Below are 144,179 nucleotides of genomic sequence, written 5' to 3'. Positions count from 1 at the left end.
TATGTCACAGCAGCTAGATCAGGATTGTATACATGCTGTGATTTCAGTCATCAGAGGGAAACAAAACTACACATTACCAAAAGAATGAAATGGAAAAGAAAATCATGTCAAAATATTGACAGTGATTCACTCTGGATTGAACTGAATGATTTTTACTTCTGATTATTTGGAGGTTTTCTAGCTCTCTCTGTGAGTTAATGAGGACAGGAGTGAGGGCAGCTATAGCGTGTGGCCCCTTCAGATTTCTACGCCAAGTCCCAAACCCAAAGACATCAGTATGTGAGTGTGCTTAGAGACAGGCCTTCAAAGAGGAGGAAGTGGTTCATTATGATGGACCCTGATGCACTAAAACTAGTGTCCTTAGAAGCAAAGGAAGTCTGCGGACACTTATAGAGGGATCCACAGCACAGCCACAGACAGACCAGGGTGATAGGACTGGAGCAGACCCCTCCCTTCTTGCCTCAGAAGGACACTAGGATCTTGAATTTGGAGCCTCCAAATGTGTGTGTGTGTGTGTGTGTGTGTGTGTGTGTGTGTGTGTGTGTGTGTGTGTGTATACATTCATTTTGGCTAAGCCATTCAGCATGCAGTACGGTGCTTTGTGAGGGCAGCCTTGGCAAATGAACAGTGTTTTCCTCCTTCCTTCCCTTGATCTTCTTCCTCTCTTCCTTTCCCTCCTCCTTTTCCTTTATTCCCTCTCTTCATTCTGTCTTCCCTCCTCTCTTCTTCCCCTCTCCTCCCTCCCTCTTAATTTTGTAACTGGAAACCCTGAAAACATTTTAAAGCATCCGTTACTTCCATAAGCATTCACCATACTACAAGTTGATCACTTGGCTAACTGGTCGGGGGAGGTGACTGGAAGTCTTGACAGCTGGATTGGTAATATGGTAATCAGCACTTGGAACCAGCAGCTCAGACTGGAGAAAAATGCATTTGGCTTGTGATAAGTCAGTTCTGTTTAAGTGCCTTTGAGCTTTGTTCCCGGAGCAATAAAGCTAGAAAGAAGGAGACAATGCCTGAACCAATTGTAGTGTCAAGGACAGAAGAGGAAAGGTCATGCTTCCACACGTAAACTCTGTCAGATCAAAGCACTAATTGCTTGTGATGTCAGGGTTATGTAGCTGTTCTGTTACAGCTATTCAAATACCCTCACTCAATATCTGTGAAGGAGATAGTGTTGTGTTTCCAGACTGGAATCCAAAGGCACCAAAAAGGTTTTATCTCCACTGACTCAATTACCTTTCTAATTTAAGTCTTGGTAACAAATATACTTTATAAGGTGGTCTAGTAGAAAGGAAATTTGATTATACGTAGGAAGAAAATCCTGCAAGTGCCTAGCAGGCTATCCCTTCTTTGTAGCATTTAAATTTTTTTATGTTCTATATGTTTTATTATAATTTAAAGTGTATGTACTTCAAAGGCAGTATGTGTTTCTCATACAGTGCAGTACATCTATGGGTGCTGTTTGCTCATCTTATTTCTAGTCCTGACTCCCTTGGTAATACCCCAAATCTAAGAGGAAAGCTAAAAAAAAACCTGAAATAAATGTCCACCCATTTTCAAATTCACCCATATTCTAAAATTTTCCATATTGACAATTCTCCCAGTATGGAGTTGTTCCCAGCCATCTTCCCCACTTCCTACTCTACCCTGCAATGCTCTGCCACTCTCCTGGTCTCTTTTTCAACTCCCTCTTTTTGGGTATCCTTTTTTCCTTCTGGGATATTTTTCCTGTTGTCTTGCAGGATTTCTAAGGTGGATCAGCCTGGTTACTTTCACGCTTGGCAAGCTAGATGTCTTGGTATGAACATCTCTTTTATATAGTTATGTTCATTCTCCCCATCCAAATGTACTTTTTTATTTTCCCACATTTCATAAGTGCGTGTGTGTAAGATATACTTTGCTGCTACAAAGGACAATGCTATAGTGGGCACCTGGAAAGTGGCTGCTGTCTCTGCTCTTCAGTGAATAGCAGGTGCTTGCAGCTACAAACCTTGACATGGAGATGCTCTGTCCCAAAGGATGTGGCTACCTAGCAAGGGATGACTGTAGGAAACCCACCCTCCAGTGTGTATCAAAAAGGGGTGGGAGTGAAGAAAGATACCCAAACACTTGCCACGAGTGCCACTATGATGGATGAATGTAAGCTGGGAAGATGGAAAAGATAGTACCAAGGAGTTTGTACACTGCAGGGAAAGGTGGAACTAGAGACCAGATGGCAGTGAGGAATAGACAGATACGAAACGGCCATGATAAGGTACTGACCCCAAGCTGCCAGCAAGGGCCGTGTCTAGGTCCATGGACCTGCTGTAGCTGGGGTCTGTGTCAGTGTCTGTGCCTGAGTTACCTAACCAAAGGCCACATGGCTGTCCATGGTCTGGGCTGCCACGCTGATCTGAGTGGCCTCCACTGCAACCTGAGGCCATGGGGACATCTGGGCCCAGGGTGCTACCAGCTAGAGAGGTGTGTGTGTGTGTGTGTGTGTGTGTGTGTGTGTGTGTGTGTGTGTGTGTGTGTGTTTGTGTGTGTGTGTGATGTTTGGTTCCATGATCCGATTTCAGCCAGGGTCTGCGTTGATGTCTGAAGCCTGTGTTACCACCACAGGCCATGCAGATGCCCCTGGTGCCGCATGAAGCACTGTGTTGAGCTGGCCCAACCCCTGTCCAGCTACCACACTAGAAAGATTTGTCCCCACTCCTCATCTTAGCAGCACAGTAGAGCTGACCTTGAAAGATGAGGGTGGTTAAGCCAGCCCCTAGGACATAAGCCCCTAAGGCATGAGCCATGGGGAGATTTGGGTGTGAGAGAGATGTTCTTCCCCAAGCATTGCTCCTTGCTGCCTGTGGCAGGCAGCAAAGCTGGTCCTGCCTCTCACTGGCTGTAGTCCTCAGGAAAATGGGCCCTGAACCTCACCTGGGCAGCACAGTAGAGCTGGCCCTGGTGGCAAAGGCATGGGTGAGCCTGCCCTAGGACATGGGAGCAGAAGAGCTGGCCCTGCCCCCTTGCTGGCTGTAGCATTGGGTGAGCTAGCTGGGGCAGTGTTGAAGAGCTCGCTCTGCTGGTGTGGGTGCAGGACAGTTGGCAGGCTGACTAACTCAGCTAGCACCCAGGCCCAGATCCAGGGCTTTGAGTTGGCCCACCCCAACATCTACCCCACCTATGAAATACTGAAGCACACGAAGGGGCTGGTCCTGCAGGTCCAAAGCTGTAGCATCTCCACGACACGGGGCAACAACAGGATATGCAAGGGAAGTCAGTGAGGATCCAGTACTGATAGTGCAGCCAAGGCCAGAGGCTTATTACAGTGAGCGTGTGCAAGGAAAGATCTGTGGACAAAGGAGTCTACTGTGTGATGTGCTGTGGCACACTATGCCTTCCACAGCAAGATTTTTAAAAAATTCTAACTTATTTTATTTTCTTAGCAGGGTGGGGGGCGGGGAGGCAGTTACAAGGGAGGGATAAATGAGCAGGGGTAGAGTGCATGATGTGAAATTCACAAAGAATCACTAAAAAAGGGTTTTTTTTTTTTTTTTGGTTTTGTTGATTTGGTTTTGTTTTAAAGAGGGAGGACAACAGGGAGATATTTTGCAGGGTAAAGGAGCTTGATACCAAGGCTGACAACATCCTGGGACCCATATGGTAGAAGGAGAGAACTGTTTCCTGCAAGGTGTTTTTTTGACCTCAGCATCGACATACACACACACACACACACACACACACACACACACACACACACACACACACACAGCAAAAATGAGAAAGCACATTTTAGAGTTCAATGAGAATCTTCCAAAAAATGTTAATACTGACTCATAACATTTAAGCCACCTCATTCACCCAAAAAATCTGTGGGAGATGCAGCTGATGCTAAGACTAATGAAACATGCAGGTCTTTGCTTTGGAAGTCAGCAAGGCAGCCCAGCACTATCAATGCAGTGTGGCCTGGGCTCTCCTGGACCTCTGGGCTCTCCAGTTCATCTGCAAAATTCATCTGTCATTTTCAAGGTAAATAAAACTTCCAGCAGACTGTCTGGCACATGTCAAATGCTTAATAAATGTTAGACAGTTGTAAATACACCCAAGAAAATATATTAGGCTAGTGTGACTTATCAATGAGAGAGTTCAGAGAAACTAGTGGAAAACATTTGTTTCTGTACAAGGAACTTTCTATTTTTTTGGCATATACATTTATTTTACTACACATAAATAAAATAAACTACATAGAGTGAGAAGAACTACAAAACGATCTGGAATTATGCAAGTGTTACATTCATGGTATTTTGGCTCACTGTATTTGGCAACCTTGCAGAAAATACTGATATTATCTAGGTGAGTCAAAAATTCTGAGTGAAAATTAATATCTATATATCTCATCTCTTAAAACATCTTAAACATCTTAAAACAACTTAAAACATCTATCTAGACCCAAAAAAGTCTTATCCCCTAAATAACTAAGCTTAGTTTAAAAATACTAAACTATGTGGTCTTCAACTTTAGCAGAGACTTGAGAAAGAATAAAATTTAATTACTTAAGCAAACAGGAAGTGCAGGTTAGCAGCTTACAAACTGAAAAAATGACAGAGACTTACTGGCTGAAGAGTCACCAAAAATTTTCCATAACATTGGAGCATCATCTTCAACTTTTTGGCCCAACATAAATGACAGACATATTTGGGAGGGAGGAACTATTGAAGACTTGCTTACCCTGTCTTGGCAGAGGTAGGCCATCAACTTTACCTGCACCCAAGCTTTCTCTTTTTTAGGCAGAATTATGTCTATGGCAGAAATGAGGACATTTTTCCCAGTGGCTTGTTTGCCAAATTTGAAGCCATCTCCATAAGGAGGTTTTGATGCTCATCATCTTCTTTGAGGTAGGCAGGGTGTTGCCAGGAATTAATCTGTCTTGTTGTCGAAGAATCTTTAAAATATTAAAAGCATCTTTAAATGCCATATTCTGTAGGTCTAACTATTTGACCTTATTTATCTACAGGATCATATCTATCTGTTAAACTTAGGGTGTATGTTCTTGTAATAAAAATAGACTAGCAGTTGACATGACTATGATTTGATCAACTAACTATTAGCTTGTATTACTTAATTATCCTAAACAACCTGCAATAGCACTTTCAAGGTATTGGATATAAACTTTGTATTATAATTGAGTTGTATGGGCTCAACATCTCTTATTAGAGTAGAAATATATATAATATGTGTGGAGACTAATCTTACATTTGAATTCTATACCAATTTATCAAGATTAAACTTACTTTACATGAATATACAAATTCTATACCAATGAATTAAAAATAACTTCATTTGTGAGTAACAATTAAGGTCTTAGGTTGAGGAGTAGATTCAATAATCTACTTTTTAATCCTATCATCCCTATATATTTCTATGTCCCCTTCTTTCTTTTCAACCCCTATCTCCATATATATGAAAGAAAGATAAAGGAGTCCAACCTCATTTTCTCTCTGAATAAGGCCAATAGTAAATTATAACCAACCAATGAAAATAAGCATCTGTAGCCCAAGAGAGCAAACAAAAACCTACCAAACCTCCCTTAAAGGAAACGGGGCATTGCTCTCTTACTGTTTCTTCTGGTAGATTTGGGGTAAATAGTACCTTTGTAGGGGCCCAAATAAAATTGGGGAAAATGGTTAAAGAAGCCAGGAATAACATTTGTGGTCCAGTTTCTAACTGTTGAGAAATTCCAGGCTTATAGGAGTCCTTTGTGAGACAGTCTGAAATGCTGGACCAATTGAGATTGGAAGCTTTCTTCGAAAGTGTCCTGGGAGCTGTCCTGTTATGATGAGTAACAGCAACTGAAGCCCTTGGGGCTGAAACATGAAGGATGCAGGATGTCAGTGTCCACCATGCTGAGTGGAATGAATCCTGTCAGGTCTGATCTAGGTACAGGGCCCGATTCTTGTGTTCTGAAAACATATGAATCCTCACAACCATTATACAGTCCTAAAATTATAAGTGTATGAGGTGTGTGTGATGCACAGAACAATTAAGACTTGTTCTCTGCTCTTTGTATGAGCAGAAGAAAGACATCTGCAAGTCTTCATTCATGTCATATGAAGAATAAGTCATAAGGATTCTGTGACCAACAAGAAGGCTTGTCTATGCATAGACATTCGTGTCTCAGCCAGTCTCAGAGCTATTCCCATGTAATGGGATTAGCAGTATAAATTACCTGCTTGCTCTGCAGTTTGAATTCTTTACACCCCAATTATAGCCCCCTCTCTCATCACCTCCCTGCCCACCTCCCTCCCTCATCCCCTCTCCCTCCATCCTCTAGTCCTCAATAAAGGGAGCCCTCCTCCCCTGTCATCTAACCTTTGACTATTAAGTATCATCTGTACTAACTGTGTCCTCTTCCTCTGTGGTCTGGCAGGGCCACCCTGCCAGGGGGTAGTGATCATATGTAGGGAGGCCAGAGTCCATATCTCTACTCCCCATATTGTGGGATGCACAAAAAGACTGTGCTACCTATCTACTACATCTGATGTATCTAGGTCCACCTCATACATGGTCTAGGTCCACATCATACATGGTGTTTAGTTGTTGAATCAGTCCCTGAATTATAATGTGGTTATCCTGTATTAAGTGGCTAATATCAGCTTATGAGTGAATATATACCATGCGTATCTTTGTGAATCTGGGTTATCTCACTCAGGATGATTGTCTCTAGTTCCATTAATTTGCCTGTAAATTTCAAGATTTCCCTGTTATTGATAGCTGAATGGTATTCCATTGTGTAAATGTACCAGAGTTTCTTTATCCATTCTTCAGTTGTGGGACATCTAGGTTGTTTCTAGATTCTGGCTATTATAAATAAGACTTCTATGAACATAGTTAAGCAAATTTCCTTGTTGTAGGGTAGAGTATCTTCAGGGTATATGCCCAGGAGTGGTATGGCTTGGTCTTGATATAGAATTATTGCCAATTTCCTGAGATAGAGCCAGATTGATTTCCAAAGTGGTTGTACAAGTTTGCACTCCCACTAGCAATAGAGGAGTGTTCCCCTTTCTCTGCACCGATGCTGCACATGCTGTCACTTGAATTTTAATATTACCCTTCATGTAGGTACAAGATGGAATCTCAGAGTCCTTTTGATTTGCATTTCCCTGATGACTAGGGATGTTGAGCATTTCTTTAAGTGTTTCACAGCCATTGGATATTCCTCTGCTGAGAATTCTCTGTTTAATGCTGTACCACATTTTTTAATGTGGGATATTTGGCTTGGTGGTATTTAATTTCTTGAGTACTTTGTATATTTTTTTATATTAGTCCTTTGTCAGATATAGGGTGGGTGAAGATTTTCTCCCAGTCTGTAGGCTGCTGTTTTGTTCGGTTAACTGTTTCCTTTTCCTTGCAGAAGCTTTTCAGTTTGTTGAGGTCCCATTTATTAATGATTGATCTTAGAGCCTAAGCTATAAGGAACTTTTATAGATACACAATACCTCTTGAGAATAGAGTTTGATGTACAAGATAATAGTCATAATCATTTATTATGTATTTTGTGAAATAAAAATATGATTAAATATCTATGTACATACAGTCCAGCGCCACTAAGTATATGCACATGGCTATGTAATGATTACTGTCACCCATTTCAAGAACTTTTTTTGATCTTGCAAAACTAAAGTTGCATAGCACCTAACAATAAGAATAATTAAGCCATGCCTTTCTGTTAGTCAAGAAAAATTGTCACCATTTCTGAGGTACTCTAGATATACATTCACATGCATGAAAAATCTATGATCATATGCTATTGAAGACCAGACACAAAATAAATAAAAAATAGAATCATAGTATATAAATGTCATTCATCTACAAAACATAATGAGAAAATGTAGGACCATGCACCAAATCAAAAGCTTCAAAACACTTAGAAGTACATTTGCGGAACCATGACATGGGACTTCTATTGATTTTAAAGTTTAAAATTTTGTTTTCATCATATGTATGTATGTATGTGTACATGTGTATATGTATTTTGTTTATATACCACATGTACGCCTAGTACCCAGGAAGGCCAGGGTGTGCTGGATCCCCTGCAACTGGAGTTACAGTTGTGGGCCACCATGTGGTGCTGGGAATTAAACCCTGGTGCTCTATAAGAGCAGCTAGTGCTCTTAACTGCTGAGCCATCTCTCTAGCCTAAAATGTTCATTTTAAACATAAAAGCATCTTCTTGGAAAAGCTAATAATTTCCAGAAGGGAGTTTTTATGTGTTTTGAGAAGGCAGAACTTATCTATAACCTTTGTAAAAATTCAACCGTAATGTTTGTAGTGTTGGTTGCACGCTTTGCCACTGCGCAGATACCTGACAGAAGCACTTTTAAAGAAGGATGGTTTAGTTTTCGCTCATGGTTTCAGAGGTATCAGTCTGTGGTTGTCTACCTCTTTAGCTTCGGGCCTGAGAGAAGGCAGAACATCATGGGTGTGAGAGCAGGGAGTAGGGGAGGCAGCTGAGTGTATGGCAGGTAGAGAGCAGTGAGGAGTCAAGCGAGACAGGGCCAGGAACAAGAGAGCCCCAAGTACCTACCCTCTGTCATCTACTCCCTCCAACCAGGTCACACCAACTAAACTCTCGTACATTCTTAAAAACTGATATCCTAGCTGTGAACCAAGTCAGAAATTCATGGGCCTGATGGGGACATCCCATAGTAAAAGCACAGCAGCAGTCAAACATATTTCAATTTTAATTTTGTGGCACAAGAATAACAGTGAGCAGTAAGATTAATGCGAATACCTGAGAAGAGGGGAAGCAGTCACTAAATATTAGAATATTTGGATAAAAGAAACCGAGCTAAACAGTAGTGGCGTCTCCAAACAAAGAATTCCTTGACAGAGATAAATGTTTAGAAGTACTTGCCATATTTAGGTTTAAAAGGGCAGAGACATTTACTCATAAGGAAAGATAGCATCCCAAGGGAGGAGTGGAGACTCGAGTCTATATAGTACGCTTTCCAAAATAAATAAATAAATAAATAAAAGCTCAAACAACTCTAAGGATTAAGTAGAGCTTTGAGTTCAGTTTTTAAAATGTACCTTAAACTAAAATAAAATACTAGGCATCAAGGAACTGATGAAGGCCTTTCCAACATAAATTTGAAGGAGTTAGTAAATGAAAGACTTAAATATATAAAATGCTAATAAACTATTTATCTAGTAACAGTAATAACACTAAATTCTAAATTTAATCTTATGAACTTAGAAGCATCCACATTAAGTTTTGCAAGACAAATGGAGGATTAATATTTGCAGCATGTTAAAAGGTTGTTGGTTCCATTTTCTAAGAATCAACAAGGCTACGTGGATAAATGGGTCAGATAGAAAGTTGAGTGTTTTCCCCGCATCAAACACTCATTCTTGGCAGAGTCATGGTGACTCTGGGACATAGTGTATTCATATCTCCCCAGAACAGAAGCTTCTAGGACGTGGAGAAAAAGCTGAAAGCAGAATTCAGAGCCTGCCTCTGGGGCTTGGGCTTTGAACTTTGCTATTGCTTTGTTTCCTTTCATATGTCCTAAGAATACACAAGGAATAGCATACATGATCAAAGCACTCTACAGTTCACTGAGCATATTCTTCCAACGTCTTCTACATCCTGAGCCCTGTGTAGACCCAAAGATCAGTCAAGACATTTTCCAGATGCCCAGGTTGGGGAAGAAACAAATAAAATAATTTCTAAGGTACAACTGCGTGATTCTATGTATATTTCACATGCAAATTGAGTGACTTCAAGGACACCAAATTTGAATAAGGATAACAGTGAAAATTCTAATGATTTGATATAATTTCCGTGTGTGTGTGTGTGTGTGTGTGTGTGTGTGTGTGTGTGTGTGTTTATATTAGAATGTACCATACTTACTTCCCTGAATGCAATGGTCTCTCTTATCCTATAGAATTATCTAAAAAAAAAGTTCCTTTGCCAGGTATAGTGATGCACTCCATCTCAACACTCAGGAGGCAGAGGCAGTTGGATCTCTCTGAGTTCAAGGCCAATCTGATCTATCTAGTGAGTTCTAGGTCAGCCAGGAATACATGGTGAGATCCTGTTTTTTAAAAAACAAAACAAAACAAAACAAAATAAAACAAAACGAAAACAAAATCCAACCTACAAAAGAAATACTTCAAGAGAAAAGACTTAAAGTATCATTTTGCCATCAACTTCTTAAACATAGTTAGTGCCTGTCACCTGTTAGCTTCATGCTGAGCTCCGGAAATAAAGGTCCTTCTAGAGAAGTCCTTGTTTTGCATTCATTGTAACAGAAAAACTAAAATCTATTCAATGGTAGTGTATGCTATGGGCATTGGTGTTCAGAAAAAAACAAAATATTTAAGTGCTTTCTAACACTACAATAGAAATAGCCATCTGTATAATGGAACACCAGCTTACATTTTTTGGGCTAGATTTTGCCTCTATAATAAATCTGGATTGATGAATGCCAATGCTAGGAAGTATATTTAAATCTGAAAAGTTACATTAGTATTTAGAGATTGGAATGATTTTTCCTTTGAAAAATTAGTATTGCCATCATACTGCTTTCTTGGGGAGAATCAGAAAGAAGAGAGAGTTTGTACAACCAAGGAATGGTCTTGGAAGAGATTAATAATTGATTAAAGGGGCTTTGAAAGCGTTACACTCCAAGCAAGCCATTCACGGAATTGCAAGCCAGAATTTGTGAGGCATGAAAGCTTATTTCTTCTTAAGACACACCACACACCTGTCCTCTTAGACATGAGGCAATGTTACGTGGAATAAAGGGCTGCACTGACATCTCGTCCCACATAATACCATACTTAACTCTGAAATTACTGGCTTTCAAAGTTCCCCTAGCAAGCACTGTGCTTGCTAAGTGTTATCAAATACAATTTTATTCAGGATTCCCGTAGTCAAGCATTCAGCATAAAAATGTATTTTAACTTACTTACAAAAATGTTAAATTACTTCACTTATTCTTGGTCCCTTTGAATCTCCCTACTCCCCTGTTATCTAGCACAATTGTGTGCTCTTCACTCAACCGATCTACCACCTGGAAGGCAGGAAATCTAGTTCCTCTAGCTTTTTTTTTTTTTCTTGACTTAAATTGTCTCTCTGATGCCCTTCTGGTCAGTTATGGCACCGTAGTCCGACTTTCTGCCACCAGGAAAGAAGCAAAAGCCAGGAATAAGGAAAGAACCTGCTGTAAGGTTTGTGTAAACATCTCTGCAAGTGAACTCTCCATTTGAAAATGAGGATTTTGGAATGGGTAATCCTGGGAAAGCACATCCCTGGGAGTAGGGATGGCCTGACCAAAGAGCAACTCAATGCTTTAGTGGAGCAGATAGTTCTTATAAGTTTGCATGCTGATTGCACAGCGACTGCAGAGAATAAAATCAGTTAGCTGAGAGCCCAGGAGCAAGTCTTATGATATATAACACTTGATTTTGATGATTACATACTACATAAAGTTATTGTTTTGTTGTGCGGTTTTGTTTTTGATTGTTTGTAATTATTTTTACCCAGTTATACTGATATGTAAACTGTAAGTAAATTGTTTCTTGGCTGATAAATGGATATAGATTTTTCCACACAAAAGAGAACAAAGTCTTGTGGCAACCTCTTTTCATTTATCTTCCTGCCATGTGACCCAATGAATGGGAACAAACAATCCATGAACAGAGATGATATTTTGAATTTAAAAATATTTGTGAAAACAACTCTTCACATCAGGGTAAAACTAATAAAATGTCTTAGAGTCTTTCCAGCCAAGAAAGTACTACATTAAGGTATAGAAAACGTTCAAAATACTATGTTGACTAAACTAAAGAAGGAAAGGTATGGGGGGGGGGGAGTGCTGTAACCATAGCAACAAGGCCAAAACTGTACACTATATGGTTTATGGCCCTTCAGTTTATGAAGCACTTGTGTGCACCTGCTCATGGTTCCAGATGTGTAATTTAAGAGGACACTGATAAATGGGAGCATCCAGAGGAAACCCACAAGAACAGATACCTTCACGTCTTGGCTGTTTACAGTAGGCTGTGCACTCTGCTGGTGGATATCATTCTTTCAATTACCCTTATGGTCTCACAGTTGATGCAAGCCATAATGGAAGGTTTTGATTAATAACTTGCCTCCACCATGTATTTGGTTAATGTCAAAACTAAGATTTAAAACCAGGCAATTTGATGTCAACAATAGCGCCCTTAATCACTAGATATTTTTTTTTTCAAAGCCTGTTGTCAGGTGTGGAGAGCACTGGTGACACTGAAAGTCTCAAGTTCTGAAAAGCTCCCCCATTAAGTTGAAGAGTAAAATCTATGGGGGACTCCAGAAAAAAGCACCCGGACCAGAGGATCCCAGAGGGAGGGGGCAATGCTATTCTGAGACAATGAGAAGTCTTTTCTCTCAGGAAATGAAAGTGGAAGAGACTGCCTTGGGAGCTCATTATATTTTGATCCTTGAGAAATAGACAGGAAGACACTGGGTCACCCAAATGGATATCCCTAGGAAAACTGTTACCAAGAAGTGCAATCGGATTAGGTCACATCCTTATTCTCTCCAATAGAGTAGTCACTACAGATATAGGACTAATTTCATTTAACATTTTTTCATTCATATTAGCTATATTTCATATGTTCAATGGCCACATGTGACTAGTGGCTACCATATTGGATATGTAGGTACAGAAAGCATTTCAGTGAGGCAGAAAATTCTATATTGTATTGCTCTAAACTGTAACATCTGCCCTTTAATGCTTTTCTATGCATTTTTCCAAAATTTAATATATGCAATTCTGTTCATTTCATAGATGAAAAAACTGAGTATGGGGTGCTTCCCTAGTTAGCTTTACTGTCAATTTGACACAGCCTAGAGTTCACCCAATAAAGGAGTCCTCATTGAACCATTGTTTAATAAGATTGGCCCTCAGACACCTCTATGGGGGAAATATTGTGATTTTTAATTAACCTTGAATGTCCCAGCCCACTGCAGGTGACATCATTTCCTAGCAGGCAGTCTATGGCTGTATGAGAAAACTAGCTGAGCATAAACTTTGAGCAATCAAGCAAACAACTTTCCTCCATGACTTCTACTTCAAGTTCTAACTTATGTTTCTTCCCTGAATTCCCTCCATGATGGATAGTGATACAGAGGTGTGAGACAAACCCTTTCCTCCTATAAGCTGCTTTTGGTCATGCTGTTTGGTACACCAATAGGACGGAACTAGGATAGAAGCTTCTTTGGAGGCTGCTAACATTTTTGCCATCGTTTGACACCTGAGTCATATGCCTTGCTCCACACAGCCACATGCCTCTACCAACTGCTCTAGTTCTGGGCTGTGGGATGTTCATCTTTTCCAGTGCTCTTTCTTTGTGGCCAGAGTAGAAACAAGCAAAATGCTGTTTGGTTCATAGATAATGATCAGTTATTCTTGACTTCCTTTTAATTTGCTCACAAGGCATCATTTCCTGAGATATTTGAAAGGAATTGGACCACAATGCTCTGTGGGCAAGGAGAGGAATTACAGTGGTTGGGCAGAAGACAAAGTGTGACATCAGTTTGCTTACAATGCCAGATAGTGTTTAGTCCAAACTCTTGGGATAAAGAGCTTTTACACACACACACACACACACACACACACACACACACACATTTCTTTTTCTAGATCATCTAGCATAATGCTACCTGTTGATGGTCAGGGGCACAGCAAAAGAAGACTAGGGGGAGAACTTGTTAGATAAGCATGGTTTTCACATGAGGCTGGTCACTAAGAAAAGTCCCTATGTCACAGGACTTCCTCCCTCCAGCACATTTGAAATTTGCTTACCTGCACAAGTAACCTACTTAAGAGAAAAGACATTCACTTGAGTGTGGGATAGTTTCTGGCTACTCAATAAAGCTATGCTGATTTATTGCTGACACACTGGCTTTCTAGTGGGTTTTTGAACTTTATGCCATCTCAACAAGAAATAAGTAAGAAGTAACTGCCCTGGATGGGTGCATGCTTTAATTCTGGAGGGCTTGCAAGAAGAAACACTCAAGTGGAATTCTTTCTGCCAAGCTATTGTTTGGTATTTCTATGTATTGTAACCCATTTAGTTTGCCTAGTAAGAAGCAAGGTAAGTAGTATCACTATCATGATCATATTAATGGAAAAGTTTCTTCAGAAGTCAGAATGGGCTTAAAACTCGACCTTATATCTTCAGATCCTAACTCTGGAGAGATCTCCCAGTTTGATAATAGCTTCCTCTTACATAAAATGTTGTATGAAATTTTACTTTGAAATGTACTTATTCCTAGATCCTCAGGGCATCTCACTTTATCTCATCAATATCTCATTAGCCTCTTTCCCCTGTATGCCCTGTAATAATGCTCCAGAAATCCCACTAAAAGGCTACTGATATTCATGATGATCATCTTTTCTTCCTGTGTTTGCCTACCTGAAAATGTGTAGTCCTTTCCCTTGTGAATCTATATGAGCTACTCCTGTGATAATTTCAATAATCTTGTCACTTCCAGAAAGCCATCTGGACAGTGTCCACAAGCCATGAGTTAAAATGGATCAATCGACCCACCTGCCACCAGAGCTCCCAGTTCTGAAATGCTGCTACTTGATCACTAAACTTCATGGTCCAAGGCTTATACTGTGTTTATCATGTGTACCGATAATTGTAAAGAGTAAAGTTTTATTCATTATTAATGCTTCTTCTGTACAGTGCGATCACATTTTCCGCCAAATGAATCTCCACAGTTCAAGTATAAGATTAGAGATGAACTTGTCTCAAGAGACTCCTTTTAAGGGTGGATTCTATGGCTTTTTCCTTTTGGTTTTATATTTTAGAGCTCTGATGTAGTTATAAATTTATATTGTTATTATATTAAACCCCCACTCAGTCTCTCTCTCTCTGTCTCTCTCTCTCTCTCTCCTTGCTTCTCCCACTTACCTTTTATGCTGTTTTGTTTCATTTTTGACATGGAGGTCTCACTATGTAGCCCTGGCTGGCCTCTTCTCTATGGTATTTGGTACAGGGTTTAATTCTGTAGCCCAGCCCTGCCCTAAACTCATAGCAACCATCTTGCAGAAGCCTCCTAAGTCCTGGAATTACAGTGTAAAACACTCTCGAGGTTCTTAAGCACCCTGATACACTTCAAGTATTACTTGAAAGTATGTATTATATAAGCTACACTGTATATTTGCCACATGAATTACTATCAGAGACAGGACATTAAATATAAATTATCATCACAAACCATTGTAATAGTTTGTTCAGGTTGACAAATGATATTACTTTGACCTCATATCACATTTATCTTTCAAGAAGCCCACATATATGCCAGAATTTACTAGCTATATAACATTTACCAGCATCCAGTGTATGAAGGCCATGGTGAAGGCTTCAGAGGATACTTGCTTTTGAGCTGGACATAATCATTAGTGGGTGAGTATCTTGAAGAGAGAAGCATTAGTTTTGAATGGATGAAACATAAGAAAATCAAGACGACTAACATTTTTAAGTTATGAGAGCTTTTTCCTTTTGAAAAATGCATTTTAAAACATCTGACATATTTCTTTGCCTAAGAAAATGGAATGTCATATAAGAAAATGTTCCTTGGCCGCCATAAGTTGGAGTGATTTTCCTGAACATCAGGTTGGGCCCATACAGACAAGATATGTAGACTTTTAAAGAGGATGAACACTGGAGCTAGAAGATGATGGGGATTTAATTTCTGCTTTATCATTTAGGATGATTTATGGTTTTACATTTTATATAAAATCTACAACTCAAGTGCCCTAGAAAAGATTACCATTTTATGTCAAACTGTGGAGAGATGGATCAGTGGGTAAAATGCTTGCTGTATAAGCATAATGATTCAGATTTGAATGCCCAGGACACACATACAAGCCAAGGGCAATGGTGCCCATATGTAATTCCCTGCTAGGGGACTGAGACCCCTATATCCTGTGGGTTCTCTGGCCAGCCAGTGTAGCCAATTGGTGAGCTCCATGTCCAGTAAGAAAATCTGTGTCAAAAACAATAGGGTAGAGAGAGATAGAGAAACACTCCCAATGTCAAACTCTGACTTCCATACATGCATGAATAGAAAAGTGCATTTGGACAGACACACACATCCATATGGCACATACATGCAGAAAATATGCCCACCCAGTGCATGTGCATATGATATACACATGCATAACACATACATGTGCACACTATATGCACAAGCATAATATACAAACACACCAGATACACAAAGTACACATGCATAAATATTTGCATCTATATACAAAACACACAAATGGATAAAACACATGTATAATACAGAGACATACCACATGGTTAAAATACTAAAACAATTCTTCTAAAACACATGGTCAAGTCTCTTTCAGCATACCGTGTGACCTGTGCTTATTTCTACCTTGAATTCCTGCCTGCCTGACTTCCTTAGATGATGGGTAGTAATGTAGTAATCTGAAATATTTCCTCTGTAGCTGCTTTTGGTCTTGGCATTTTACCACATCAATAGAAACCCTAACTAAGACAATTGCTCTTCTCCTTTGGCAGCTTGAATAACACCTTCAGGTACTGTGAGGCTTGGTCCTTGGTGAGGAGACCTCAAGGTCAGTTTCAGGTTTCTTACATGTGTGGTGTCTTCAGCAGAAGGAGCTGACATTCAAGTTTTGGAAGGAAACCAATGATAATTGAAATACCCTATATTATTTGGGAATTCTCTTGGACTCCCCTGACCAACAATTCAAAGGGAGGTTTCCTATGTCTGGCATTGGTGATTTTGTTAGATAGTCTATGGCTCTTGGAGTAAGCATAGTCATCGCATGTAACATGACTCCATGTAAATGTGTTTTTACACACATATACATATATAGATATGTGTATATATGTATATCTGTAGATAGATAGATAGATAGATAGATAGATAGATAGATAGATAGATAGGTAAACATAAAATATTCCCCTGTGGCATTGTCAAACATCTTTAGTGTTATTATTTTTCCTTCCTTCCTCTCTCTGTATTTTCCTCCCTTCACTTCTCTAGTTGATGTTGCCCCCCGCCCCCCGGTTTTCCTCATTCCTTCATAGAATCAGGGGACCACTAGCCTCCTCGTTAGGGATTCTTCTCCCCCTATTCACCAAGGTCCCATCGACTTTCCTAGCTTTGGTGGTTAACTCATGTTGTATACTCAAATCTGCAGAAGAATTATAGCATAAAATATCACGTAACCAGCACAAAAAAAGACATATATTGGCTGAACAAAATACCAGACATGACTGCATATAATGACAACTATCTTATATTTTACAAAGATGCCAAAAATACACTGGAGGAAACACTGGATGTAGAATAAGATTAGACCCTATCACCCTGCACACACAAAAAACAAATAACTTTGAATGGATCAAATACTTTCATGTGAAACATGAAACATTGAAACTGCTAGAAAAAATACAGGCAGGACCCGGAAAGATAGATGTACAAAAAAAAAAAAAAAAAAAAAAAACATTCATCCCACAAATGGAGGCCAACAATTAACAAATAGGATCTTATGAAACTTAAGAAGACAAAGATAACAATCAACCTAACGAAAAGGAAGCACAGAGAGTGAGCTCTTTCATCAGCTCTATATTCAATAGAGGATTTATAGCCTGAATATATATCTGAGTAAAAAAACAAATGACCCAATAAAAAATAGGCTACAGATTGAACAGAGTTCACAAAAGAAGAAATGGATAGCGCTAATAAATATGTTTAAAAGTGTTCAACATTTCTAGCCATCAGGGAAAAGCAAATTAAAACTACCTTGAGAGGAGATCCAAGATGGAGGCGAGCAGTGTGGGCCATGTTTGGAAGTTCCAGTGAACAATTCAGGGAATTGCACAGATTTCTGAGCCAGGAACACCAAGGTCCCCACATCATGGCAGCAAGAGTGCTCCACGGTTCGAGGGACCAGGGTGTGGAGGACCTGCGTGCCCCTGCACATGGGAGGAGCACAGATGTTCTCAGATTGGGGCAGCAGTGGCAGAGGCAGCAGCAGCAGCAGCGACACCAGCGGCGGCAGCAGCAACAGATGAGGTTTGCAGCTCAGAGCCTTCCGGTGGAGGTGATTGGTGTGGTGGCCAGTGGGAGTTGCTGCGGGAGAGGGGACTCTGGACAGGATTTGGGTCACGTGGTGCCTTGAGACCCAAACTGAACTCGGTGGACAGTTCAGCCCCAGAGTCCCAGGTTCGCTCAGTGTGCTGTGCTGTGGAGATGCTGGCTCAGCTCAGCAAGCAATTCTGCCTGAGGTACTACCTCAGCGCAGCCACAACTCCCCTGCTGTGATGCAGGCTGGGCCCAGCGCTCAGTTCCATCCTAGGAACCAGCTTAGCTCAGCGGCAGTTCTCCTGCTGTGACTCAGGCTGGGCAGAGCACTCAGTTCCACCCTAGGCACTAACTCAGCACAGCCGCAGTTCTCCTGCTGTGATGCACGCTGGGCGGAGCACTCAGTTCCATCGGAGGTGCAAGCTCAGTGTAGCCGCAGTTCTCCTGCTGTGGCAGAGGGTTCAGGCCCTGAGAATTTAGCTGAACTTGACACGTGGTTCGGGCCCAGTGTCCTGGCTGGACTTGGCAGGGGACTTGGAAGGCTGTGGATGCCTTGGCCTGATCCAACGCTCATTCAGAGACCCAGGATGATTGCAGGACCCACAGCAAAGGAGAGCTGAGGATCACTGGCTGTAAGAGCCTAAAACAACAGGGCTAACCTCCTACCATCCACACCAGTGAAGCATCAGAGCTTCCAGCCTACGGAAATCGTGAGAAAACAAGTGAATCTATCATGAGATACCCTCCATCCAACTCTGGAAGTTACCCAACAAAAACAGAGACAGTAAGATGTCTAAAGGACAGCGTAAAAGCATATGCAAAAAACCCCAAAACAACATGGCGTCTCCAGTTTCCAGCTATCCCAAAGAAAACAACCAGAGAACTCAAATACAATGGAAACAAAAGAAAATGACCTCAAATCCTTGGTAATGAGGATGATAATGGAGGAAACAAAATAAAATTCGTAATCAAATACAGGAGGACGCAGCCAAACAGGTGAGAGACATAAAAGAAGCACATAGAGTGGAACTGGAAAAATTTCAGGAAAATGCAAACAACCAGATGAAATAAGTAAATAAAATGGTTCAAGCTCTGAAGACCTATAAAGCGACAATGGAAGAAACTCAGGAATATTACAAAAAATCAGATGAAAGAAATCAAAAGATCTGTTCAAGATCTGAAGATGAAAATGGATTCAATGATAAGCACACAGACAGAATAAAAATGAGAACGTGAGACCTCAGAGAAGAAGGTGAATGACACAGAGGTGAGCTTTTCTAACAGAATCCAAGAGATGGAAGAACGAATCTCAGGTCTAAAAGATACAATCACAGATCTTGAAGCAACCATAAAGGACATGCCAAATCTGGAAAACTCCTGACACAAAACATCCAAGAAATTAAGGACACCATGAAAAGAAGAAATTTGAGGATAATAGGCATTGAAGAAAGGGAAGATATCAGACTCCAAGGCCCAGAAACTATTCTTAACAAAATCATAGAAGAAAATTTCCCCAATCTAAAGAAAGAGATGCCTATGAACATAGAAGCAGCATACAGAACACAAAATAGAATTGGCCAGAAAAGAAAAACTGCCCATCACATAATAATCAAAACACAAAACATACAGAACAAAGAAAAATGTTAAAAGCTGCAAGGGAAAAGGGCCAAATAACATTTAATGGCAAACCTATCAGAATTACACCTGACTTCTCAGCAGAGACCATAAAACCCAGAAGGACCTGGACAGAGATCCTGCAAACCCTAAGAGACCACAGATGCCAGGCCAGACTACTTTACCCAGCAAAACTATCAATAACCATTGATGGAGAAAACAAAATATTCCATGACAAAAACAAATTCAAACAGTATCTATCCACAAATCTAGCTTTACAGAAGGTACTAGAAGGAAAACTCCATCCCAAAGGGTCAAGCTATAACCAAAACTACTCAGGAAATAGATAACTATACCATGGCAAAAACACGACTACACAAATGCTCAACCTGAACCAATATCAAAATTAATACTCCTAACAGTCACTGGTCATTAATATCTCTCAACATCAATGGTCTCAATTCTCCAATAAAAAGACACAGACTAACTGAATGGGTGCATAAACAGGATCCAACATTCTTCTGCATTCAAGAAACACATCTCACCCATAACGATAGGTATTACCTCAGGATAAAAGGTTGGAAAAAAATATTCCAAGCAAATGGTCACACGAAGCAAGCAGGCGTAGCCATTTTAATATCAAACAAAATAGACTTTCAACCAAAATTAATCAAAAGGGATGAAGACAGACACTTCATACTCATCAAAGGTAAAGTCAACCAAGATGACATTACAATTCTGAACATCTATGCTCCCATACAAGGGCACCCACATTTGTAAAAGATCTGCTAAAAAGGCTTAAACCACACATCGATCCCCACACAATAATAGTGGGAGACTTCAACATCCCACTCTCACTGAAGGATAACTCATTGAAACAGAAACTAAGCTGAGAAATAACATCATTAACCAATGCCATAGGTCAAATGGATCTAACAGATATCTATAGAACCTTTCACCCAAACAAGAAAGAATATACCTTCTTCTCTGCACCCCATGGAACCTTCTCCAAAGTTGATCACATTGTAGGTCACAAAGCAAACCTCAACAGATACAAGAGATTGAAATAATACCTTGCATCCTATCAGATCACCATGCTCTTAGGCTGCAATTCAACAACAACAGAAATAAGAAAAAGCCTACACGTACGTGGAAACTAAACAACTCTCTGCTAAATGACACCTGGGTCAGGGAAGAAATAAAGAAAGAAATCAAGGAGTTTCTGAAATTGAATGAAAATGAAGAAACAACATACCCAAATTTGTGGGATACATTGAAAGCAGTGCTAAGAGGAAAATTCATAGCACTAAGTGCCTTTAAAAAGAAATTGGAAACATCGCACATAAGCACCTTAACGACACAAATGGAAGCCCTAGAAAAAAAGAAGCAGAAACACCCAAAAGGAGTAGATGTCTGGAAATAATCAAACTCAGGGGTGAAATTAACAAATTAGAAACCAAGAAAACAGTCCAAAGAATCAACAAAACCAAGAGCTGGTTCTTTGAGAAAGTCAACAAGATAAACAGACTGTTAGCCAAACTAACTAAAAAGCAGAGAGACAGTATTGAAATTAACAAAATCAGAAATGAAAAGGGAGACATAACAACAGACACTGAAGAAATACAAAGAATCATAAGATCCAATTTTGAAGGCATATATCCCACAAAATTTGAAAATCTAAGGGAAATAGACGATTTTCTTGATCAATTTCACTTGCCAAAGTTGTGTGAAGAACAGATAAACAAGCTAAATAGTCCCATTTCCCCTACAGAAATAGAAGCAATCATTGATAGTCTCCCAACAACAACAACAACAAAAAGCCCAGGGCCAGATGGTTTCAGGGCAGAATTCTACCAGACCGTCAAGGGCGAGCTAATACCGATACTCTTCAAACTACTCCAAAAGATAGAAATGAATGGAATATTACCAAATTCATTCTATGAGGCCATAGTCTCATTGATATCTAAACCTCACAAAGACTCAACCAAGAAAGAGAATTTCAGACCAATTTCTCTTATGAACATCGATGCAAAAATACTAAATAAAATACTTGCAAAACGAATACAAGAACATATCAGAGATATCATTCATCATGACCAAGTAGGCTTCATTCCAGGCATGCAGGGATGGTTTAATATATGGAAATCCATCAATGTAATCCACCATATAAACAAACTGAAAATAAAAAACCACATGATTATCTCTTTAAATGCGGAGAAAGCATTTGATAAAATCCAACACCCATTCATGTTTAAAGTTTTAGAGAGATCAAGGATACAAGGCACTTTCCACAACATAGTAAAGGCTATATACAGCAAGCCAATAGCCAAAATCAAAGTAAATGGTGAGATACTCAAGGAAATTCCTCTGAAATCAGGAACAAGGCAAGGCTGCCCACTCTCTCCATATCTCTTCAATATAGTACTCGAAGTTCTAGCCAGAGCAATAAGACAACAAAAGGAGATCAAGGGTATTCAAATGGGAAAGGAGGAAGTCAAATTATCCCTATTTGCAGATGATATGATAGTGTACATAAGTGACCCTCAAAATTCCACCAGAGAACTCCTACAGCTGATAAACACCTTCAGCAAATTGGCTGGATACAAAATTAACTCAAAAAAGTCTGTAGCCTTCCTATACACAAATGACAAGCTTGCAGAGGAAGAAATTAGGAAAACTACACCCTTCACATTAGCCACAAGCAATATAAAATATTTAGGAGTTACTCTAACTAAGCAAGTGAAGGACTTGTTTGAAAAAAAATTCAAAACTCTAAAGAAAGAGATTGAAGATGACATGAGAAGATGGAATGTTCTTCCTTGCTCATGGATCGGGAGAATTAACATAGTAAAAATGGCCATCCTACCAAAAGCAATCTACAGATTCAATGCAATCCCTATCAAAATACCTACACAATTTTTAAAGACATTGAAAGGTCAATTCTGAACTTCATATGGAAAAACAAAAAACCCAGAATAGCTAAAACAATCTTGTACAATAAAAGGTGCTCCGGAGGAGTCTCCATACCTGATCTCAAACTGTACTATAAAGCAATAGTAATTAAAACAGCATGGTACTGGCACAGCAACAGACTGGTTGATCAGTGGAATCGAATCGAAGACCCAGATATGAATCCACACACATATGGTCATTTGATTTTCGACAAAGAAGCCAAATCCATTCAATGGAAAAGGGATAGCATCTTCAACAAATGGCGCTGGTCTAACTGGATTTCTATGTGTAAAAAAATGCAACTGGTCCCATATTTGTCACCTTGCACAAAACTCAAATCCAAGTGGATTAAAGACCTCAACATAAAACCAGAGACACTAAGTCACTTAGAAGAAAAAGTGGGGAAGAGCCTGGAACATATTGGCACAGGAGACAATTTCCTGAACAGAACACCTACGGCCCAGGCATTAATGTCAACAATTAATAAATGGGACCTCATGAGGCTGAGAAGCTTCTGTAAGGCAGGAGACACTGACAAGAGGACAAAGCGAAAGCCTACAGACTGGGAAAAGATCTTCACCAACCCTACATCTGACAAAGGTCTAATATCCAAAACATATAAAGAACTCAAGAAATTAAACACCACCAAACCAAATAACCCAATTGAGAAATGGGGCTTGGAACTAAACAGAGAATTCTCAACAGAGGAATATCAAATGGCTGAGAAACACTTAAAGAAATGCTCAACCTTCTTAATCATCAGGGAAATGCAAATCAAAACAACTCTGAGATTCCATCTTACACCTATCAGAATGGCTAAGATCAAAAATTCAAGCGACACCACATGCTGGCGAAGATGTGGGGAGAGAGGAACACTCCTTTATTGCTGGTGGGAATGCAAACTAGTACAGCCACTTTGGAAATCTATCGGGTACTATCTCAGAAAAATGGGAATAGGGCTTCCTCAAGACCCAGCTATTCCACACCTTGGAATATAACCAGAAGATGCTCCAGCACACAACAAGAAAATTTGCTCAACCATGTTCATAGCAGCCTTATTCATAATAGCCAGAACATGGAAACAGCCTAAGTGTCCATCAATAGATGAATGGATAAAGAAACTGTGGTACATATACACTATGGAATACTATTCAGCTATTAAAAACAAGGAATTCCCGAAATTTGTGGATAAATGGATTGAGCTAGAAATGATCATAATGAGTGAGTTAACCCAGAAGCAGAAAGACTTAAATGGTATATACTCACTTATATCTGCATATTAGCCCAAGGGGCATGTCCCACGAAAGCCTTCACTTACCAGGAAACTGGGACGGAGGGGAGGACATCCTATTGGGACTCTAGATGAGAGAAGCATGGGAGAATGGCAAAGTAGAAGGATCCAGAGGGTCCTAGAAACATACAAGTAGAACATTATGATAGGCAGATTTTGGCCCAGGGTTCCCGCTCAGACTAAGGCACCAGCCAAGGACAATACAGGCCGTAAACTTCAAACCCCTACCCAGATCTAGCCAATGGACAGGACATTCTCCACAGTTGAGTGGAGAGTGGGGTCTGACTTTCACACATACTCTGGTGCCTCATATTTGACCATATCCACTGGAGGGGGAGACCTGGTGGCACTCAGAGGAAAGACAGCAGGTTACCAAGAAGAGACTTGATACTCTATGAGCATATACAGGGGGAGGTAATCCCCCACAGAAACAGTCATAGGGGAGGGGAATAAGGGGGAAACGGGAGGGAAGGAAGAATGGGAGGGTACAAGGGATGGGATAACCATTGAGATGTAACAAGAATAAATTAATTTAAAAAAACTACCTTGAGATTTCCTTTTATCCGAGTCAGAATGATAAAGATAACCTAAATAATTAATGATGATGATGATGATGACGATGATTACGATGACAACGATGACGATGACAAGTGCTGGTGAGGACATGGGGGAAAGGGAACCCTTACTCACTGTTGCTGTGATTTCAAACTGTTGTTAGCCACTCTGGAAATCAGTGTGAAGTGCTCCAGAGAGCTGAGAGTAAATCTACCCTATGGTATATGCCCAAAGGACTCCATATCTTACTCCACAGACACTTGTTCAGTCAGGTTTATTGTCTCTCTAGTCACAATAGCCAAGAAATGTAAACAACCTAAATGCTTCTCAACAGATGAATGACTAATGAAAACATGATAAATATACACAGTGGAGGTTTCTGTTGTTGATTTTTGTTTCTTTGGTTGTTTGGTTTCTTTGTGTAGTCCCAGCTGTCCCAGAATTTACTATGTAAACCAGTCTGGTCTCAAACCCACAAAGATCCATATGCCTCTGCCTCCTAAGTGCTGGGATTACAGGCATGCACCAACACACCCAGTCATAACGGAATTCTACTCTGCTCTAAAGGAAAATGAAATGAAATTCTCAAGTAAGTGGATAGAACTGAAAAACACACTGAGTGTGGTAACCCAGACAAAGAAAGGCAAAAGCCATAAGTTCTTTTATTTGTAGTGCCCATACCTCTTTTATCTGAAGGTAACCAGAACACTCCCTCTCCAGATGCCCATGCACATATTTATATTTAGTATTATATTTGAAACAAGAGTTGTTTGATGAGGTAAATAGAGACAAAACTAAAGAACATCCCACAACCTTCCAAGTTCAAGCTACTATACAAGCTTCTGGTTGAGGCCAGGTCAGATGTGGAAAAGTAAATAAACAAACAAAAACTATTATGGGGTATTGATGGGGGTACAAAGAAAGTTGGCAGTAAGAGAAACTGTAGGCACTGGTCGGGTAGCTGAACAGGCAAAGATGCTTGCTACACTAACCTACTAATTTGAGTTCAATATCCACAGCCCACATAAAGATGGAAGGAGAGAACTCCAGAAAGTTGTCCTCTGACCGCCACAAGGATGCCTTGGCATTTGTGCATCCCCTCCTCATCACACATCATGTAAACACACATCATGCATGTGCACAGGCACACACAAAGTAATGTATTTTACAAAGAAAACAGAGCATGTAAACATATTCGCAGAGTTTTGAGGCACTGTGCTAAAATGTTGAAGCTATACTTTTCTTGTAGGGAAAGGGGCAGAATGGAACAATTAAATTATTTTTGTTAGCAATGAGTCATGAAGAAGACATGATCATAGAAGTCAGTTTGTGAGTGGTAAATGAGGTACCCCAAAGCAAATTGCTCAGGTCCTGTCAGTCGGCTTGGGCTGTCATTCTCAGGACTACTTATCCCTCAGTCGTATGACCTGCTCACTACTAGAAACTGAGGAACTCTTGCTTTTTAAACTGGCATCCAGCCTAGTGGAAATGATACTATTTCAAATTTTAGCAATTGCCATGACGTTAGAGACGAAAGCCCTGGAGGACCAGCAGCTAAGCGCGACACAGAGTGCTGTGCTGGAGACAGCCTAAATGGCTCACAGCAGCCAAATGTGTACAATGCCACATCTTTGGTTGGCGTGATGATAGTTTGAAATCAGCCATGGTGGTAATGTTTACAGTGTAGAAACTTCAAAGTGCTATAAATCACTGCCCCCTCTTCTTTCCACTCCTCCCAAACACCCACAAGTTAAACATCTCTCCACATGCATCTCCACTTCATGGTAATTCACAGGTCATTGACTCAATCAAATACAAGGAAATCAAGAAGCTCAAATGGATTGTGACATCACATCTAGAGGGGTAATATTTGATGAACAGTGCCAAAAACAGCTACAAGGTGATATAAGAGCCCAAGGGTTGATTCACTTATATCTTTGTTCAGAAAACATAATTAAGTCATTTTTGCCCTACCCTTTACCTCTCTCCAATCCTTTCTATATGCTCCCAACCCCATCTCAGCTTTACTCTCTCACAGGCTCATGACTTTTCGCCTCTTTTTCTTTAATTGTTGTTGTTATATGTGTGTGTTCCTAATACATAAATGAAATATGCTTAAGGAAATTTTAATTGTTTTTGTTTTGGGGTATTTTAATAAAAAATCATTATTAAAGACTTAACAAATCAAAAAAAAAAAGATTTTAACCTAGACAGAGTACCAATGGGAAACATAAGACTGTTTACAGTGCATGGCATGGCAGTTAGCAGTTTATTTCTGCTTAGCTTTTAATCTACCCTCTACTGTACAGCCTTGAATACTGAACATTGAAACACTTCTTGCATAGGCTGAAGTAGAAGGCAAATGACAGGAGCTCCTAAAATGACCCACATGTATTAAGCCTTCATGGATAGATCTATACATAGCCTGCAGAGCGTTATACTGAGTGAAATAAGGCAGACTCAGAAAGGCAGATGGTAGAGCATTTCACATATATATGAAATCTAGAAGAGTTAACTTCATGGAAGGGATAGTTAAATAATGTTATCTGGTCCTGGGAAAAATAGGACAGTAATGGTTATACACATAAAAGTTTAGGTCTGGAGAGATAGATCAATTGGTAAAACGGTAGCCTTGCAAGCATGGGAACTGGAATCCCAGTCCTAAAACCCAACACACACACACACACACACACACACACACACACACACACACACACACACACACACACACACACAGCAGAGCATTGGGCCCATCACAGTGGTACCTGTTTTTAACCCCAGCAGTTGTCAGGTAGAGACAGGTGGATCTCTACGAATTCCAGACCGGCCTCATCTACATGGAGTTTGAGGGTTGCCAGGGTTCCATTAGTGGCAATCCAGTTAATAAATAAATAAACAAATACATTAATTGGTTAATTAATAAAGTTGGCTCCTGTTTGTAATCCCAGTGCTGGGAAGGCTGAGGCAGCTGGCTACAGCTGGCCAGCTACTCTAGTGCATTTGTTGTGCTCCAGATCTGCAAGGGACCCTGCCTCAGAAAGAAAGTGGATGGTGCCTAAGAAACAAGACCTGAAAATCTCCCCTGACCTCTACATGCACATCACATGTGCTCTCCCTGATATAACTGATATGCATGGATGTGTGTGTGTGTGTGTGTGTGTGTGTGTGTGCGTGTGAGCTATATCAGTTCCATCAGATAACCTATATATATATGAGTTGTGCAAGATAAATAAGTTTTTTCACAGTGTCTATAGCTATCACTACTGGGTTATGGATAAAATTCACAAAGAATAACAATAGTAATAGTATTAAGGATTAAGGAGAATGGGAGGGAATAACCTTTGGGAGGTGATGTTATAACGGAGCCATAAGGTGGAAATGTTCCATAGCTGCACACGTTCCCCAAAGCCATGAAGATGCATATGTTAACTATGCACCGCTTATTACTTGTCAGTCATTTCTCAACAAAGTGGTTTAAAATAATTGAATACATAGTTTTCCACAAAGTTTCAAATGCCTGCAATTCTGGGCTGAGATTTTGGGGGATGTGTGGTATGTTAGTAAGAGAAAAGAAGTCAGATTATGCTTAAATTATATGGTCATGGGGTAGGGGTGGGGTTCAGTGTCCATACTGGTGCTGATAAGGCTTAGACTAGATTTTGATTGGCATCCACAAAAGGGCTGGTAAATGGCAGATTTCCAAAGGAGTAGTCAGTGGAAAATGTTCCTTCCTGTGTACTTACCTCATCCCCAGCTCTCAAGTTCCACCCCGACCCCTACCCTACCCGACCCCAGACCACCAATCTGGTCAAGGGTTACCACCACATCTGGCCTTCTCGCATCTGTTTCTGGTGCAAAAGCTCCTTTCTCTTCGTATTTCACTCCAAACAAGTCAGGAGTCTTACAGAAGTCACTCTTATTGGAAGAAATTCACAATGATAACAAAAAAAAAAAAATCCAGAAGTCATTCTAACAATAGATGTTTTCAGAGTATAATCTGCTTTCAGAAATTGAAATGTAGCTACAGTCTGTATGCAAATCAGGTGCCTGAAGCTCTGACCCATGGGACTTGGATTCCTCTTTCCTGACATATGTACACCTACTTCTTGAGCTTGCTAGGTTCATCTAAATAATATTCATTAACAGATTGGTAAGGTTTTTTCTCTGGGTGGGTGAACTAATGGCTTCTTTCCAATTGTTCTAAAATAGCATATTACAGTCTCAGTGGGGGCACATGCAAAGACATACTGGGAGGAGGAAATTAGCAATTCTCTACCAATGCACTCAAAGCCCTCGGTCAAAGCATTTAAGAATTCTACCAAAGAAAATGCTCCCACAGGCGTGTTTTCCCCACTCTGATTTGTATTTTCTGTGCCTTTTCCACAATGAGCATGCATTATATTTTCAATATACATTTTGTATACAATGTATACAACAAAATACATTTAAAAGTAATTATAAATACAGTGCATAAAGATTCACCCAACAGAAAATGCGATACCCAGGCTAAGTCTAAAGAACAGCCTTGTGTGTTCTTCAGAGGAGCTGTGTTGTTTTTGTTCAGGTAACCCAAAGGACATTTAAGAAAAGTATGTTATTTCAGAACTATTTGGTACATATGGCATTAGCGAGACATGAAGGTGGATTTTCCTAATTAAATATTCATCAATAAAAGTAACAGCAACTCCATCACATCTTCAGCATTCAAATAAGTGGTCAACGTGTCCCAGAGAAGAAGAGCCAGGGAAATCATGGAGCATTTCTAGTGACTCTTTTACTGAATTCTTTACCACCCTTGCAATTCTAGATGAATATCTGCCTCCAATATATTTCACACCTTTATCTCTCAAAGTCTCTACTTGGAGAAATCTCCCACATTCGCTGGCATAGAGAAATTAATTTCCTGTCTAAGGGAAGCAAGGTAAAGTATTGCCCCCAAATATAAAAATTTTAATCGAGGAGTTTAAGAAAGTCAACAAAGAAATCCTTTGCACACGTGGATCCTGTATCATAGATCCTATATTTATCCAACAGGAATAGACCAGATACATACTCCTAGTTAGCAGCCTGCTTGCTACCATGGAGACAATGAAAAAGGCAGAATCCCCCTGAGAATGTCTTGCATTTTAGCAGAAAGATAAGATATGCAAAGAATCAGTATCACAAGGGCAGCCAAGTCGGGTGCTCTTGCTTAGATATGAAATGTCCCATACAGGTTCATATTTTAATTGTTTTAAACTTTTTATGCATATGAGTGATTTTGCCTTCGTATATGTATGTGCATGCCTGGTGCACATCGGAGACCACAGGACTTCAGAGCCTGCGCAGGGGGCTAATGTTTCAGAAGCGGAGTACATCTGACCTGTCAGTGCTGTTAGGGTATCATTCTGAAAAGACTTGTCACTTCCATTGCTCCTGTCCTGATACCACCAAAGTGAGGACAACATGGTGCTAGCAAATTATGCAGAAAACTGTCACTGAATTCAGCACTTCAACAGGACCTCCTGCGGCTGGACACCACTGGGAACACAGAGGGGATGCCCCAGCTTTAATACAACTCTAAGGAGCTACCTGCCCACATGGACTCACTAACTTCTGTCTGTCTCCATCAGCACTTCCTCCATCTTTCACCTTTTAGTTATTAGCTCTTTTTTTTTTTTTAAACTGAGGATTGAATGGAGGGCCTTGCCCATGTTAGACAGGTTTCCTACTTAATTCTGGGCTATATACCCAGTCCTCCTCCTTGTATCACTTTCTATTTTGAGATTGGATCTCATCAAGCTACCCAAGCTGACCTTGAACTCAATCTATAGTCATGGCAAGCCTTGGACTTATGACCCTCCACATTTCATCTCCCAAGTGGCTAGAATTACAGACTTCTATTGACTCTTGCTGCAATAGTCACATATCCTCATATATCTTGGGTTTATCAGTGTGACACATTTATATGCCGTCTTGCTGATTTTACTGATAACATTGGCCAAACTACAGATGTGACTGTATCTTTCATATATAATTTTGGATTATGTGGACTGTATTTTGTGGCTAATAAATAATTCCTAATCATAAATCTATCTGTACTTCTCATTTAATACTAGGGTTTAAGTGGTTATGTGGACATGGCTGTGAGGGTAGAATAATCTTTAAAATCTAGATTAAATTGATTGCAATCTCTGGTGTTTCTATTTTGGCTCAAGACATACACAGGACCCTAATTATTCTCATCAATGCACTGCTGCGGTTTCTATCTGGAATGTATCTTAAAGGCATGCATTGGAGACTTGGTTGCCAGTTAATGGTATCATTAAGAGCCTGTGGAAACTTTAGAAGGCAGAACCTACTTGGAGGACAAATTTCACTAGGTGGGTATCTTAGAAGAGTGAATCTTAACCTCAGCCATTTCTTCTCTCTGTCTCTTTGCTTCCTGACTATTGTGAGGTGTGCAGCCTCTATGTCACATCCGCCTGCCATCATGAAGCTTTTACCTTGCTTCAGACTTACAAGTATTGAAGCTGGCTAGCTGTGGACTGAGCCCTATGAAACCATAAGCCAAGAGAATTCCTTCTGCTTCCTAAGCTGTCTACCTCAGCTCTTCTGTTACAGCAATGGCAAGTTGACTTTTACATATGCTTTTGCACTAACACTGAGAACTAGCAGAGTAGAGACAATGCAACATCCCAGTCCTCACTGTGCATCTGATTATACACACACACACACACACATGCACACGCACGCACACACACACATAGACACACACACACACACACACACACACACACACACACACACACACACGCACGTGCACACACACATATAGAGCAAGAGAGGGGGGCGGGGCAAGCTGAACATAGGAGTGAGGCATCAGTCCCACTGCGTTTTTTTTTTTCTTTTTTTCTTTTCTCCAAGCAGTTAATGGATGCTGAGTTGAGCATCCAATAAGAACAGGCACAATCTCCTCTACTAAAGCCAACAGCACTAAGATAAACCCTGCCTGTCATTTGCTTTGCTCATAAACTTTAACCCAAAGAAATTTATTCCTTACCAGTGGTAAAACAAAACAAAACAAAACAAAACAAAAACTCTCAAGCTCACAGCCTAGACAATACAGTTTAATCCAGGTAGTTCTCAAACATAACTGCCTCTTAGAATCACCTGGTAAACTTTTTAAACTCCCAATGCCTGAGTTGCATTGTGAATCAATGGAAGAAGAACTGGTGAGCAGGCAGGACCCGTTTGTGAAAGCTCCTCAGTTGGTTCCAATATGGAACACTGCTCTAGTGAGTAAACTATATTAACTATAGAAATTAGGCCAACTTAGTATTGGTAGTATCTGCTGCCTTACTCCAGACGAGCCTTGGAATATGATTGTCTCCTTAACAGAAATAACAAAATATATTATTTCTTGTTCCCTTCCTATTAGTGGAATTATTGACCCCTCAGCAGTGTCTCTCGTTCAGGGAAGAGGCCATTCATTTTCTGGGAGTTTATCCTCTTCTTTTCCACCTCCTTTCTTGAGGAACGGCTGGAGCTCCAACCACTGAGAGCACTGAAGACCTGGCAGGCACTGCACAACCCCACTCCTCACACTCCTGCAACCCATCCGCTCCTTCCTCTTGCCACTGCCCAGTGGGCTTTAAACTAGAGGATTCATAAGGATCATTTGAAGAGCTTGTGGGCTGACCTTCAGAGTTTCCCACTCAGTAAGGCTGGGCTGGGGATTGGGAATCTACATTTCTACCAATCCCAAGGTCTAAGCATTGTAAAGAACTTGGAGAAGTCCTCTCATACCTGATAGGTCTGACCAAAGCAAATTCAATGAAATCTTCTCATTTTTGACACGTACAAACTTCATAGCCTAGATAGGATATTCATTTTCTAACAAAAGACCACAATCCCTACAGTATAAACAGCACAGATTTGTTAGATCGCAGAAACCCAAACTCAAGGGGTTAGCAAGCCTGTGCTGCCTTCTGAAATCTATACCGAGACTCCTTCCTTCCCTCTTCTTGTTGGATTGGGCAGTGATGGGTGGATGCATCACTCAGTCTCTGCCTCAGCTGTCACACTGACTCTTTCAGCCTGAACATCTATGTCTTTTTTTTCTCTTCTTCCTCCTTTGATACTGGCTAAGGCACTCATCCTACTTTAGCAGATCCTCACCTTAAATGATCACAATTGCAGCGATCTTCTTTCTAACTAACATCACAGGCAAGGCACTCCCTTATATGTTTTAGTGGGGACACAGGCCAAATTGGAAACAGTGGGTTACCCCCAGGAGATCTGTGGGAGCTGAATTTCATCATCAACTCATAGAAATGGAGTGCCCTGGAGCATCCCTAAAGGAAAGAAGATGGTGCCACATGTGCAGAGAGCTAAAGGCTGTGACATTGTATGGAGCAGACGTCTTGATTCTATATGCTCTCTTACTGCTCACCGACTTACTTACCTTTGCCACGCACACCCTCTTTCTATGATATATATATATATATATATATATATATATATATATATATATATATATATGTATACAGATTTTTAGAAAATCGAAAACATTTCTTTTTGAGTTGCCTTTTCATTATTGGATCTTTGTCACTGCAGTCAGAGAGTGGTGTCTACAAACAGATGCACCTCACCTGGCCCTAGCAGGCCATGAATAACTTCTTCCTGAACACCATCTGCCATCTCTGCACATACTGATGATACCCAGACCTTGAGAAATTTCAGCTTTGGATTCATTGTCCTTGAGAAGAAAAATAGCTATCTCTTAACCATTTTAGGCCCTGAGGAGTACAAAGTACTTCACACGCCATCTTTTGAAGGCTGTCTAGTGGCATATCCCTTGCAAATAATTATATTTTTAAAAATTCTAGCTAGCCTCTTTCTCTCACATAGACTTCCTGAGGCAGGAGGTGCTAAGCCATCTGAATATGGATACCCCAGGGCCACTCTGTGAACATTCTGTTAGGATCATGATGCCATGCTTAGAGACAAATGATGAATACTCAAGCTTCTCTCCATCCCGGTACCTTTGGTACCCTAAACTTGCTTTATGGGGAAAAGGGGTAGCCATTATTCCTACCTTGGTCTCTTACTTCTGGCTGTTGAAAGGGACGTAGACTGAATGTTTTCCATTTGTCCTCAAGTCCACTATGCACACCCCACGGAGCCTCATACAGTGAAGGTACATGAACTACAAGACTTAGTTCTCTCTCCGCCAGCTCTAAGTGGGCTCCATCATCAAGGGGGAGCACTGGGAGAAGCTTGAGGGGAGCAAGGAGAGGGAAGAATATTTATTTCACCATCTCACTTCCCAGGGTTGCCATCCAGTTGACTGCACCACTCACTCAGCTGAAGATGCAGCCTCTTTGGGAATGTCTACACCACAGTCCTCTCTGTCTCAAGTCTACCATGACTGGCCACTACCCTGTCACAGGTTCTACAACTCCAGAGAAACTCCTGAGTTTTGCTTCATCAAACCATAAGAAATGTCATGGCTGGGGGTGGTCACTCAGTGTTTGCTTAGACTCATGTGCTAGGATTTTGGCTTGCTGTCTATCACTACTGACTCAGCTACTTTCCCCCTTTTGTAAAGCCCAGTGGTTTTCAACCTGAGGTGCAAAACAGTGCCACCTAGAGTCAATTAGCAACCCTTCTGTTGAAATTGCTCCCTTCATGGATGTAACCAAAATTGCTGAGGGCAGAATTGTAAGATTTTTTTAAAAAGACAGTAGATAGTTTGCAGATAAGGAAGCTTTGCAGGGCTCAGAGTTTTTCTAAAGGTAACAGAGATGAAACACTAGACCCAATCTCCCTGACTCCTACTGCAGACCGCTGCCAGCATGAATACTACAGTTTCTTGCTGTTTATTTTTAACTATTCTGTCTATTGTTGTATTAAGATTCCTCCAAAGTCAGAAACAACCTCTTCCTCTTTGATTTATATCACCCTATACAATGTCTGACATATAGTCAGTGCACAGTGAGCCTTTAATAAAACATTGACCTACTGATTGTAGAGTCTGAGATACAAGGGAAGACAGCATCCTTCCTTCCTTCCTTTTTTCCTCCTTCCTTCCTTCCCTCCCTCCCTCCATCCCTCCCTCCCTTCCTCTTTTATTTCACTCTTTGTGTGTGTGCACTTTGAGAAAAATCTAAAGGTACCATTTTTATCAATTAGTATTTAGAAAAGGGGATCTAGCTAAAATTTGCAGTGAAAAAAAATCAGGTTCCAAAATGTCATTCACTGCATGTGTCAAAAAATACTCTGACAGTTTTATCTCTGAGTACCCATATGAAAATCTTTTGACATACATCCAGATAATGATGCTCATGCAAATAAAACTTAATAAGTGTCTCATATGTCTCCTTGTTAGAATTTTAAACAATTACTCAAGTCTCTCACTATAAAATGTTGAAGATATAGCTTGCCATTCAAAGGAATAGAAAGTGAAACATTCAAGGCCAAACTCTGGTGGGCTTCATTGTGTTTAGGCATTTCTGGATTAACTCGGCATCCTATTTAAATTTCAGTTTTGTTTTATTTTTTTTCTGAACCTAAGTGGGTTTTTTTTTACACATAAATACAATACAACAAGAACCACAAAAAAATCAGGAATTATATAAATGTTACATTCATAGTGTTTGGATTATTTGTATTTGGCAACCTTGAAGAGTTTTGGGTGACTGATCAGGCAGCTAACTATCTCTGTCATTTTTTTCATTTTGGAAGCTACTAACCTGAACCTCCGGTTTACTCAGGTAATTCAGCTGTATTCCTTCTCAAATCCCTGATGGGATTGAAGACAAGATGGTTTAGTTTTACAATTAGGTTTAATTGGCCAGGGGGTAAGTTATTTTTAGGTCTAGATAGATATTTTAACTTGATAGAGATGAAATATGATAGATATTGATTTACATTCAGAATTATAGACTCGCCAATATAGGAAAGATGTTTTTGCAAGGTTGCCAAATACAAATAACCAAAGCACTATGAATGGAAATTTCAGTTTTGATGAGTGAAATCTTCCTGTTTCTTAGCTGGATGACTAAAGTTAGCACCTTGATTAGTCACCCTGCCTTCACTCTTCCTGTATCTACTCTGCCTTCCACAGAGCAGCTGGAAGATGTACAACATGAAATGTACAACACAGCCTCTATTTTTGATAATGACTGAGAAACTGATAAGCAAATTAGCTTTTCCAGTATCATTTTTGAAAGGGAACATTAGAATCTAGAAAGTACAACGAAGACTATGATCATCCCGGATTCCTGCCTTCAGGTATGTTCTAAACCAAGGCTTCGGAAAGAGGAGCTCCAAACAGAATTCAGGCTACTGACTTCAGGGGCAGCAGGAATTTGGAGGACCAGGTGCTGAAGGGAACTGAGTTCACAAGGCTAACATTCCAGTTCCATGGAGGGGTATGCAACAGTTCCCCCTGGAGCATTTGGTCAGATCTCAACCTGAATGTGCAGAGACCCCCCTGGGGCAAGAGGCCCATGCTTTAGCAAGGGGCCTGTGCTCAGCAGCTCTGCTCTGCCTCACACAGGAGTGAGTGGCTTTTAAGTTGCAGAGAGCAGGGTGAAGTGTTCGTTGAACACTTCCAAATTCAAGAGAAACTTTTAGGAGTAAGGCGGCTTTTGCCCAAAGTAAACACAGTGCTGGACTTATCGGAATAAAGCTGAGAAATGAACTTAAAGAGACAAGTCACACCCCAGCAGATGCCATGCCTGAGAACAAGATTCTGTTCTCTATGAAGACTACTAAAGCCAGACACTCAATAGTATAGCTCACAATGGCCAGTATAAAACAGAAAACTGCCAGGCTTATGATCAGGAAAGAACCTGTGATTCACAAATAGGAGAAAAAACCATGAGTGGAAATGAACTCAAGTCACAGAAACAGTGGCATTAATAAATAAGACTGTTAACACAGAGAGACGTGGGTAAGGATTAGGAAGAAAACACAAGCATAATGAAGAGAGTGGCATTAGAGACTCTCAATACATAAAAGGAAAGTATAGAAAAAAAATTCAGTTGAAATTCTGAATGAGAAATGTAATCCCTAAACACAAACAGTGGGTAAATCTAACATGAAGTTAAACACCCAAATGATTAAAACTGTGACACGATTAAAATATTTCCAAACAGTAGTACACAGATTGGAGGAAAAGAAAATAAACAAAACAAAACAACAACTACAACACACACACACACACACACACACACACACACACACACACACACACACACACTCACACTCACACACCATAGCCTCAATAATCATTAATAAAATATCAAGTTCTATAATTTTCAAGTTCTTAGAAGTAGAAAAAAGGTAGTCGGTAGAAAATACGTGAAGAAATACTCTGTGAAAAATCTCCAGATCTGACAGAAAAAAAAAACAAAAACAAAAAAATAAAAAACAAAAAAACAAAACAACACACACAGAGATCTAAGAGATTCAAGGAGCCTCAAGCAGAGTAACTACAAATACAGGCACTACAAAATGATTTATGGCGAGGATGCTTTAAACTGATAGTAAAGAGATTAAAAGCAGTTGGAGGAAAAGAGACACATTATGTATGAGAGGAAAGAGGAAATGATAGACTTTTAAAAAAGGAACTCTGCAAGCAAGAAGTTAATGGAATGATATTTTTAATGTGCTAAAAGTCATTAAGTCCTGAAGAGGGTGGAAGGGTGGGAACAGGAAGATACAAGTAAGGGGACAACAATCAGGATGTAATATGAACAAATTATAATAATTTTTGAAAGGAAACTTAAAAGCTTCAGGAAGCACCTTAAGCAAAAAGTAAACAACTCAAAGGAGCTTGAGGAAGTCCATGAAACTGAGCAGGTTTGGGAGGCCTACCCATCCCATGAGCAAATTAAGGAGACTGCTGAGAATGAGTCTCAGACAAGTGATGCTGCAAAGACTCTGAAGACAGACCAGTTGTCTGGGAGAATTAGAAACCAGCTGAGCTGCCTGGAAGAGGCTTATATCAACTGAGGTACCTGGAAAGGACTCTCTTCAGCCTGTTGAGCTGCCTGCAGTCTGTGCAGTGAGCTTCAGGTTCCCAGCTTTTGTGAGCTTCACTTATGCTGGGGTGGGCTTTAGTGATACAAGTGTCTTTGAATCATTTCTGCCCTGTAAATATTTCCTCAACAATATACCTATAAGTTTCCGCAAATAAAACTCATTGGTTTACCAAGCTGGAAAATAAAATAAAGTGAGTTTTCATGTCCATTAAACTGTATAAAACTCAAGAAAATGGGTCTTACATGGAAAGCAGGAAACATACTTTTACAAAAGTAAGATAAAATAAAGTACATGGAGAAGATTCAGAGAAAGTATTGACAACATTGTAACAGGGATTAATACCAACAGATGTTTCACTATGTCATATGTTTATGTGTATTGAGAACAGTAGCGGCAGCAATGCCAGCCAATTGTCCTGAACACTTACTACTATTTGTCAAGTAACATGTAGGGCTTGACTCAATGTATCATCTCTTAAGCCTTGCCATTCTTATTATCAGGCAGTAGTTAGAAGCAGAATCTGCAAAAGTACTGAAAGGGTTAAGTGGTTTTTCCAAAGTATAAAAGTTGTTACATATCAATGCAATGAGAAAAGTCAAATATGTGGAGAAAACATTTGCAAATGATGTATTTGAAAAAGGAGCATCGTCCAAATTACACAAAGAACTCTTAAAATGTAGCTATGTGATAATGAATAACTGAATTTAAAATGGAACCACAGACCCATGCTAAACAAGACATATAGGCAGCAAATGAATGCAAGCCAAGTTGCAGCACATCATATGATATCCGAGAAATGAAAATTAAAATAAAGAGTTACCACTATAGGCTTATTAGAATCCAACAAGAGACAACACCAAATGTTGGCAAAAAATGCATAGCAATAGAATGTCTCATACATCTCAAACAAGAGTGTAATACGGCCCAGCTAATTTGGAAGGCAGTGTGATAGTTTCTTCCAGAACTAATCATAATCTTAACATGAAATCTAGTAATCACAGTCTTTGGAACTCACTAAAAAGGATTAGAAACAGGCCCACACAAAAGCCTGCACATGGATGTTTATAGCAGCTTCAGTCATAATTCTCAGAGCTTGAATGCAATTAAGAGACCCTTCAGTGGATGAATAAACTGAGCTGGATGAAGACAGTGGGGCACTATTCCATTCCACATAGAAATGATCAAGTCGTGAAAATAGGTGGAAGAAACTGAAATGTATATTAAGCAACAGATGGCAGTTAGTCACTGTGCCACTCTACACAACAGTCTATAAATGACAAAGCTATGGATGGTAAAAGACCACTGGCCGCCAGGAGTTAGGAGAGATGAACAGCAAGTAAGGGGAGCAGAAGATTTGGAGGGCAGTGAAATGACTCTGTACAATACTGTATCTGATACAAGTCATTATAAACATGTTCAAACGTGAAGCGTACAATACCATGAGAGAATGCTACCACAGCTACGTACTTTGAATGAGAATGAGGTGCCAGTTTTCATCAGTTTTAATAAATAATTTAATTAATATACCACTCTAGTGCAGTGGTTCTCAGGCTGTGGGTCTTAATCCCCTTGGGGAATCACATATCATATTTACATATTATTCAGTTACATTATGATTCATAACCGTAGTAAAATTAGAGTTATGAAGCAGCAATGAAGTAATTTTATTGTTGGGGGTTTGCCACATGAGGAACTGTATTAAAGGGTCACAGCATTAGGAAGGTTGAGAACCACTACCCTAGTGGGTGATGTTGATCACAAGAACAAATTCTTTCTTTCTCTCCTGTGTGTGTGTGTGTGTGTGTGTGTGTGTGTGCGTGTGTGTGTGTGTGTGTGTGTGTGTGTATGTGTGTGTGTGTGTGTGTGTGTAGTCTGTACCTGCAGAGGCCAGAAGAGTACATCAGATCCTCTGCAGCTGGCATTTCTGGCAGTTGTGAGTTACCCGGTTACCAAGGGGAACTGAATTCAGGTCCTCTGCAAGAGCAGTGTGCGCTTATAACCACCGAGCCCTCTATCTCTCCAGCTTAAGGTTCCATATTATTAACATGGTCTGGGGGCCTCACTTTGAATGAGAAAGTCTAAACCAAAATTCCGTGCTTCTAGGAAATTAAATTAAGCTTTAACTGAAAGATTAGTGCTTGCTCATTGACCAGGCCATTGGCATAATTCATCCTCATTGGTCACATTAATCAGGAATTTGATTTTCTGTGTCAGGGCTCATTCATGTTTTGTTCAGATTGTTTAAAAACAGGGAAACAGGGATTCTGCCAACCTCTGCTGGAGGAAATCTGAGAGACTGGGAGAGCACTCCAGCTCAAGGCCCCAGGCCCAGAGCCAAGAAACCAGCCTGGCCTGTCTTTATCTCTTCCCGTATTTCCCTTTAAGCTGAAAGGAAACTAAACTTTGTCCCAGGACCTAGGAGACGCCAGTGGTCCATCCCTTTCTGCTCATCCTACTCTCAGCTCTTAGGTCACTATATCTAGACACACTGGCCTTCCAGCAATATCTAGAACAAGACAAGCCTTTTCCTCCTTCCTTCCTACTCAGGGTCCTATTCTTGCTGCTCTCCCTCTCCCATTTCCCTCTTATTTTCTCAGCTACTAAATGCTTATTTTCTGTCATATATTTTGTAGCTTCATACACGTCAATTTAGTGTGTAAAAGAAAGGTACAAATTTTTGTTGTTGTTGTTGTTTTCAAGTCTTTAAATGCCTTAGTTATAATTTTGGAGTCAGACAGTGGACCAAATTTTTAAAAGATTCAGAATGTTCCATCTTACCAAATGGGTAGGTTACATTCATAGACAGAGAGGAGGAAGTGAGGTGGAATAAACCTGATTGGTTACAACTCCTGTCCATCTTATTTGACTACGGGTTACACAGTTGTCCATCTACTGTTTAAATATCATGTTAGGTTACAGTTTGTGGTACATGGAGAAACTCTAGATCAGACTTTGAATATGTACTCAGTTTTGGACCAAACTCGTAAATCAATTAACCCAGAAAGAAATTCACCTGAGAATCCTCTCCCCTTTCTCTTGTGAAGAGACACCTCAAAATACTCGGGGTGTGAAGCAAGGGAAGAGCTTCCTAGAGGACTAAATTCCAAACCCTAAGGCACTGTGCCAGGCAGCTCCCTTGCCCTATTCTGCTGACCCTGTTGCTTGGTGACCCCTTCTCTGAGTATGTCAGATGGCAGCAAGGGCCCCTTCAAGTCTCAGCTACACTCAGGAGGCATTTATGACCTTGTGGGACAGTGTCCAGTTCTAACAGGATTGACTCGCATCACACAACAAAAGACCCTATCAGGAAACAGCAGTGGGCAACTTACAACAAAGCTGCCTAGGGTGCACCCCTGTCCTCTGGCCCCCGACTTCTGTTTCCAGCTGCAGGTGTCATTTGGGGTTCTGAGCACAATATATATTCCATGAATGAATACAAATGCTGAATCACTTCCACATGGAACTCTTCAGCATTGACCATCCTGTTTAAAATTCCACACCCTCCTCCAAATTTCAGCATGCACACCACCCCCTTGCTTTATTTCCTACACAGTGGCTTGCCACCATCTGCTGTCCTTACTCCATGTTTTACTTATTCAGGTTTTTACTGTACTTCCTCCTCCACTCAGAGCTTACAGGAGTAGTAAATTTTGCCTGTTTCATTCATTGAGACATCTCCAGTATTTGGAAAAGTAGCTGGTGTATAGTAAGTGCTCAATAAATAGTCAGGAATAATTGACTCCAAATTAACTGCCTGAGCAGTCTTGGCCAAAGGCACACTCTCTTCTTACTCTTCAGTGTTGTTCTCTTACCAACTGTGAGCATTTTTCCCTGAGCTGCTTTTCACCAAAGAAAAACTTACCAAAAGAAAGATTTCAGTGGGCATCAGTCTGTTTCTTCTGTCTTGAATCCTTAGCAGGTGGTGGAGCTGGAATGCAACATACAAGGAAAGTCCTTTGACCTTACAGAGCAGCATTTCTAGCCAACGTGTAATGACTCGAGGCCTTCACTAATGAATTCCTCCTCTGGACTTCAGACATCACACGTGGGACCACTTTAGGCACATTAAAAGGCAGTGTGACAGGTGTCTCTTTACAGGATTGCTAACATTCAGGTGTAGGAGGACTATCTTGGCTCTGGTTTCCCAAACTCCCCGGCATTTGTCTCAGAACTGTCCCCGGGAAGAGGAGCATTGAAACACCCTCTCAGTTTCTAGGTCTCAGCAGGTTCCATTTAGAGAGAAGACAGCATTTTTATTAACAGAGAAATGCTTAGTTTGGATACGTGGGAAGACAGCCAACTACCCACAGGCTTTTTAAGTCTAGCCGCCTTCGGGAAATGTGTAGAAATGATAGGACCTTTTCTCTGACAAATGACAAATTCTCCTCCACCTGCTCTGACTTTCCTAGCTTGATTGTCTTTGTCCTTGTATATTTTTGGGCCTAATCACAAACAAGATTTGGAAATGCTGAATGTGGCAGAGCTGTTTTCCTTCTCAGCCAAGTATTTTGTAGGGCTAGCAAGCCACAAACACTCCTGGGGAAAATGAGATGAGATGTCATGACTATTTTTTTTTCAAAACAACAGCTAAAAAAGTTTATTGTAGAAAATAAAGTGGAATCAGAACAAATACAAACTCATAGCACTCTCTTTATGAGGATTTACTCTGATCAAGCACTAATCTTCCTAAATTAATAGAAATCTCATGCAATTCTGGTTGGAAAGCCAATATGAAATCAAGCTAAATTTTGTAAGTAGATTTTAAAGTTTGCTTGAAAAGAAAATACTACTTAAGAGTAAGAGCAAAGGAAAGAACAGTGGTCACAATGAGGAAGATCTTGTTTTAATAGATATCAGGGGCTAGCCCAGTTTCCTTGTAATTGGATTAATGTATCACTGGACTCTAATAACATATATATAGAATATCAATCACACTGATAATAGAAATTGTATTTATTGCAAAATATTGTAAAGTTATTTAGGAACTTGACTGCTTATGAACAATGTGAAAAATATAAAATAATTGGCCAATATATGTGTGAATGGTAATACAGACGTATATGATTCAAATGTAAAAGACAAAGTCAATTTAGTAAAGAAATGGTAATTTTGTAGTGAAGTGATAGGAATTTTCTTAAGCAAGATCAGAAGCCATTGTGTATGAATAAAGCACAACAGACACTTCACTTATAATATATTTCAAAGCTCCATACATTAAAAAGGAATAACGATCAAGTAAAACAAGTTTGAAACAAAATTTTTTAAATAACAGAAAAAGTGTTTATTGCCTATCATATAGAAAAAGAAATGTCGCAAGGAGACCGAAAGAGCCAACAAATCTGGGCCCAGGGAGGCCTGCCAAGACTGTTGCACCAACCAAGGGCCATGCATGGAGAAAACCTAGGCCCCCTGTTCAACTGAATTGGAAGTTTTGGATTCTTTGTAAACTCACTGTGTTATGCAGGTATGTTTTTGTTCTAATCCCAGGTGTGGGATTTTAGTTTGGGCTTTAGCTTGTTCATACCTGTTGTCTCTTGAGGGCGTAGCTTTTGCCAGCTGGTAACAGCCTTCCTCATGCAGCCTGGAGAGGGGCATGGTCTAAGGCTCTGAGAATATAAATGAGAGAGCGGGAGAGAGAGAGAGAGAGAGAGAGAGAGAGAGAGAGAGAGAGAGAGAGAGAGAGAGAGAGAAAGCAAGCATAGTGTTGTGTGTGACATTGGTGTATGAGGCCTCATGACTTAAGAAGAGACTTCAGTCTTTGCTTAAGACCAAAGGCACTACACCTTCATTAACATGGCAAGCAGCAAAGATCGCAAGAAGCAGTGTACTCTCAGACACAATGGTTTGGTTTTGTTCTTGTTTTTGTTGTGGTTTGTTTGTTTGTTTTCTAGGAGAGCTACCTCTTTCCTTTTTCTCACATTCTTTTTTAATATATGCTTCCCCCCGCCTGTTCGACTCAGGAGCACTAAGGAATAGAAGATACACAGATGCTTCATTGATGAGGATGCACATAGCAAAGCACCACAACAAAGCTGTCTAAAACAAACATGTCTTCCAGAGCAGGAGGCCAGAAGTCCGAAATCAAAACTTAAGAGGACATAATATATCTATTTATACACTGCCAATGTGTGGCGGGGCAGGGTGTGGGGGTGTGTAGGGGAAAGAGTCAAGAAAAGCCTGAAAGAGCCAGAAGAGACAAAGGCAGCCCCTACCAGCCATTAGTGAAGCTGGGCTTGAGTCTGTGGTGAAAGCTATTGCGTTAAGAACATGGTGCCATCTCTCACCCTCCTGGGTCCCTGCCTCTCACCCAACTACATCTTTAAAATATTTAATTTGTGTGGGTCGTGCTGAGCTAGAGTTACTACTAGTGGCTGCAAGGGAGGAGTTCTCCCTCCTAGGTGGAGGCGCTATGAAAGCAGTGAGTTAAACACGCACAGTAAGTTGTGCTTCAGTCTTGTAATAGTGGTGAAATTCACCCCAGAGTCAACAGAAAAGTATAACTGCTCTGTAATAAAGGGGAATGAATTAGTAATAACAAAACTACCCACATAGAAATCTCCAAACACAGATGGTCCCAGAGGTAAATTTTGCCAAACCTTTAAGGAAGAATGAATCTGCTTCCTTGTTGTTTTGGTTTTTTTTTTTTTTTTGAAAGTTGTTAGTTCAAATATGATCACAATACTTCCTTCTTTTTCTTTTCTCCCTCCAACTCTTCCCACGCTCCCCACTCCCTCTCAAATTGGTAGCCTCTTTTTATTTGATTATTATTGTTACATATATATGCATGAATATATAAGTACAACCTGTTGAGTATATTTACCAGTGTTTGTGTATATATAATTTTAGTACTGCCTATTTTGTATTGGATAACTAGTTTTGGTTAACCAATTATGAAACTTATCCCTAAGGGACACTAATATATTCTCTCTCTCTCTCTCTCTCTCTCTCTCTCTCTCTCTCTCTCCTCTCCCTCCCTCAGTCCCTCCCTCCCTCCCTTCCTCCCTTCCTCCATCCTTCCCTCTCCCCCACCCCCAATCATTAGCTGTTTGATGTTTGGCCTAGGGGTGGGAACACATGCAATTTTGGAATATCAGAGGTGTACCTTCCCTGTCATTTCTAGGAAACACGCTCTCACATCAGACTCCCTGGTCCTCTGGCTCTTGCAATCTTCCCACATCATATTCATTGATGTTCCTTGAGTCTTTGGTGCAGGAGTTGTGCCATAGATGTACTCACTGTGCCTGGCCTCCCCAGGATCCACGGATCTCTGAATTATGACCAGTCGTGACTTTCTGTAATGATCTATTTGCTGCAAAGAGAAGCTTCTCTGATGTGGAATGAGAGCTATTTTACCACTCCTAGGCAGATGCCCTGAGGATTTGACAACCTACTCCACAGATACTGGCTTAGAAATGCTCATTGCCATTCTACTCACAATAGCTAGAAAACAGAAACAAGCTGATGTCCTTCAACAAATGAATGGATAATGAAAATGGGATACATACCATACATACAACAAAATGCTATTCAACTGTAAATTAAAATGAAAATAATAAAAATTTCAGGCAAATGGCAGAACCAGAGAAGATTATTCTGAGTGAAGTAATCCAGATTCACTGAGACAATGTGTTTTGTCTTTCATCTGTGGCTCCTAGCTCTAAATCCTCAGATGTGAATATATAACATGCAGTAGTCATGGAAACCAGAATGTATAAAGGGAACAGGTGGGTGGGTAGTCTGGGAGGGGTATATCAGGGTACAGGTGATATGAAGTGGAAAACAGGACAAATGAGGATGGGGTATTTAATTGGATATGTGGGAGGGAAGTCAATACAGAAGAAAATGGGTGGAGAGGGGACAAGTAACACTAAAGATAAGACCTCAAGAAATCATACTATCTTATATTTACTTAAAATTACATATAATACACATAAGTATATGCACACACATATGATACACATATTTAATAAACACATATCAAATGCAGCCATGCCACTTATACTGTAATAATCCTAAAAATAACCCATACGCTTTCTAACAAAAACCCAGTACCATGCATGAGAAGCTTCCATTTGAGTTGTTGGTCAGGTAGTCCAGGTTGCCTCTCAGACGTTGAAAGTAAGCCCTGATTTCTGAAGATGTCACACACTTCAGAACGAGGACCCAGAAGGTTTGCACCAGATCTAACTTGCAAGCCCGTTTCCTGATGATCTAGTTTTCATGGTACTAGAAGCTGTTATGCAAGCTGCTAAGGGAGAGAAGCAATTAACAGTCCCACCAAGCTGTGATACCTATGAGTAACAGCAGTGCCCCCCCTCCATGGCAAGAAATCCCTAAAAACACAGCAATGGCACTGACATCTTGTGGTAACCAGCAGCTGTCTAATTGGACTTTAAGGCCTGCTTGATGGGAGATGAACGCTGCCTGGTCCTGGAAACCAGGCCAACTCTTCAGAGCTAGTGAGGCTGTGTATCTCAATGCATAACTTTGTATTTGCACTTGGCTGGATCAATGTAATGCCTAACAACTTTCTAAAACTTATTCCTAATTCTTTATATAAATTAAAAGATGAAACCTTCATGATTTATTCTGTGAGGCCACTGTTACCTGATGCTAAAATAAAAAACAAATGATATCACAAGAAAATAAAAGCACAGACCACTATCAAGAACATGAATGGAAAAATTTCCCACAAAACAGAATCCCATAGATTGCATAAAAATATTAAAGGAAGCATGGGATGGCTATTCTTGGTTATAAACTTGACTTTATTTGGAATCAACTAAACCCCAAAATTAGCAGGGAATACCTGTGATGGATTTTGGCTTAATTTGAAGTGGGAAGATCCATGGGATCTTTGAGTTGGGAGGACATACCTTTTACCCAGATCTTCTGAGGTGAAGAGACTCACCTCAGATCTGGGCCACACCTTCTGCTAGAAGCCTGTTTAAATATACGGAAGAAGGAAGCTTTTGTTCATTACCTACTCGATCTAGCTAGCAAGTCCATTCCTTCACTGGCATTAAAGACTACATCTTTTGGATTCTGGAATATACTTAAGACCACTTATAATATCCAGTCTCATGGACTGAACAACCATTAGATTCTTAGACTTACTGTTCATATGCAACCATTGTTGGATTAGCTAGACCATATTATTTTAATGAATAGCCTCTCTCTCTCTCTCTCTCTCTCTATATATATATATATATATATATATATATATATATATATATATACATATAGATGATATAGACTTAGTGATATAGATATAGATAGATAGATACTATATAGATATAGATAGATAGATAGATAGATAGATACTTTGGAGATCTTCTCCTACAAGATCTACTCCTTCACCCACCTACCCCCATGCCTTTGTCTCTGCTGACAACTGCCACAGGTATTCCCTGGGAATATGCTGTCCAGGCTATGCCAGCCAGGGAAGCAAGTAGGTGATCCTAAATGTTGATTCTCCCTCTTCTCTAAGTTTAATCCCCCAGCTCTGCAGCAGACCACCAGCTATGGCTTCTCTTCCCTCCCTGCTCCCATTCCAGGAATCTAAACAGATCCTGGTATTACATCTTTCTTCCCTCCTGTGGACCCTCTCAGCCAACCTGCCTTCCAGCCCTAAGTGTCAGCCCCCAATAACTAGAAACACAAGCTAACTGGAATCTCTAGGATCTCAGAAGCAATCCATACCAGGCAACCCTCAGCCACAAAGCTCTCCTGAGCACCAGAGAGAGCAACAGAAACCAAGGAAGAGAACACCCACCCAAGAAAGACAAGACCACATATCAGCACCTAGAATTATAATCTTCCTAAACATAGATACCTAAGAGCTAGCACTAAAACACAACCAATAACATCCAGGACCATATGTCTCAACTAAAGGCCAGAAACCCTACTACAGTAGTCCATAAAAACTGTAACACAGCTGAAACACAAGACAAGGACTTGTGCCTTTAATGAATATGTTACAGGTCCATCTACATATCTGTTACATATGTGTAGGGGCCCTAGGTATGTCCCATGCATGCTTTTTGTTTGGTGGTTCAGCCTCTGTGATTCCCTTTGGGCCCAGGTTAGTGACTGTGTAGGTTATTTGTGGTGTCCTTTACCTTTCTGGCTCCTTCAATCCTTTGTTCCACTCTTCCACATGTTCCCCAAGCTCCACCTAATGTTTGCTTGTGAGTCTTAGCATCTGTTTCCATCAGCTGCTGGGTGGAACCTCCCAGAAGACAGTTATGCTAGGCTTCTATCTTCAAGTATAGCATAGTATCATTAATAGTATCAGGGGTTGGCTCTCTCTCATGGGATAGGTCACAGGTTGGGCCAGTCATTGGTTGGCCATTCCTTCTATTTCATCTCCATCTTTATCCCTGCACATCTTGTAGACAGGAAAGATTTTAGGTTGAAGGTTTTGTGGGTGTGTTGGTGTCTCCATCCCTCCATTGGAAGTCTTGCCTGGTTACAGAAGGTATTCATTTCAGATTTCATATGCCCTGTTGCTAGGAGTCTTAGCTAGGGTTACCCTGGGAGTTTCCCTATTGCCCTCCCCAAACCCTCTCTCACTCAGTTCTCCCCCTACATTTACCTCCAATGTCTATTCTATTTTTCCTTCTGAGTGAGATTTAAGCATCCTCCTTTGGGCCGACCTTGTTAGTCAGCTTCTTTGGGTCTGTGGATTGTAGCGTGGTTATTCTGTACTTTATGACTAATATCCACTTATAAGTGAGTAAAACCAGAAGTTTTAACAAGAGCCAATAACATGCAGATAGTTGGGGCATTTTGACCCAGAGTTTCTAGAACAGGGTTGAGTGTTTTCCTACTGGACTATTCAGGGCACAGGAGCGGGGAGGGGGGCGGCGTATGCAGAGGAGGTGTAGAAACCAAAGATGGCTTCAGCTGAGACAAGATGGAGAAACTTTGCCCTGTTACACCACCAAAAGGATGGCTGACTCCTACGACCACAGGAGTGGAGGAGGTGGCTATGAGGTACATTACAAGCTCAGGTAATTCACCCTTCCCTCACCTGCATCTCCCAGGGAAGGCAGCTTGTGAGGGGAACTGGGACCCAGTTGCCCTAAGCTCTTTCCCTGGAAGCAGCTGCTCCTTTCAAGGAACAATAGGTTCAAGAGATTGGCGGACTTTGGGAATCTGGACCTGACTCTGGCTGGAGAGTGAAGGAGATTACCACTGTTTATGGTAATATTGCCTAATATTTTGGAAGGAAGAGAGAAGATGGGCACACCCATCAGTGGACAGTATATGTAAAACCATCTAGAAATGAGCATATGCCATCCTGTCCTGGCACTTCATGTTGCATCAGGACTAAGCACATCCTCTTCCAACAGAGGCCAGACAAGGATGCCCAGTGAGGGGAAAGTGATTCAACAGCAGGCAACAGAGTCCATGTAATGAACAGCCCCCACTCCAGTTGCTAAGGGACCCACATGAAGACCAAGCTGCCCATTATCTCCATAACTCTAGGAGCCCTAGGTCCAGACTGGGCATATACTTAGGTTGGTGGTTCGGTCTCTGTAAGCCCCCATGGGCCTATGTTAGTTGACTCTGTTGGCCATCTTGTGCAGTTCTTGTCTTCTTTGGATCCCTCTATCCCTCTCCCAACTTTCCCACCAGATTCTCAGATCTCCATCTAATGTTTGGTTGTGAGTCTCAGCATCTCTTTAGATCCACTGCTGTGTAGAGCCTCTCAAAGGACAGTAGCTTGTCTCATGTCTACAAGCATAGCAGAGTGTCATTAATAGTAAAAGAAACAAAAAAACAAAATAACATAGAAAAACATTTGCAATCATACATTTGATAAGAGCCTTAGATTCTATATATACAGATTCCTTTATATCTTTCATGTTCAGAGGTGTGGGGGTACGAGGGCTGTGTGATGTGTATGAGTGAGTTAATGTTAGTTTATGAATGTGGGAACCCGTATGTGGATGTTCATGCCTTCAAAATTGTTTGAGACAGGATCTCTTGTCATTCACCATTGCATTCACCAAGGTAGGTGACCTGGAGCTTCAGGGATTCTCCTGTCTCTGCCTCCCATCGCTATAGGAGTACTAGCATTAGATACACACTGCCGCACTCAGCATTAGGTGAGTTCTGGAGATCTGAACTCAGGTCCACAATGTTTGCACAGAACGCTACCCATTGAACCATCCCCTTAGCTCATCTTAAAAACGCCAAAGAATTTGAATAGACATAAAGATGTGCAAACGATGAGAAAGCATAGGAAAAGAGCCAGAACTCATGCATACACTGCTGTGGAAAGGTAACTTAAACAGGTTCACTTTGAAAAGCATGGTGGAACTTTCTTAAACTGTTTAATACCTACCGTTTCATCTAGCCAATCCTATGTATTTACCAAGAAGAGAATATACAATCTGATGAGAATTTTACATACATGCTCATAGTAGCCCATCAGTTGATGAATGGATACAGAAAGGATTACATAGCTTTGTCATTGAATACTATCCAGTAATAAAAACCATACGAGATGGGTCAATCTTGGAAACATTATGCCAAGTGAAAGAAACTAGTCTCAATGAACCACATACTGCTCACTTCCAATTACAGGAAGTGGCCAGAAAAGGCAATTCTATAGAAACAGAAAGCAAATTAGTGGCTGCCAAGGAATGAGTGTCAGGAGTGGGTAGTGAGGAATGGCAGCTAATGGGTAAAAAGGTTCTTTCAATGTGATGGAAACATTCTAAAGTTAGAATGTGGGCAAAATTGCATAGTTTTATAAATATGTTTTAAAATACATGCAATTCTATACTTTAAAAGTGTCTGAAATTTTTTAGTATATAAATTATACACCAGCAAAGCTGTTCACGTTTTTTGAAAAGATCCTATAAAGATCATTTGACATCTGCTAATTAAAGCAGGTTTCTGTTTCTTTTCCTTTCATCTTTCATCTTCTTACTGTCCTCATTGTTTGGTGAGCTGGCTACACCAGTTCATCCCCTGCCATCCCATTATTTTCTAATCATGTAACGCTTATTACTAAAGAACACATGTAGGACTTGGGATATAGCTCAAGTGGTAGAGTGCTTGTCCACCATGCACAAAGTCCTAGGTTCGATCCTATACCCTGCATAAAACTAGGTCCAAATCTGTAATTCCATCAGTTGGAGCTACAGGCAGGAAGATCAGGAACTCCAGGTTAGTCTCAACTGCATAGCCAATATGCAGACAACTTGGCCTACATGAGGCCCTGTTTTAAAACTAACATAAAAAATGTATACACTTAAAAACGAAAATGGGTAAAATTTGTCAAAGGAAAAAATAAATGTTTCCCTGCTGTTCAGAATCTGCTGATCTGTTGTCCCACTCTCTATATGTATCTACTGTCCATGGTTTCACGGGGCTCTGTTCAGATCTCATTGGTATATTCACAGCCCCATTACCTGTGCAGTGTTTTCACATGCACAGGACTACACACTATGCTACACCATGCTTGTCTTATAGAGTGTTGCATTTGGGAGCTATTTTTATGCTGGCCCATATGCACCAATTAAACCTACTGAATAGTGTAGCATCTGTTGATATTTCTGCCATATCCATATTTATATTTAGGCTGTCTCTCCACATGCATGATTTCATTGTATGTTTTACTATTACAAACAAAATAAAATAAACAGCTCCATGCAACGGTAACTAGGAAATCAGACATGCAATGTTACATGACTTTGGATGTTGATAAGTGTGACCAGACAGCCCTATAGAATAATGTCCAACATGTGACCTTGCATCCTCTGGGGATACAAGAACTAACATATATTTCAGAACCTCTTCTGGGCTAAGGCACTCAGACCACAGGCTTGGTCCCACCCAGGCAAAGCTCAGGTTTAGGCAGTGTCCTTCAAACATGTAGTTGCATGCTCTTAATACAAAGATGATCGCTCAGCTTTGTTGCCTGCAGTTTTCCATCCAGACAGCCAAGTCTCCAAGACTCGCGACACAGATACCATCAATATGCAAATAGTCCATTACAACCCTGTCCAAAATTGAGCCTCATCAGCTCCCTCTCTGACTTTATGGCTCTGGCTGATGGTCCAGCTATCCTTTTGTATTCCTGCTTAACCTTGAGGGAAGTCACTCCACTCCTGACAGCTCCTGTCACCATACTGACTTAAGCAGCTGGTGCAGATAATGGTGACAGAAGGTGGTGTCATCCATGTGGGAGGCTCAGAGTATTTGTGCCACAGGAAGGGGTGGGGAGTGGAAAATAGTAAACGGGCATTTGGGAGTTGGGAGGGAATCACTAAGAATAAAATGCAATGGTCAGCATCTTTGGCTTCCTTGCAGATGCCCTGGTGTAACAGGGCTGTGGCTTGGCTCGCAGGCAGGTGCAGGCACTCTTTTGACTATTCTTTATCATTTTTATTAAATTGTATATATTTAAAGGGTGAAGGCAAGCTATTGTTGTTGAACATGGTTTGTAAACCTAAAACCCTGATCAGAGATGTAGCTTTATTGACTTCCAACATTCGTTTTCTAGTAAGCAAATCAAAAGTCCAGGACTGATTAGCATTCCCAGAAATAACTACCATTTTTAATGAGGATAATTTTGGTTTTGATTCATATATGAGGTTTAAGTGACTATATGCTTTTAGTGTATTTTTTTTCTCTTTTTGGGCTTAATCAAATTTGACTTTAAAATTTTAGAACAACATTTTTAAAACTAGTACTTTGATCTTGAGCTTGCTATGTGCTTTTTTGCCTTTAAAATAAGAATAAAAAGAATTTGTGGAATAACTAAGCTGTGTCCAGTGGGATAATTATGACATCCTCCCCCCCCATGGGATAGAAAATGGGACTGGGGGATTTGAAGCAGCCCTAAGAATATAATTCTGTGCTACAGAGCTACAAAAATCCTGCCTGATTTGTAAATTTGCGTTTCCATGGTAACGTGAGAGTGTAAAATAATCCTCACTTGTCTAGGACTGAATTCCAGCAACTCTTCCTAAACCTTCATCCTATTCTAATCCCACAGCTGTTGCCATGGAAATCATCAGATAAGATTCAGTCCTGGAGGCAGATGGGCTTGCAGTGGGAGCTAAGTCCTGGCCTACATATTGGTTCCGTTTGGTTTTTCTCCCAATCTTTGCTTTGCAGAAAGCGGTCTCCACACACGAGAGGTTAATTTAACACAAAGTCATGAAAAGCAGGCTGGGCGCTTGAGCATCTGGTGCAAATGAGTAAAAGTCAATTCCAAAACACTGCTGAGGAACGAAAAGTCAGTTGTGTTTCCATTCTCCTCGGTTCTGGACACTTAGAGTGAAAAACAACAGCGGAGGCTTTTTCATCCAAATTCTACACAAACTGATGGCCCTAAGGCCAAGAAAGATGAGTTGCACCAGGCAACACCACCCTGCTGCTGTTTGCCGTTGTCATTGAGGAGTGCTGTTCTTCACGGGTGATGAGCCTTTACCGGGTGCTCCCAGGGTTCTGGCCTGCTGTGTCAGCAGTGTCTTCTGAAGGAGTGACAGGAGCTTCTCCATGCCTCTTTCAACATCCCTTTATCGTGGGCTTGGAAACTCTGAAGTTCAAAACATTCTTTCTAAACCAGATCCAATTGAGGCTGGGCTCGAGTAGAATAGGGAGAAGACAGATGTTGTCTCTCTCCTTTCAGAGATGTGATGTCATTTACCATGAGGTCTTTTCAGATACTTCATTAGCCCCAAAGTCATTTTGCCTTTTGATGAGGCAGATTTCCTGTAAGGGGTGGCCCTGGTGCGTCACAAGAAGAGGGAACTAACAGGAAAACACAGGACCTAGAAAAGTGTAGAAGGCATAAGAAGAGCCCTGGCTATTAGTTAATATGAACAGTTTCTCCAGAAGAGGCTGAAACTGGGATTTTCAGTGACTTTCAGTTCCAGACTCATGGTTATCTCTGGGCATCACCTCTCACAATTTTATGAAGGGTGGGTGAGTTGTGGCTGTCTTTTGTTGTTGTTGCTGCTGCAGCTGCTCTTTCCCTGGACAAGACCAGTTCACTATTCCCTTTTGGAAGCTCCTCTCAGGCATTCTATATGCTGGTAACATTATTCACATGCTATAGTTTGTTCAATAAGTACCTATTTAATTCTATCATTGATGGAGGAAGAGGTCCCAAGACCCCACCTCTCCCTGAGGAGCTATTGACAGTTATTCGTTGCTAGAAGGAAAGAAGTCTTTTTTTTTTTTTCAATGATCTAGCCGTGGGTAAGTTGCCCACACTCTTGTGAATAACCCTACATACCTACACTCCCACAACCACCCTGATTAAACTCAACCTGTCATTAAAAGTGATATGGAAGTGGTCGTGGGAGCTTGAGAAGAAGAAGTAACCCATTGGGAGTAAGGAGATGACAAAAGAGGACAACAAGGGCATGAATACGATCAAAACACAATATGTACGTGTATTAAATTGTCAAAAAATAAGATTGACAAATAATCACCTGTTGAACTAATAAATGGGTTCCATAATTTGAGACTTGGTTGCGAAGTCCCATGAATAAGAAATAATCAAATAAGAATTGTCTTATTCTTATGGCTCCTCTCACCGCAGTTACAGTGACAACTTTCAGAACCTGTGTATAACTCTTTCTCTGGGAAAGCTGTTACATTTTAGGTGGCAAATGTTATGATTTTTCAGTGACATGGTGTATAATTTTATTTTCTCAACTTTTGTAATTTTAGTGATAGTACAAGCAGACAAGACTTTCTGAGTCAGAAGTTCACAATTCCTTGGGAGAAGATAGTCACAGATGGGATCTGGCCCTGTGCACCTTCAGTCAACCCAATTGAAACCCCAATCTTCAGTACTGTTCCTCACACTATCTCTGAGATTCACGTTCTCCCAAGTGACTAACATTTTTTTTCTCTTAAGACAATTGCCTGTGCATTAGTGTCCCTGGCTTCTTCTTGGGCTTTCCCAGTACTTTAAACAAGGCAATACTTTAAAGATCTCTATCACTGTCTTTTAGAACTTTTCAATGACTCACTTCTTACCCTGGAATAAAGTCCAAATCCTTCTGTAGGATTCTGCAACCATCCATCCCGTTGGCAGAAGCAGTGCAGCCCAGAGCTGCCCTGCATTCCTCATGCCTTTGACACATGTCTTGGTCTCCAGAGTGCACACATGATTGGAGTGCTTCGGCCTCTTCCCCTTCCTCTAGGCCGATGCTATTCACAGGCCAGCACTAGCTGCACTATCATTTCCAAACATAAGCTCTTGCTGAGCTCCACACTCGCTATAGTCTCTTCTTGTAGGCTCTGCTTCCATGGTGCCTGTGCATTTAGAGGGATTCATCACAACTGTGGCCACACAGAACACAGAATGTTTGCCTTAGTCTATTCTGGAATGTAAATCTTACAGGAACAAAGATGGAGCTTTTCTTATGCTTGGAGTAGATTAAACACCTGTTGATAGGCTGGGGCTAAATGGTTATTGGAAAGATCACTGGTGTTCAAGGTCATATGGGCACAAGAGCACTTTGGATTAAGCTCAAATATTAAGTGCTTTACATGTAGCATAAATATGGATGAAAGTGACGCTGGAATCACACTATAGACATTTTCTAAGTTACATGAGATCAAGTATATATGTCTCACCCTCCTCCACAATAGGACTCATGTGCCACCTTTTATAAGGCCATGTCAGCAGGATTTGGAGAATGTAAATATTATGTCTTGTCACAGGGTCCCTACAGGTAACTTTCTGCAGTGAAATTGACTGTTGTATTAAAGATATCCATTTATCTTGGATCATGGACTCTTTCTCTGGGCCAGCTACTTATTCTGGTGCTCAGTCGAAGCAAAGATGTTTGGATTCAGAAGTAAGGGGGGCTAAAAGCAGCAGAGGACAGGGGGAGGAGGTGAGCTGCAGTACCATCTCACCAAGGCCTCAGCCATCTCCCAGGGAACTCAAGAGCTTGGTGAACCTCTAGAGTTTCTGTGCATTGAAGGGATGGGGCTGGCCACTGGCCACTCACATTAGCCAGGGTTATTACTTGAATAGGGAATCACTCGGGAATAGGTGTGTACCTTGGGGTGAGGCAGCTTTTCTAATGTGAGGGAAAGTCAGACAACACTTAGGTGTGAGTGATGAACAGAAACACACAGGTGAAAGATTGAATGTCTGTCTTGAGGAGATCACTACAGTACCCACTCTCCAGTAGGTAAACAGAAGGGGACACAGGATTTCCTATATTCCTTCTTTCTTTTCTTCCCTGCCCTTTTATTTTTAGTTTAACAGATTTTCTAGATCAGAGCCTATTATTTACTAGCAGTGCCTTTGCCTACCCCATACCCCAACTTCTCTGGTTCAACTCTGTTAACAAAAGACAGTGGGCTGGGGGGAGGAGGTCAAGATGCTAGGCAGCTTTCTTTTCAGAGAACTCCATTTTCCTCAGGTTCTGACAGGCAGATGAAGACAAGAAGAGATGGGATAGCCCCCCCCCCACTCCAAGAATTAATCGCATCTTCAAAGAATGAGAATAGAAAGACTATTTTAAAAGGGAGATGGATAAGCACTGGTGACTGTCAGGCAGTGATGTGGCCCATAGCTCTTGATCCCTTTGGACCATTCTTTTGGAAGACCCCGTTTATTGCCAGGTGAATACTAGTGATGGCTTGCAGGGAGTTTCCAGAGCCTCTTGAAGTCTTGCAGATTTGATCTCAAACCATACAGAGCAGCTTTAGCTGGGGTTGGATGGATTTGGGACATATCTGACAGACAAGTCTTCTCCCCATCTCCTTTTCAAGATCCCACATGCTCCTGAAGACAGATTTAGGCTGGTTATTGAAGTGACATCACTTCCGACCATGATAGTCTCTCCATCTTTGTCCACCAATTACATGCACTAGACAAACAGCATTTGTGTACAAACTCATTGTTCTAAAGAAGTAGTAAGTGCGTGGCCACATATTGCTCTCTACTTCTCTGGGGGCTCTGGGCCCCTCTCCAAGCCCTCCTTTTCTGTCTGCCATTCTAGTTGTAGGAGCCTGGAGTTATCCTAGAGGGAATGTCCCGTTCTACGAAGAGCATGAGAAAGTGGTGTGTGGGTGCTCTGTGTGCCATTTTGCCATCTGCCTCTGCCTCTTCAATCATGACCCATAACCGAGGCCCCAAACCATTAGCTGTTCAAGCCCTTGCCTTGTAAGCTTGCTACAGAAATCTTCAGAGCTCTTACATTTCCCCCAAAGAAACTGTTAAACCATGCCACATGTCTGGAATTTCTTTCCTTGGTCCAGCTGCTACCAAATCTCTCTCTCTCTCTCTCTCTCTCTCTCTCTCTCTCTCTCTCTCTCTCTCTCTCTCTAACTAACTAACTAACTAACTGATGTTGTTGTTTTGGGGTCTGGATGGAATCCAGAGTCATATCAAAATTGGGCAAGCTTTCTGGGAATTAAGTTAGTTACTAGATTTTTATTCTTTTTGGTTTCACGCTACACAGCCTCCTGTCAATCAGAAAGAGAATCTGGTCATTTCTTTATGCCTCAGATATCTTCATTAAAAACTGAGAGGAGCCCACCTTATGTTCAATTACTTCTCCACACTACTACACTGACTACCTGTCTGTCAAGATAATGTAGCTCTGTGCTGAGGGAGGCATGGAGGTAAAAAGATTCTTGGTGTCTAGGATGCTCCATCAACACACTGCCAGTGGGAAGACATGATGGAAGGTGCAGCTAGAATCAACGGAGGAACATTGGTGGCTTTATTTAATTTCAATTAAAAATTAATAATCCAGTATTTGGAAAAACTTTTTGCATTTGGCTTGGCTTAATAGAAATATAAACTTCCTTGAAAAATTATTCATTCAATACTTGTTAAGTTGTAGGAATGTGTGCATGCTTGTGCATTTCTGAGAGAGAGAGAGAGAGAGAGAGAGAGAGAGAGAGAGAGAGAGAGAAAGAGAGAAAGAGAGAGATCTGTAAACCACAGTGTAAATGTGTTGTCAGAAGACAACTTGAGCATTGCAGTCCTCTGGTTTACAAGCCAAAAGCTTCTACCTAATGATTCAGCTCCTGGCCTGGATCCCCCATCTCAATTAGTATCTTTCTTGACATGTGCTTTATGTGTAAAATATACACAATGTTGCTAAAAAAAATGATGGAAAGAATAGAAAATAGTCTCATAATTTATGTGTTCATTTCATGTTGAAAATGAAAATCTTTTGGCTAGATGAGGGCCAAGAAGTTACTAGGGGTTGAATCCAGTGCCTCACACATGCACACATGCTAAGCATGTATTCTATTAGAGTTGTTTTCCCACCTTTTTGTGCTCTTGCTTATTTTAAAACATCACCTGTATGAATGCTTCACCTGTGTGTACATGTGTGTGTCAGTAGAGGTCAGAGGAGGGCGCCAGGTTCCTGGGAACTGCCATTAGGATGCTTGTGAGCCATCGCATGGGTGGATACTGGGAGTTGAACCTGAGTCCTCTGCAAAAGCAAGGGATGCTCTAAACTCTAAAGTACTCAGCCATCTCCCCCACCTTATCGACAAGGCCCTTTTAAAACATTTTTTAAAGGATCTTCCTAAATTACTCTGGGTGGCCTTGAACTCACTCTAACGCTGACAGGCCTTGAACATACAAAGCTGCATTTTGAAATCCTCTCCCTGGTGTTGGTTTGAGAATAGTGCTGGGAAATCCTCCACACTCACTGAATGGCAAGGCAGAAGAATCCAGGGACCCAGTGTTCCCCCTGCAGAGAGGGATGCTCCGTGGAGGAGAAGACAAAGTGAATAGCAATCCAGTCCCAGGCTGAACAGGAAGCAAATACCTTCCGTCACAAACAGGCATTTTCAGAAAGAGAAGGCATTTCCTGTGAAGGCTCAAGCTATTTTTTCCACATTCTGTTTACAAGGTACAGACTAAACCTGTGCAAACAAAAGCAAATATTTGGGAAAGCAAAGCTTACAACATCAGTATGTGTGAGCCTGTGGCAAACTCAAACAATTAATTCTGACCCCGTGGCATGAAAAATGCAATTATCAGAAGAAAGGAAACTGGCTGAGTTGTGAGAAATGATTTTCCAGGCTGATGTCCACACTGGTGTTCCTCTGTTCCTGTTGGTCTGACTACTCTCTGTGGTTAGGCCCCTTGCTCGAATTGTTCGCCTTGGGATTCTTTGGAGTAGGTGGCTAGAAAACACCTTTGAATACAAATATTACAGTTTTGCCTTGGGACCTTCATTCTGTTCTGACTTCATTTCTGTTTCTAACCTTATTTCATTACTAATTCATATTTGCTATCCTACCAGGAAGTCAGAGGCTCCGTGTGTGTGTGTGTGTGTGTGTGTGTGTGTGTGTGTGTGTGTGTGTGTGAGTGTGTGTAAAGGTTGTGTTTCTTGGTTTTTCTATTGAGCACCTACCATGTGGGAATTCTGTGACATTCTCTGTCTCTTGAGGAGAGTTGAATGGGTCAGAGTTTTAAACGTATAAATGTTCCAGGCTTCTTGGGAGAATTATATCCTGGAAGTTAAAAAAAAAAAAAAAAAAAAAAAGAAAGAAACAGATTTATAAGCATCATAGAAACTACCCTGGGCTTAATCAACATATGGAAACTAACCCATTATGGGCAGTGGTGCGGACTGCCAGAGTCAGGAGTCAGTAGAGAGGAGGGAATCTCTTGTCCTACTGGGCATGTGGTCTCTGTGCCCAATGGACCATCACCCCATTGCCTCGAGCTTGCATTTCCTTGTGTGTGAAATTAAAATAATAATATCTGTACTCAATACCCCTGGGGTTGTTGTGAGGATAGATAAAACATTATCTGTAAAACCAATGGAAATGCAGACACTTTTATGTGAACACCACTAGACACTGCCAACCTCTGAGGTCCATGATTGTGGTGATGTAGGTGAGCGACACCGCTGTTTAAAAGCTTCAATAGTCAATGTATGCTCCATTTCAGGCTCTCAATAAATACGTAGCCTGGAGTCACGAGGTTGATTTTGTCTGTATCAGAAATCCTTCTCACTCCTTTCTGCCATTTTTTTCTTTGACATATTTATTTTTTTCTAGTTATGGCAGCACTTATTTTCTTTACACAATAATGTGTTACTAGGGCCTAATGTTCTCACCAAACAGTAGAAATCCAAAAGTTGTCATTTCTTAAAAAATTTTGTACAAGAAAACTTACATAAATTTAAAAGATGGATAAATTTATGGGTGTAAATCCAAGTGTTCCCAGTGCAAGCAAATAAAAGTCACAGCGGACAGGAGGAAAAACAACAGACTGAAAGCTTGGCCCCAAGGCTCGGACTTTCCCACCCTGTTAAATAGCAAGATGGCTGTGGTAACTTGCTTGGGAACCTTATGGGCTTCAAGAAATCTTGGGCTGGTCAGCTGTTAGTTAATGCCCCGGACAGAACATTTCCTTGTGCTTACAGGGAGCCATCAGGCTGGAGATTCATCTTCCATAGCGTGCTCTACACAGCCACCAAGTGATTGAGTCACATGGACTAAGGTCTAAATCAAAATATGCACAGGGTATTAAACATATATCAAGGGAACAGTTCATTTAAATACACGGTCAAAAATCAGCAACGAATCCTACAATCCAGTGTGGCTGTCAGACCCAAGCTTCAAAGACAAATTTCTTCTCAAAGGCTTATTTCAGGGTCATGAACCTAGCATGAGGTGTGTACTTTAGCTAGAACAAACTGATACTTCAGAATCAGCTCATTTGCAGCAAACAGTGGAGGGGCCCAACTCGTCATATGCGATCCACATATTCTACGAGGTAGACAGTGACACCAGCATGGGGCCACTAATATTGACTCAGTTCCTGTCCTCAGAGGGATTATGCATAGGGGAGCAGTGATCTTGGCATTCATTGGTCAGGGAACTAGCACCTTGAGCTCTTTCTGCATCCTGTCAACAATGCCTGGATACACAGTAGTGGAACTGAAGTTGGTTTCATGGAAGCCACAGGACTCCAGGCACACAAAGGAGCACTGGAAGAGCATTTCTAGACACTGGAATCTCTCATTGATGATGCTAATCACCTGTCTACCAGGTGGTTGAGAGCTATTCTCCGAGGAGCAGGAGGATGTAGTAGTGGCCATTTCTTGAGCAAAATCCAGGGACATCACAGCCTCTCTTTAATGGCATGCACTATCTTCCACTCAGCCATGAGGTGAAGGTGTAATCCAATCAGTCAAGATCTTCATAAGGTAGTCTGTCACACCCCAGCCAGCCATCTTTAGGCTAAAGATGGCATGGAAAAGGGATATCCTTCATAGACAGTGACTGTATGTGTGACCCAGGCAACAGGGGCTATAACAACACCAGTGGTGTGCCACCTCAGTGGCCGTGTACAAGGTTTCTAACATTATCTCTCTCTTAGCCTTGGGGTTGGGAGTGGCACCCCAGTCAGAAGCACTGGGTTCTTTCTCATGAGCCACATGAGGTTAAGGTGTGGTGCCAGAACTTCTCCTTGTCCTCTCAGTTGATGACAATGTGGTGCTCAGTAGGGTACTTCAGGGTCAGAATGCTCCTCTTGCTCTTAACAATGTAGGAATCCTTCTGGCCCATGTCTGCCAGAACACCCTAGTGTCAAGATAACGGAGGGGCACATGGCCCTGGGGGCATGATTACCAGCAAAAACCAGCTTTGCATATTCCAGAGTCATTGTCAGTGATGGCCACTGTGATTTTTTTTTTTTTTTTTTGTCTTCCATTGCCATCAGCTTAGGACCAGGCAATGGAGCAGCAAAAGGATATGCAGTTAAATTTGTTGGCAGACTGAGTCACTTATTTCGTTCTTTTAAGATGTATTTATTTATTGTATGAATGCATGTTTGTGTGTGTGCCTGAGTGTACACATGTATACCACATGTATGTACATGTCCTGTGAAGGCAGAAGAGAGTGTTAGACTTCAGAAACTAGAGTTATATGCAGGTAAGCTGCCTGATGTGGATGCTGGAAACTGGGTCCACCGGAAGAGCAGCAAATGCACTTAACTGCTGAGCCGTCTCTCCAGTACCCATCTTTCTTTCTTCATCCACCTTGATCCACAAAGTACCTAAGCCTTTGCTTGAGGGGTGGCTTCCTAGCCTAATTTTCCCTCATATCCTTCATTTTTTAAAGCCTCCATCTGGGTCTACCACTGCCTCCTATTTGATCCTATCTATTCAGCTCTCTGCTTGACTCTAAACTTGGTTTCCTTTTCTTACTGTGTGAGCTCCAAGAAAGATGTGGCCTCCTTCTTTTACACACCCATTAATGACTCTGAAACGTTCAGCTCTCACCTGAACTGTTGTTGCTGCCTCCAGCTTCCCTCGCCATATCTGATATCATGTCAGCAAGTCATTTGCCTCATTGTCAGTGACCTCTCTCTCTCTCTCTCTCTCTCTCTCTCTCTATCTATCTATCTGTCTCTGTCTCTCTGTCTCTCTGTCTCTGTCCCTCTGTCTCTCTGTCTGTCTGTCTCTGTCTGTCTGTCTGTCTGTCTGTCTGTCTGTCTGTCTGTCTGTCTGTCTGTCTCTCTCTCTCTCTCTCTCTCTCTCTCTCTCTCTCTCTCTCTCTCTTTCTCTCTCTCCTTCCTCCCCCATCCCTCTTCCACCCCTCTCTTTCATATTTTACAGCTCAGCCTCTACACCACTATAATCTCCCTCATCATGAAGTTTCCCTTTTGGTTAAATCCATTATTCTGACAGTTCCTAAGTTCTTTTCCTGGTCACTGTTAGCCTCACAGCTCTGATTTAAGATGAGGGTCCACACTGATTGTCTGTCTGGGTTAGGGCCATGACTGCTGCCATAATGTTTTATGGTAACAGAAAATCTGGTCTCTGAGAGCTTGTATACATACAATGTATCTTGCAAGGGGCAAGAGAGATAAGAGAAGCTACCATTTTAAAACACAATTGCTGCCCTGGTAGGTGCTGTGCACAGGCCATTCTCTGGAGTTAATTAGTCCTTTGTCTTTCTGGACTGATTATATTTCAGGGTTACCCAGTCTGTGTTCTTTCACATCTTTGTTCCAGTTGTTTACTGCTTTGCTCTGTGCTATTCTATTGCTCCTGGCCAGTGATGTCAACTAACAGAGTAAACCATAGACAAAAAGCGATGGTGGTTAGGATAGTTACCACGGTATCTACTATCATTTCTGGAGCCTTCACAGACTTGAGAAACCATCTTCTAGAATATTCACATGAATTATTGTATGGAATATTTCAAGCACAGCCAAATGGTATTATGGGACCCATATTTATATTATCCCAATATTATACCCTAATACAAGAAAATAATGAGTTTAAATAACTTGTCCAGGTTGTACTGCTAAAGAGAACTGGGATGTGAAAGAGGAGCATAAAGTTCCAAAGGAGTTCACAGGTTTATGAGCAAGAGATCGGTCTTCTCTTATCAGTGTCCACAGCTCACACTGCAGCCTGTGTTGGCAAGAACAGATTCTAGCACTAGTGAGTGTGTTTCATACGGAGAGTAGCTGAAGGGATGGAAAGTGTATATAAAAATTGGCAGGAACTGCTAAGTAGAGGAAAGAAAATGTTACTATGGCCAGCTATGTAAGAATACATATCTGGCTCTTCTGGTAGAGAGTACATCCCATAATAATGAGAGAGTGATGTTACCTCACTGAAGAATCCAATTCTGTTAAACCTGTGTGTATGCAGGCCAAGGAGGAGCAACTCTTCTATACCAGCAGTCCAAGAGATATAAAGTTCAGGATTCCAGCTTGGAGTTCTACAATTCCCAGAGACTGCACTTGGAATTCTCGAATATATTTTCAAAGCCTGTTATTTCTTGCTGTTTTCATGGAGCATTCAGACTGGTAAGTGGGAAGTGCTAGAGAAAGGAACTGACTCTCATAGTCAGCTATGGAAGCACGTGTTGGGGTCATATCATCCTAAACATTGTTTGAACCCTTGAGCGTCATGGAATGAACAAACAATTCTGCAAAAAGGCTTGTTGTTACTTTTGTACCATTCCAGACACTTAAAAGCCTGGCAGTAGCAGGTTCCCAAAAGTGGATATAATTACGGGTACTCTTACATTGTTCCCCAGTGTAGTAGTTTGGGTAAAAATGTGCCCCCATAGGCTCATAGGGAGTGGCACTATTAGGAGGTGTGGCCTTGTTGGAAGAAGTGTGTCACCAGGGGTGGGCTTTGAGGTTTCAGATGCTCAAGCCAGGCTAGGTATCATGTGTCACTCTCTTGTCCTACTGTTTGCTAGCCCAGATGCACAACTCTCGTCTCCTTCTCCAGCACCATGTCCGCCTGTGTGCCACTGTTGCCCGCCATGATGATGATGGACTAAATATCTGATCAACTGTTTTGACATCATCAACCTGTGTGCAAATCTTCTTTTATAAGAATAGCTATGGTCATGATGTCTCTTTACAGCAATAAAACCCTAGCTAAGACACCCATCTACTCCAAAGAGTGAACCCTACTCACCCTCCAAACACCAGGTCGCCTGATTCCTCTTAGGAAAGTATACTGTCCCTGAGCGGCATGAGGTGTGCCTTACTCTGATCTCTATGACACTCTCTGTACTTCCTTATTGTAGGGATTGCTCTCTAAGATAGAATCAGGAGCAAACAGTAATGCTACTATCTCTGGTTCCTCACCCCATCCTGTGTCGACAGCTTTGCATGCTGAACCTTGATTCTGAGTGTGTCAGTACATGAAACTTACTTTAGCCAACAGATATCAACTAATTAAGAAAAATCATTAAAGAATTTTATTAAAATCTTTGGAATTGCCGTTGGGAAACATGGGCTCAGGCGTGGCTGGGTGAGTAGTCCCAAGAGGCTTAAATGCTGCAGGGCCATTGATGGGACAAAGCTAAAAGAAATCCTACAAATTACGTAGAAGAGGTGGCCAATGCAGAAAAGCTGTCTTCACACCAGGCCACATAACACTATCGACGTTGGGTTACACATGATTATTTGGCAGGGAGACCTCTAGGTAAAAACTCTACTTGTGACAGTCGCAGCTGTCATTAACAATATTGGTGGCCTCCACAGACTTATTCCAGTCCTAACACTCACATCTCCAGGTACAGTTCAAAGGTTTATTTCCTCAGGCAGCAGCTTGATAGCTCTTTATGTCCAGATTTCCTCTGGGCCTCTCACATCTATTTTTAAATGCTCTATAATTGTTGTGTTTCATTTCAATTTCACTTTTGGATTTCACATAACACAAAATGAAAATGAAAGAAATGGTCCTTAAACCAGACCTAAAGGGGCCATGCGCGTTTTACCCACTCTCTTACTCTTCTGCTATGTCTGAGATGAGCAAACCCAGGGTAGCCCACTGGCCCTAGAAATAACTCCTTGATCACAAGGAGAAGAGCTGCCCAGTCCTGCCACAGATGCATGAGCCATCACAGTTCATGGTTGTGTTAGCTCTTTTCCCTTTCGAGCTGTGACCATTAAAAGAATAATTGGTTAGCGCAGTCTAAAACAGACAGAGAACTCTTCTTGGAGACCCTGAACTGAGCAGCCAAATCTTAGCATTCATAACAGTCTCAATGACTGCCATACAGTTCCACACTTATCAGAAGTTATTCTGTCTCAGTCTCTGCAGATGTTTTGGCTCAGTGAGCCACATGGAGTAGGAAGTGCACCTCACGGGGGAAAGATGCTGTGGGTCAGCACAGGTCAGCCTTATTATAAGAGGTAGGCACAGTAATCACTAGCCAGAGCTTGAAAAATAGGCAAAATTATTTGGACACATATACACCAAGAATCAATCAGCAGTCACCCACATACTCATGTTTATTATGATACTTTTCATTATAGCCAGTTTATGGAGTCAACTTAGAAATGAAATATATATATATATGCCTATATATACACACATATATGTGTATGTATGTATATATATGTATGTATTCAAGTTTATTTATCCAGAAGAATAATAACATTATGTCATTTGCCACAATATGGATGGAAGCAGAAATCATCGTGTTCACCTGTATTTGTCAGTGGAATCAAGGGGAAGAGGGATATGAACTCAAAAGAGGGATGATTAGGCATGTGGAAGGTGAAGGGGGGGGTCAATGAAGAGTCATAGAGAGAGCGAACAGGAATCAAATAAATTACACGTGTGCTTGGAAGTGACAAAAGGCAACCTCTTATTTTTCACGGTGCATCTATGCTAATAAGGATCTAGCGGGGGACGGGGGACTAGAAGACTCTAAAGCTAAGGTACAAGTTGGTCCAGGCTAAACAGGACTTGGATTTTCCCTAAGAGGTATTGTGTCCAGGTGTGACTTGGGAGATGACAGCTGAGACCCTGGCAATTGGTCAACAGCTTCTCCCATGGTTTCCTGTCACCTTCAGGGTGAATGTGAAATGCTTCCAGAGGACCTGTGAGCTGCCTGTCCTCCTCCAGCTTTCAGAGATATCTCCTCATCACAACCCAGTGCTGTCTTTCCTAGAGCATCCTCCTTGCCACCACACACGCCCCACCTTTCCCCCCTGCACATTGCCCACTCTAGCTTTTTTCTTGCCCTCATCACACACCACTACACAGAGTTCATGCCCCTGCAAGTACAGCTGACGCTGCTTTCTTTCCTAGGAAAGTATGACCTCTCCCTCACCATCACAGCCTTCAGCATTTAATGCAGGAGCCTGCCCCCCTCCCCAGGAGGTGACTGGTAGATGTAGCTATTGAGATTCAGTTGCTAGGATACATTCCAAGAGGATGCCTTGGGTTTTTTTCCCCCACTGAAGGAGGTATTGTCATGAGGAAAGATGCCCTCCTAAGGTTTTGTTGATAACTACTGTGTGCAAAGGCAGAAATGTGAGTGTTTCAAATGCTTTTCAGAAAGGAGGTCAGTTGGATATTAGAGAAGAGCCTGAAATGTAAAGTATGCCTTAAAATACCAAATAAGTAAGATGACTCAGTTCCCACCAAACAAAAATCAGCTTAACAGAAACCTGCTTTAAGCAGACCACTTAAACAGGGACTTATGCAGGCTTTTACACACGTTCACCTCCTCCTTCAGGCAGCAACAATAGTTTCTTATTATTTTCAGAATTCTGTCTCACTCCCCAAATATCACCCTTAATTACACCCTTGGAAAAGTACTATTTTATTATTGCTGTTATTTGGTTTGTTTGTTTTCATTTCTGTCTTTATTTCCTAAACTGGTAGAGGGGAGGGGTCAATCCAGTGTATACCATCACTGCTTTTTCCCATTTCAGATTAGATGGCGGGGAGGGATCTCTCCCTGAACTCCGTGTTCCTGTCTGCGTCTGGGCATCATTATCATTGGTGTCTAAGCATGGCTTCAGATCACTTCTGAAATGACAATCATGTAGATTCTCTGCAAATCGTACCTGGACTTGGTGTCCTGATAGGCATTGCCTAAAAGGACGTGAGAGGTAGAAAGGAAGTGATAAGAGGAGGAACTTCCTCCTTGCTTCCTGTTTCTTTCCAGTTCTTGGAAGCCTCTATGGTTTTCCTTTTTCTCACCCAGACAACAGCAGCTGCACCTTCCTGTGACAACAGTTGAGCCCAGCTTTTCAACACTGCAGAGAGATGCTCATTGGCCATCCTTCATCCCCATAAACCCAACTGTAGCCCAGCAACATCACACCCAAAGTCTCTTGAGTTCCAGTTCCACAGTATGCCCCTTTTGAGTTTCTAAGTTTATAACGTCTCTTCCTTGCTGCACTCCAGTTTTAGAGGAGGTGGCACCTTCTACAGTTGTGGTATTCCAAAGCCTTGGGACTGCCCATTTTCCTCATTTAGCCATATACAGATTTTATATTTAGATAATAATCCTTGTTATTAAAATCTCTCTATACATAATTGGCTTGATTCCTTTCAATTGTACCCTGGCTGATACTGGTTGCATTTAAAGACATTTCAGCTTCCTATGGTGGTGGTGGATTTTGTTCAGATAATCAGTTGTCAGGCTCCATACTGATCTGCTCCCTAGACTGCCCTGTTGGTTCTTCTTACTCTTCTTCTCCTCGAAGAAAGTATTACTGTTTTGGAAGCTTGAAAGTTCATGATTAATGTACTTTGGGGTTTTGTTTCTGTACATGAGAGAGCTGTCTTCTCCATTATTAATAGGTTCTTTCTTGCTATATCATGTCAAGGAAGAAAGAAAGAACCAGCTCTCCTTTGTCCCTTCCTATAAGGACAATACGTCCACTTTCATGAGGTCACTATTTCTATATCTTGCTATGGCATGGCTATCATTGTCATTATAATAGTCTGCTATGTTGGCCCTTGGTCTTCAGCAGGAGGTGCTGGGAGGTGGTGGACCTTTGGTGTTTTGTTTTGTTTTGTTTTGGGGGGGGAGTTGTTATGGTAGGGTGTTTTTTTTGTTTGTTTGGTTGGTTGTTAGGTTTTGTTTTGTAGTTTGTTTGTTTGTGTGGTTTGGTTTTCAGTTAGTTTCTCTGTGTAGTCATGACTGTCCTGGAACTCACTATCCAGACCTTGCTGGCCTTGAACTCAGGGATCTGGAGATCTACCTTTCGACTACTGGGATTAAAGGCATATGTCACCACCTCCCTCTCCAACCACACATCTAGAGGTGGTGGGTCTTTTAGAGTTATAACTTAGCCTTTAATCCCAGCACTTGGGGTGGGGGGGAGAGGCAGGAGGATCTCTGTGAGTTGGAGGCCAGCCTGGTTTACAAAATGAGTCCAGGACCGCCAAGTCTCCACAGAGAAACACTCTCTCAAAAAACAAAAGAAAACAAAAAAGATTTACAACTTAGTGAGCAGGCCTTGGACCCTTCTTAGAAAGAACTTTGTTATTCCTCAGTGGACCCTTATTAAGTTTCAGGAATGTGTTGTTATGGGGCCCCAAGATGGACCCCACCCAGTCTTTGCTTCTCATATTCTTCCCTCCACTTTTAATTTGACAGCCTATCTTTCTTTGATTATTATTGTTACATTTATATGTATGTATGTATGTATGGATATATATATATATATATATATATATATATATATATATATATATATATATATATATATATATATATCCTGATGAGTTAACTTTTCTTGGTCATGTGCATATGTTTTCAAGGCTGATCATTCTGGATTAGACAACCAATAAAGGGCTCATCCCATGGAGAGACTAACTCTCCTTCTCCCAACAGTTTAATTGCCTATAGTTCTTTTTCTCAGATGGGACTCTGCAACATAGCCCCCTAAAGCCAAATAGTGTTCCACTGAGTGTGTATATTCACCTTTTCATTATCTGTTCACCAGTTGAAGGACATCTAAGTTTTTTTTCCATTTCCTGGCTATTGTGAATAACACACCAGTAAACATTGCTGAGAAATATTTGTGGGATAGGATGTTGAGTCCTTTGGGCATATACCAAGGAGTGATCTAGTTGGATCATAAGGTAGACTTATATTTAGATTTTTGAGAATTCTCCACACTGGTTTTATTTTATTTTTTAATTTTTTATTAATTTATTCTTGTTACATCTCAATGGTTATCCCATCCCTTGTATCCTCCCATTCTTCCCTCCCTCCCATTTCCCCTTATTCCCCTCCCCTATGACTGTTCCTGAGGGGGACCTCCTCCCCCTGTATATGCTCATAGGGTATCAAGTCTCTTCTTGGTAACCTGCTATCCTTTCTCTGAGTGCCACCAGGTCTCCCCCTCCAGGGGACATGGTCAAAGGTGAGGCACCAGAGTATGTGAGAAAGTCATATCCCACTCTCCACTCTACTGTGGAGAATGTTCTGTCCATTGGCTAGATCTGGGTAGGGGTTTAAAGTTTACTGCCTGTATTGTCCTTGGCTGGTGCCTTAGTTTGAGTGGGACCCCTGGGCCCAAATCTGCCTATCATAATGTTCTACACTGATTTTAATAGTGGTTGTGTCCGTTTACATTCCCACCAAACGTGAGCGAGAAGTCCCATTCCTTGCATCCTCTTTAGCATTCATTGTTAGTTGTTCTCTTAGCTATTCTGACCCAGGTAACATTGATATCTAAGTGAACGGGAACAGTCTGACCAAGCTCCATCCATAGATGCAGAGCTACAGGCAATTAGTGACTATTTCAAGGAGAGTTAGTATTTACTGAGGATAAATCCCTTAAGTGGGTGTCTAATACCAAGCAATCAGCTCTAAAAACATACAAAGAAAAGACACTCAATGGACTCACCAGATTGTATTCAGCTGCATACACACATACACACACACACACACACACACACACACACACACACACACATGCATATATATGCACATGCACACATGCACAATATATATGTAGCAGTAATCATTAAGGAAAAGGGCTATACATTTTAAGGGGAGCAGGGTAAGCATAGAGGCCAGAGGAAAGAGAGGGAAGGGGAAAAAATAACATAATTATATATGAATTAAATACAATATTTTATTATCTTTGAAATCTTCATATAATGTACTTTGATCACACTCAGCCCCCATTCTCCCAACTTTCTACCCCTCCGAATGTGTGTCCTCGGCTTGTTTGGCAACTCGTCTACTCCAATTTGAGAGAAAGCAGGTAGTATTTGTCTTTGGGTGTCTGGTTACTTCATTTATTATAACAATCTTCGTTTCCTGGATGCTTGATTTCTCCCCTCCCCCAAATGACACTATGAAGTGTCCCTACCATGACCCTGCTCTAAATTCTAAACACAAGGTCACTTGATATAGTTCCTCACATCGCCGTACTTTGCTCTCCCAACTACACCAAATGTGAGTTTCACTCTCATTACAGTATCAGTGAGGAAACTGAGTCTCAGGATAAGCTAAGGGCCCCGAAATGTCCTAGGGCTCACATTTGACAGAGCTGACACTGAAACAAGCTCAGGTACTGCCTATGCTCTGACAAGCCAGCTCCTAACTGCACTACACTGTGTGCCGGCGCAGTGATGGAGAGGGTCCCAAGGCACACATTACTTGAATTACACTTAACTACTGCAGAGCCTTATTATGCATTTTCATCTTCTTAGTGCTTTCTAATTAAAAAGGAGGGGGAGTGGTGATCTTCCTGCTCGCTAACTTCTGTTTGCTCTGAGTGGAAAGCAGAGGGCTCCCATCGAGAGCCTTTGCAGAACAGAGCAGTTCCATGGCAATCAGCTGTTTAAGTGCAGGGCTCTCCCTGGTCCCTTTTTGCTGTGGAGAGTTAATTAACATCACAGCCACTAATCACTTGCCCATTCTCAGACTTGATTACAACGAATGTGCAAGCCTATTTAGGCTCCTGAAAGTCTGAAAGTCTATCCATAGTGTGGCAGATTTTAATTAATGGGAGAAATAATAGTGATAATAATATTGAGTAGCAACTGAGTGCTTACTCAGTTCCAGGCCTTCTCAGTATTCTTGGTTTGGTTTGGCTTTGTTCTCACGAAAGCTTTGCTTTGAGGCAGACCTATTATTTTAACAGGAAAAAAATCTGAATTGAATGAAGGTCAGGGTGAGACTGACAGCCCTGATCTGGGTGCTGGGGCACGAGTACAATCCTAGACCCAGGCAAGAAGCCCCAGTGCCCCATAGCTTTGTGGTTTAGGTGATGGGGACAATCAATCACTTCCTTTTCCATTGTCTCAGGATACCTCTTTACTAAAGCAGAACTCAAAGTCCCGAAAGCTAAGAAATTGAAAAGAGACATTTACAGTCATGAACTGAAGTTACAGACCATTTGACTGTAACAAAGGAGACCTTTCTAAGACCCTTGAGTCTGACTAGATGATGGCTGAGCCCCAGGCAGGCAAGCATTAATCTTCCCAGATGGCACCCCTCTATCCGAGGCTTAGATGAGGTGGGTACCGCAGGCGTTCAGAGGCCGAGTGCAAAGCTGGCTGCACGGGATACATGGCCATCACAGTGTTTTCTCATCAAGACGGCTTCTTCACAGCAGATCTTCTTGAGGGCTGGTGCTCAGGTCCAGTGACTGGCTGGAATGACACAGCAGACATGGAATCCAAATCCTCTTGCTGACCACTGATAACTCTTAACAAATCCATATTCTTAGCTCTCCCTTCTACCTCTACCCACGTCCACATCTTTTTAATCCCCTTATACATGACTTTATATGCAATTTCCTCTTCCTATTGTTTTCACTCCTACCATCAAATCTCACCACCCAACTCTAGGGACACCTTAAAGTTTCAGCTTCTCTTCCCATGGAAAAAATTCTCAATGCCCAGGCGTGGACCAAACCTCAAGTTCTCCTTGCCGAGAATCTTCCTCTCCCTCGCAGCATGGACCACAACCATGGACATCATCATCAATCCATGCAATCGATTGGGTATCTGTCAGTAGTGTTTGATTGTAAATTCTCTTTCTTATTCTTTCTCCAGCCTGGTCCAGATCCCGGCTCCCAGTGTTCCTATGGCCACCATGAGAAGGTAGCCCTAACTAGAGGGCTTCAAATGACAGAAGTTTGTTGTCCCGATTCTGTAGGCTGGAGATCTGAGAGAAGGAACTGGAAGGACAATGTTCTTTCTGACAGCTCTAGCCTCTTCTAGCCTCTTGCATTTGCCATCTATTCTCAGGGCTCCTTGGTGTACAGACACATTGCTGCAGTCACAGGGTCCACTTCCCCCATGTCTTCACATTTTAGTCCCTCTGCGCATGTCTTTCTCCATGTGAAATCCTTCTTTTTAAAGAAGACATCAGTTGTGTAATGCCAGGATCTTATCTAAGAACTTCCTTAAATTGGGTGCACTCAGAGAAGCAAGAATTTCAGCAGCCTTTCTCCCTGCATAGCTATAAACCTGTAGGTTGTAGGAATCTCACAGAAACCCTATTTACAGAGGAAGGACATGCATTAAATCCCTTGTGTAACCCTAGTGGCTTCCAGTTTTGCCTTATCAGATTATAATTCCATCTAAGGCACCTCTGGAGTCACCTCACTTATCTCACTTAGTGAAAAGAGGAAGTGTGGGTATTCTTAGAAACATTTCAATATGCAGCTTGAAATAAATATATATATATATACACACATATATATGGTTAGTGCTAACAAGTAATTGTGACTCCCTCTTAAGGAAGCCATACCCACATTTAAATATGTCTTTACTTCTTATAGCTGTCTTGGAGAACACCACTGCACTCAGATGTGTACCGTGTCCATGTTAAGACATATTTTAAAAATCTCCAACTCTGTTCCATCATAAAGTGGCCAGTGGTTCTATTTTCCTTTCTCTGGCTGTAAACACACTGTACAACCCTCTGACCCAAATCAACTTAGAAGAGGAAAGGGTTTTAGGTTTGGCTTGGTTTCGGTTTCCAGTCCTAGTAGCCCATCGTCAAGAGAATCAGGGCAGGAACTGAAACAGAAGCCATGAAGGGATGCTTGTTGTCTCACTTCTCGCTGGTTCTCCCAGAGGCCTTTGTGCCCTTAGATTTCTTATACAGCCCTTGGCTAACAGCCTAGGGGATGATATCACCCACAGTGGGAGGGGCCTCACTACATCAAATGCCAATCAAGGCAGTGCTCCCCAGACTTGACCACAGGCCACTCTTCATCTAGGCAGTCATTCAGTTTGGACTCCTTTTGTTGCATAGTTATTAATTCTAGAGGGCTTTTCCATGACCCGACTAGTTCCCCAAATATTGAGAGAGAGAGAGAGAGAGAGAGAGAGAGAGAGAGAGAGAGAGAGAGAGAGAGAGAGAGAGAGAGAGACCTGTTCATTTATTTAAACAAGCTTAAAGCACAATAACTGGGAGGTATGAGTTAAAATAACTTTGTAAGCTAGTCTGGTTACCTCCCAGCTGCACTCCCCAAGTTATTGGCCAAAATTCACCCTGTAAGAGTTGGATCTGCTCTATCAGGCCGTGTCCTCTCACTCCATCTTTCTTTTTTTTTATTGTTAATTTATTCTTGTTACATCTCAATGGTTATCCCATCCCTTGTATCCTCCCATTCTTCTCTCCCTCCCATTTTCCCCTTATTCCCCTCCCCTATGACTGTTCCTGAGGGGATAAGGCACCATCTTTCTTCTTTTTTTTCCTTTCCTACCGCCTTGTGGATTCTATCTGAGACACCCCCAAGCCCAGATGCAAAGCCCTTCCTACTTCTCTTCTGCCCAGTTCCAGAGTTCCAGACTCTCCAGCCTTTTTTTTTCTAAGTCAACCAATGAGAGATAATTTGGGAGCAAAGTATACAACAAAGACAAATGTATGTAAGAACACAATCATCTGGACTGCAACCAGATCTTGGGGCTCAGAATTTAACATTTGTATATACAGCACCAGACCAACCTCCAACAGTTTTCCTCTTGCCATGTGACCCTAGTGGGTTGATGATAAGAATTAACCAGCACACTAGTCCTGAAATTCTTTTTATTGTCAAAGCCATATTTCTCAGTTTTATCTGAGTCCAAATTCCTAAAATCTAGGAGGAACTCATGAGGCTACTAAGAGTGAAACTGCAGGTCTAGCTGTGGCTCTGTCCCCTTATTAAAAAAATGTATAAATTGCTGACCACTCTACCTTTGTAACACTTCTTATTTTTGACACTCATCTGCTCACCAGGGTCTTATGTAAGAAACCAAGGGCTTTATGTAGACTTCACGCTTGGCAAAGTAGACTGATCTGTGCAGAAAAGTGTTGCTGCACACGAAACAGGTTGTATGAATGCTGACGAGGAAGGACAATAGGCCAGACTCAGCTGCTTCATGACCTTGTTGCATGACCTTGAAGGAGTGAGTAACCTTTCTCAGCTGCCCACTGGGCAATGAGGGCACAGACTCACTTGTTATGAGAACTTAATCAGCTAATATGTGCAAAGCACGTAGTAAATTCATATCTGATAAATACAAAGCATATTCTCATGACTGTCACATGATTCTCCCTGCTGTATGTAGTTTGTTTTACACATGTGTAATAAAATTAAAACATTTTTAAAAATTAAAATAAATAAATAAAAACATTAGCTATTAGTATCATTGTTGTATTTTTATTTGTAGATAAACATTTCTTTTTAGTTAGGAGCATGGCATTGTAGCAAAACTCATCAAACAAAGCAGGCCAAATACATTACTATTCAAAGAATTGCACAGGGAACAGAAAGGTTCTGTAGCTTATGCATCTAAGCTAAGCTTCTTTCATCAGCTTGGATGACTTTTCATTACTTTTATTTTCACTTAATGCTTACCTAAAAGTTCTGGTAAAACAGAAATAAGGAAAAAAAAAGTCCTTGTTTCTTGCTAGTAGCAACAGACTATTCCAGGTGGGAGTTATGAAGGGATCCCTGAAGAGCATCCAGTAAGGATATTGTACCAGGGGCTGTTGAAATGAACAACAGCTGCTTGCCTTTTCCACCCACTTCTGTCCTTTGTTGGTGGCCATGGAGGAGCAGTGCTCTGATGTTGACTAGAAATTGCTGCTGGAAGTCGGCTTCATGGGCAGCTCCAGATACTTCTTTTCATCTGCCATATTTGCTCTGAGACCACCATGGACAGTGACAGAGCATAGCACTTTGACCTGTCCACCCCTGCCCCAAGGTGGAGGACTCCCCATCTGCCCAGACAAGCTGTTCTTAGAGTGGTGCTGCAGTCTGGGTGGGGCGTGTCCTCCCTTTTTACCACACCCCCGACCCCAGGCCTGCACTGAGATGTGAAGGTTCCTCTTTTGTATCAGGAGACAAGTCTCCTAAGCCATATCCAACACAACTAACCCTGTGCTGGTCTTCGCTTCTCACACATACTGCATATACTTTCCAGTCTTCCTTGCTTGGAAGGTCTTCTAAGTTCTGTCTCTGAAATATTTGTGGCACGGGTCTGGAAAAGAAAAGAAAGGGAGACTTCAGCCTCTTGGTTGTGGTGCAAGCTAACAGTTGGGTTCCAGCGGATGTGGGCTGTTAGAGCAGCAGAATTCCACATTCTAGTGTCTAATGGCTAACTTTGTGGGCCTGAACTGCTGCAGCCCTGGCAGAGTGTTTGCTGAACTCTGGGTGGCAGCATCAGGGAAACTCTAGATCAGAGCTGCTTGTGCATGGGTGTGAAGGCCCGCTCACTCTCCTCCCGGGGTAGAGAGTCTTTATAATGTCAGCCTTGAGGATTTCCTGGCTCTGGCCAGGGATGGCTCTGACCAAGGATGACTCTGAGCTTCCCACTCTCTCCTTGTCTGTGTGAGTGCTTCCTGCATTGCCCTACTGGTTCTTACTTCACTATTATATATACAGCGTGTTTGAGGTGTGTGTACATAAGTACCCCTTCTGATGTGTGTTACTGATATGAAGACACAAGGTCAGGCTGGAAGGTCAGCACTTCACTTGACTCTTAGTTCAGAATGGGCTAGTACTTTGAGTTATACTCAAGGCACAAGGATTGTGCTGTTTGGAAAAGAGACACATGACCATTTGATGTTCAGAGGCATGAGATGTGCTAATGACCAACTGTTACTGGTGAAAATCCATTTATAGTGTTAAGCAAACCGGCTGTCGGCCAATCACTTGCTCTTCAAGCATGAGGACCTGAGCTCCATTGCCAGTGCTCCTGAGAAAAGCTGGGTGTGGTGAAGCACGCTCGCAACCCCAGAATTTGAGAGGCAGACTAGAGGACACCTAGGGCTTTTCTGGCTAGGCAGCCTAGCTTAATTGGTGAGCACAGATTCCAGTGAGAGACTGAAAAATAACACAAATAACTCCTGATGTTTACCTACATGCAGGGACATACATACATGTGTACAGGAACACAGACATAGTGAAATGTACACACACACACCACACACATACACACACACACATATACACAGAGAGAGAGAGAGGGGAGGACTAATTTTTAAGAATATATTGTTTTGGTTAATTTAAATGGTATGCCCAATAATGTTTATTATTAGGCTATAATTATTATGGTGATATTCTTTACCATCTATCAATCAAATAAATAAAGACACTGACACCTGTTGTAATTTTTAGAACAAGCCTTTACCTGTGGCATGGCAGATAGCATATATTAACCTTCTAGACTAACTTTCCCTCCTAGCCCCATCTTAGGCTACCTCCCATGATCCTAAAATATTTGTGAATGTTCTCCATCTCCTCCATCCATGCTGACCCAGCCATGTGCCCCTTTCCCATACTAAACCATGGTGCTGGTCCATTTTCTTTCCTTCTCCTTCTCCTCTCCCTTTTGGTTCTTCCACCCATATCCAAAGCTTCAGCATCTCTTATTAACCAATCACTGTAAATTAGGTAAAGCAAGATTTACACAAGAAGGACAGGTATACATGAGAATGTGCTTCTCTGAGCAGATCTTGGAGGCCAATAATTATCATTAAAATACAGAGCATCAGACCAACCTCCAACAATATATTTATTTATTTTGTATTATAAACAAGATCTAATTAGGAAAATACCAACCCATATTAGGTACTTCTTCATCTTTCTAAGTTACATTTAAAAACTCTGTGTGTGTGTGTGTGTGTGTGTGTGTGTGTGTGTGTGTGTGTGTGTGTTTTCCTTGTGTAGTCATGTGGATCAGCACCATCCAGGGGTAGCTTAGCTAGAAATATGTATGACAGGAAAACACAGGCAATGCCTCTGAACCTCTCTTGTTTTATTTTTTGGCTACCAGATCTTGTCTCTCTATCTTAAGAAATTTATCTTCTGTTTTTCATCCATCTCATTATCTGTCTTCACATCCACTTTCAACTACTAAACCAATGTACATAGGTACCAGGGATAAAATGTAAACAAGATGAGTTCACGCATTCAAGGAGGTCACGAACTGCTAAAGGAGCATGAAAAATACAGACGACGCCAAGAGCATAGTGTGCAATAAGAGGATTGCATAACTCAGTGAGTTTGATGCTCTCTATCAGTGAAGTGCCCTGAAGATGAGGAGCTGACACACCCTACAGGTTGTTCCAGAAAGTAAGAATAAATAAATTGAGACTGGAGGCTCACCTAAACAGTCACTACCCATGGATAAAGCCTGCCAAGGGGCAGGTCCTCTAAAAACACACATTACATCATATAATGCCTGCCCCCAAATATGCCTGAGATGATTGTGGGGCTACCCATTTTACAGAAGGGGCCATGGAAATTCAGAGAGTTTAAATGACTTACCTAAGGCCAGCAAATTTAACTATCAAGAGCCAAACCCTGGCTGGTTTGACTCTAAAACTGATGTCTTTCAGCCATGGCAAGCCATCTCACAGCCACTGGACTTTGATTTTATGACACAATAATGCACCTGCTAGACGCAGGGAGGTCAGCCTGCCCAACCTGCCCCAAGTATTTACAGAAATCATTGCTCAGTCCCACAAGGAGAAGATGGAAGAGAGTGAAGCCGCTCCTACTATTTCATTTATTTGCTTATTTCTGACCAGAGTAAGATATTCACCATCAGCATGGCTGACCTCCTTATTTCACATATTTCACACCAGATTTCCTCCAAGTGACTTCAGGCTGCATCTAAAACCCAAAAACAAAACAAAACAAAACAAACCCCCACCAAACTCAAAGGACAAAGATTCATCACCATGAATCACAAAAAAACATTTTAGGCTCTGGCCACATTTTACAATCCTGTCACTCAGCTTCTAGGTGACAGAAAGAGCACTTTCCTCCAAAGATACCACATTTAACATCCGAAAACGACACACTTAAACTGGCATTAACTCCAGGAAGAGTCTTTGAATGAAAGGAGGCGTGGATGAAAATGCCAGTATGAATGCCTCTAAATAATAGCGCCTTCCTTGAGACTCCCACTATGCATCTAAAATGAGACAATGAAGCTAATATCAAGATGAATCTTCCTTATGCATCTCCTTGACATTACACAGGGAGTGAGAGATGCAGCTGACTCTGGGAGGGAACAGCACAAGCTTCTCAAGGTCCCAATGTTCATGCGGAATCAATGGTGCTCAAACTACTCTCTGCCACTTTTATGAATGATCAGGTCTTAAATAAGAAGTTTCATTCTCAAGGCAGCTGCATTTTCACAACTAAGTAAGATAATATGGCCTCAGGGGATAAGGACCATAAATTATGCCCTGGGAACCTTGTCCACGGTATGTGCTAAGCTCATTGTTTAACAGTAAAAAACAAATGTGTTATAAAATGCTTTCCCTCCATGGTATGTTGGTTAGTTCTGTCAACTTGACACAACTTAGAGTCGCCTTGGAAGAGAATCTTAGTAAGGAATTATCTCCATCAGGTTGGCCTGTGGGCATATCTGTGGGAGATTGCCTTGTCTGTCAATTAATGGGGGACAACCCAATCATGGCAGGCAGTAACTTTCCCTAGGCAGAAGGTCCTAACTATATACAGAGAAGAGAACTAGATGAAAGCAAGCAAACAAACAAATACCCATGCATTTATTCTTTCTTTGCCCTTGACAATGGATGGGACACTTTGAGTACCTGCCTTGACTTCCCCTCAGTGATGAACTGTGGTATAGAATTATAAGGAAAATAACCCCCTTTCACCTCTGGGCTACCTTCTCATTGGAGATTCTATCACAGCAACAGCAATCAAACTAAACCACAGGAGTGCTTGACTTACTTGTTAGTCTATAGAGCATTTACAGAGATTCATGTTTTGCTTACTTTTCTATTTGCTGTGACCAAGTAGCTGACAAAATGCAATTTAAGGGAGAAAAGGTTTCTTTTGGCTCACACTTTAAGAAAGGAGTGGAGAGACTATGTGATAGAGGCAATGGATGACTGTGAGGAAATAGCATTTTTGGACACATATGAACTCATAGCACTTGGGGGCAATATGTACAAAACCTTTGCAAGCTCAAGTTAGAAAAAAAAATCCCAGGATGGAGAGGGAAGGTGGGCTGTAAACCTAGGGGTCTACCAGGCATAGCCCTTTTCCAGCAAGGACTTACTTACCCATTGAATGGTTTGCATTCTTCCAAAACAGTCAAGGACCAAGTGTTCAATTACATGAACCTATGGGGCATTTACACTCAAGTCACAAGATATAAGTAAAGGTTATAATAAGTTCAAATTTTCACAAACTAAGACATGAAATGGCTGTGCCCAAGGTGACCGAGAAAGCAATTAGGGCTACTGATAGACTAGCTGAGAAGGGAAACAAGAGGGAAGATTTATTTGATAGAATTACTGGGCCACATATTCAGTCATCTCTGTTACATGATTTGGCTGAAATCAGACAATGTTCCAAATAGCCATGTTAATCAAGATGGAACACAACGTGATTGAACACTGATCTTACCAATATGAATATGCAATACTCCAGTTCAAAAAAGAATAAGAGGGTCTAGAGAGATTGCTCAGAGGTCCTAAGTTCAATTCCCAGCAACCATATGGTGGCTCACACCATCTATAGTGTGATATGATGCCCTTTTCTGGTCAGCAGGTGTACATACAGGCAGAGTACTGTATACATAATAAATAAATTCATCTTTTTTTTTTAAAGGATAAGAGATCAGTTCTTCCCTTCCTCCTAGGGCAGTCTTCAAAAATCAAGTCAAATTTTCCTATTTGACTGAGCTTGCATTATGAGCAAGCATAAATCTATATTGGTGATTCTTTTGTCTTTTATTTTTCAGATTCTAAGCTTAAGTTGTAAATGGAAGATATTTTAGTCAATGTGAAATAGTTTATTTTTCCCCCTCTGGTTTTCAAAGAGGTTCTCTTGTCTACCTGACAACTTGGCAGAATGAAACAAATCTGTTCAAGTCCTGAAGAGTAGAAACACATCAATGTGACTTACCAGAGGCCTTGGAGAGTGCATTTTGTCACCTCTGTCCCCAGGCTACTAGGTACATTGTCTTGGAGACAATCTGAAGGATTTGAAGAACTGATTTCAGTGCCTTGTGTTCAGGGTTGTGCTAAATATGTAACAGTATGTAGAGATCTCTGGTTACATTGACTAGAGTGTGGATCCCACAAATGAGGAAAGGGGAACACAGCAAACAAGAGGTTATGCAACACCAAATCACTTTTCGTGATTTGAGTGAGAAAGAAAAGTCCTTTAGAGAGATTTCCCTGTGTTCATATTCCAACTACCAATTCTACTGTGGATATAATGGGGTCCCCCATCTACAAACACAGAGAAAGCACACAGTTCTTCAGCAGGTGCTAGCTTGTGTCCACTAATATAGTTCACTGTTGACACTATCTCCTTGGAGATAACATTAGACCCCACAGGTAAGATCTTAAGTCCTAGGTCAGCCCTGCTTCAGAAGCACCCATCACAAAGATCAGTTTATGACGAAGCAATCATAAACCAGGAGTTCCTATAGGTCCATCTGCGTAGCTTAGTTTTGTTGTTGTTGTTATTGTTTTATCTATTTGACTAAAGCTAGAGTCATCTGAGAAGAGGGAGTCTCAATTGAGAAAACATCCCAGTAAGACTGGCCTGTAGGTAAGCCTGTGGTACATTTTCTGTACTGATAATTGACGTGAAAGGGCCCAGCCCACTGTGGATGGTTCCATCTTTGTGCAGGCGATCCCAAGGTGTACGAGAAAGCAAACTAAATAAGCCAGGAAAAGCAAGCCAGTAAGCAGAATTCCTCCACAGCCAGCCCTGACTTCCATCCATGATAGATTCGAAACTGTATGCTGTTCTCCCAATTTGGTTTTGTTCATGGAGTTTTATCACAACAATAGAAAGAAACCTAACTAAAAGACCATCCTTGGGTTGAATAATTTGATAAAGCAGTTCAAGGAACTCAAGGGAACACTTCACCTGTGGCTACTGACTGGTTTTAAAGGATATTACAATGGATTTAATAAAAATAAAGATGAGAGAACTACATTAAAGAATGTGAGGAGTGGTGAAGTTTCTGTACTTTTTCTAGCCAGGTGCCCTTTTTAAAATTTCACACATTCATCTAACTGGAAGTACCCAGGACACAGTCCTTTTGGGTTCATACAGAGGCTCCATCTTGTAGGCATGATAATAATATAGGCACAACTGGTCATTGATAAATAACTCAGTGTTGGCTCTGCTCCACTCTCCACTCCCTAGAAACTGCATGTCCTAACCATCCAATGATATCTTGAGTATTTTGTTACCAGCCCCCACTCTGAAGCTACCCAAAGAATTATAGCCACCAGTCCCTTCATTGGCATACAAACGACATATTTTCAAATTGTATTTTGGTAAAATATAGTAATTACAAATAATTAGATAAAACGAGTTTCATTGTGAATTTACCATACATGTGTACAATGTACCTTGATGACATTCACCGCTATCATATTCTCTCATCTGCCTCCCAGGATGCCTTTTACCATTCTGGACACTTCAAGGATTTTTTGAGCCATATGCTAGGAGGAATTTCACAATGTTACAGTGTTTTTGCTGCTGTGATAGACATCATAGCCGAAGCGATTTGGGGTGGAAAGGGTTTACTTGCTGTTGTTTGTTGTCAAGAGAAACCAAGTCAGGTATTCAAGACAGGAGACAGAAGCAGAAACTATAGCGGAACATTCCTTACTGGCTTACTCTCTGACTCATATTCAGCCAGCCACCTTCCTTATATTCAGCCACCTTCCTTATCCTACCTGAGGCCACTTATCCAAGGATGCCACCACCCACGGTGGACCAGGCTTTCCTATATTGAATAACAATAAAAAATGGCATGCCCACAGGCCAGTCAGATCAAAGAAATTCTGCCATTAAGACTTTATCAGATAACTCCAGTTTGTGTCAAGTTAATAGTTAATAGAAGACTTTTATATTCCACTAGAGTGAAAACCTAAAACTCTCTGTCTCTCTCTCTCTGTCTCTCTGTCTCTAACTCTGTCTCTGTCTCTGTCTCTCTGTCTCTGTCTCTCTCTCTGTCTCTGTCTGTCTCTCCCTCTCTCTCTCTGTCTCTGTCTCTGTCTCTGTCTCTCTCTCTCTGTCTCTCTCTCTGTCTCTGTCTGTCTCTCCATCTCTCTCCATCTCTCTCTTTGTCTCTGTCTCTGTCTCTGTCTCTGTCTCTGTCTCTGTCTCTGTCTCTGTCTCTGTCTCTCTCTCTCTCTCTCTCTCTCTCTCTGTGTGTGTGTGTGTGTGTGTGTGTGTGTGTGTGTGTGTGTGTATTTCAAACACAGCAACAAGAGATATGGAGGACAGTAGGAGGTCTGAAGCTGGCCTGGCAGCTGGTGCCCTCAGTAACTGGCTGCCTGCCATCTCAGCAGGTGGCTTCTCAGTCCTCCTTTCTTGCAATTTGACTGCCCTCTAAGCATCCCTCCGTGCAGAGGCAGAAGAAATCCCTCACTCCAACCCAGCATCTCTGCTACTTTCTGACATTCCTCTTTAAAAATTTCACCATGCTTCCGCCCTTTAAGTTTCTATCTTCTCAGTACCCACAATTCCAGCAGTTGGGCTAATGTGCCTTCCATCCATCCACATAGTGGTGTGCTCCGAATCACTCCATCTCCTGGGATGTTCTCCAACAGAAGGCTTCCTCTCTTTCTGCTTCAGGGGTCATCCTATCAGTGAAAAATCTGAGCCATAGCAGTCAAAGTGCTCCAGAGGCCTGAGTGCACTGTACCCCAAGTCGAAGGTCCTCACTGTGACTTGACAACTCTCCACTCTCCGTGTGTGCACAATGGAGAGAGCAGTCCAGTGTGCTTGTCAGCGAAGCTAGTTCCCCTTTGAAGGACATGAAGGATTCCTGAGATTTGCTACTGACCTGCTGGTATCTCCTGCTTTGTCTGCTTTGTTCTTTAGGTATGTTTGTCTATTGTTACAGTAATGCCACTCGAATACTGAAGCTTTGTAGTCACTTGCAATTCGGCAGTAGACTCCTTAGATATTTGCTCTTCTGCACTATGGTTGGTCCTTTTATATAGCCTTGAGTTCTTAATCCTGAGTTTCTAGCTTCTGAGTGCTGAGATTACAGGTGCCTACCACTATGTCTAGTGTCAATAGCCTTGAGGATCAGACTCAGGACCTCCTGCATGCTGGGCAAGCCCTCTACCACCTGTGCTCTTTTCTAGCTCCTTGTTTATTTTGGAGATTCTCACAGGGTTCATGATGACCCCAGATTCACTATGTAGCCAAGGCTGATTTTGAATGCCTGATCAGGCTCCAGCCTCTGTTTCTAGACCCAATCATTAAGAGGTAACTGGATCACAAGGACTCTGATGTAATCAGTGGGTTAATCCCATGATAGATTCCTTATTTGCTGGGAGAAGGCCTCTGTAGAAGTTGGGGTCTGATAAGAGGAAGTCAGTCATTGGGGCCATGCCCTTGAAAGATAATCCTTGTGCCCAAACTCCTTTCCATATCTTCCTCCTGGTTTCTGAGAAGTGAGCAGCCTCTGCCACGTACTCCTGCTACCATCATGTCTCTGTCTTTCCTCTGGCCAAGAGCAATGGAGCCAGCCAAGCCATTGATTGACACCTCTGAAGTGATGAACCAAAAAAAATTTGTCCTCCCTTAGCTGGGTTTTCTCAGGTATTTGTCACAAGAACAAAATTCTGTCTTAGATACTTATAGGATATTTTTACTCATCGTTTATATTATCCATATATGTAATCTACAAATACAGTTTTATTTTTTCCTTTTCATCCTTTTTTTATTTATTTGCTTTACTTATTGTGTTAGGTAACACTTTCAACATATAACATTGGATAAGAATGGCCAGTGAGCCAGGCATGATCGCACACACCTATAAGCCCAATACTAGACAGATTGAAACAAGGGGATCATAACTTCGAAACCAGTCTAGGCTCCATAACATGACTGTCCCTGGCCCAAAATGATACTAGCAAGGGTCTATGTCCTTATTTCAGATATTTAGAGAATAATTTTCATTGTTTCATTATTAAGTCTGAGAGAAAAAATAGGGTTCCTTTAGATAACCTTGATCATGTTGATACATTTCTTTGCATTTCTATTTTGTTAAGAGGTTTTTTTTTCACAAAGAGATAGAGAAATGTCTCAATAGTTAATAGCACTGCCTGCTCTTCCAAAGTGTGCAATTCCCAGTGCACACACAGAGCCTCATAACTATGTGCAACACCAACCCCTAGTGTACAAGTGGGAACTAGAGGTGCATGTGTGGTACACAGACTCACAGACAGATAAAACACTAAACACACACAATAAGTAGAAATTTTAAAGAGTCTATTTGTGAACAAATGTGAATGCTTTGATACATATTGAATGCACTTATTGAAATGACCACATGATTTGTCCTCCATTTTCACATTACTTAGTAAGTTGTACCCCTTGATCTGCAGATGTTAGGCCCAACTTTACATTCTTGCAGTAATCCTTACTTTATCTTACTTTATCTATCACTCCTGGTTGCTAACAGTTTCAGAAAGACCTTAGTTAATGAGAGAGCTGGAAAATAGTGTGTTTTCTAGTGAGACACTTGTTAAGTTTTGTTATTAAGGCATTTAACCTTGTAAGCTCATAAATCGCACTGGGAACAGGTTAGATGATGTTCCCTTGTCTGCTTTTTAATGCATGCTAAAATCCCGGTTCACTTCAATGCTGTCTTCCCCTCGGAGGTTTTGGCTTTTCAAATCTGGACTTCCTAACAACCCCAAGCTCCTGTTTGTCCAAGATGCAATCTCTGATCTCTCTTCTTGGACACACATTATCAAATGACCTTGGGGAGACAAGCTGGCAGATAGCCAGCTCACCTAAGTTGTTCTTCTGCTTCTAGAGTCACTGCTGCCTTGCTTGCTCTGGTGTTACCTGCAAGAATTTTTTTTTGAAGATCCAGTTTGTGGTAGGTTCAAGCTACTTATAACCTGTTGCTCCTCCTCTCAAGGGTCTAGCCTGTGGATGGGAGCAGAGGGTTCAGACTGAGGGGTCAGCAGAGTCATCATGTGGACACCGGAAGTCCCATGAAAGAGAATCAAAGGTAAGTGGCTGCATACGTGTTTATCCAGGAAGTGACAACATGTCATATGGCTTTGGGCAATTAATCAGGTTCCTCCACACCATCTCCGATAGAGCCAATGGATGTTCATCTCTGGGCACCCACCGCCAGACCACTTCCATAGTTAATTCCTCGGGAGCTGCCCCAGGCTGTAAACACCAAGGCCTTTTGTCAGGAATGCTCACAACAACCAAAGAAGACCACTCCTTGGCTTTAAAACTCACATCACACCAGACCGTCTTTCCTTGTTCTTTTATGGTAGTGGGCTACTGGGAGAATGGTGAGAATAACCTCATGGCAAACAATGACATAGCTCAGAGATACTAAGCAGTTGGCTGCATCAACAGCACCTGCAATTACGTCTGGGCTTGAATTGTGACTCTGCTGTGAAATCACGTGACTCTAAGGAATGCCTCTGCACTCCAGCAAATTTATCTGGAGTATAACAATGACACCTACTCCAGGCCTATTTTGAAAGCTAGACTCAATGGAAAAAATATGCTAAAGTACTTAGCCCATACATAAAACAGCCATTTTGCAAAGTCTCGGCTAACAACAAAAGACCATTTTATTTTATTTGCATGTATTTACGTCCTTTTGATGTTTTCCCTCCTTAATCACTTCAAAATTTTTTGAACTTTTTAATTTTTTATTTGATTTTATGTATGAGTGTGTTGCCTGAATATATGCTATACATCGAATGCATTTTGATGTCATAGAAATCAGAATTGGTGTGTTTTATCCCCTGTAACTGGAGTTATGAATGGATGTAAACCACCATGTGGGTGCTCGAAACTCAACCTGGGACTTCTGCAAGAGCATTTAGTGCTGTTAATAGCTGAGCCATCTCATCAGCCCATTAATTACTTTTTTGCAGTTGTTTTATACAAATAAAAGACTAATAGGTTTATATTTTTCTTATGTCTGGTTTATAGTAGGTGCTCAGTTGCTCAGCTAATTGAAGGGATTTAATTCACCACATATCTAAAATGGGTCCATTCAATTCTATTGCTTTCAAAACAAAGATAATTGCTATGAGCAGCACTAAGCCGCAGACTCATCAGCAAATCTCCTTTAAGCTGGGCATAATCTCAGTGCAATCGTTTGGGGAGGCTATACCCATGCTAACATCCATCTCAGACAAAGCCAGGCAGAATGCTGACACTACTAAAGAACATGACACTATCATCCCATCTCGAAGGGCACCCCTGCAGTCCGGCTCACATAAAATAAAACCTTTGTTCCTAGTCATTTCCTGTTCTGTTCTCTTTGAGAGAAAGGAATGAGGGCTGGAGAGATGGTGCAGCAGCTAAAGCTGTATTTTGCTTATGCAGAGCACCTGAGTTCAGACCCCAGAAAGCATGTCAGGCGGTTTACAATTCCATGTCGCTCTAGATCTAGGAAGTCTGATCCAGCCTTCTAGTCTCTGCAAGCACCTGAACTCTCTCTCTCTCTCTCTCTCTCTCTCTCTCTCTCTCTCTCTCTCTCTCTCTCACACACACACACACACACACACACACAGCCCTCATCCCATCACATACACATGCACATATACACATGATGAAATGATTAAAGAATAAAAAGTTGCAACGGGAATCATAGATCATAACTGTAAAGGAGCCTCCAATGGGAGGACAGAGCCTTACTCCTGCACGCAATTCTTGCGTTTCTCTTTACCTTCAGCATCCAGTATGCAATGCAGCTACCTGAACGGAGTCAAGACAAGTCTCAGAAGCTGGAAATAGAGACCAGAGTAGGCAAGATCTCTTTGGTAACAAGAGTGGGCTTTCCGCAAGTGGGAATAGGGTCATCAGGCTTTGAGGAATTAGAAGTGTTGAGTACATCCGTGAAAGTAAGCTCCAAGCACAATATGTAGTGATGAGACATTACAGTCTTGAGGCCCTACAATTTAGAAGTCTTTGTTAGACAACAAAATACAAAATCAGTCACACAAACCTGAGTTCAATCTCACATGGTCAAAATGCACTAATACCTGCTACACACACAAAAGGAAATGAAGTCAACATATGAGAGGCATAGCAACCACTGTTTATCCTAGTCCTAGCTTACATGCCAGTGATCAGAGGAACATAGAAATAAGATGTAGTGTACATGCACACAAAAGCAAGGATGGTATTGTGGCATATAAGAATGGATAGAAATGAAGACCGTGCTAAGCAAAATATGCCAAGCACACGAAGACAAATACTGCATTCTTTCTCCCCTATGTGAAATACAAAAAAATTAATGACAATTTCAAAGCTAGAAGGGATTAACTATAAAAGAAAATAATGGAGAAGTGGAGAGTGGGAAGGGCAAGAAAATATCAGGGAGGGTGAACGTGCAAAAGGAATGATAGATGTGTGGCTAAACTGATAGAAAAAATCGTCAATCCTTGCAATTAGTTTCAATATTTTAAAATTAGTTCATTTATTTAGAATGCATGAAGAATTCACAGCAAATTGTACATTTTAAACAACTGACCAATACACAAACATATAGCAAATAACACAATATTTTGATATTTTCCCTGTTTGGCATTTTTGCTTTCATAGGCTTTTCTGCAGTTTTTGGCTACACATCGTATTGAAACTGGATGCATTCTTGGCACAACTGCCCACCACACAGACATCCACAGTCATATCAATACTCCAGCAATCCAAGGATGTATTTGCCACAGATAATAAAATGAGATGGGAATAGAGGATGATTCTTGAAATTAAGGTGTATTGCTTTTTGAAAACCATACCAAGCTTACAAACACCATTGTTAGATTTTCCTCCCAGGAAAGCGCCTTCATGCTATTTTGCTCTTCTTGGAAAATGCACTTCTGCCAAGACATTTCATTCCATGCCTCTGCTAGCTATGCCTTTGCTAAAAGAGTTAATGAAGGTTTAAATCAGCCAGAATGTTTTCTTTTCCCTTTCTTCCCTTGAATATCTATCTCTTCTGGAAATTTCTGCTTTCGTCTAGCAAAGCATTCTGTAGGGCCTCATGTGTCAGTCTTGTAGATACAGAGGGGAAAAGAGTAGAAAGAGGATGGGAATTTCCCTGCCCCATGAGCTTGCAACCTGGAGAGTAGAGATGCTTTGTTCCATCACACCACATAAGCAGGACCCTACAGCAGTAACTCTAGACCTATACAGTCCCAGACAGGGCACAAGTGGATCTCAGCTCTCTGAAATGTGGAAATCCATGAGAGGTTTGAGAGATAGTACACCTAGAGCCAGTTTGGTAATGGTTAAGGATTATTACTGTCAACTTGTCAGGATCTAGAATTATCAAAGAAGCAAGCTTCCAGGCATGCCTATAAGGGATCATCTAGATTAAGTTAATTAAAGTGGAAATACCTACCCTAAACGTGGGCAGCAGAGTTCTATGGGCTGGGATACCTGACTGCATAAGTGTGGCTTCAGTGTGGCCAACTGCCTCATTCCTGCTGCTATACCTTCGTACACATGATGGACTGTGTCCCTTAAACTTTGAGTTACCTCTTCTCAGATATTTGAAACAGCAGAGAGAATACTAACTAACTAACTAACTAACTAACTAACTAACTAACTAATTAACTAACTAACTAACCAACTAGCTAACTAACACACAGGTGATCTCCTTTCCACTGCACTCAGATATAATGGTCCTGTGTTTCCCATTTGGCCCTCCCCACATAGCCCCACCAAAGCATTCAGAGACCAGCCCTAGCTGGCAAGGAGAAGAAAAGCTGGTGTCCTAGTCAAGTCGGGATGAATTCTATATTTGTTTATTCTTTCGTTTCAGTCATCTTGTTTGTTTTTACAGACAAAGTCTTGCTCTGTCCCATCAGTTGGCTTAAAACTCACAAGGTAGCTGAGGCTAAGAGTCACACTTCCTGCTTCTGCCTCCTGAGTGCTATTAGATGCAGGTGCCGCCATACCCAGCTTCTTTGGGTCATTCTGATAGTTAAAACACAAACGGAATCCTGCCTCCTTAAAAACAGTGCCTTGCCAGTGATCTTTGCACAGCTCAATCTTGAATACAATTGTTTTCATTTGGTAAACAGCAAGGGGGTGGAGAGGGGAGGGCTAAGGGAACCGGTCACTGAGTTGACCTCAGAATGCCCAGAATGTAGAGATCAGTGCCTGTCTCTTTGACACTGATTGGAGTCCAGTGGAAATGGGAACTGAGGAGTTAAGATAACCCCGGCACCAGGGTGAGATGAACAATACAGCCCTGTTCCTGATGTTTGGCTGAGGGATCGCCCAGTGCTGTATTGGATGGGGACCAGTTCTTTCTCTGGCTACAAAGACCTATTCTGAATGGGGCAAAAGATGGCATCCATGTGCCCTTCTTGGAATTTTATGCAAATATATGCCAAACTGTTGAAAAATGCCTCATGGCCTTCTACGGGGTCATAGCTACTGTGTGGTATCTGCCTGACTCCAAAGGGCACAGTTACTCTCCACCACAGCTGGCTGTTGTGTTAAAAGGCAGTCCCTGGACTGACAGAAATCATATTCTTCAGAACCACTGAGCTCTGCAGATTGGGGGATGACATGAAACAAAAGTTATCATCATCAGAATGACTTTTTGTCACTGATACTTATTGACACAGTGAAAGAGAGCATACAGGACAAGAAGAGATCTTCCTATGAATCACAGATTCCACTAATATTCATTGAGGACCTCTTAGGTGAGAGGCATTGTTTCCTGCACTAGGGTACAGAAATGATAAGAGAACGGTTATTCTCTCTTGTAGAGTTTATATAGTTGTAAGGAAGCCATACAGGGAACAATTAAATGAATAAGCAAGATCAATTCTGCTGATTATGAGTTGATACTGTGGCAACATTTGGCATGGTGGAGAGCCACCCTGAAGGGTAAGAGAAAAATCTTTCAACAAGGTGGTCAGGGTGACAGTCTTCACTGATTATTCTGTTTGCCTTTCCTCCTTGTCCAGTCTTCTCTGCCAGCACTGTGCCTGAGGAAACAGAACCCCATGCAGCTCTTACATCTGAGTAAAACCAATGACACCACAAATATGTGCAGGCAGAAAGAGAGAGGCATTCAGAATATGCTGGTGAACCTAACAGATGAGATTTTGGAATGAGACCGTCTGCATGGCGCCATTCCCTCAGGCATCATGTATTCATTTGGCTAGGAGATCCCATGGGTCAGATAAGATTTTCTGTCTTATAAATGTTGGCTTGTCTCTTTTCCTTGTATACTAGTATTTGTGAAAGGGTTACAAATAAATTGCCTAGATAGTAATTAATGACAAAAGGAAACCACATGGGTTTCCAAGTCTTGGGGGCATCCTAGACTTCTTCTCATCTTGCCTCATCTGCTGAGAGCTCATCTACTGGAAGTCCACATGGAACCATCCTTTAGGGACCCATCTCTCAAAGGGTGGTAGACTGGTGCATTGAGCTTCTTACATCATGGAGAGATTCATGGTTTTCATAGCAATTAGCACATGTTTCAGAGTATGGATTTGCTTTCCCTTCCTGCAGTAATTCTTACAACACTCCATTCATGATAGGATATATAGAATTTGTTTTCTATCTTCTCGGTGTGTCTGCCACAGCTTCTTCTGTAAGCAAAGGAAAGATGGCAAAGAGAACATAGAATGAAGAGCTTGGTTTTGATTATTTACAAAGCTAAACCCACACCACAATCCCATGACATTGAGGTTGTTATTACCTACTTTAAAAAAAGTCTTAATGATATAATTAACTGAACCAACAAGCACGTGGAGGAGAAGGGTTTTGTCTTTCTAATAGAATCCCCAATAATACATGCAAGTTTTCGCTCTTCAAAGAGATGGGAATTAATTCCTATCCCCTTGGGTCTACTTTAGGCTCTGTTTCCAATGTGCCCCAAGAAGCTTATAGGAAAGTAACTGTCCAGTGAGAAGTCCAGAAGAGAGTGAACTCTAGCCAAGTGACCAAGGCCAAGTGTTCATATTGACAGCGTATGTTTCCCAAAGTGGTAAACTGAGGAAAGAACTCAACATCTATAGTATGTTACCCACATCTAAATCTTCAAACCCCCATCTACTCACAAGAAAAGCTCAAACAAACCAAAGTTGAAAGCACTTAAAATATCCGACCCAATACCCTCTGAGAGTACCAAGGTCATGAGAAACAAGGAGAAACTGACTGAGAAACTGAATCAGAATAGACAATAGAGATGATTCGCATGCAATATAATGCCCTGGAGTACAAAACCTAAAAGCTAGCAAACCTGGCAAAAATAAGTAGTTTAGATAGTGGTACCTAGCAGTATGAATTTCTTCACTTTTACAAGTAGACCGACTTTGTATGATGCTAACAGTTGGGAAACTTGGGTAAATTCTCTGTACTGATTAAGCAGGTTTTTCTTTTTAATCTCATAGCATCACGGAGTAAATGGTTTCAAATTAAAATTTCCTTTAGAAACCACAGACAAGAGACCACTGTACAGGCTCATAACATTTGACCGCACCAACCTGGGTACTTTCCATTTGGGAACATTCAGTCACAGGCTAAAGCAGTTTTGCCTCTCTGCCTAATTAATTATGGAGAAAACAAGATGGTGGTGGGGAACAGTGGGTCCTGTTTATAAATATTAGCACAAAGAGACTGTATTATAACATCCTCCCACAACTTAAATAGATGTATTGACCCCTACCTCATGGTAGGTCAAGCTGTTGAATGCTCCCTGTATGTCCATAAAACCAGAAGCCTGATATCTTTTGCTGAAATCTCCAGTTTCACCCCCTGGAAAATTATGCACTGGTCATGATGAATAGCCACTGGGAAACATCATTTGGGACCATCAGAAGCTTATTACATAGTTTCGTGAAAAATCAGCTTCTTTTAGTGAATATTTTTAATGTAGTTCTCAAACTGGGAGACCCTGTGCACTGGGACACCCTGGACTGAAGAATCAATACAGGTACACACTAGAATGCTAGGCTTATACCTGCTTATATGTATAATGGGACATCTCAGGGCCAAAGTCATTCATGCTTCATATGTACCTTACATACCTAGCCTTATTGTCATTTTATAATACTTTTAGTAATTTTTTGCAAGAAAAAATTAGGTGTATTAAAGGATATTCACACTGATGGCCAAATTGGCATTTTTCATTTTTAGACATTTGGGTCAGGGGTGCTCAACCCATACCTAAGGTAGAGTTACCCAGTGCCTCTGTAGCTGCCGTGTGCTCTGCAGTGTGATGACTTCTGCAGAGCTGCGGCCTCTCATCTCCCCCAGCTTCTCAGGAACTTTCCTCACTGGGTTCAATGTTTCCTGGTGGAAACACCAAAACTGCTGTTTGTGCATTTTTCCAAGTGTCTGTCTTTGCATATCATAAATATACACTTTTGTTACTGTATTTTAAAAGGAACACAATTTATATTGATTAAAATGTAGGGGGAAAAAAGCTAAAAGAGATTCCTTTGAGCAGGTGGCTTTCTGTGGAAAAGACTCACTTCTGTTTAATGTTTACATGGGATTTGGGCCATACTTTTAGAAAGAAAAACAGAGGCAATTTGAATTAACTAACAAGCAAATGCTTACCTTGTCTTCTTTGGTTTTGTCTTATGTTTCTCATGGCTTGCTGGGGACCAAGTAGGTCAAGGCTTCATTCTCCAAAGGCCCCAAATCTTAGAGAATGATAAACACAGTCAGACCTGGAAAAAAAAATTCACACACGTATAGCAGGATGTGGTTGTGTTTTGTCCTATGCACACCTCCCTCTCTTTTATTACTTTATATAACCTGGAAGAATAAAAGCAGAGCAAGATCAAGTGGTGCAGGCCAGGAACAATTTTGCCCACTGAACACACATCAAATGGCTCTGGGGACAAAGTTGCTCGTACAGACTAACAGAAGAGCAAGAATGTGAACCATACATGTGAAAATCAGCTCTTGCTTCAAAGAAAAGAAGAGTTCCATCAGAGCGGATGAATAAATGGCCATGGGAATAAGGATTCATGTTGCCTCAGAGACACATGTTGTGCCATAGAAGTTCCATGAACTTTCTGTGGTCACCAGATTAGGAAAAAAAATTAGTCCTAAATTAATACATTGACCAATTACATTGATGGGAGCGTTAAACAGGTGGGTTAAAGCAAAAATGAAAACTATTTTCTGTATATTTCCAATGTTATCTGATGACATTTTCAGCATATGGGTTGGTGAAAGCTAGTGAGATAATGATTATCTGACCAATAATCGTCCAAAGTTTTGCATTATATTGAAGAAATACTGGGTCAGATACAGACGTGGGTGATAAATGGTTATGAAGAGGATTAAAGGCACCCCAAGATAATTTTGGTTCTCCATCTACAAGGGTGTTCAAGGAAGAGAATTGAACCCAAAGTGGTATTAATCACTTAAGTCTCAGACACTTTGAAGGTTGTTTACCCCCACACATTCAAGACAAACCTAGACAAACATGATAAAGCAGAGTTCTAGCTAGGAAAACAAACAACAGTAACCAAAACAAGCAAGGAAAGGAAAAGAAAAAAATGAAGGAAAAGAAAAAAATGAAGGAAAAGTGGGAATTAGAGAATAATTTGACAAATATCAGAAGTCATACGCAAAAACCAGAAACATCTATTGAGGGAGCGTTATGAACTGTCTTCTTTAAAAAGTGGCCTATGAAACATTCAGTTTTGAAAGAAATAGTAAAAGTTTTGTTACAGAGAAATGTGTTGCTAGGCCTGGAGTGAATTACTGTTCTGTCCCCATGTGAATCTTGTAAATAGCCAATTACACACTAATTAGATGCTCCTAGGTTTTTATCATTGAGATATACCAAAACACGGACTAAGAGAAGAGTTTTATGATACAAAATCTTGAGCAAGATGAACCCAGGCTGCAGGGACTTATCACAGTCATAACTGAGTCCTGAGTCAGACTGAGCCCTTGTCCTTCAGAGGTTAGTGACGATTACAGTTCCATGGATACTTGGACTTTCAGTCACTGATTACATCCACCGCAATGCGAGAAGACTGCGGCCATAGACCAGGTGGTATAGATTTATGCTTGGCCTAACATTTCACTGCTAACTATTACTCAGTGACTATTAATTAGTCTTCCAGAAAGCTCTGCACTTGTCATCAGCAGCTAAACCCATAGGGATCCAGGACAACCAGGAGAGTGGGGAGGTCATTTTAATGACCCCAAAGCAAGGGCAATTGTAATAGCTAATAAATTACTAAATGTAAGTCACAAACAGGACAGACCTAAGGAATGAAGAGAGCTTCCTATTGTACCTTATTTTGTAGTTGGTAGAAAAGGAATACGTTTTCAGACAGTAGTCTATGAAATCACAGCCCCTAAAATTGCTAGAACTCTCTCTTCATAAAATTTTAGAGAGTAAAATGCAGCAGAGCATCCTACCTCAGGCCACAGAGGAAGGGAGGATACAGGGTACCACAGAGAAGAAACCAAAGTTTGGGCTGATGAGTTATTTGTCCTGGCGCAGATTTGGGGAAGATGAGGATGGATACTTGGTCTCCATGGCAAAGAACCCAAATAATACACTGATAATACCATGGTTAGGGTTCCAAAATGAGAAGAATAACTGTTTTGTGTCTGTTTTCTTGAAATAGTAACTCACAGGCTCTGAGAAACAACTGTGGCAGCATTAGCCACTCGCTTTGGACACTGGCATCATGGAGTTCATTAACTGGGATGCTGGGATGGTGGGATTCTTCCTTCTGCATTCTTTTCTTGCTCTCTGCCATCTCCTTCACTGTCCCAGCTCGGAACTGTTGTGTTGTGGCTTATCATTTTGTGCCCTTCTGCTTGTTCATCGTAAAGCCTCTCTGATCTTCACATCCTCAACTGTTTGTGACCACAAAGGCAGGTGGCATTTGCCACACCGATAACAAGCTGTGACCTTCTCCTCTACAAACTTGAAAGTGAGTGTTTTTGTTGTCAGATGTCTCAAACAAAAAGCCAAATAGCAAAAAAAACGAGGTATACTTTGTTCATAATTTAGGCGGTGATGCCATTGATATGTCATATGTGGCACAGAAATACAGATTAAACGGCTAAAAAAGTACATATATTCTCGTGATAGTTATTTTCTCAGGGATTATTGAACCCGATGCTCTCCTTGTTTATTTATTTTTTTGACACCTGCCATCACATTTATTTGTTGTCAGCATCATTATTGTTTTGCAGGAGGAGATAAAGTGAGATTTAATGGAATTTTTTTCCTCCTTTTTCCTCTCTAGACAGAAATAATGCAAGGAAAATCAGTTTATTTTCCTTGATGTGGTACAGCAAAGAGGAAAGTGGGGAAGCAAAGTCTCAGGGAGAGGAGGTGGACATTGTCAGCATATAGCCCACACACAGGTTCAGTGCGCTCAGCTCATCCATCCATTCACTCACTCATTTTGGCTTGTTGTTTTGAGACAGGATCTTGCTGGGTAGCCCAGGCTAGACTTAAACCTCTGACCTTCCTGTTATCACCTCTCAGTGCTAGGATTACTGGCATGTACTACTGCTTGGCTGGGTATTTTCAGTTTTTTAAAGAACAAAAGCTGTCCAAGTTAAATTTTTTTTTCTTTGCTAATTCTACAATATATGCCAAAATCAGAGCAGGGAGAAAAGACTGAAAAATTACCAAATTAGTCCCCTGAGCTCCAGGGGAAATCAAGAACAAAACTGTTTTTAATGGTGTGACAGTTTGAATAGGTTTGGCCCCCATAGATTCCTGGGTTTGATTGAATGTTTGGCCCCCTAGAGACTGTGCTATGAGGAGGTGTGGCCTTATTAGAGGAGGTATGGCCTTGTTAGAGGAAGTGTGTCACTGAGCGGGTGGGGCCTTGAGGTTTTAAATGCTCAAGCTATGCCCAGTGTGAAACACATCCAGTCTCCTCCTTGCTGCCTGTAGATCCAGACGTTGAACTCTCAGCTCCTTCTCCTGTACCTTGTCTGCCTGGATGCTGCCATGCTTCCCACCATGATAGTAATAGACTAAACCTCTGAAATTGTAAGCCAGCTCTCAACTAAATGCTTTCTTTTCTAAGAGTTGCTTTGTCATGGTATCTCTTCACATCAATAAAGCCCCAGCTAAGACAAATGGGAAGAAGCAAAACTCCAAGATTAATTCTTTTCTCTCTGTCTGCTCCCGAGTCTTCACGCCACATCAAGGCCAAGAGAGATGATCCATGGCAGCACAGGGTGTCCTGTTATGCTCCTGGGCTGGGCGTTATTGCAAGCGTGATCGCTGGCCAGCTTTGTCCAATAGGACCTGGTGCCTAGAATATGTTATGATGTCATAGGATTCAGCATGTCTGGGAAGGGCTGTGCATGCAGGTAAGGTAAGGTTTCCAGGATCTTGTCAAGGCTCCTCTGCAGCCATCTTCCCAGTGTCTTTCTGCTCCGGGCCAGAGCTCCTATCAAGAATGTCGTCTACCCTGTCCTGGAACATAGACCATCCTTTTGTTGGTTCTGTGTTCCACACTCCTTGCCTTCATTCTGCCTTTCCTCTCCTCTGAACTAGCAGGAGATTGCTGGACCATGCACTTGCCTGACCATGAGAAAAAAAATTTAGTATGTATTTGTGCAAACATAAGAGCTTAGATGCCTCATCATTCTTTTGGGCCTACAAGTTGCAAAGCCCATGGTAATTTTCTCTTCCCTCCATCTCCCCAGTGCGTTGTTCTGGTTTTAAGAAAGAGATGACTTGTGGGAAGAAGAGGATTTGCCCAGTACTGCTTCTGCTTCTTTGATCAATGGGGTACTTTGTGCATTGACAAGATTTCCTGATTGACCCATCACCCAGACCCTCTCCTCACATCTTTTTATGTCTCATTTAATATAAAGATGTAGGAGCTTGGAGTCAAACTCAGTGGTAGAATTCTCACATATCATCCACTAGGCCCAGGGCTCAATGTCAACACTGCAACACACACACACACACACACACACACACACACACACACACACACACACACAAACAAAACCACCACCACCACTATCAAAATTGCAGATCAGCAAAAGCATCCTTATAACTAGATCCTAGGGACTTAGCATTTTGCCACAAACAAACCACACTTTCTGAATGTACTAGGAGAAATTTCCTGCTTATCTCTGGCATTTTCCTGTTTTTACCTGTCTTCTGATACATTCTGATCTTTAAATATACAAGAAAACATCCGTGCAATGTCATTTTTTGGGATTCTAAGTGATTCACATTTTTATATTTATTCTCTTCCTTTGTCTCTCTTTCTGTCTCTGTCTCTCTGTCTCTGTCTCTGTCTCTGTCTCTGTCTCTCTCTGTCTCTGTCTCTCTGTCTGTCTGTCTGTCTCTCTCTCTCTCTCTCTCTCTCTCTCTCTCTCTCTCTCTCTCTCTCTCTCTGTGTGTGTGTGTGTGTGTGTGTGTGTGTGTGTGTGACCACATGCTCCATTTTGTGCATATGGAAGTCTGAGGACAATCTGCAGACGTTCTCTTTTCACCCTGTTGGGTCCAGGGATTAACCCAAGTCACCAGGCTTGGCAGTAAGCACCTTCACAGCCATCTCACTGGCCCACATTGCCCCTTCTTCTGGTGACTCATGTTACTACATGCCAGGCAAAGAATCCTAAAGAACTATGATGAAAATGAGCTGATTCTAAGTGCTAGAAAGAGGAACATGTTCTTGTTCCTTTTCTGTTGCTATGAAATAGATGGAAATAAGCTTATTTCTTTGGAAATAAGCTTCTGTATCGTCAGAGATTCTCAGCAAGCGTCTATCTGGACACTGTCCTGTGCTTTCTGAGGAACGGAGAAAGAAGACTGTCTTGTACAAAGCGCTCCTTCAGTTCTTACATGTTTCTTTTTTTCATTTTATCAAGTTTGCGTGCCTCATTGCTTTTCTACATGCTCTTTCCATATGGCATACTGTGCCATCTTGCATTCCCACTGTGAGTTGCCTCTGTGTTCTATCCACTGCCCAGGATTTCCCTTACGCACTCTGCCCCCAGCCCTGTCCCATGCATGCCCTGGATGTCCTAGCTAGTCGACTCCTTCCATGCCACTGTGTCAATTACAGTCCATATGCTGAGAACCTCAAAGCATTCAGTTCCCATTCCAGCCTGTTCCTCTGAACTCTACAACTGTCTGTCTAGCTTTCCATTAGCATGTCTAGCATGATCACAGCTCAAAGTCAGTGTGTTCGCCAAGAACACAGAATCCCTGCTCCATGATGTCTTCTTCCTGTTTCCTATGAAGGAGAGTCATCTATGCTGAAATATAAGCCTGCTGTCATATCAAGCCCGGTTTTTTTCCTTTGTGCAAAATGTCCCTCTCGTTTGCTGATGTTTGGGGATGTTTCCTTGAGTGAGGCCTTTATTTCTCCCTTCGAGCACTTCAGCAACATCTCTTTCCTTCCTCCAGCCATCTATCTCTAGATAGATTCATCATTTTTTAAAAAAATACTAGCTTGATCGTACACTGTCAAAAATTAAATCCTTCAATGGCTCCCTGTTGCTTCTTAGACAGAAAAATAAAAACATTCTTCCAAAACTACAAACGTCCAACAATGGGACCCTTGCTCTCCCCCACTCCCACCTCCAATCATCCCATTTTATTCTGTGACCTGTTGTGGTGAGGAGGGAACAGTTACAGATGGAATCTGGACATGAAACTTCACCTTTTAAAAGAACTGCATTTCAGGAAGGAGACACCTCACCATCAAAGGTCAGGAATGCTTCAACCCCACTTCTTAATACTCCAGAATGTTGGGTCTTCTTTTAGATTGAACACAAATGTATATTTGTTCAAGAACTGCCCAGCACTCAGCAAATGGGGAGAGGGCCTCGTGGTATTCAGGAAAATGGAAGAGACTTGTGATGCAGACCAAAGAAGAAAAGTGGACCTTGCTTTAAACCTTGCTATTCCATGAGGCTATTTATAAAGGAGCTTGAGAACATTTATTCTTAGAACTTGTTTTCCCATAAAATGATTTAAGGTCGGTAATTAATTACATTGTCTGTGCAAGAGAACAAATCACTGACAGACCATGAAGGAGTCACAGTATTGGTCCAAAGCAGTAAAACGTGAAGGATCTCTTGGTTGTGATTTTGAAATGACCCAGGAACATCTATTGATTGTAGAGCTACTGATTTCCCCATCTTCAAGGCCCATAACTTTCAGTAAGTGACAGCAAGAAAGAAAGTATCTTTCTGATTAGGCCCATTAAATTGTCAATACATGTTCCCTTCATTTCCTTTTTCCTCCCTATCTTAGGTTCTGCTCTCCACGGAGATGCCATTTGGTCATTACCTCCTCTGGAGCAGCGTCCTCCATTAACTAACCATTGGCTTTAACCACTTTCCCCTTCCATGGTTGGCTGAACCAGAATGTGTCATCTTTGAATGTGAGAGGATGCTTCTCAAATTCATGCTCGTGGTCCTTAATCTGAGCATAGGATCTTGAACAAATTTGCTTCAAATCTGTATTAACTTCTTGACACTACTTAGCTGTTCATCTGTCCTACCAAACTGTAAGTCCCATAACAGCAGGGCCACTGTCATTGCCCACTTCTCTTTGTATACTCTCCTACCTGGTTTGATATAGCTCAAAGTTCACAGTTACCATTCAGCCATTACACACAGTTATTTCTGTGCCAATGTCTCTATAAGATACATAGGAAGCAGAAGACTTCTTCCCCGGGGTCTGAGAATTTCACTTTCAGGAAACTTTGCCTCATTAAAATGTGTTGAAGACACAAAAAGAAATCGTTCATCTGAGTTATGCCTATAAGAGTGTACTACCAAAGAGTTAAGACTTAAAATTTTATCTACGAATTCACTAAATAACAAGCCAGTTATTTTCATGAGCAATTTTCAGACATTCAAATTAGAACAAATAGTTAGAAGAAATGCTCTGTTCTGTGTTCTTTAAAAACCTTCGCTGCTGTTTTAAAACTCCACTCAGCTTTGTAGGTGAAAATGGGAGATATTTAATACTCTGCCAATTTTTTAATAAGTAGGAATATTTTTCTCTAGTAGCACAGCCACACCCAGAATGTGGGGATTTTTAAAGGATTAGTTCAAGCAGAGGATTCAAACTGCTGTCAGTGAACTTTTCTATACATTGTTACATGAAAATCTATTAGTTCAGTTTTGCCCTTTGCATATATATATATATATATATATATATATATATATATATATATATATATATATATATAAATCCATGAACATTTTTATTTCTTCATACATGCATTCATTCATGGAGTTATGATGGTTTTATAAGTGCCTTTTCTTCACAATATCAAAAAAAGTCACAAAAAGGCTGCCAAGGTCACAGTGGCAAATACAAACTTTTTAAAATTCTAATTTTCACTTGAATTTTGGCACTAGTAACATAATTTGTCAGTTTTATTTGAAGTGATAGTCTCACTTCATATATTTTTAGGAAATTTTCTGAATAACTGAATTGTTCCTCCATCCTTGAGAGTAAAAATGTCATTTCATTTTTCCCCCAGCGTGCTGACACTTTCGTTTGCAGCAAACATGTGAACATAAGCGCCAGTTCTTACAGCGAGCCTTCAGTCTACAGCAGGAGCATCTTGTGTGCCCTCTTTTCATGACCCTGTACTCAAGGACAGCATGACATAGCCAGAGATTAAGCATCTATTACAATTAGTATTCCTTCCTGGAGTCAAAAAGCCATGATTTCCATGCCTGTCTCTCAAGCAGCATCCCATCTTCCAGCCGTAAAGTGGTACTTCTAAGCCTAGCTAAGTGCATCATTAACACTAATACCAGTATCGCTGTAAGCATGGCAGCTACCCACAAGAGGAACCAGGTGGAAGAGCACAGGTGCCAGTTAAGAGAAGCAAAACCAAACCAATCCCAACTCCAGGTCCTAGTGCACATAGGGCAGGCAACATGGCTCAACAGACAGAAGAACTGACTGACAAGCATGAAAATTTGAGTTTGCTCCCCAGGACACATCTTGTAATAAGGAAGGAAGTGACTCTCCAAAGTCTAAGCTGTCCTCTGATTTCCATAAATGCACTGTGGCACACGTTCCCCCTCCATACCCTTGGACATACAAAAATAGGTAAATAAAATGTAATATTTTTAAGTACACGGAATGGAGTTGGAAAGCTGTGCAAGCACCTTCAGGCTGTGGCTGAGCCAGGGGAAGATGATGCTGATACTGCAGACAGTGGAAGAACCCAGGAGGGATGCTGTCAGATAGCGTTGTGGCAGGAGCAGTCTTCTCTTTATAATTGTAATGTTTTTCCAAAGCCAATTAACTTTCTTAATGCAGTGATTTGCCAAGGAGCGCAAAATGTCGTGGTCCAGGAAAGAAAACCAAGTACGACAGGTGAAATCTACTCTGAATACGGCTTACTTTTCCTTCCTTTGTCCCTTCAAATTCAACCTTGTATCCTATTCTAGAATGAAAACTCAGGCAGGACCATTGCTTTCTTAATGCCTTTGAGACAACACAGAACCCTTTGTTTCAGAGCCATTGTTTTAGGTACAGTTCAAAACAGGCAGTCCATAGTTTGAGTGGGACCCCCAAGGACAATACAGGCAGTAAACTTTAAACCCCTACCCAGATCTAGCAAATGGGCATAACATTCTCCACAGTTGAGTGGAGAGTGGGGTATGACTTTCACATGAACTTTGGTGCCTCATAATTGACCATGTCCCCTGGAGGGGGAGACCTGGTGGCACTCATAGGAAGGAGGGAAGGTTACCAAGAAGAGACTTGATACCCTATGAGCATATACAGGGGGAGGAAATCCCCCTCAGGAACAGTCATAGGGGAGGGGAATAAGGGGAAAATGGGAGGGAGGGAAGAATGGGAGGATACAAGGGATGGGATAACCATTGAGATGTAACAAGAATAAATTAATAAAAAAATTTAAAAAAAAACCAGCCAGTCCAGCAGGGTAGAGCAGGATGTCAGAACACTGGGAGTTCCTCCATCAACTCAAACTTGCTTCAGGTTGAGTGCATAGCATCTGCCATCCACCCCCTGTTTCTGAGCATCACAGAACAAACCCTAGAGGCTAAAGAAACCAGGCTTACCTGCAGGTACTTCTGTCACATGCAACTCCTCCCTATGGATGGAGAGAGGGGGTGGGAGGGGCACACATTTTCTTTTGTTTTGTTTTGTTTTTTTCTCATGGCATCTGGGAAAAAGTCTTGCCCACCTTCCTGCCCCACATAGAGAACTCTGGGAACAGCTCTTCCAGCACTAGTGGACCTCTCTCTTCAGGCTTTGGCCTCCTGATCTCTCACTCACTTCTCAGAGTAATGTTCTTTCTCCAGGACATCTTCATTGGTCCCTTTCACTGAGTCTTCATGTGACAATGGCACAGCACAGGTTTCTGCTTGGCCCTCATGGGTAGCTAGCTGCCTCAGTGTCCTTCCCCTCGACTTCAAGTTATGCAGAAATCCTTCCACTCACTAGGGGAACAGAGAGGTAAGTTTGAATCCTTAGTAATTAGGGCACTGAAATGTCTTTCATCCCAGGGTTTTCTCCCTTGAGCCTGGAAGTGGAACAAGTTTTTCAGTTATCCACCATGCCTTAGGAAAGATGTGGGGTACTTGACACCAGTGACATAATATTTGAGGGGCCCTGCTGAAAACAAGTGACATTTAACATCCTGCCATAATAGGCTTGAAACACTTAACAAAGCAAGATGAACAAAATTATGAATATACTTGGCATAGAAAAACAAACACAAAGTGAAGACTTTAATAACAAGAAAGCCATGTGCATTTGTTGAGCAAAGCTTTTCCGTGTGCTGTTACCTAATTTTCAAGGACTAAGAAATAAATATCAGGATCAAAGTCGTAACCTAACGTTTGGATAGCACCGCAGGGTTTACAAAGAGCTCTCTTGTGTGTTGTCTCCTTTGATTCACCAAAGAGTCTTCACGGCGTGTGGTATTCATCTCATTTTTCAGAGGAAGGACTGGGGTCAGGAATCTCGGAGGGGGCTAATTTCATAGGGTAGACCCCAATCAACAGAGACCTCCTTCCTGGAGGAGCAGTTTCCAGAGCCTAACCCAAGATCACACGCTGAAAATAAATGTTTAGAACCCCTTCATGCAATTTGATGCTACCACAATATCAGCAAACGTGAGCAGCTCGGCAGGTCATGGGCCGTGTTCATCATTCTCAAACTCGCATCATGGATCCTGTGCAGTACGGGTTCTGTAGTGTCATGTGCAGTAGGAACACATTACCGTGTGCAAGAGTTTGGCGGTAGTCGTTTGATGGGGCCTTGTACTTAGAACGATCAGAAGATCAGATAGTGTGGTGGATGATTAGTGCTGTCTGCCATGATGAGCCCAAGGAGGGGTGGGGAGCAGTGACACACATACCATACTGTGCCACCAAGCCTTGGAGTCTGTGAAAATGGGATGAATTCAGATATTATGAAGATGCATACTGCACTAAATACTAATAAGCCTGATTATAGAAACACGCTTCTCAAAATGCTCTGCACATTCCCAACACATTTGACATGTCATGTCGCATTTGCAATCTGGGACGGCCCTGCAAAGAAGGGATTTTTAGTCGTGTGTTACAGAGAAGATTGTGAGTCAAAACCCCGAAAGTCCTGTCCACAGTCCCAGAGCCTCGAGGTGTAATGGCAGTACTGGAACCAGGCTTCTCCAGCCATAGGTGCCACGTTTTTTTTTTGTTGTTGTTGTTTTTTGTTGTTGTTCTTGTTGTTGCCACCTACAACTGCTGCCCCCTGGAGGGGGCAGTAAAGTGATGAATGTAGACACAGCGGAGATGAGAATGCCAGTTTTATTATAGAGCGCTTGAGGTAATTTCATGGATGACATCCTAGATGATTTTTAGATTGACATTCCAGGGAATGATGCAGCCTTCCTGATAGCGAAAAGCAATTGCCCCTTTCAAATAACCCTCTGAGCTATGGAGGGACACAAGACCAACCTGAGATGACATTGTTTTCCCTTCCATTTCATAGCCCATTCTAGAGAGGACCACTGAGTGCTATTCTAAACAGGCCAGCAATATATTTATATCCAGGGAGCATCTATTAAGCATTTACTATGTGTTAGAGACCGTATGATATTGGAAAGACATAAACATGAGTGGGATCAACGTGTACATCCACAAATATTTGAAACTCACTTTCCTACATGTCCTATGTTAAAAAAAAATACGTAGGCGACTCAGAATTGCTTCTGAGGAGGGAGTCGCTATCTCTATATGTGTGGGGAAGGTGAGAACAGGAAGACAGGGAGATAATTCACAAAGGCGACGTAGCACGTTGTTCTCCACATGTTTTCAAGGGTGACTAGGCAGACATCTGTGAAAGGGAATCTAGACCAAAGGAGCAGCATAGCCCAGAGGCCTTAACCACGGGATGGGCTTTTGAAAATAGAGATGGCTCTGCGTATGTGACCTCTGCATGCAGCCTGATAAAAGAAAAAGGAAATTATCAGTTGTAATCACGAGATGCGCAGTCCCTAATCGTGACTAGCCCAGGTGCTTAACATCTCTGTGCTTTCATGTTTTCCTCTGATAACATAAAGATAACGATAGAAATGAATATGACAATTCTTGTGTGAGCACAGAAAGCACTGAAGGCACTGTTGACAGACACACAGTATTTAAAAGTGACTTGATGATGATGATATTAGAAGATGATGGCGCTGCTGCTGGTAATGGTGATGGCGCTGGTGGTGGTATTGGTAATGGTGACAGTTGTGGTTAAATAAAGATAATGCTTCTGCTGATAATAACATCCATTTATTTGTCTCTCTGCTCCTAATGCCACAACTGGGCTTCCAGATGCTGTGAGGAAAACAGAGGGCAATTTGGGTACAATAGTACAGTATGCTTTACTACTTTACCTACCAAAGTTGTACGCCATCTGTAGTGCTTTGTGTGGGGGGAAAGACACTTCTGAGATGCAGCTAAGAGATAACTCTTTCTGCACATAAATGGAGGCCTATATTAGAGGTCACCAAGCTGCCATCTCCAAGACAACTCAGGGCCCTACTTGCTTTTGGAAATAATGTTCCTTTGAAATTCAGTCACATTCATTCACATTCAGTTGTCTTTGATTGCATAATGCTGGCAAGTCTACACCACTTACTATCAGGAACTTTTCAGAAAAAGCCAACTCTTGCCCTAGATGATATCACAATAGCCACTATCTACTACCAGCTACAGCACAAATTCCAGAGGTAGGTAGGTTAATGCAGGGTTGATTGATTATTGGTAAAAGACATTGTCTCATTGATCCCACCCCCTACCCCAAACCTCACAGCACCACCAACCAATCTCTGATAGCAGACTCCATTGTTCACAGTTACTGATTCTGTAGGTTCACATATACACTAAAATTCAATCAGAAGCCCAATAGTGGTGCTCATGCGCTGTCTTGGTTGCCCTGGTCATGTACATGGAAACTGAGCTGCCTGTTGGCTACATTCTGAACAGGATGTCTAGGTACTTGGGGCATCAATTTCATGAATCTTCAGACAAACGGATGGAACTAGAAAAGATCATCTTGAGTGAGGTAACCCAGAACCAGAAAGACATGCATGGTACATACTCACTTACAAGCAGATATTAGGCATAGAATACTAACCATACTACAATTCACAGACCTACAGAAGCTAACTAGCAAGGAGAACCCTAGAGAGGATGCTTGATTCGCATTCAGAAGGCCAAATAGAGTAGACACCGGTCATGGTTGAAGAGAGGCAACAGATTGGGAGTCTCCATGTGGGTCCCCTAGTAAGGGGAACAGGGGCTATCTCTGACAAGGACTCCAGTGCCTGCTTTTTGATCACTCCTCCCCCAGCAGGCAGCATCGCTGGGCCACAGAAGAAGAGGAAGCAGGCTGTCCTAATGAGACCTGATAGGCTGAGGTCAGATGGTAGGAAAGCAAGTCTCCCCCTGTCAGAGGACCAGAGGAGGGGATAGGAATGGGAGGAGATGAGGGAGGGGGCTACAATCAGGATGTAATGTGAATAAATTATAACAAATAAAAAAGTAAATAATATATCCATGGTGAATAGTGGGAAATGACTGTTTAAGGAGGGAAAAGACCCATAGAGACAAAATATATGTCATATATTGGCACAGCACAATGTGCTGGGACTTTCTTCTTGAGCAACAACAAAAAAAAAAAAAATGGTCTCCTATGCCAAGTTCTGATGTGCAGAGGAAAATCCCTTGCGTTTTCATCTGCTGACTCAAAAGAACCAGGAAATATTCCATAGTGGCTTAAGCTCAAGAAGTCTCCACAACTAGTATAACAAAACTTTTCTGGGAACTGACTCTAGGCTTTGGGGCTTGGGGAGCTATGAACTCTGGTTTCCAGAAATCCTTTATAAAGACGCAAAGTGACTTACATTCTAGTCTCCTTCCTCTCCCTCTCTTCTGAAACTCCATGTAGCTTCTGATTGGCCAAATCTCCCAGTGTATTTTCTTCCTCTAAGCCTTCGAAGGTTTAGAAATGTCCCCGGAGATCACTACTTTGTGTCCATCCTGGTACTCTCTGGAACCAGCCATGAGCACTTCCTTCATACATGGGCATGTGATCTTGGGTTTGCGTTCTTATAAAATCATGTCATCTCTTATGTCCCTGTAGTACTGTATCCTCCATCTTCAGCTGTATAAGAGTCTGGGGAGGAGCCCATGAGGTGATGTGCTCGGCTGTATTGGTCTCCACATCTATTGGTTCCATATCTATGAAGGAATGGAATGTCAGACACCTCATTGTCCATTGTATTCATTACTTTTCTTGTTGTTATGGAAAAGGTTCCACTTTGGTTCATGAAGCAATCCATCGTGGCATGTAAGGCAGGGTGGAAGTGCATGGAGTGGCTGACCGCCGTGCATATGCAGTCAGGAACTAGAGAAAGATGAATGCTGGTGTTCAGCTCACTTTCTTTTATATACTCAGTCCTGGACCTCACCAATGGACTGTAGCTGCCCTCATTGTGGGGGGGCTTCTCCTCAGTTAAATATATCTGGAAGTAGATGCACAGATATGCTCTGAAGTGTATTTTCATGGTTAATCTAAGCCCAGTCAAGTTGACAATCAAGATTAGCCCTCAACCTGATCATCTAAGTCAGGAACTAAGCCACAGAGACCCTGAAAGGCTTGCCATGGGAATCATGACATCCACTTTATGCACTCAAGGTAAGAGTTTTGGGGGGATCCTCCCTTTAACAAGTACTCACTTGTTCTTTCTTTACCTCCTTCTCTTCTTCCTTTCTTCATTCCCATTTATTCTCCCCCTCCCTCTCTTGCCTGCCCTTTAGGGTCTGGTTCCCTCCCCACCCTCTCTCTCCTATTGATTCAAATAGTAATCAATATCACACCTTTGTCATCAGGACAGAGTCTTATCCCAATCAATTAATCTGATTTGATCTGGGAGTCTAACACATGCTGAGCATAGAGGGCTTGGTGCTTAGACTAGATCCATCAAGGAGATGGGCTGCCCTAGTGGGATTCAGGTTTTGTCCAAGATGGGCAGACAAGGTACACTCAACCCTGATTATACAAGTGAGAAAATCCCATGGACCATGGAAGAAGTAAATCAATACACAAGCAGAACAAGACAACAACGTAAGAGTCTCAGAACTGGGTTAGCCTCTCAGGGAGTTATCATACTCATATAGGAAATGTCAGCGGCTCGCCAGCTTCCCCTTGCAAGGAGGACACTCGACAATACACATGAAAAGACCAGCTACATTATGAACTATTAAACAGATGCTTATTATTTGAGGAAGAAGCATCTCATCCATGTGACCCAGTAAAAGTTTGCAAACTCATTTGGACAGAAAAGCAACAGGGATTGAAATGCACGTATGATGAGCATCTCCTCTGGGTCCTTTACCACGCTAAAACTCACCTCAGGAGCTCCCCGCACCTGTAATTGTACATCATCAACTCAGCTTTGTAGATAAGGACTACAAGGCTCAGAAGAAAGGCAGCTGGCTGAGGTTGGGTCACAAAGCTGAAGAAATGAGAGAGGGAGCTCGAATCCATCTCCGTCTTCCTGAAGTTCTTTCCTCGGGAGATCCAAGTGTCATCTCACATGGGTAACCGCTGAGGTCATCTGATGCCAAAAGCCCACGGTCTCGCTGTAATTACTCTTCTGAGTGAGGATAATTGGATGACCCAGAGCAAAACACGCCTCCCAAGGATACAGGAAGGTCATTTCTCAGCCCCACTAGCAATGTGAATGGGTCCCTAGGGTTGGCATAAGGATGGAGAGGGGAAAGATACCAACATGCTGTGGAGTAAGGATGGATGAAACAATTGTGAAAGCTTTATCCCAGGGGACTTCCTCCACCTTTGGGGTCCTGGAGTTCAAGGAAAAAATAAAATCACGAGGGAGTTTTTGCTGACACTTTCGACTGTCCTAATAACAGGAAGAAGGATGGGGCTATGGCTGAAGGAGCAACGCCTGGCAGCAGGGTAATCATTGAGGGAGGCAACACGAGCTTTTGCCTTTAAAAAAATGACTCAGGGTGTGCTCAGATGAAAGTACAAGGTGGCCCAGGGAAGGGAGAAACACAGATATACATGTGCATCTGGGCAATTTCAGGTTCCAGGGCTGTGCACAGAGAGAACTGACAAGCCTGTTAAATATTGCTCACCAAGAAGTTGACTAAGAAAATAATGCTTTTTATCCATGCTGTTTTCTTGGTGTTTGAGGTTTTGAGACATTAATTCAACATAGTATTCTAGATAAAATAGTGGGTTTTGGCTGTTATTGTCATGTCTGATCCCTGCCAGGTTATGAATAAAGATAGTGTGATTTCCATATTTATTAGCTACGTTTTTACAAGAAAAGAACGGCTCCAAGACTCCCATGGTCCATGATCTGTGCTGACTGGCAAGGACATTTAAAATAAGCCCCTGTCACCAATTCTCATTTCACACTGGTCACAGTGATAGCTGTGCATGAAATCATAATGGAGGCTGCTCCCATGTCTGTTCTGAATATCAAGTTTAAGTGTAACGAGGTCATCTGGGACTCTGTCACCTTTCTAAAGAGCATAGGATGTCACTGATACCCCAAAACCTATCTCAGGAACACAGTGGCCTAGATGAACTCAAATGACAGAGGTTCTGATTGTCACCTCTCTGTCTTGAGCTTGTAGTCTCAGTGGAAAGGCCTGTCATTTGGAAGGAACACCGAGCAATATCCCGTGTCAGGGCCTTAATACCTTCACTGGTTGTTTAGAACTCAAATTGCTTCAGCAGTCCACACTATCCTTTGGGAATGCAGTTTCTTCCAGCTAGCAAGGACTGGATGCAGCCTTCTGGCCATGTTCGTTCCCATTATCTTGTGGGAAAACCCATGCATATAAAATCTCACCAGGAGTATCCTTCACAGATACAGGAGGGATGCTAAGAAGACATTATTTGCCTAAGACATACAGACTATAATTTAGAAGAACCTAGGAGCCTGCAAGGTAAGGTTCTTGGTGGCTCTTTATCTGATAGAGCAATGAAGGTCACCTGCATGAATGGACAAGGGGACAGAAGATGAAAGTGATGAGTGAATTTGAATTTTCATTTTCTATGGTCATTTAAATAAACCTTCTTACTTCTGGCATCACTTATCAATAATTGAAGCCCTCTGGAAATGGTGTTTCCTCCTAGGGACAGCATTCTGTGAGATGGTATATCTCTGTACCACTTTCCTGCTTAAGGGTTAAGCCAGCAACATCTTGTCTATTTCCCAGGGCCTGGGAAGGATTGTAAAACAATATAGACATTTAGCACAGAGTGTCTTTGGAAGAGATGTTTCTCTGCTCTTTTCTCAAGAGCCTGAAAGCAACTTTACATTCACTCTGAAAACACACAATCTTTTGAGACATCTCACTGAGTGTAATTGGAGCCTCATCTAAAGAGAGTGTCCAGACCCACCACAGAGGTTCACTGGGGATTTGGAGATCCCCTTTTATAGGACAGCACTGCTTCCAAGTGTTTCAGTCACAACTCCGTGTTTTACTCAGATCCCTTCCTTTTTAAGGCACATTCATTCCTACAAACACAGAGAAAATGATAAAGGACAAAACATAACCTGAGGGATACTGGGAAGGATACACTGAACCAACCTGCAGGAAAGTCCCTTCTTACACACAGAGACCAGATTTCCTTTTGTTTTTAATATCTCTAGACTGAAGTCTTCAGATTTTGCTTTGCCCATCTAAGATCAGGGACCACCCACAGATAAGTGTGGGAGGATAAGACTCAACCTTATTGCATTTTTTTTCAAGTAGTTCGCTTGCTGGTACCCTATGGTGACCATCCCTGTTACTGGTATTAAATGAGTAGGTCAATGGTTTTTCCTGATGAGAAAGAGGCTCTCCTTAATGCATGGTACATCCTCACCAGAATCCAGATGCTTTGGGAAGCATCCCCTTGCTTCCCTTACCCTACCAAGAGATTTATCCTCACTGAGCCCCACTGAGGAACAGCATTCATGCAAGCGAAAGTAAAGGTCAAAAGGTAGACTCAGGTCTGAACAAAGAATATTTTCTTTCTTCACTTTCTCTCCTCACAGCTTTCTCTTACAATAACTCTCTCTAATATTCCTAAAGTTCCCATAAATAGGAAATTTGGAAGTGTGTGTGTGTGTATGTGTGTGTGTGTGTGTGTGTGTGTGTGTGTGAGAGAGAGAGAGAGAGAGAGAGAGAGAGAGAGAGAGAGAGAGAGAGAGAGAAGAGAGAGAGAGAGAGAGAGAGAGAGAGAGAGAGAGAGAGAGAGAGAGTGTATGTGTAGCTGTACTAAAAAACTTATATTTTTAAAAGTGTTGTAAACTATTGAATTCTTAAGGAAGTCTTTGCACCAGCCTCCCTTGAACTAGGACAGTCCTCTGTGATGATTTGACAGTGGGTTCAGTTCTCGTGGAAGGGGTATAACCTACTGCAGCTGATGAACCCTAATTTTTTTCAAGAATAAGGAAATTCCAGATCCACTGTTGATAGAATCCTGAAGAGTTGCCCAATGAAGAAAAGTTTTAGATTGGTAACTCCATAGCATCATCAATTGGGGAAGAATAATGTACCCAATAGCAAATAAGTTCAGCCATGGCAGTGCATGCTTGTAATCCCAGCCACACAGGGACACCTTGCCTCAGAAGAAAAAAACAAAGGAGGGACTACAGAAGTTATTTAACCTCTCACATGCCCAAATATAAATTTTCTTGATTTGTAAGATGTCATCCATAAGCACTATCAACAGAGTTCATTAATTCATGTAACTGTTTAGAACAGAAGTATAATGTAAAATGACAGCATTCGAATGGCAGCACTATTACATAGGAAAGATAACAAATATTATCTCTAGATGCTTGTTGTACACAGGTAGAGTAAAGGTGGTGATGAAAAGATATGGGGATGGGAAGATGGCTGCATGAGGACAGAAGTTTGATTCTCTAGATGCCACATAAAAGTTGGTCTCAATGACACACCCAGTCAGTGGGGAGACAGAGGCGGGAGGATCCCTGGACTGGTCAGCCAGTGCAACCAAGTCAAAAAGCGTCAGGTTCAGTGAGAGAGACCCTGTCTCAATCAAACATAAATTAGAAGGATATTGAAGAAGACACTGGACTTTGACCTCTAATGTATAGGCACATGCACGTGTGCACATACAGACAGAAACACAATAATTTAAAATTAAAAAGTAATGAAAATATAAAATAAATATGATAATTTCTATATTAGAGGCACATACATGTGGTAACTTGAGTTTTTCTAGGACTTCTAAGGAATAAGAAAAGGTTTTTCCAGAAAAGACATTTGAGCTAGAACATCAAGGAAGAATGCCTTTTCCACATAGCTGTTCTGTAAAATCTTTTGGCCAAAACATTTTTAAAAGTCCAATGGTAAAAAATTGTTTTTGAAAGTCCAATAGTGCCCCCCTACAGAGGATTTTGGAGAAATCAAGTCCTTTACTCTAAGGTTGTCCTTTGTAAGCCAAATGCAAAATCAATCAGAAGTATAACTGTTTGTTTGTTTGTTTGTTTGTTTTTCAAGACAGGGATTCTCTGTGTAGTCTTGGCTATTCTGGGCTCACTTTGTAGACTAGGCTGGCCTTGAACTCACAGTTATCTGCCTGCCTTTTCTCCCAAGTGCTGGGATTACAGGTATGTGACATCATGCCAGGCAGAAGTATAACTTTTTAATTGTTAACAAACTCAAAAACTTAGGTGAACAAGAGCCAGCTCTAGACAGATTGGTACTACAGGATGTGCACAGAAAGCTCTAAAGTCCCTGCTCCTTAGACATGGAGTTCAGTGCAATGGATGAGCACCAAATATTGTCTGGAAATTAGCAACATTAATTAAAGGACAGAGGAATTCTGAAGCAAATCCCAAGGCAGCCAGCCACTCAGGGTCACCAGTGTCTGACATGGCAAGAGCCCCAAAATACGCAAGAAAGTATGTTTAATTTTAAATGCCTTGTTTGCTAGTCGATAAAGAATATTATGACCCTCTGTGCAATGTGATGTCACTTCTGTTGTTTTTCAGTCTTCATTTGAGAAACTGGTAGAAATATAAAAAATAATTTATTCTGACGAATTGGCTCGCATGATTATGGTAGCTGGCAAGTCTCAAGACCTGTAATCAGAGGTGGCCACCCAGGAGAGGTTGTGCCTAAAGATTCCATCTGAAGCCAGGCTGGCTTTACACCCTGGGAGAGCACAAGTTCCAGTTCAAGACTGAAAGGCAGGAGGGGCTGGTGTCTCAGGTAGGGTTGGTATTGGAGAAAGGGCTTGTACCCCTCTTCTAGACAATAAGGCAGGAGACCATCTTACCATTCTGGAGGTGGTGTCTCTTCTGCCCCAGTCACGCCTTCCAAGTATTTGGAGAGTTCCCTTCACACAGGGGAGAACACTCTGCTTTACTTGATCCACTAATCTCACCCAGAAACATCTAGACTAACGTGGCCACCAATCCCCAGGGACCCTGTAGCTGAGTCCTGTTGAAACATAAACTCTCCATTGCCACTCTTGTGCTGGTTCATTGGTTAGATAAGCAGAGGCACCCTATTGGGTGGACATTTCACCCCTGGAAACTGTGTTAGCTGGAGTGGTGATGAGATGTTACCGTAGCAGAAGGAATGCAGTGGTTAATATAGATTATCGACTTGACAGGTCCAGGAAAGGGCAGAAAGCTTTGCGCACATATAGGAGCAAGTGTCCAGTTCGGCTGGCTGAAGGGCCCACTTGTGCGGGTGGCGCCCTTCCATGAGCTGGAGGCCTAGACGGGGAAAGCAAGCTAAGCGCTATCATTCACCTCTTTCTCCTTTTAAACCTGTAGATACAGTGTGACTGGCCGCCTCAAGCATCTATTGCAGTGGTTTCTCTTATCACGGCGAACTGTCCCCTGGCATGGGGATATGAAATAAACTCTAACTTAATTAAGCATCAATTGCCAGGTATGTTGTCCCAACACCAAGAAAAGGATGAGCTCCAGAACCAGGGAAGACTTCGTTGGAGTGCAGAGTTCTGATGTGTATTTCCTCAGCTCCTAAACGTGTTGAGGTTCTCGAACAGTGTAGCACAGCAGAAGTTTATCATCAAGATGGACCTAGGTATTTGTGGGTTGCGACTAGAAGACCCAAGCGTTCCCGAACTGAAGGCGGAGGACTGTGCTGGTGCCAGCGGACTTGACTTAGCAAAGTTTCCAAGGCAGCATGCGGCCCTTCATTATAAAACACACATCATTAAAATCCTCTTCCCGGATGGAGCAGACCCGTGCACCTTCCCCACACAGCATGATGGAAGGCACAGTTTGGCATTCACCTCGCTAGCCTGGTAGGTGCAAACAGCCAGTTCTCTTCCTTCAGGGCCAGGCTGATCTTTCTCTTGGCCCAGTTTGTGAGTTTTTGCTTTGCATTCCATCATATTAATTGGTTAATTGCAAGCTTTCCACCGGGCTTCCTGCTGTTTGAAATCCCCAGGGTGCTTCACTTAGGAACAAAAAGTAAAACTTGTACCAATCTCTCACACAAGGCTCTTTCCTCAAAACAGAAAGACAAGGGAGACTTACTTTTTCTATCTGCTGAAAGTGTCCATTTTGACCACTCTTTTGTACTTCAGTGGCCTTAAGGACTCAGAGTTGGCTCAGGCATCATCTCCATGTCTGTTTTTGATCAGCTGGTCCTATTCTGAGTCAGGAAGCTGAGGATCTCAGGCTTACTTGACACAGTTTGCATCATCTAATCTAGGCTGGTCTAGCTGAGACAAACACTCTATGGATGTTATTTATGTTCAGGCCGAACCAGCCTTAAAGGGTCGGCTTGTCCAGGCTTAAAGAGGCTTGTCCAGGGCTGCCATGTGTGGAAGAAAAGCTCCCCAATGCATCTCTGCTTCCAGCTCTCAAATACATGGCTTCCAAACCACACCATGGAATGGAAGGGCCCGTGGTGAGCAAGATTTTCTAGGTGATTGCTTATAAATCTAGCTACCTCACTTTACCCCCTTGTGACCTCAGTGTTAATTCAACTAGATTAATTAAACTATAAAATTTTAATCCCCAGATCTCAGTAGGGGTACATTTCTTACTCCTACTACGCTATATGGCCGACAGGTAAGCAGCAGTCTGCTCTGGTAAGTGTTCGGGGGCCCAGGAAGACTGGCTCTCATACTTCAGCCCTTGCTTCCCAGGCCAATATAATGATGGGGCAGGAGAGACTGAAAGTATTTCAAAAGCCGCAGCCCAGAAGTAGTAAAGATTGCTTTCACCCACAGCCCACCAATACCACATGAATGAAGGGAACCCAGAAGCATAGGGGTGCAGAACGGGTATCTGCAGCAATGGAAGCAGCCACTGGAGCCTCTCTTTTGTCCTTCATCCTAGACTCCCAGCTGCCAACCTCTTCCCAACCACCCCCAGGCTTTAGACCCTCTTGGCCTCTTGTCTACAACTGTTGCTATCAGCAATGCTGCCCAATCCGGATTTATTTAAGTATAGCTACATACACATGTACATGTGTGTATGCTATCCCACTGGTAGTTGATAGACAACAAGCAGAAGTAAAAGCCAACCACAACTGCAGCGTTCTGATACTGAAGAAAAGCTCCCCAATGCATCTCTGCCTCCAGCCCTCATACACATGGCTTCCAAACTACACCATGGAATGGAAGGGCCCCTGACTAGCAAGATTTTCTAGGTGATTGCTTATAAAATGTGTGTATGTATGGATTCATGGAAATATGATATCTTGATTCACCATTGCTTTGCGTAAGTTTTCTTTTGAGTGTTATTTTCATATTACTTAAAAGATACATTTAATTTATACTTCAATAAATAAATAGTAAAAAAAAACATTCAGATAGACAATTTTAATTTAATTACCCATTTTTATGTTTAGATAGTAGTGATCCTGCCAGTTCCACTACCACAATACATAATCATACAGACAGCCATACCTACACACAAAGACACAGACACATATTAGGCACGTGCATGCATGTGCACACACACACACACACACACACACACACACACACACACACACACACATGGGTGTGTGTGTGAGAGAGATGCTTTACCAAGTCTAGACTAGACTGGATTAATGTCATCAGTAAACTACAATATATACAAGTGCAGTTGAACTGAACATGGATTTGTTATGATGTATTTTCACACACCCAAGAACACAATAGTGAGTGAAGGATCCAAGAGATCATCAGCACCAGAGAATCATCATATCGTATTTGCATGAATCCATAATACACACAAATTATATGGGTGTATTAATATATATTTATATGTGTTTATATATTAATATATACTTATGTATATTAATATATAATTTGTTTGTGTGATGCGTTGTTAGCTGCTTGAGCAGCTATCACTTCAAAATGTCAGCCAACAGAATGAGAAAAGATTTTCCCCAACCCTACATCTGACTGAGGCCTAATTTCCAAAAATATATAGAGAACCTAAGACACTAGGCATCACCAAACCAAATAATCCAATTAAAAATTGGGTACATATCTAAGCAGAGAATTCTTGACAGAGGAATTACAAATGGCTAAGAAGCACTTGAAGAAATGTTCCACATCCTTAGCCAACAGGGAAATGCAAATCAAAATGACTTAGAAATTCCATATTACATCTGTCAGAATTGTTAAGATAAAAAACATAAGTGACACCTCATCTTGGCAAGGATGTGGATAAAGAGGAAACATTTCTCCATTGCTGGTGGGACTGCAAACTTGGACATCTACTTTGGAAATCAATATGGCAGTTTCTTGGAAAATTCATAATCAATCTACCTCAAAACCCAATCTAGCTCAAAACTCCTAGGAAACCATGAGGCAAACCCTAGCTAAGACTCCTACTTATGAGGGATACAAAGCCAAAACCAGCCATCTTTTACAACTAGGCAAGGCTTCCAGTGGAAGAATTGGGACATCAACTCAGCTATAAAACCTGCCACCTACAATTTGCCCTGATAGCATGTGCTTGTGTAAAGCTGGCACAGAAATTGTGGGAAGGCTGGTCCCAGTAACTGGTCCAGCTTGAGGCTCATTCCATGAGAGGGAGCCCACCACTGACACTTCCTGGAAGACCATAAACCAGAGCTCTGACAGACCTTGGATAGAACCAAACAGGACTAGTTATCATTTCTTTATAGTACAATCATTAAAATTCTTTCTTCTAATGTTTTTGATAATACTGCAGTAGAGAATACATTTTTGTATAACACTTTTTAAATTTTATTTTTAATTATGTGCATATGTGTACACAGGTTGGATTTGTGCACACAAGGCCAGAGCCATTGGTTCGCCTTTCAGCTCGAGTTCCAGGCAATTGTAAGCTGCCCAGCTTGGTGCTTGGAATTGAGCTCCAACCTTCTGGAAGAACAATACATTCACTTAACCAGTGAGCCATGTTTCCTCCTCTGATATGACACTGTGGCAATAACAATCTGAAGACTTAAGCTTGTACATACACATTTTTCTGGTATTTCTATTAAAAATCTTTTCCCAGGGATAAGCACAAAGTGATGATGTTATGAAGCTATTCATTACAGCAATATTTCTTGCAGTTTTGAAGCTTCATAAGTTCCCAAGAATAGAGACTTAGTTAAATAAATCACTTCATATTCTAGACACTACCTACCCAACAATTAAAATTATATTATGGAAATACATCCATTAACTGAAAAGCCATGCATAAGCTGTTCACTGTGTGCTTCCATTTTCTTTTTTTAAAATTTAATTTTATTGATTTATTCATATTACATCTCAATGGTTATCCCCTCCCTTGTATCCTCCCATTCCTCCCTCCCTCCCATTTTCCCCTTACTCCCCTACCCTATGACTGTGACTGAGGGGGACCTCCTCCCCCTGCATATGCTCATAGGGCATACATACATGCACGCAGGGGTACACACAGATATGTGTGCATATATGTTTAAAAATAAACTCCCACCAATGACTTGATCTTTCAAACATCAGGAGTTCAGTCATCTTAAGGCTTTGAAAATATTTATGTGTTTTTCTGCAACTTTTTTCCCAATAGACAGCTGGATAAAAACCAATACATCACTTTGGCTTTAATATTATAATCCACCAAAGTCTTCATACTTTTCTACACTTGGGTGGTCAGGTTGTTCAGTGTGTATAGTGTAAGGAACAGATTTTAGATTCCCCAGACAGACATAAAGTTGGGTGTAGTGTTCCACATTTTAACCCCAATGCTCCGACAGTGGAGTGGGAAGCAAAAAGAATCTCAAAAGTCCATGGGGCAGAACCCCTGACATACCCAGCAAAGAAGAACAAAGAGACCCCATCTCAAACAAGGTGAACGTGGAAGACTGACATCTGTGGTTGTCTCCTTTCCTCCACACAAGCACAGCAAGATGCATATGCCCACCAACACACACACACACACACACACACACACACACACACACACACTCACACACACACTCACACACACACTTTTTGTATTAAAATTCTGGCTGTACTATGAACATTCCTCATGCTGTAGGTAGAAACGGAGACAATGGGAATGAGCTTATGGAATTGACACAAATACTCCTCTTACCATCAGACCCTGCTCTGTTGATGTGACTTGTACTCATAAGAGTCCCACTTTCTTTGCTCATGGCATTGAGCCTCTACATGTTAGGACAATGTATCCTCTACAGTGTCAGAATCAATGAGCACTGCTCATTGGTTGAAAAGTGTTAGGCATAACTATTAGCCTGGAAGAAACAATTATATTTGAGCTAAGAATTTTTCCATACACTTTATAGTATATTACTCTAATTTTGTTCTGTAATGAAGATACAGTCCTAAGAAAGTCATCTTAAATACAGTATGAAGCCTCCTAGTCCAGAAACACAGCTATTTTGAAAGTGATTGTGTGTGTATGTGTATGTGTGTGTGTGTGTGTGTGTGTGTGTGTATGTGTGTGTGTGTGCTTGAGAGGCAACTTCCCCTGCTCTATTACACATCATAGTGAAAACGATGAATGAACTATCTGTATCAACTTTATACTATGAAGTATGAGGTTTCAGACATGAGTGAAGTGCACATTTATTCTTTGAAGTAGCTTTTTAGGTAGAATTGACTACAACAGGTCAAAGACAAAGGAACATTGAGATACAAAATACATATATATCCAATGATGGACCATAAGGAGATTAGGAGGATTAGCTCATACATCACAGGTCCTGCTAGATTTCTTCATTTGTCAATAAAACATGCATGCTACACCCCAGTTAAAAATGTTCAATTTGGATTTGTGCAAGAGGTTCACCTGATAAGGTTGGGTAACTAAATGCAGTGTGACTGAGGCTGCAAACATAGGACCCTTTTTCTGACCCAGGATCCCTTTAACAATAACATCACTCTTCATTGCATGTACTCTTAACAAATGCATTATCACATTTACAAATGGCTAATGGCTATTGATGTAAGATTACCTGTTGAAAAATCAGTGGCATGTACAAATCATTTAGGGATCTATATTGTGAGAAGAGATCACACACCTGACAGTGAAGACCACATCAGCCATTCTGGTGATTGCCAACAGCAGTTACTGAGCTCAAGGACAGTCTTATTTGATCAGAAGTGGATGGACTGAAGGAGAGGAAGTGCATTAATAATGAAAGAAAAGAAATGAGATGGTGGAACAGAAAGAAAGCTGAAATAAAGCCAAAGAACCTGGGTTCTCTGCCATTTGTTTGCCGAGGGACTTGTGCAACTAGTTCTTGGTTCACTTACATAATTATATTGAGTACCTTCAGCTACCAAAACAAAATGCTGTAAATGGGGTCACTAGAGCAAATTTTTTTCCTGGTGATTCTTAAGCCTAGAAACCAAGAATTAGGCATTGGAAGGTTGGGTTTTTTCTGAAGCTTCTGTCTTTGGCTCACTGAGAGGCTACCCTCTCTCTGTGTCCTTATATGTCCTTTTGCCTATTTACACATCCATGACCATCTGTACATCCCATTTTCTACTTCACAAGAGAATACAAGTCAAAAAGGATAAGAACAACTGCAACAGCTTTATTTTAGCTTAATGACCTTTTTGAAAACTCCAGCTCTAAGTGGAGGTACATGCTGGCCTGTGGAGTTAGAAATTTAATAACATTAGTTTTCAAAGGGAAAACACAATTGTGCCTATAGCACAGAGTATATTTAAATATGCAATGAGATAACATGTATGCAAATATATGGTAGATTGCAAGATGCTATGCGATATAATACATTGGTACTGAAAGGATGTATATCATACTACTGCAAAATTAAACCAGGAATAACTGGCGCAGGAGGAACAAACTGCAGACTTCTTATTGTATGTTAAGTGGGGGAAAATGAAAAGTATGTTTAAACATGTGTAGAAGGCAATTGCTTTAAAACATTCAGGCCATTTGGCACTCATCTTTTCATATATATTCCCCAATTTTCTTTCGACCAGTGGCCTATGTTCTTACCATAGAACCCTGAGGGATTCCTGCAAAGCCTTTCTTCTGGGTATTTCTTTTTATTCATGCAGCACATACCACCTTTGTTAGGCACCTGCTTTGTTTTCCTGTGACTTAGTTCATATTTAGAAGATAAATGGACAGAGAAGAAAACATGTGGGCATTAGCCATTCAAAGATTTCTGGTGAGTCTATGTGCTATGATGCCCTGCTTCTGTGTGGGGTTTCTGTTGTGTTTTTACCTAATTTCTGATTCTTTTTCTTTTAGTTTTCCCCTAAATCCCATTTTGTCCCAAATGTCCAGACTTTGCTCATCTTTGAAAGGGATAACTGGTGAGTATAAAAGGACAGATATTCAGAAGTTTTTAGGAGACAAGAGAGATGGGAAAAGAATGAAGAAAATAATGGAAGGACGGAGAAGCTCAGAGAATGGGTGGGTAAAGGTGGGCGGATGAATAGATTGATTGAGGGTGTTTCCACTGGCAGAAAAACAATGCAGCTTCCCTGTTGTGATAAACTACTACTACGTAGTTTCGATCCAGTGAGAGCTTCCTGTTCATGGCATCAGCCATATCTACTCAGGGCTTTTGACAGCTTTGGTTTTCACTTCCTTAGGTGGATTATGAAACTTTGTTCAGAGCTGAAATTTGAACCCTGTAACCTATGCCCTTTAGGGACAAATAAAAACAGATCTTCTGTCAGCTTGGCAAACATCCTATGGCTGAGGAGAGAGACAAGCCAGGGACATCACTGGAGGAACCATTTTAGAGTGTTCTTCCATGGGGCTCCACTCCTCAGCTGTATAGATATAAAAATTCAAATTATCCAGGGAACACTAATTGATAATTGAAATACCTTCTTAAACTACCAAAACTGATGGAAAATCTAAATAAACCCTATAGCTTCACTTGCTTTTAATTTCCTTAAACATCACCAACCTGGGAGGTCAAGCAGTTGAACAACTTTTTAGTGTCACATTGCCTCTTCTGTAGATTGTGTCTGTGACATGTGGGCATCTGAGTTGTCTTCACTACTTTTCAAGGACTTGAGGTCTCCTTTCACTAAAATCACTGACTTTTCACTCCAACCTGTGAATTTATCTAAAGATATTGCCTTTTGAGGTCAATAGGCTGAAAACCCTACTCCCACCTCACACTAATGCCACCATCCTCTGAACATGGTTACAGCATGGACAGACCGGGCAGCAATCTGCTTCCAACCACCTTTCCCCATGTCAGAGACATCTTGTCTCTTTACACTCACAAATTTCCCCAAGCCTATCCTTTGGGGGCCAAGTTTGATATTTGCACCTTCTATCTCTTCACCTTATTAAAACAAAACAAAACAAAATGACAACAAACAAAAAACCCACCCCGCTTTCTTCTGTGAACTGTGTTGCTTCAGTGATAGGCATGCTATATGTTGAGCCAAATGAGCCTGGTGCAAAGATAAGGCCAATGTGTAAAAGAGGATTTCAATGGCTCCGTAAGAAACCACCAAGTTAGCATCTGATCTGGATCCTAACTTGGGTTCTACGTTTCCTGTGTTGTTGTTTTGCTTGAGTGCTACGGTTTGCTTTAACTGTTAACTTGACACAGCCTAGGATCAGCAAGGAAGAGGGTCTCAACGAGAAATGTTCTACTTTGGGCTGGCCTGTGGGCATGTTGGGGAAGGGGTGTGTTAATTAGTTTAACTGACATGGGAAGAGCTGGTCTATTGTGGGTGGCATGGCACCATTTCCTAGGAAAGATGTAGAGGAATTTTAATTCAGAACATGGATGTCTCGCAAGAGATCACATCCAAAGCCCTTCTAGGTCTGTGTGATCTGGCTGGAATACAGTCATGCCTTTAATCCTAGGAGACAGAGGCAAGTGGATCTCTGAGTTCAAGGCCAGCTGGGTACAGAGCAAGTTTCAGGTAAAGAAAAGCTTAGGACCAAGTGTGGTAGTATATGACTTTAAACCCAGCACTCAGGAGACAGGGGCACACAGATCTGTGAGCTCTAGTCAGTTCTGTTCAGATGTTTGGGTTGAGTCAGTGCATTGAAAGCAGTGGAGAGAGACAGGAGGGGGCAGGAAGTGATTTACCAGGAGAGTTTTACAGAGACAGGTTGAGAGAGAACAAGCTAGACACAGGTGAAGATAGAATGAGCCAAAGAATAAGGAGCCAGATTAGAACAGAGTGCTAGAAGTAGTTTGAGGCCAAGCAGAGCAATTCAGTGAAAAACTGAGAGAAGCCCTATTGAATCAGTCAGCTTGGAGAGGAGTTTGAGCCAGAGCAGCTGAGTTGAACCAGCCAGCCAGAGCTCTGGAAGAGAGGCTGAAAGCATTCTTAGGCCTGAATTAGATTGTATGGAGGCTAGAAGCTCCCAGGACTAGGCCTAGATTAGCAGATGGGGGAGTAAGCCTTGGAGAAGGCAATCAAATGAGGCAAATAAAAGTTACCTTAACATAAGGGGTCCTTAGATGTGTAAGAGTATAGAAATTCAGCTGGGCACAAGCAAGCAAACAAGCATACATGCGTTAATTTGTTTCTCCTCTTCACTGTGGATGCAATGTGAAAAGTTGCTTCCAGCTCCTACCTTGATTACCCACAATGATGGACTAGAACCCAGAATTGTGAACTTAAAATAAACCCTTGCTGGGGCATTTTATTACAGAAACAGAGGTGAAACTGGGACATACAGTCTCAGGCAGCCCAGGCTGGCTTCAAACTGGCTATGTAGTCAAGAATGACTTTCAACTCTGGATCCTCCTGCTTCCCAGGGATACAGGGACATAACCATCCGCACTCCGGGAATTTTTTTTTCTTTAATTGTGAGACTGAAAATTGAACCTGGCACCTCATTCAGATTAAGTAAGCAAATCTAGTCTTTTTCTTAACTGTGCAGTCTTCTGCAAGCTAGTTGACCTCTCTGGTCCTTGTGGTTTACATGGTTGGTGTGCCTGTTGTGCCATGTACCACCTGTAGAGAGTGTCTGGAGACTTGTCAGCATGCGTTAGTCACCTTGCTTCTCTTTCGCCTGAACTTCTGCTAATGCTCTCCCTCTCACTGACTCTTCCCTAGCTATCTCTACATCACCCAGCTCGGAACAGGCTTGAATTTGTTTCAGATGCATCACAGCAGTGCCTTCCTCCTGCATACAACTGCTTCTCCCAACCTTGGCCATCCTGCCAGCCCACATAACATACACATGTTGGTATCCATCTGTGTGAAGCCATAAGGCGTGGAAGAATTACCACCACTGAGTCGATGTGTAATCAATGCATAGCAGAACTCCAGATAAGTTGTTTCCTCTTCCTGTCTTCCACTGTCCTGAGATACATAACACAGCTTCTTGGAGCTCCTTCCCTTCACCTCTGAGTCCCTGGACCTCTCAGAAATCAGTGGACAGTGGGAATTTGTGGTTAATTATACTTAATATATTATTCTGTGTCTCTGTATCTTTTCTTTTTGGTTTTGTTCTTTTTTTTCCAAGATAGAGTTCCTCTGTAGCCTTGGCTGCCATAGAACAGGCTGGCCTTGAACTCACAGAGATCCTCCTGTCTCTGCTTCCTCAAGTATGGGATTCCAGGTATGTACCTTCATGCCGAGTTTGTGTCTCTTTATCTTACTCATGAGACTCCACTCTCACACTGTTTTAAGAAACCAAGGCATGAAATAGTTTAAAGGTAACAAATTTTATGTTTTTAACAATTAAAAATATTTATATTTTATACTTTATATTTTAACTGTATTTAAAGTTTTAATAGGTGTTTGCTTGGTGAACAAGGAATTATAAGAAAATGTAGCAGAATTTTGAGTCTTATTCAATTAAGACTACACTATGAAGACATCTCTGCCAATGTTTGTAGAAATGGCTGGAAAGCTTATCCCAAGCCTGCTCTTTTTTCCATAAGATACAAGCAGATCTTCTCCTGGCTGTGAACACTCTCCAGATAGTATTCACAATGAAAAGGGGAACAACTTTCTTTGCATCAATCATCATGACTTGTTCTCAATCGCCTCTCCCCTTCTCAGGCATCTGTTTTCTGAAGACAATGATGATGATGATGATGACGATGACGATGACAGCGACAATGATGGCAAAAACAATGATGATGACAAGCACATTGCAAATGTATTTTGTTAGGATAAAGTCATTAGGGAGGGTCTCTAGCCAAAGTGAGTGATATTCTCAAAAAATGGAGGAAATAAGGAGATGACATGTGATAGCAAGGACAGAGACCATGGAAATAGGTCTACTAGTCAACAAACACTAGATATTTTCTGCAGACCATGAGAAGCGAAGGTGGAGACTCCTAGCATGCAGAACAAACCATCTCCCCTGGGGTCTCAGACTCTGGCCTCCACAACTATGAAGCAAGGAACTATTGTGCAAACCTCTTTGTGGTGTTTCTTCATAGTAGCCCAAGCAAAGAAATATGTCACTCAAGATAGTTTCTACAAGGGAGCAGAGATATGGTCCAGTAGGTAAGTCATGTTTGCTCCGTAAACACGCATGTCTGAGCTCACTCTCCAACACCAACATACAAACTTGGACATGGCTGCATGTGCCTGTAACCCTAGCACTGAGCATGGAGTGGTGATGTGTAAGTCCTAGAGTCAGAATATCTAACTATTCAGTGTGGAAGATTCCGTGAAAGACTGTGGCAAAAGTAAGGTGGACAATGATAGAAAAAGATACCTGATATTAACCTCTGGAGTCCATATGAGCATGCAAGGGCACTGGAATACACTACACACACACACACACACACACACACACACAGACTCTACACATGGGAAGGTATATCACATACAGAAAAAAGGAATAACCAAGTAAATAAAAACATAAACAGATGTTTTTATACAAATCTAGTCTTTTTTTTATTAATCTTATACTGTGTTATTCTTCTGCTCAATAGCAGGAGTTCACACATTTTTATGCCTGTATGTAGTTTTGGGTCCAAATCTAGCCCATCAGAATCATTTAAAATCTTGATTCTGTCAAATATTGCATTTGCTTCCCCTGCCAGTTTCCATCTTCTATGAACTAAACGTTTAGCTCCTGCAGGGTTAGGACTATGCCTACTGTCTCCTGGGAATCAGGAAGTAAATGAGTCAATGGTGCTTAGAGGAGCACTGGCCTCCAAGAAACATATATAGTCTGGGAGAATAGTGATGATTTTATTATTGATGTCACTCGCATGTTCTGTGAATGGCAGATTTCCCACAGGCAAACCAAAGTCAGTAAGATGGAAAATCTTCTCTTTCCGTTAAATTGGCTCACTGGTAAAGTGATAAAAGATTCATGTTTCCACTATAGTTTTTAAAAACCTATCAAAAGTTCCTAACGAATAATCAGCAAATTGATGTTTTATCTCATGTATCTGCCCATATAGCTCTGGCCCGGTCACTTATCTATTTGTTTGTCTATGTACATAACCTTTTGTCTGCTTCTCAGCCTACCTATCTATCTATCTGGGTAGCTAGCTAACACACAGAACAACTGTAAGCCAGAGACAATTCTAGATGTATATTAACTTTTGTGTGTTTGTTCATTCATCAGCTGGCCTGAAGCTCTCTCTTTCAGGGTGACAATTTTCATGTGTTTCTACATTTCCATTAAGAGCAAACATTGTCCCTTGATATTGTGACATAAAAGACAGAGCTTGGACTTCACTCTCTTCTCTCCTCCCTGTGGCCCAGTGCTCATGGACACCTGCTGGCATGCTATCTCACATCTTGGTCATCATTTTCTCCTCACTAACCCAAAGCCAATAAGCCCATTGTCTTTCTGGCCACCTGGGAAATGAAGGGCCTGAGGTGTCCAAGCTCAGAGGAACCCTTCCTGCACGCATCTTTTGATCCTTTAGCCAGGAAGGCGCTGCTTGGTGATAGGGATGCTATACAGATCTATGGCTTGAAGATAGTGATTCTCTTTTTAAGAGAAGCTGTTCTTGGCAGGAACTGGAGTTGACAGGGGTGGGAATAGAACAGGTTTAGTAATCATTTTTCTTCTTTAAATCCCTTGTCTCAATGTTTGTACGTGAAAGGTGTCAGAGGTGTTGCTTTCGGGAGTATACATTTTATTGAATAGCCAGAGTAAATAATCTATGATTTGGGAGGAAATTTCTATCAAATCTACTTGAGGCCTTGTGCAGATAAAGAGATTTGGTATGGATGCAGCGTTAATACTGATCTATAAATAACCCATGGCTATTATTTCTACAGTGTCTGAAACAATGCGTGTCATGCAAAGGCATTTGGGAAACCAGGAGCTTCCCCCAAGCCCAAGAATCCATTTTGTGACCCATCAAGGCAGTTTCTAGGCATCCATGGAGAGTCTGGAAGTCAGGTGCATCCTGGTAGAGTAAGGAAGTAAACTGATGCTCCAGAGTAGCTCTGGGGCCAGTGATGACTGACAAGTTAGGAGATGCTCTGAGCATAGAAATTAATGTTGAAAATGCATAATGTTGAGCTTTGGTCTAATCCCCAAAACATGTCCTCTGTATTGGTCTTGAGGGAATCCCTGTGGATGGATGTCTGCACTCCAGTGGACATAGTCTATATGCAGTCTCACCAAAGGTTCACCCCATAGAAAAATCCAAACTTTAGTTTCTTTGCATAGACCTGCTAAATGAGTTTTAAGGGGCAGAGAAAACCAATATTGGTTAAATATTTACTACTTTCCAAACACTAAGAAAATGTTCATTGAATCTCAAAAGAATCCTTTGAAACATGAGCTCATTTGAAATATGAGAAAACTGACCCCGTAGAGGCTTATATAGATCATCCAGGACAGAAGAGGCAGAGATGAAGTTGACTCTGTACACTCCTAGCTCTTTCATTTACCGTGAGGAAGGGAATGCCATGAAATGTCACTGGAATCCTATATTAAAAATATTACAAACAATGATGAAATATTAGTAGGTCTAAAAGCATTATTCCTCTAAAAATAATCTCTACAAATACCTGGAGCACTGTAGTCTATGTTGAATATGCCAAGTTGAGATAATATTTCAACTTGGTAAGCTCTTCTGCAGTACTTCCTCCAGAATAGAACAGCATTGGACTGTCCATAAAAATTCACAGTGCCACAGATTTGCTTCAGGTGTCAATGAGCCTTTCAGAATTGCATGAAGTGTGTGTGTGTGTGTGTGTGTGTGTGTGTGTGTGTGTGTGTGTGTGTGTGTGTCCTTTATTTCATTTTCAGAAATTTCTTAGTTCATCCCAGAATTCGGGACCCAGGCTTGGCAATTTATGCTTGAAATCACAGCATACAGGATGCCGAGGCAGGAGGACTGCTGTAAGTTTGAGGTCACTCTTCATGCGTTCCAAGCCAATCTGAGCCCCAGAATCAGATCCTGTCTCTCTCAACATAACACAACACAAAAATAATGAAAGTTGAGACTTACTGCAGTAGATTCACTGGACTCTTTTTGAGACTCTTCAATTACTGATGCTTCAGTGGACAACTTAAGGATGGACAACATGAGGAACCAAGGCAGTGGCTTAGAACATGATAAAGGGTCCTTAGGAAGAAAACAGCAGAAATTCACTATGCAGAAAGTCTCAACACACTTCATTTGTTGTGCTTCATATCCACATCCTTCCACCAATCCTCAGTACTCCTTAGGAAAGACCCCAGCACTCAGGAAGCATCCAGGGGAACACAAACACAGGTGGACTTGTATCAGAAAACCTTAGCATAAAGGAAGATTTGAACTGAAGGAAACACTCAGACATTGGGGTAGAATCAGAAATCGGTACTACTTCATTTTATTTCATCTATTTCCTCATTCTAGTTTATTGTTCATTTGTATTGAGACTATGGCCACAAGCTTCTACTACATTACAGAATAAATTCATGACCACACTGGGCATGCTGCCATTTAGACCTTGAATATTTGCCAAATGTCCATGTGTTGAGCAATTGGTCTCCAGTCCATGTTGCCACTGGGAGTTGGTGGAAACTTTAAGGAGTGGTAGGTCATTGGGCCTACTCTCATGGGAAGGATCTAGAGACTCTGGCCCCTCTTCCTCTCTTTCACTTCTCTTCCTGGTCATGATATAGTAAGTAGCCATCTCCCTGGGTACTCTGTCCATGAAGGGCTATGTCATGTCACAGTTCCCAAAAACAACAGGGTCATCCAACCAAGCAGAAACAACCTGGAGCTGATAGAAGCTTCTCTTTATAGCTCAGTTATCTTGGGTGCTCATTGTAGAAAACATCATGAAATAATCCAAGGAATCATCAGCAGAGTTCCATGTCTATAACGTAACCAAACTAAAGCCCTTTTTTCCTTCTTTTTTTTTTTTTTTTTTTTTTTTTTGATGTTCCCTTTCAAACCCTCTGGGCCTCATAGAATTTTGATGAGCAAGGGTTTCATAGCTTTCATTATTGTTCCTTTGTGTCTTCCTGCTCACCTGGCCCTACCCCATTTTTCCCTCTTCTCTCTTACACCATTCTATGCTGTCATTCTCATAGCTCCTGGGAGAGCCTGTAAGCAGTGGCACAGCCATGTTCTGGAGTGAGAATTTTATTTTGCTTTTAAAACAAAACCTAGTTATGTTATATGATATGTTTTTTGTTTTAATCCTAGGTGTGAGAGAGTAAGGCTGCTTCAAATTGTCCACAGCAGTTAAATATAATGTGGCTCGTGCACTAGCAGGAGTGCGGTTTGAGCCAGCTATAGACATTTTAATTCTGGGAACTCTTGTAAGGGTATAAATGCTAGAGCCTGGAGAGGGGCTGGGAGCACTCCAAAGAAGAAGGAGGAGGAAGTTGCCGCTCTGCCCCACCCCCCTACCCCTTTGCTGCTCCTGATTGCTTCTATTGTGGTTGATGAGAAGTTGGAGATACCCTGACTAAGAAGAGTGGACTCATCCCGAAGAACCCAACAACTCTAGTCAGCAGGAAGCAGCCTAAAGAGAACTATACAGCCCCCTCTTTTCCTCTAACCTTCTTTCTCTTCTACCTAGCATAGGGGGACTGGAAGGGATTAGGGTAGATAAGCGTTAGAAGGGAGGTAAAGGTATAGGAACTCAAATAAAGTAGCTCCCCAAAATATGTCAACAATGTTCCTGTTCCATTAGAACTGTGTGCCTCTCTTCTTTTATCCCTTTCACACTCTAATCATGGCGGTCTTTCTGTCTGACCATCTCCTCTACCCATCTTCCTCCTCATCACCATTTTTCTTATTTTATACAACCAGGTAGGTGCCAGCTCCAGGGTACTCAAGCCCACAAGTGACAATTGTGTAGCAAAATATAAGTGCTACCTCAGGGACTTACTGGAGTAGGTAAATAGTATCTTTCATGTGGAGCATTTCTAATCTAAACATCTGCAGTGCCCCAACATTCATTCTTTGGCAGTACAGACATGATGCTAAAAGCAGTTTTAGGTCTAGAACACTTAGATTTTGGGTTTTCTGATTAAGATGTTCACCAAGCAAAGTCTACACAAATACAAAAACTAAAAAGCTCTGAAATCTGAAACACTGTTAGCCCCACATACTGTGGAGAAGAGAGTGACAACGTGTATTTGTGTGCATACCTCTGCCACAGAGGCTTTCTCCACGATGTCCCAGGACCCGTGTAATTGGCTGGTGGTCACTGAGCAGTCTCTCCTATTAACCACCTTAAAAACATAATAGGTATTTTTTATTCCCACTTGCAAATAAAGATTCCAAGGCTGGAAATGGCTAAGTAACTTGCTTAAGGTCATGAAGTTAGAAAGTAGCTGAAGAAAATTTACACCCAATTTACACTCAAGCTCCAAAGTCCACCTCCATACCCAGTGAGCAACACTGCCTACTTCATCTTTCTATCATCCAGCCTGACGTCCCTTGCTCCTGCTCTATGCGAGGCACAAGGTTGGTTTAATCAGTGTTTATTTAATACAACAAAACTGGACCCAGTTTATAGATAAGGAAATTATTTTCCTAGTGCCTTCTTTGGAGTCATGGCATATGAGGGGGTTCTCTCTTTTTTTTAATGTGTTCTGGTTTCAAATCTATTTGTCTAAATTTATTTCTAAATGACAGGATAATCATCTTTCTCATCAGTGCATACCAGCCCAGGACAAAGTGTGGAAACAGCTGTGTGTTCAGGCAATTCATTTCTGAAATGGAACTATCTTGTGCTTCCAGGCCCCCAGATTCATCTCTGAGATGTCCATCAGCCAGGTATGCGGTGTGTTATTAAACATTAGAAGGAGTTAACTGCCCTTGCACAGTGTGCAGCCATTTATTAGGTGCCTCTCAACTGTTGCTGAGTTAACGCTGTTCATGAGATGTGCCTCACTGTCCCCTTAAACACCACTCTCGTGCTCTTTGGGGAAGGAGAGTGATGGATATCTCTAATTACATCCGACCATGCTCTTCTCCACTTGGTTCCCTGCAGGTTATACTATTTGCCAATACCTATTTAACTGTAGCAGTAACAGGAAAAACTCCCAAGTCTAATCAACTAGAAATTCTTCAGCTCTCTCCCACTTTAGGGGAATCATTGTTTTGCAGTTGAGGTCATCTTTATATATGAGAGAGGAGCAAGGCCGGGAGAAAATTGGTATTAAAAATAGAGCCAAGTTCCAGACACTCGCTCTCTAGAGCTCATGGAAAAAGCTGTGGCCTTTTATTATTCATGCTTAGCACTGATCCCATTCCTCTACCTCGGAAGCATGGCAAGGATCCTTCACAGTGATCCTGCAGTGGCTTGAGTTGGCACCTGCTAGGAAGTTTAATTTCCCTCCTCCTTGCCCTGGACAAGACCCATGCCAGGAACTTTCAAGGTAAAGAGCGGACCGACCCACCTGGTCTGCCTGACTGGAACCCTGACCACTTCTCCCATTACCTCTTCCCAGTGCCTAGGGCTGCTGCTGCCTCTGACCTGGAGAACGCCTCCTCCAAAGTTCATAATTTAGGGTCAGAGGTTACCAATCACTAAGTGAAACACTGAACTATGCTACCAATATGATATGAGCATTCTATCCGGCCAGAAAATCCAACTTTTGTAGATAAGTGCCTTTCTTGGGAAGTTAATATCAGCCCTGTCTAATAACAGAACTACAGAAGAGTTTAAAAATATATCTTAAGCAGATGAAAGATATTTAGAAAATGTTAGGTTTGAAAGTGCTACCGATGGCGCTGGGACAGACAAGAAAGGGGAAGGAGCTTGGGTGATGCACCTGCCACTAGATTCTGAATTCAAAATTCTCAATTAATTGCTCTTGGCACTTTTTGGCTATATATGACAACATCAACATTCATGCAGTTAAGAAGCGAGCTTAATAAGTTCAAATAAATTTCCCTATGTCCCTTTGAGGAAGGAAAACTTGAACCTTGGTTAATGGTCCCAAGAGTGTTGATTTTCTCCTTCATCCCCCATTGGGAATGAAGTCAAGTGACGGCCTAGGTGAGGAAAAGGTGAAGCATTTTCACAGGTAACTAGGACAAGAGCCAGGTGCATATGATATTTAATGACCCACTCTTCAGAGCTTGTGGGACCGTCTGACATTTTATGGTTAAATCTGAATTTTGACATCTCTTCCTGCCTTAAAAACAAGCTGAGGATCTCCATAACTCCCCTGATGGAGTTTGCCCAATACCAAGACAGTTGCCTATATTAAGCATCTGTCCAAATCCAAGGCCTAGGTTAGGTAGGGGGCCAGATGCACTTGGATAGTATGAAGAAATATAGAAGGGTTCCAGTGATGTCCAGGGAGAGCCAGAAGAGGCTGATTTTCAGAGCCAGAGTGCTGCCTAATTAGAAACTTAAGGATAGGACACATGCTTGTGTCGACACACACACACACATACCACCTACACCACCTACACCACCACCAACAACAACAAAACAAAAATCACAAACAAACAAAAACAACTGGGGAAATGACTGGGCCAGGATCTCAGGATTGAGTTGAGAAGCTCGTACTCAAGTCAGTATAAATCCTTAACTCTTGTATGCCCAGGTCCAGGATGAGGCTAACCTTGTCAGGAAGTCCTTTTGTCTTATGTTTCCAGATTGAGAGACTAAGGAGATGTGGGAGTCACCGATTCCTGTCAAGGCCTGGGGCAAAGCCTACATGTTGTTTTCAAATCACAGAAACTGACAGGATTGCCAGCTCCTCCTGCATTCCAGCCCATTGCACTTTCATTCACCAAAGACTTGCTTAAGAATTTACTGTGATTCTTTTCCCCCTAGCAATTGGTGCCACCAAAGTGTGTGGTGTGCCCTGTTCTGTTGTGCATAGAGGCAAAATTAGACCATGCCAAGAAAGATGGGTTAGAGACCCAGACTTTCCCTTCTTGAGTTTATTACTGAAGATGCTATAGTACCAATAGAGATAGTTCAAATAGCAGGTCACGTATGATACAGACCCCAGTGGAAGTGCAGAGAATAGGTTTCATGGATGGGAGAGAAGGAAAAGAGCTCCTACTGCGAGGACCATACCAGTGCTTATAGGGCAAGCTTTGTATTAGCATACATATGAAACACAGGGGGGATTTGGACCAGGAGCAGGAATTGTCAGAATGACCTTCATACCTGGGAGATGCCCCTTTACCTAACATCTGTGGTGGGTCCATTCCAGTCAAGGAGTCAAAACTTGCCATCCTCATGCCCACATCAGACCTCAGGATTCGTTCCTCTACACTCTCTGCTTTTCCAGTGAACTGTGTGTGGTCTTTCCCAACAATAAGTAGCATGCCCTCCCCTCTAGAGCAGTGTAAATAAGATTCCTCTGCTTTCATTGCTGATTCCCCTGTGGTTGAGCACTCAGGACCCTAAGGCTAGAGTTACAAGGTCTTTCCTCACCAAAAGGCACAAGCAGTAATACTCCCAGAAGAGAAGGTAGGAAGCCAATCTCCTTCTCAACCATATAAGAAGAATAGTGGTGCAATGCATTGTCACCCCATAGGAAGCCATTGTTAAGCTGAATGGCCATTTGGGACACACATCACACCACCATTCACCTTATGTGAGCATTCTGGAAGAGAATTCCCTTCTTCCTGTTATATGTGTGAGTCCTTAGACACATACTGTCATGGGAGTTTGTCTCGAGAGGGTTTCTCTCTTCACATTGTATTGTTAACTGAGAGGCCATTTGGTGTAATCATCTACTCAAACAGTATGAGACAGTGATCCTTCATAATGCCTGAATGCTGACCTAGTTGGCTAACAAATTAGGAGGGGTAACAGCATCTTACTCTTTTGATATCATTAATGCATCCTGTGTGTAAGACAGCCCTGTGTGTAAACAATCCTGTCCAGGTCCATTGTTCAGGCCTCAATGGGTCACTCACTTTAGGTACATAATCCTAAACTCATTTTTGTAAGTTATTTTGGATGGAAAACATTATTTTTGGTTTGCTAAAGAGCTGACTTAAATTTAGATATAGACACATCTTCATAAAATATATTTATGCATATATCCAGACTATATACCTAAGTGTGTACATAATCTGTATCTACTTTCTTTTCTCTCTCATGTCTTCCTTCCTCTCTTTCATCTCCTTTTTTCTCTTCTCTCATCTCTCTCTCTCTCTCTCTCTCTCTCTCTCTCTCTCTGTCACACACACACACATTTTCCTTCTTCTCTCTTATCACTCCTTTCTTTCTCTTCTCTCACCTCTACCTCTCTCTTCTCTCTTTCTCTGTTTCTGTTTCTGTCTGTCTCTGTCTTTGTCTTTCTCTGTCTCTAAGTCTCTCTCAGTCTCTTTCTGTCTCTGTCTCTGTCTCTGTCTCTCTCTCTCTCTCTCTCTCTCTCTCTCTCTCTCTCTCTCTCTCTCTCTCTCTCACACACACACACACACACACACACACGCACACACACAAACACACCTTGAATTAATTGTTAGGTGTGGTAAGCATCTAGTGCCAGCATTAATTTCCAGTCCCACCTCACTAAGGAATTACCATTGCTTAACCATCACCATTGAATTAACATTGTGAACACAGCAGCTGGTAAGAGTTTACCCCAGGTCCCTTAGTTATCACTCTCTAAACTTAGTGTTAGCTGCATTGGACCAGCAGCCTCAGTCCACCAAACCATGAGAAAGAAACAATGTGCACGGTCCTTTGACAGAACTAAGAAACTGGATTTGTTCCAGCCCTCAGACAAGAGAAGGAATGCCTTGAACGGGTCTGGGCCTCCGTGAAAGTAAGAAACATCTGCCACACCTTGAGAAGAACACCCACACCCAGCTTCTCTGGTGCATTTGGTTATTAACTAGATCATATCGCTAATTTAGTTTCACTGTAATTATTCGTGTTGTTGCATTTCTCTTGTGTAATACTTTGAGAACCTGCGTACAATGGAATATGTCTTATTTATTTCTATGTCTTTAGTGCCTGCCTTATGTAGCTTCTAGCACACACTTAATTAAATGGATGGATGAATGATGGATGGGCAGGTGGGTGGATGGGTTGATGGGTGGATGGATGGATGGATGGATGGATGGATGGATGGATGGATAGATGGATGGATGGATAGATGGGTGGATGGATGGATGGATGGATGGATGGATCGATAGATGGGTGGATGGATGGATGGATGGATGGATGGATGGATGGATGGGAAGATAGGCATATGAATGAGTGGACAGGTGGGTAAGTAGGTAGGTAAATGGTTAGATGATGAAGGACTCTCTAGACAGGTAGATAGGTATATGATAGATTGGTATATAGATAGATGGCTGTATATCACATCTTATGTTTGAGCTCTAGAGACAGAAATTTGTTTTAAAGTATTGACCCTAGTGCCAAATGTCACTACAGCAAGATGCTTATTCTTTAGATAATCAGTCATAGATGATTATACTGACTGCCACTATATTCTTACACACCTCAAGGTTATACTCTCTCGTGACTCTTTATCAAAACTTCTACCTCTCCCAGTCACCACCCTCACCCTCATCTCTCTTGGTCTTATTTTGGACCATTAGAGCTGAAAATTAGCTGTGACTTAAACATCCCCAGAAGGATCTGAAACACTTGCCAGTGAGCAACTTATCTAATCAATACATGAGATACTTAGCTACTTTAAAACCCTTATCCAATATTATGAAATAGTATGTCAAAGCTGCTGGTGCATGATCCTTGAGAAAAAAAAAATGTTTCTGCTTCTCCCATCCCTTGTCCCCAATCCTCAGCCATGACAGCGGACAGTGGTTAACCCCGTCCTTTCTTTCTTACCTTCCTCCTCCTTTCCTTTACTCCAGGGTTCTCTCAGTTCTCTACTGTCAGTGTGCAGGAGGCAGGCCATGATATGCTGATTGGAAGCTCCCCTGCCCTAGGTAGCACTCCTCTTCAGACCCAACCCAGGCTTAATCGGCTCCCTACTTCTGAGTAGAAGAGACTTCTTAAATTATCATACCTTTGATTATGCCCTATGGTTTACGGTGGCCATAAAAAAAAAAGTATCCAGCATCTAACTGTCATTAGTATTAGTTACCAGCCAAACTCAAAGGGCTTTTTAACTGTGTCTGCCTAGGGGCACTGGGCATGGTCAGTTCCTGTCTTTGTTTCTCAGCAGGAACCAGCCTTGACCAGGTGAAGCAGTGGGGCATGGGAGAGATTCCAGGGCTTATGGGATCCCCTGTGCCCCCTGACCCCTTCCAGATGGTTCACCACTGGGTGGGTCCTGCCACTAGAAACTGAATTAGCATTTTTAGAGCTTGTTTTCATCTTGCTTGATGTTGCTTTCCAGAAAGAGACAACAGAAATGATGGCTTCATGCCACCAATTTTACCGTGATTTCAATGTCTGTGCCCTCCCCCTTTGTCCTGAGTTCTTGGATTAAGACCTAACTCCCAGGCCACAGCATTGGAAGATAAGGGCCTCTCAGATCTAATTCTAAGGCCATGGTATTAGGAGATAGGCTCTCTAGGAAGTGTCCGATTCCCTCATGAATGTGGTTGGCTCAAGGGTGTTTGGTTGCCTCTTTCACCACGGAAGGATACAGTATGAATCAAACAGTGGGCCCTTGGCAGACCCATGTCTGTAAGTGCCTTGGACTTAGGCTTTTTGTGCAGCTAGACTGAGAAGCAAATGCATGCAATTTATAAGTTACCCAGTGTAAGGTATTTCGCTGTAGCAGACTGAATAAACTATGACAATCTTCAAACTTGTGTCTGTGTCAGGATGACAACAGGAAAAGCTTAACCCCCATGGCCATTTTTCCAAATGCCGGAAGGGGCTTGATCGTCATCCTTTCATTCTTTTGATCCATTTCTCCGACTTTCATGGGCAAACAGTCACTAGGTCCTCCTGCCTTCACCTTCCCTGGCTTCAGGACACTGGCAACACAGAGGCTGGGCCAGCCAGCTGCTGCCTGATTCCTGGGTGGACTTACCTGGTCCTCAGTCTCCTGCCTGGGTTGGCTGTTCTGTACAACCCCAAAGGATCAAGTTCTGTGAGCTTCTTCACTTGCTTCAGAAGTAGTGTCACAATGGCTAAAACCATGACGCGGGGATTCTGACCGGCTGTGTGCAAGGCCAGCTAGCTACTGTATTAGTTCATTTCTCATCTCTGTGACAGAAGGCAAAACAGAAGTAACCTGATGGCTTGTTTTGGCTCACAGTTTAGAGAGCTCATCATAGAGGGGACGGCATAGGACCTCACAGCACTTCACACTGCAGTGGCAATCAGGAAAACAGGACTTAGGCCCAGAAGCAGGACAAAATTACAGCTCTCAAAGGCCTTCCCCAAGTGACATACCTCTGCAAGCCATGCCTGTCTCCTCAGAGTTTCCACAATCTCTCAGATGTATCCTACCTAGAAACCAAATACTCCAATGCATAAACATGGGTGGGAGTGGTGGCCATACATTTCACATTCAAATTGTTATAGTTGCTTGCTTTACAGGCCTTGGAGCCTGCAATGAATACACGAGGGTAAAGACCTACCTCCAGGAGAGTGAGCACTCAAGGTCAGTGACTGAGCCTGAAGCCAACTCCTGCTGCTTCTCTCCAGATGCCTCTAGTTCTTCAGGGACAGAGGACATTATCTAGTCACTAAAGGACTTATCCAACACCCTGAGACCCAAAGAAATCATAGCTCTGTCTGTCTGATAATTTTATAATTCATTAGCCCCACCCCAGGAAGCTAGCAGAGGGCAAAGACAAAACAGCATGTGAGGCCAGCCTTAAAATGACGACATAACATTATTACTACTATTTATTATATTATTATTATTATTATTATTATTATTATTATTATTTATTATTATTATTATTATTAATTATAAGTGATAATGGCAGCAGAAGTTAAAATCTGAGGGTTAGAGCTCTTCAATGCTTCTCAGAATCATCTCAGTGAAAAAAAGCACTTTTTCTAGGTCAGTGTTTTTAAAGTTTCTTATGTCACATGACCTTCAGTAAGAATCTTTCAACATCATGAGTCAAGGTCAATATGCTACATGTGCTGCATATATGCATACAAAACAATGGCTTCATATAATAATGGTTACTTTGAAAATGATTTTGATTCTGTTTGTTTCTAGCCTACTTTGCTCCACTTGAAATGAGAAGTTATACTTTCTTTAGTTGATTTAAAAAGCCACTATTGATCATAAGTGACTTCTTGAAAACATTCATCCGGATTAGAGATCAAAAGACCACAGTGAAGGGTCATAGCTTCTGGCCTATTGACTACATAAATCCAAGATTTCTAGGTAGACATATACTAATGAGTTAATAAGTATAATTATGATACCAATAAAGCCTTAAAACCTGAATAAACAGCATATTCTGTCTCAGAACATTTGGAGCCCAAATATTCAAACACATGAGCATACCGTGGCCACTTTCATTCCTCTATTTACCTTGAACTTTTCAATATACAATTTAAGTGACATTTTAGTTTAAATATCCCAAAAGTTTTTCTATGAGAAAATATGTGTTCTATTATAGACTTCAAGAGAGCTAGGAGCTGGATAATGCTATTGGCTCTCTCCTCACCTATTCCATACTGTTTTACAGCCTGCGGCCATCATCATACATAAGTAAGATAACCCATAAAATGAGTGTATGTAGACTAGAGAGCAATAAATGGAAATAAAGCTGTCATTTTGTTCCAAGAGTCTATAATTATAAACATTTAGAAGCTGTTGAAATTATTAAGTAAATTTAACAGAGTTATTGGATACGAGGTAAATATCAAACCTAACTTGGTTCCCATATACCAGAAAAGAACATGTGTAAAATAAACTTAAAAATACCCCCACATAGATTAGTATACAGCTCTTTTTCCTACACTTAACAAGTATATTCATATAAATGACCTCTAAAAATAAACATATATAGCAATATGGAAACAATACAAACAAGATCTAAGTAAGTAAAGAGATATACCATATTCACATATTAGAAGGATTAATACAAATTTAGTTTTTCCAAGTTGATCTAAATTCCAGAATGTTTCTCTGTGTGAGTGTGGAAATAAGAAATCTAAATTTTGAAATTTATATGCAAATGTAAAAATTTAAGAATATTTAGGATAAATTTTAAATGCTTCTACTAGCAGGCATTATAATTAAGGTCTTTATTTGTACTAGGAGAAACAAATACATAAATACAACAGAAGACCCACATACAAACATCGATATATAACAGAAATGACACTGTTGATCAGAGACAGAGTGGATTGTATTAACAATAGTAATGCTGAATCAAATATTATACATAAGCACAAATAAAATAAAATTTGGTCTCTGCTTTGACTCACAGAGAAAACTCAATTTATGTAGGCTTATATGATAAACAACCTTATCTTCAGAATTCATTTTAGTATAGAATTCCTTAATAGAAATATGTAACGAAGTGTAAGTTAAAACTATACATTTTGGGTACTATAAGAGATTCTAATACAAAATATGAAACAAAAATATAAGCAATACTCATAAAGAAAGAAAATCAAATACACGGGATACTCAGAAAATATGATTATGTGCTACAAATGTGAATACTGTATCTATTTAACCAAAACAGATTAATATCTAAAATACATGGATGATAAATGAACAAGGAGATATAGAATTCAATAGGAAATCGGATGGCAGAAATTTAAGAAGCACCTTGACAGCAACAATCAGCAGAAAATTTCAAATTGAATCCACAATAATATACTATTTAACACAATCAGAAGAAATGGATAAAATTAAGAGGCTAAACCACATTAAATACTACTCAGTTGTGAAGGAACTGAAATTCTTATGGACTGTAACTGTTGTACATGCTTGAGAAAACTCTGACAATGTCTATTAATGAGATCATATTAATGATGTGTGACCCAGACGTTCTAGTCACAGTAAAAGGTTCACCCAATGGAAATACAGGCTTGGTCTCACCAACACACATGCTCAAGAACACACATACCAACTTTACATGTGATAGCCAAGAACTAGCTATAATACAAATGCTTATCAACAGTAGAGTTAAGAAATAAAGGTATTGTATTATAAAGTAATGGGATGAGTGAGTGTTTCCTACTTCTAAAATATGAATAAGAATCATGAAAATCTGTTTTTGAGCAAAATAACCATCTAAGTTTATTTGTATAAAGCATAAATATGACTAAAGCTAACCTATGATAGTGGTCACCAGAAGAAGAATGTTTTTCTTTTTCTTTTTTCTTTTTTTGGCAAAAAGTGGTGGTAAAAAATGAAGTACAGAGATTTGCCAGACTTGTCGTGATGAAATAGGCCAGCCCTGGAAAATCAGGGTGGATATGTTTTAAGGTTGGAGCATCTCCAAAGGTGCTTCTGTTGGGATGTGTTATTTCTTCCAACATCAGGGTGGTGGTTACATGGTTATCAGCCTGTGAAACACATGTGTCATAAGCTAAAATATGCTTCTTTTTTCACATATGTTTCACTAAATCCAGATCATATAATTCAAACAACGTAGCATTTATTGATAAATAAAGGCTATTGTAGGAGTGCACGGGGCATTCTTTATCCTCAAGTTGCTTATTGATTAATGGGACTTTGTTCTGATGACTTGAAAGATGACTCAACACCACTGCTTACCCATTGTAGTGCGTGTGTTAGGCGCCCCCCAGGTAGAGACCGCTCAGAGTGCTGCTGGACATTCAGATGTGAATGATGTGCTCTCTTTCAGGAACCTAGTGTCAGAAACAAGTAATAAGCACGTCAATACAGGCATAAAAAAAAAAGAAAAGATGACCAGGTAGTGAGAAGTCTAACAAAGAAAAATAAGAGTCATGGCAGAGAATGACACTGATTGACATTTAAGATTCCATCTCTCCCTTTCTCTCTTGGGACTGAACTTCTGGCCTGGCACACGCTAGGTCATCATTTAACATTGAGCTATAACCCCAGCTCACTTATATATAGGACTTTCTATTAGAGGTGACAGTTCGGTAAATAACTGAAAGAAGGGATATGACCAACCAACTAAATATCTTGGGAAAGGAGAAAAGGGGAAATTTCTTGACATGGGAACATGAAGCACATTCTTCATGCACACTCATTAAGATAAAAACATATTCTCATGTCTTCCATTTCCACAACATAAAGGCAACCCCATTAGGGCGAGAACTATAGGTGGCTTATTCATCAGTGTTTTCTAAGGTCTATTATACCTGTTGCATAGACTTGCTCAGCAATTATTGTATAATGAGAAATGTGCAACATGACATCTTTATACATAGTCGATTTTCTACACTCACAAGCTCTGTGAATGTAGAGCCAACTAAATGTGATTCAAATATACAGAGTCAATTTTCTACACTCCCAAGTCCTATGTTCATAGATTCTACTAACTATGAATCAAGACTATTGAATGAAATTTTACTTCTGAAATCTCAGTGCTTTTGAGGTTGAGTCAGAGAGCTACTGTGGCTTGGGATACAGAGTGAGACTTGATCTCAAAACAAGCAGAACTTGCTTCTGAAAATGTTTCAGATCATGAAGGAGAATGAGAATACATTCTATGCCAATACTACATCATTCCCTATGGGGAGCTTGAGCATCTTCATATTGAGGTGCTGACAGGGATCCTGAAAGCAGCCTCATGTGATACCAAGGAAAGACTATCCTGTGCTTTCTAGATTATACCCTCTGCCGCTGGGATTTATCTATGTACTTGTGCATTAGTCTTACACTGTTTTAATTACTATGGCTTTGGAGTTTGTGTTAACATTTGGCAGTGGTTATCCCTCCTAACACTCTTAGGAGGGATAACTCAAGCAGGAGGCAATGTGCCGGAGATAACAATGCAATGCAAGTAAAAATAGACTATGGGGCCACTGTCCACATGAAAGCCAAATCCGGGTAGGATGGTAAAAGCAGTTAAGCTTCATTCCAGAGGAGAGGTTGGCAGTGTAGCCCAGGTCTGACGAGTTGTTGAATTCAAGTAGAAACAGACAGGATAGCCTGTCGGGATGCAGATATCATAATGTAGCTGGTTCAAGGTTTGCCTTTGAGGTGAGCATCTAGCCTCATCGTTGACTCTAACATGTCTGTGCTACTTCCAGTCCCTAAACCTGAAAGGTGAGTGTGACCAGCTGGGAGGCGAGCCACAGGAAAGGGTAGCAGAGATTGTATGACACCAGTGCTGTGCCGGCCACTGGTTCATCTGATCCTCCTGCCTCAGCCACACAAACAACTTGGATCACTCCTCTTGCCCTGTCATTGAACCAGAGCTGGTCAGGGGCCTAAGGTTTAAGAGTGGATTTAAAATTTTAAACAGCTATCTGACACGGTTCTGGGGCAATAACCCAAGTGTGCCCTTTGGCAGGAGCTCACTCTTCCTCCATCCCAAGTGGGGATAGTGTTTCTGGCTGGCCCAGATTTTGTGGGCAAGATGGTGAGAGGTTAGAATGTCACTGTTCTTGGCACAGAGAGGACACACCAGCAGATTTAGAAACCTCATTGGCCTCAGCGAGAAGTTAGGCATAGACTTCAGCCTTTGCAATAGTTTATGTTTATGCTACATTCTCTCGCCAAAATCTTTCAACGTGGTAGAAAAGCCGGATTTACCTGTTTCTTTTGTGACAGTGTTTTGGTGTAAAACTTGAGTCTCTCTGAATATCCATAGCTCAAACAAAGCTCTATATGCTCTTAATTAGACAGTGTAAATAAAGCACCCCTGGTGTCATGGTTCAAATGCATTCATCTTGGGAATCTTTCTCAGATACTAAAATGCGTGAGGTCCAAGTCCTTTGTACTAAATGGCCTACTGTTTACATATAACTTATAAACTTTGAATCATGTCTAGATTACATCTGGTACCTAATACAATGTATGTACTACATAAATAATTGCTAGGCTGTGTTTTCAATTATATTATTTCTCTTTCTATGTTATGGTTTCTCTCTTAATAGTTTTGACCCAAATTTGTTGACTCTGCCAATGTGGAAACTTCAGGTACAGAGGAATAGCTGCACCCTATTTTGTATGACTTATTTTTTATAATTTGATCTTTCCCAGAGCGAGACATAACAAGCAAGCTGTAGACAGCAAAGAGATAAGGTTTCACCTTCTTGATTTTCACGGGCAAGCATGGATAGACTTCCCACAAAGGGAGCAGGACTTACTTCAGCCTGAGCCCAAGTCTTCAGAAACGGGTGAGCTGCACGCGAGCCTTCAGTGCTTTTCTGGTCTCTGCCTAGTGATCTTTACTCCTATGTGCTTAGATTTGCTTCTTTCTCCGAGAATGGATTTCTCCTGGGGCCTAGGATAAAAGCAAACCGGCACCTTCCTAGAGGCTCTCTCTTCTTCCTAGGAAAAATAAAACCATCCTGGGTAAATGCTTTGTGGACCATGGCTAAGGAGCAGCGAGAACCAGCACTCCCCGGGCACACTACAGTCCCAACCTCAGCTTCCGGCTTCACTCCCTCCTGCCAAACACCAGATTGTGACCTTCTAGAGGGCAAGAACCTCACCAGAGTGGGTAGGATGGATCAGAGATGAAAGAAGAAGCCACAGGAAGTGGCAAGCATCCAGTTTGCTGCAGCAAGACAAGGTGTGAAGCTTCTGCACTCAGAAAAAAAAATCTTGTTGAATCCAGTCCTGCTCCTCGCTAATAACCTGTACAAGTAGCTTCTCTTCATCTTTGTCTGTGCCTCTTCTGTGTGGAGAAGGCATACCACCTTCTTCTTGGAAGGTTGTGAATATGGCTCACAATAGCATACATAAAACATATTAAGTACACAGCATCTAAGCCTGTCAGGAATGAGAAAACACACTGATTTGCCTAAAGTTGCCTCCAGCTCTTATCTCTGGGGATGATCAGGACCTGCCTTCAATTTATGCAGCCTCAGATAAGTAATTAAGGAAATGTCCTCTCTTATATATTGTAGCATCTCTCAGTCACCAAACTACAAAAGCCTACATCTACTGCCCATTTCTCAAAGCAGCTTTGTCCCTTCCATGGAATCATTGCCCTCAACCCCCTTGCTCATTCCTGTGAGTAACAGTTTCATCACTGCCTCAAAGACCTACTAACAAAACAATTCTGTAGATTGGGCTATACAAAAAAGTTAATGAATTTTAAAAAATCATTTTAATGTCAATGAATTTTATCTTTCACTCCTATGCTGAGTGCTTCTAGAACCTGTTCACCTCTTACGAGGCAGAGATAATAAGCTACCTATCATTAATGTTTATATATGCTTCTGTCATGGTTAACAGAAGTAGTGAGATGTGTATGAGGAGCAGAAAAGATCAGGCACTGAGGGAACAGATAACCTGAAAGATTTGAAAAGCAAGCAAACTAAGCAAAGGGATGTATGTTCAGAGCATTCAAAGCAGTAGAGGATGAAGATGGTGGGCAGGGATTCTACAAGTCAAGTTGCCAGAGTAATGGGTAGAAAAGGACTCTATCGGTCTCATCTTGATCAAGCACCTTGGCCCCTGGATGGAAGAATTGAGTCATTGCCTAGGATAATCATTACTGTCCTCGCTCAGAGAGATTAAGAACATTTGAATGTTACTGGA

The 144,179-nt window shown here is 41.4% G+C and overlaps 2 protein-coding genes and 2 long non-coding RNA genes across 8 annotated transcripts in view; 1 reads left to right on the top strand and 3 right to left on the bottom strand.

Moving 5' to 3' along the window:
- Nucleotides 1-74,491: 74,491 nt before the first annotated feature.
- Nucleotides 74,492-106,962, bottom strand: LOC311582863. 2 transcript variants are annotated; one of them, XR_014774284.1, is made up of 6 exons: nucleotides 106,662-106,962; nucleotides 102,337-102,717; nucleotides 92,857-92,969; nucleotides 90,727-90,881; nucleotides 87,019-87,214; nucleotides 74,492-75,277 (listed from the first exon to the last, which is right to left on the bottom strand). It is a non-coding gene; the product is annotated as an uncharacterized lncRNA (long non-coding RNA). The 2 variants fall into 2 exon arrangements; XR_014774285.1 differs by lacking the exon at nucleotides 102,337-102,717.
- Nucleotides 106,963-107,112: 150 nt separating this feature from the next.
- LOC311582851 (uncharacterized protein) lies at nucleotides 107,113-123,858 on the top strand. 2 transcript variants are annotated; one of them, XM_084756140.1, is made up of 6 exons: nucleotides 107,113-107,455; nucleotides 113,601-114,097; nucleotides 114,659-114,726; nucleotides 114,823-114,872; nucleotides 120,501-120,565; nucleotides 123,299-123,858. In XM_084756140.1, exons 2-6 carry the CDS (start codon nucleotides 113,865-113,867, stop codon nucleotides 123,453-123,455), a joined length of 573 nt encoding a protein of 190 aa, XP_084612266.1. In that variant the 5' UTR covers nucleotides 107,113-107,455; nucleotides 113,601-113,864; the 3' UTR covers nucleotides 123,456-123,858. The 2 variants fall into 2 exon arrangements, 1 of the variants encoding a protein (XP_084612266.1); XR_014774275.1 differs by lacking the exon at nucleotides 114,659-114,726.
- Nucleotides 121,177-135,530, bottom strand: LOC311582874. Its single transcript, XR_014774292.1, has 4 exons — nucleotides 135,413-135,530; nucleotides 127,633-127,749; nucleotides 121,605-121,669; nucleotides 121,177-121,332 (listed from the first exon to the last, which is right to left on the bottom strand). It is a non-coding gene; the product is annotated as an uncharacterized lncRNA (long non-coding RNA).
- Nucleotides 135,531-138,745: 3,215 nt separating this feature from the next.
- Nucleotides 138,746-144,179, bottom strand: part of LOC311582825 (uncharacterized protein) — a 56,631-nt gene continuing 51,197 nt past the window's right edge. For all 3 annotated transcript variants that reach the window (XM_084756124.1, XM_084756125.1, XM_084756126.1), the window contains 2 exons: nucleotides 142,778-142,961; nucleotides 138,746-140,341 (listed from right to left, as the gene is read on the bottom strand). The gene's annotated coding sequence lies outside the window, so the exon portion shown is untranslated. The remainder of the gene's footprint in view (nucleotides 140,342-142,777; nucleotides 142,962-144,179) is intronic.

The sequence above is a fragment of the Acomys minous genome (assembly GCF_964271855.1).
Source record: "Acomys minous genome assembly, chromosome: 2".
Classification (NCBI taxonomy): Eukaryota; Metazoa; Chordata; class Mammalia; order Rodentia; family Muridae; genus Acomys; species Acomys minous.
This window is presented reverse-complemented; position numbering and strand designations above follow the sequence as displayed.

Excerpts from the sequence above, each read along its gene's own strand:
- LOC311582851 (XM_084756140.1), top strand. The coding sequence starts at position 113,865 with ATGGACCTAGGTATTTGTGGGTTGCGACTAGAAGACCCAAGCGTTCCC. Across the intron at positions 114,098-114,658 it reads GCATTCACCTCGCTAGCCTG|CTCTCAAATACATGGCTTCC; the intron begins GTAGGTGCAAAC and ends CTCTGCTTCCAG. Across the intron at positions 120,566-123,298 it reads ATCTTTGAAAGGGATAACTG|CTATCTCTACATCACCCAGC; the intron begins GTGAGTATAAAA and ends ACTCTTCCCTAG.